The 144,179-nt window shown below is 47.6% G+C and overlaps 3 protein-coding genes across 3 annotated transcripts; 1 reads left to right on the top strand and 2 right to left on the bottom strand.

The window, feature by feature from the left end:
* Positions 1-5,891: 5,891 nt before the first annotated feature.
* LOC144148224 (uncharacterized) lies at positions 5,892-6,656 on the top strand. Its single transcript, XM_077679801.1, has one exon. The coding sequence runs from the start codon at positions 5,892-5,894 to the stop codon at positions 6,654-6,656; it is 765 nt and encodes a 254-aa protein (XP_077535927.1).
* A 205-nt stretch (positions 6,657-6,861) lies between these two features.
* LOC144148223 (uncharacterized) lies at positions 6,862-11,094 on the bottom strand. Its single transcript, XM_077679800.1, has 4 exons — positions 10,961-11,094; positions 9,468-9,828; positions 8,615-8,817; positions 6,862-7,336 (listed from the first exon to the last, which is right to left on the bottom strand). Exons 1-4 carry the CDS (start codon positions 11,092-11,094, stop codon positions 6,862-6,864), a joined length of 1,173 nt encoding a protein of 390 aa, XP_077535926.1.
* Positions 11,095-49,468: 38,374 nt separating this feature from the next.
* LOC144148778 (uncharacterized) lies at positions 49,469-130,753 on the bottom strand. The gene is made up of 13 exons (XM_077680291.1): positions 130,618-130,753; positions 114,550-114,728; positions 94,230-94,352; positions 86,837-86,964; positions 85,726-85,772; positions 84,373-84,509; positions 81,682-81,822; positions 77,049-77,165; positions 74,395-74,652; positions 66,987-67,118; positions 58,192-58,266; positions 50,788-50,862; positions 49,469-49,965 (listed from the first exon to the last, which is right to left on the bottom strand). The coding sequence occupies exons 2-13, from the start codon at positions 114,694-114,696 to the stop codon at positions 49,885-49,887; spliced, it is 1,461 nt and encodes a 486-aa protein (XP_077536417.1). The 5' UTR covers positions 114,697-114,728; positions 130,618-130,753; the 3' UTR covers positions 49,469-49,884.
* Positions 130,754-144,179: the final 13,426 nt, after the last annotated feature.

The following is a 144,179-nucleotide window of genomic DNA, read 5'->3' as shown; positions in this document are numbered from 1 at the left end:
GGCTTGAAGGATCACGGCTTCACTGCCGTGAGACGCAACACCATCCGCAGAGACGACAAGGAGATTCCGACCAAGCACATCACCTTGACACTTGACCGCGCAGTACTTCCACAACATATAAATTCAGGCTTTATCCGGTGCTCCATCCGTCCATACATTCCCAATCCGCGCCGCTGCTTTGAGTGCCAGCGGTTCGGGCATGGAACCAACTCCTGCCGTGGCCGAACGACCTGTGCAAAATGCGCGGCACACGATCATTCGAGCGACAACTATCCATCTGACACCCTCACTTGTGTGAACTGCTTGGGGCCGCATGCGGCGTACTCCCGCAAATGTTAAAAATTTCAACTTGAAAAAAGATCATAAACATCAAGGTCACTGAGAACATCATCTTCTCAGAGGCGAGAAAGAGGTTCGCCTCTTTCCCTCTGGGGAGGTACGCCGACGCAGCTCGCCGGGGGGCGGAGCGGCGTCTTATCTCCACAGGGACCCAGTTCAGTGAGTCTGACCTGGTCCCTTCCGCCCCCCCCCCCCCGGGTTGCCTCAGGCAGCCCAACCCGCCACCACGCCGCTTGCTGCGGCAGCAGCGGTTGGGGTGTCAACCACCTCTGTCGGGACCGGTGCAGCTCCCGTCCCTGCCTCCCCTTGGAGGGTGCCGAGATGATGGACACCGGTGGCGCCGCATCGGCTCCAACCGCCACCGCCCCGCCTGTGCCACCTCTGGCCCCCCCGACGCCCTCGGCGGTGGCAGCTCAAACGAAGGGTCCCCGAAGGGGGTCCAAGTCCAGGGGGCTCGGCCCGTAGGGCATCCCTCTGACATCTGACGAGGAGATGTATGTCGGGCCGTTCCTACCTGCAGCGCAGCGCAAAGAGCGGCCTCCGACGTCCAAGCCTACAGAAAGGCCCAAAAAGCCCAATCCCAGAGTAACAGCCCCGAAAGACGATACATGAACACACACACACACACCCTCCAGTCATTCTAAATGTAAATAATGGGAACAGAAAACATCATCCAATGGAACTGCAGATGGAATCATCAAATGGAACTGCAGTCGGGCCGTTCCTACCTGCAGCGCAGCGCAAAGAGCGGCCTCCGACGTCCAAGCCTACAGAAAGGCCCAAAAAGCCCAATCCCAGAGTAACAGCCCCGAAAGACGATACATGAACACACACACACACACCCTCCAGTCATTCTAAATGTAAATAATGGGAACAGAAAACATCATCCAATGGAACTGCAGAGGCCTCCTTAAAAATCTTGACGATGTGTATGAGATGCTGCATGCCACTCAGCCAAGTATCATGTGTCTCCAAGAAACTCACCTCAATTCCAAACAGACAAATTTCTTGTCCGGGTATCCAGAAAGGACAGGGTTTGCTGCACCCATTCCTCGGGTGGTGTGGCCATTGTCGCCCAGATTTCATTAGCATGACACCCTCTCTCTTTAAACACTGTCCTTGAGGCTGTAGCGATCCGTACGATAATATTTGATAGGTTGATAAAGGTATGCTCCATTTACAGCTCACCTGATTGTGCACTTCTGAGCTCCGATTTCGTGACACTGGTTGACCAGCTACCCGAGCGATACATCCTCACAGGCAACCTTAGTGCGTACAACTCTCTTTGGGGCTCCTCCAGAACGGATGCCCGAGGTCGCCTGATAGCGAAGTTTCTTACATGCTCTGGAGCATGCCTTTTCAACAAACAACAGCCTACATACCATAACTTAGCACACAATACATATTCACATCTTGACTTGGCTATTTGCTCCGAAGTTCTCTTTCCATCTCTTGAGTGGGGTGTGGGCACGGACCCATATGGTAGTGACCATTTCCCCACTTCATCAACATATATAGATACAGGCCCAAACAGTCCATCTTCCCATAAGTGCTTTAATTAATCAAAAGGAAACTGGAGCACATTCACACAAACATCTCCACTACACCACACATACATAAAACACGTACACGTGGATGAAGCCGCCAAACTCATCACGGCGCACATCCTCGACGCTTGCCAAAAGTCCATCCCCCAGGTCTCCAGTTCGTCCCGCAACCCAAAAAGGCCCTGCTGGAACGAGGACTGCAGGCGGGCGCGAGAGGCCCAGAACAAGGCGTGGGGTGTCCTTCGCCGGTACCCGACGTCGGATAACCTCATCTCGTTTAAACGGGCAAAGGCCTTTGGAAAGCGTGTGCGTCGTGAGGCCAAGAGGCGTTGGCGCGCTTTCCTTACATCTATTAACTCATACATAGACACTTACAACGTATGAAGAAGAATAGGTAAACCTAAAGGACAACATACACATAGCTTGCCCCTGGTCAGTACAACAGGGGACACACTCGAAGACCAGGCTAACACACTTGCACAACACTTCTAACACAATCCCAGCTCTGCACACTACGCAAACACTTTCCTGAGACATAAAACCACTTGTGAAAAGAAGTCTCTACATGATAATAACAGGTCAAAATCTGGTTACAATTCAGAATTTACACTCTATGAGTTGAGGGCTCCCCTGAGCACATGTAAACCTTCAGCTCCAGGCGCAGATAAGATTACATACACCATGATACAAAATCTACACCCAGACACTCTTGAAACACTCCTACACCTATACAATAAATATGGCTTTCAGGGCAAATTCCAAAATCTTGAAGGGAGGCCATAGTAGTGGCTTTCCTGAAGGAAGGAAAGGACCCTTCCTCTCCTACCAGTTATCGTCCCATTGCCGTGACAAGCTGCCTGTGTAAGCTCATCGAGAAGATGATAAACAGGAGACTCGTGTACTTTCTTGAGTACAACGGTTTTCTCCAGGGCTGCCAGGCAGGCTTCAGGGCGGGGCGATCTACAAATGACCAACTAGTAGCGCTAGAATCCTACATTAAAGATGCCTATCTACATAAGCAGTACTGTATGACAGTATTCTTTGATCTTGAAAAAGCATACGATACCGCGTGGCGGTACGGCATCCTAAGCAACCTGAAATCCTTCGGCATGTCGGTTAACATGCTGAACACACTTTCCAGCTACTTATCTGAAAGAACCTTTCGTGTTAGAGTTGTAAGTGCATTTACAAGGGTTCACGTGCAGGAAAATGGCATGCTGCAAGGCGGAGGTTTGAGTTGCACTCTCTGTATTGTAAAACTGAATTCGCTCAGAAAGGCATTGCCACCATCAATTTCCTGCTCAATCTATGTAGACGACGTGCAATTATCCTTTCAGTCTTGTAACCTGTCTATCTGCGAGCACCAAGTCCAGCTTGGCGTTAACAAGATAGCTGGATGGGCAGATTGGAACGGTTTTAAATTTAATCCAGTGTACTTGTGTATTGTTCCGAAAAGGCGTGGCATTTGGCCGGATCCAGACATCAAACTCAATGGTGTCTCAATTCCAGTCAGAAATGAACACAAGTTTCTCACTACTTAGTCTTTTGTTAGTTTAGTTACAGCTACCAAGACCCCACCACCACGGTGTCCAGCACGGTCACATCTGAACACTGAATAGCCCTCTGAGAGTAAAAAACTGTTCCGAACGGAATCGTTCAACCACGTCTCCGTCAAAATTACAATATCTGCGGAAGTTGCATCGATGGCGCTTGGCAAGTCATCTCGATTGAGAACAGCACTTCGTATATTTGTGAACAAGATGTACGTACCAGTATTCGGGGTGTGTGCGTGTCGGCGAGAGCTCACTGCGGCTGAGACGATGGAAGGTTCGGCTCATTTATTAGAACTTTTGTTGTGGTCGCGATCACCCACAACTGTCCTGCACTTCCGAGCGTCATCCCACTGATATAACACGTCGTTAATCTTGATTTTATCGTAAGCGAGTCTTACTTTTCCACCAGCTTTTGGCAGGCTCTATCGACATTGCCTGGACAAACACGCAAGTCAGTCTTGGTTCTGATCACGAAATCATTAAACTTACCGTCAAAGACGTCACCTATAAAGCCCATATAGGTTTTGCCCGAATCACCGACTGGGACAAGTTTGGGAAGACTCGAGCCTGTAGAGAAAAGAACCCGGGGTCGTCCTACGATAATACACCCTTTAAGAAAGCCAGCGCCGCCTAGTGACGGACGCACCAACTGCTCTCGTCCGCCATTACTTGATTTACTTGCCAGCGTGCGGCATGCACACACGGTACGCCTCAGCGCTCAGTAGCTCGAGTTTACTATCTTTTGTACTTTTTGCGGCCTCTTGCACCCTCCAGACGCTAGTCGTCATCGTCTGAACACATCCGCGATGCCAGGATGCTGTTGCGTGCCTTTGTGCAGCCAGCGTTCCACGAAAGACGCGCTCGGAAACAAGGTACGTACGCACTCAGTACATACGTGACGCTAGAACGTGCCGTAGCAGATCAGATGTATGAACGGAAAACATGCTGGCCATGCGTACTGAAAAACCGCTTGCATCAAAAAGAAGGGGAGGTGATCTGTTTAAACCATTGGCAAGCGTGCTGCGCTGCTGGACGAGTGCGTACTTTCCCTGGTCGTGGTCGCTGAGTGTTCGGGCTCGCCGTGAGCACTTCGTGCGAACTGCTCGCGCTTGCTTCAGTTTTTTTTTATTATCGTTAAATACTACGGTTAGGAGCAGTTTGTGAAGATTAACTGAGAGCTTCTCTAGCATGGGCTGATGTGAAGTCATTGGAGGTAGATATTTTCATGTTTTAAGCGCGTTGAATTCGCCCGATGACTTTTGCGTCATATTTCCTGTTGGTCTCAATGACTTTTCAGTTAGTTTCGTGAGCGCGCTACTTCTACGTTTTCAGTCAAAGTTCTGCTTCGCATGTAGTTTTCACGGTAGGATTTTAGTGAGCTCGCCAAAATCGCATGTGGTTACTACTCAACGCCCGTTCATAGTTTTTATGGTTATCAGCCAACCTAGAAACATTGTACTAAATTGTACCTTTTCTTAAAGGGATAAAACCATGAATAGTATAGAAAGCAACTACGCGATGTTTTTTTTTTTTGCTTCTCTGGGCTAATGCAATTTTTTACCCCTTTCTTAGGTTTCATTCCTAGGATTCCCAAATGATCCTGGCCTGAAAAAAAAAGTAGATTGTGGCTATACGCCGAGATCAAGGCAAGAAATTTCAAATAACCAAACACACGAAGGTCTGCTCAAAGCACTTTGTTGATAGTGACTTCTTCTCAAACTACGCATCCGGTAGAAGACGCCTGAAAGAGCATGCTGTGCCAAGTGTGTTCAACTTCCCGTCAAAACGTCCTAAAGTACAACGGCCACCCCCTAATCAACGCTGTGCAACAAATGTGCAGCAGTTCACAACCCAACGTCAAGGAGCTTTTACTGGGAATGGCAACTTTGATTAGGTGTGTGCACAAGATGTAGATCTCCCTTCCTCGGACGAACCAAGCAACGAGGACACTGAAATGAGCAGCTTGGAACAACAGTCATCTGTTTCCAGCCAAGGCTGCCCATTCTGCAATGAAGCCAAAACTGCAGCGACACAGAATCAGCAGCTGCTGAAAGCAGCCCAAAATGATCTAAAAGCCACGCAGAACGAACTGTTACGTGTTAAAATGGAACTTCTAAAAGCTGAAGAGCTAGAAGAGGAGCTGAAGGCTGCTAAGTTGAAGGTTTTGCAAATTACGAGGGAGTTAGAACTGATGAAGGAGGTGGCAGATAAGCTGCGGAAAAAAGCCGGAACACAGTTTTCCATTGAACGGTTCAAGCACAGCGATGAAGATATGCGTTTTTATACTGGCCTACCATCATACACGGTGTTCCAGTTTCTTGTTATGTTCTTCAACCCTGGCTTACAACGGGAGAATGTGAGAACTTGGCCCACACCTCGTTCAGACCCACCAAAAGCAGGCAGACCAAGGAGTCTCACAGTGGAAAATGAATTCTTTTTGTTTCTTGTGAGGATGCGCCTCGGACTGTTCGAAAAAGACTTGGCAGACAGATTTTGCGTGTCGATTGCTACCGTTTCAAGCATATGCATAACTTGGACAAGCTTCGCTTTTATCAAGTTGTCACATCTGAATTTATGGTTTTATAAAGTAAAATTGCTTGAAGAGATGCCTCCAGCTTTCAAGCCCAAGTACTCCTCAACACGCGTTATCCTGGATGCAACTGAGATAAAATGCCAGGCAGCGAGCTCACTCGCACTTCAGTCGGCAACATATTCGCACTACAAGTCTGCGAATACGTTTAAGGGTTTGGTCGGCATTTCACCCGATGGCACCGTGACTTTTGTGTCAAACCTTTTGCCAGGCTCCATCTCCGACAAGGAATGCGTGCGTCAAAGTGGTTTTTTGAAGCGTTCTTTTGAGGAGGGTGACGTCGTAATGGCTGACAAGGGCTTCAAAATCCAGGACCTACTAGATGACATCAAGGTTCAGCTGAACACACCACCCTTTCTTACCAGAGAGCAATTCTCGGAGGAGGAGGTGGAAGAGACCGAGGAAATCGCGTCCCTGCGCATACACGTGGAGCGACGCATACAGCGAATCAAGAACTTCCACATCTTCGACAGACCTATACCGCTTTCCCTGGGTCCTGTCATCAACGAGATGTGGGTGGTGTGTGTATTGCTGACAAACTTTCAGTCTCCCATTATACGTGCACCAAGTGACCACACACCTAATGACACTACCCCAAATGACTCAACACCAAGTGTGAGTGAATAAAAATGTGTTTATTCATGGACGATTCATCCACCGCACAGGAGCTGGAGAACAGAGGAAGAAACTCTGAATAAACAAACACTAAATATTTTGAATAAAGCAAATTTGTATTTTATCTTTATGACACCTCTGTGCTTGCAGTGTGAACTTGCAGCACAAAGTGTGCTTCTCCTGACTAGCAAATTCTGCATTGCCCCTTTTATCACATTTATTTGGCCAAATAAGGCAGCAAAACAGAAAAGAAAAAGTTGTCAAGTTTAGGCCTGGCTACAGCCCAGTCCTGCTCGCAAAACCTTATGCGCTCAACAATCATGAACTGGTCCGAAAACACGGCAAAATCTGTCCAAGACAGGCCTGCCAACGCCATCTGGCCGAGCACTTGAAAGTAGTAGTCATGGCTACGGTCTAGCCTGAAGATGCCTTGATGGTCTTTCACCATGTAAAAGGCCTCTTCTATTTGTGAAACTGACTTGCCCTTTTGGCTGTATGGGCACTTAACCTCAAGGAGGCCATGCATAGGTGTCTCTGACGGATCAAATATCAGCCTGTCTGGCGATGCACCCAGCCACGGACATGAAGGGTCAACCACCAACCCACATCTAAAGGCTTCAACATCGTGTCCTCTGGTCTTCATCACCGACACATATCGGTGAACTGCAGGTTGCTCGTTGCTGATGCCATATCTGTAAGAAAAAGTTGCATCAGTGGTGCAAAACAATTTCAAAAAAAGCTGGTGGAGGGGGTGTTTATGCGCCAAACCTGAGCTATCATGCCGTGTAGAGGGCTTGGGATTAATTTCGTCCGCCTGGAAATCTTTTGCGTTGACCGAAATCTCAATTAACGGGGATTTTTGTTTTTTGCCTCAATCAGAAAAATGGCTGCTGTGGCAAGGATAACGCATTGTGGTACTCAGCGGCACCACTGAACCACGGCAGGGGAGAAAAAAGAGTACGCAACTGCCACATATGTTGCAAGCATGAAACATTTGCAGGTATACATTGACACTCGTGCCATTCCTCCGCGCTTTGTGTGGGACCTTTGCCTAAAATGCTAAAATGACATGACGACCCTACAGATGTTGTCTCCTAATGCTCGTGCTACATGGTGTGATCAGAGGCGAGCGCACGCTCACCTCTGCTATATGATCAGTGTCATGAGTTCAGGCGACACGGTTTTTGGCGATTCAGCTTCAGGAAATGCTGAACACGTAGCCCATAAACCTTTCACGATACAAAATAATAAAACAAGCATACAGATACATTTGCACACGTGCATCTTGGACCAAATGTTAACTAAATTTTGCACATATGGAGCATAAAAATGCATGCAATTGGTCTTGGCCGATGCATGCGCACATCTCACTTGGTTTACTGGTCAGCCTACAAAAACTAATGCTACATGGGCAACCAAAATTTGGCAACACACAATGCTGTGTCGTCACATTTTTGTAGCCGTGTTGCATTAGTTTTTGTGAGCTCTGACCCAGAAACCAAGTTCACTAAGCCATGAAGCAACTAGTTCACTCAGTTTCTGCCCATTGTACACGTGCACATTTAAAAAATACAAACAAAATGCATGCTACATCAATCTTCAATAGTTGAGAATTTTCTCTTCCTTGTAATGCTTCGAGATGAAGTTGCCAGTAGCAGTCATTGGCCACAGTGCGTGTCTCGCAGCGCATTCAATACTGCTAATTCATATGGTGAAGTGACAATGAAATTTCACAAACGTAGAAAAACAGTCGCTTGAATGTAGGGTCATGCCATGTTCCATTTTGGTGGAAAAAGGAAGTATGTGCCACTGTCAAAAGCTACATCGCCAAATTTAACTTGACCAAGATTACATAACAAGAAAAAAACGCAGGAAGTCACATAAGACTTCCTGCCTTTGCATTGTAAAAAAGAAAGGCCTTACTACACAATTTTTTTATTAGGAAGAAGCCCAAACATTTTTGTACTTACTGGATAGGTCTCACGCGTGACAGATCTTTCTGCGACGTAAAATTTTGCAGTCCTTTATCCGTCCACGTAGGGCGTTTCAAGACAACCCCGAAGGACGACGCTGTTACACGCTGCGACCGAGCCTCCTTCCACGTTTCGCTGTTGGCTTGCCGGCGTGTATTCTGCTCCAGGGCCGCAGCATCAGCAGGCGTGATTTCCAAGCCCTGAACAGAAATGTTGGGAAGAGGTTGTTGCTTGTTTGGCCTAAAGTTTCAAGTGGAGCAGACCCGTGCTATTATGGAGATTAGTGGAGCACGAAAAAAAAAATTGTTATACGAGATTCAGCAGCACAAAGCCTTAGCCACTGCGCCACGATGACAAAAAAGCTATTCTTATACCTATTTTTATACCTTTATCCTCAGTGCCTTTTTTTTGGTGTGATGATTTAAGTATCGATCACGTTACACCAACCTGCCCAGGCAACCACCGTTGCAAGTTCCCTGCCCAGTACTGGTTATGACGCAACTTTAGACTGCATACTTACCTCAAGGATTGCAGCTTGCTGAGGAAGACAGCTCGCTGAAGTGTGCCTCCACACCGTGCATGACTGGAACAGGGCTGGCCTTGTCGGTGTTGTCGTGGTTGGGGCCGTGCACTCTACCTCGGGACAGATCAATGTCTCGAACCCGTGAGGCACCACTGGCTTCAAATATTCTAGTGGGCTGTCCGCAGGTGTAGGCCCCATTCTTGAGGAGCTCTCAATGAGGTCCCCTGTTTCTAGTTGCCTCGAGAATGGTGAAGGACAGACGGAAGAAAGCTGTGATCCGAGCGTCCTTATACTGGTAGCCACTTCATTGAATGACTCCACAGTCACCCTTGCATCATAGAATTTACTGTAGATTGGCTCCGTTAATCCTTCTTGCCGCACACTTCTCCAATCGACAAACTCCACTGGCATGGGAGCAAGTGGGGTGCTGCGTGGCCTTCGCCATTGCTGCGGCAGCTCTGTGCAGGACAGCTCGGGTGGCGGTTCAGTATATCCCTGCTGCTTCAGTAATGCCAGCAGATTTAGGGCAGCCCTGCTGTGACTGCAGGCACCACTCTTACCGGCGGGGCATTGGCACGTAGCTTTTGTCACGGTGCCACCAGGCCCCAGGACCACGTCCACTTCATAGGGCTTTGAAGTCTTTTTTTGGCTCCTGAAGCACTTGCATTTCACATGCACATCCCCAGGGCTGGAATGAATACAGAACAAGTTTAATGCACTCATTCCGTACATGTGCACTAGTGAAAAACACTGCCATTTTTTACCCGCATCAGAATATTAAACTGAGTAAATGACATGCATGACATAGATTTTATTTCTGTGAATAATAAGACAATTTTATTTCTGTGAATAATAAGACAAACACCCAAATATGTCAAAACATGGACGCTTTGAAACTCTACAAAGGGGGCAGTTGGCAAGGACCATAACAATGATAGTTTCACTAATGTGTGAGACACCAACAACCTGGTCAAAAATTCTGGGGAGCTTGGGCCTACATTGGTTCTTACACGCTTTTTTAGAGGTAGTAGTGCACACATACTACCTCTTATCCGACTTCAAAAATGGTTTAAAACTCGGTGTTTGCAGGGGGAGGGGCCGGGGGGGGTTGCATCATGTCCTACGACCTAATATGTATGCGCAATAGGAAAACTCACGAGCATTTATAGCGGTTTTAACGTAAGCCACCTCTCACAACCACCGATATAGTTTTCCTGCCTATGCCAGCGCATGTTTTTGTAAGCTTCACTAGGCCGCGAAGGGTACACAGGTTATGCAGCGTCTGATCGGAACGTAGAGCCTAGAACTATGTACCGATTATTTTGTGTTTTGCTTCTGCGCCACGCTGCGTGCGCCTATCGCCGACACCTAGAATCATATGTTCGACGAGTTCCCCATGTGACTGCTCGTTTTTGAAAATGATGATGATGGTTGGATGTTAATGGCGCAAGGCCACCGTTTTTGAAAAGGATTGCCCTTTGAAATAAATGCCTACATACTAAACGACCTGCCATTCAATCGATTTGCGCCCAAGTTTCCACGTGTACTAAGTTACAGATCCCTCGCCGCATGCTTTGTTGCCATGCAGCTTTTGTAGGGCGAAGGTTCGCTCGAGCGCTGAAGGGAGATCGAGCGGCCGTGGCTGAAGCCTTTCGTCAGCTTTGCCGCTGACTACATTACGGAGCTGACATAACGGCGACGTGAACGACCTACACGCACCCATTTGTAGCCGGGAAACAACGCGGCAAAGCCTTTCCTGAGAAGCTATGCTGACCGTTCACATGCAGTTAACCAAAATCAAATATATTAATGTACTGTACCTTGCCGATGATGAAGCAACGCGCACAGACGACGGGTCGGCATACGACTCCGAGACGAGCTTGTGGCTGCGCTCGCAAGTACGTCCGGACGAACTGGAAACACCCAAACTTTCGAAGTAGGGGCCTAATCGCATCTCTGAAAACCCACCCGGTAGCAAGGATAAATCCTTCGACCACTCAATCGGGTCATTGGGCATTTTAACAGAGTGCCGGGTCAGATTAGCTCGCTTGCGCACCACGCCGGTATTACGCCGGCTGATAGTAGAGATCAAGTAATGGCCGACGCCAAGTGAATATCGATGGTGATGATAGTAAGTTACGTTGCCAGACTGACTTTTCTAAAGGGTGTATTGGGCCGCTGAAATAATGAAGGATTGCAAAACCCACACCCAAACGATTGCTACTACATATTTAACAACCCACGTGGATACGAGACTTCTCCACCTGTGGGAAGCCAGGCGAAGCCTTACAAGGAGATGGAAAAGACAGAGGCACAACAAAAAACTCCGCAAAAAGATCGCTCAAATCAACAACCAAGTGGCTGAATACGCCTTGTCGTTATGCAAGGAAAACTGGCTTCAACTTTGTGACGGTCTGCAGGGAACCTTATCCACCAGAAAGGCTTGGTTTCTCTTCCGTCACCTGATTGACCCTCTAACCAGCAAGGGGGAAACCAATCGCCATATGATCCGCACAATCAATTCATATCAAGGAGACTCGAACAAGCTCCTCAAGGATCTCGAAACAAAGTACCTCCAGACCGAAAAGAGCTACCACGCACTACCTTATACAGGAAAGCCGATTGAAAGTCTCGCCAAACCGTTCCAACTGTACGAACTCCGGGCTGTAATTTCCGAAAACAAGCGCAACAGCGCTCCAGGACCCGATCACATCTCCTACAAACTATTAGCCAACCTTGACGACGAGGCTCTCGAGACCTTGTTGGAGAATTTTAACGACTTTTGGACTAAAGGCAAGATCCAAAAGCTGTGGAAAACAGCAGAGATAAGATTTATTCCCAAGTCAGGCAAATCCCCGCATATTGATAATTTGCGGCCAATATCCCTCACATCGTGCGTGGGAAAGGTGATGGAAAGGGTTGTGCTCAACCGTATGCAGCAATACCTGGATGAAACCCAGCAAATGCCAGACACCATGTCTGGATTTCGAAAGCATCTCGGAACCCAGCACCTGCTGATTCAGCTAAAAGAAGACATCCTCGCACCCGCCACTCGACACTCCCCGCGAGCAATACTAGCGCGCGACCTCAAAGGGGCTTGTAATAACGTGTCACACGAGGCAATTCTAAGAAACCTTAACAACACAGGATGCGGGGAGAGAACATACAACTACATTGTAGACTTTCTTTCAGACCGCACAGCCACACTCAAAATCGGCGATATCACCTCAGATCCCATCACCCTCGGAAGTAGAGGTACACCCCAAGGCTCGGTCCTCTCCCAGCTCCTATTTAACATCGCGCTCCTGGGTCTACCGGCAAGGCTAGACTGTATTCCAAATTTAAGCCATGCGCTCTACGCAGATGATATAACAATTTGGACTGGCCTTGACTCACTCGGGAGACTTCAAGACTGCCTGCAGCAAGCTGCCGATGCTGTACAGCAGTACGCAGAGGAAAGTGGACTCGAGTGTTCCCCACAGAAATCAGAACTCTTGGTGGTCCGGTGTCGTCGCGCTAAAAATGACAAAGACAACATCGAAATAAATTTATAGGGACACAAAATTACGCCCTGCATCTCAATCAGGGTGCATGGGGTTTTTGTGCAAGCAGATACAAAATGGAACATAATGCTCCAGCGCCTGACCAGAACGACCGAAAGAGTTGTGCACATGATTCGTAGAGTCACAAATAGACACCGAGGCATGAAAGAAGAAGATACCATCCGTCTTGTCCAGGCCTTCGTTCTATCGAGGCTAACATACGCAGTGACCTACATGACTCTAACCAAGACAGATAGGGAAAACCTTAACACCCTCATCCGTAAAGCCACGAAGCAAGCCCTTGGGATCCCCATGAGCGCGTCAACCAATGAGGTCCTACGCATCGGCCTGCACAACACGGTGGACGAGCACATAGAGGGCCACCTCTTCAGCCAGAAAGCGCGGCTTGCAATGACACAAACCGGCCAAAAACTGTTGAACAGAATGAAATGGAGCTCCCCAAACGTGAAGCCGAACAAGCAGCTTCCTGATCGGTGGCGGCATAATATCTTTTCCAACCCACTGCCAAAGAACATGCACCCGGTTCACCACAGCGGTCGACGAGAAGCTAGAGCGAAAGCCTTAGACAAAAATACGGCACCCTCCCGGAAACGGTCTACACGGATGCAGCCACAATCTGTGGTAGAAGAGCAAAGACAGTGGTAGTCACCACAAAGACAGAGCTTCTTGTCAGTGCCACCGTACTAACCGCATCAACCAAAGAAGCGGAGGAGTTAGCGGTGGCACTGGCCCTCACGCAGACGGAAGCCATGGTGGTCGTAACAGACTCCCAGGAAGCGTGCAGGAGCTTCAGGTCGGGTTGGGTGGCACCAGCAACGCACCGCATGCTCTCAACCAAATTGCCAGACAAAAAAGTAAGGATTGTATGGACGCCTGCACATGCTTCAATGGAGGGCAACGAATTTGCCCACCAAAAGGCCCGAGAACTTGCCGACCAGGCCTCGGAGGATGTGGAGAAACCTCTACCTCTTCTAACGTACCACGAAATAACACATTACAAGCTTAATCGACGGACTTTCCCGCTACCTCACCCAAACCTCACAAAATCTCAAGAAACAACACTTAGACTCCTACAAACCAACACCTTCCCGCATACAATTAGGCTTCACCGGATATCCCTCACCCAGTATCCAGCAGAATGCAAATACTGCCAAGAACCTGGTACACTACGACATATCATCCTAGAGTCTCGAAAAAACATGCACCCACCACACCTTCCCCGCATTTCAAATCCCACAGAGCAGTGGGAGACACTGCTGTCCAGCCCCTGCCTCTCGGACCAGCTCCTGCTCATCGAGAGGGCAGCCGCTGCTTGACAGCTCATGGATTCCTGTGAAGAGGGAGCCACTCCTACAAGAACACCGTAAACGCTCTCACAATAAACGTTTTCTCTCTATCTCTTTTTCCTCGGCTGCGCTATGCCATATTTCTTTCTTTTTCGCCTGGTAGCTGCTGACAAATCTTCCCATACCAAAATAGTGCTGCCTTTGAGTTTAAAAACAGTCTTTGAAAATCAAGCCTTTCTCGCAGTAATTCCTTCCAACACCACAGGTATTGATCTGCCGTTTTGCTTCCTGCCAATCCTGTCTATGCACCCAGCACGTTTTTAAATACCCCTTTAACTACACTTTGCATTAGATCATCAGCTGTTTCCCCAGGCTTCTCGGCAATTCCAAACACTAGTACGCGGTGGCGTAGGCAGGGGGGTGCTGAGCGGGCTCCCCCCCCCCCCGATATTTTTCCGGCCGGCGCCGTGCTGCCTGTATTCCTGGTAGATATCCTGTGAACAAAGGCGCATAACTTTCGGACGTGCCACTATTAAAAAATTACACCATCTTCCCGTAGGGGAACCCTGAGTAGTATGCGAAGCAGCCATGGGGTCGACTGAAGTTCCCATTAGTTTTCATTTCGTCGTTTCCGCTGACGTTCAGCTCCGCGTGCCTTCTTCGTATCTTCTTGACGTAGTTTGAATGAGTGAAGAACAAAAGGCGCGTTCGTAGCACATGCTTCCGTCTCGGTTTGTAGCGCAGTGGGCGCCACGTACCTCCCGTACGTGGCGCTCCTCGGAAACCGGGCGTCGCCTAACTATTTCTTTTTATAGTGGACTGCGCTGACGTCAGCCTAAACGCTGACGGGGCTGAAGGGACGCGCATGCGCAGTAGAGTGTGGACGGCGGACGACAAGTGAGGGAGGGACACAGCCCCGCGCATGAGATGCTCCGCATCTAAAATATTCACGACTCCATGCCTGTCCTAACGCAGAATACAGAAGTATCAACGTACAGAACGAGTGAAGTATGACGGAAAAGGAAAATCGACTGCGTGCTTTCTCAGCAAACGGCAATTTTGGGTAACCATCAATGGGCTGTGCCAATTGTAAATGCACTCCAGTATTCAACGATAAGCCTCTTCGATTATCAGTCCCGGGTCATCCACGGACTGCTCGAGACGCAATGCGGCACTTTATTTTTCCCATGTATTCCTGTGGGACTTCCGGTCTGAACGCAGTCCTCAGACTGCCTGCGGACTCTCCAGGACTGCGAAATCGAGGATGTCTGATACCGTAGTCCTTTTCAAATCGAACGATAAAACAAGAAAAAATTTAAAAGGTATTTTGCGTAATGTCAGTGCTAGAGGACGAGTGCGTAACCCACCTTCCATTTCCTTGCTAGTGAGAGAAACAGTGTGTAATAAATTTTCTGCATGCGCACTGTGGTTAGCAAAAGTGGTAGCTCACGTATATATTTCTCTTCTGTTATGAATAAACTTTGGTTAGTTCGCACTTCACTCTTTTCTGAGCACTGATTCTGGTCTGCGGTTATCCTCTATACGTTAAAAGCTCCCCCTTTCAAGTATGCACGTAGCTGCATACTTGACGAGCTGCATACCTGGACGACCTGGCTTGAAGAGTCTGTGGCCTGTCAGCGTATGTCAGCTGGGCACGTAACTGGCCATTGCCAATCGATGCATTCAGCGTTCTTCACACTTGTGACTGGTTCTTACTGTGAATTGTTGGCGTTTCGTCTACACAAACATGTCGGTATCATGCAAAGGCGGGCAAAAGGAGCGCCTCAGTAGCTTTTGCTGCGTTTTTTACAGTGCAGCATGTCGCCGGCCAGAGAGATTTGTGCACTAAGGTGCACTGTTCAGTCTGGAAAGCATGCGTCGTCTTTGTTTTCGAGAGAATGCAAAACTCGCCTCTAGGTTACACCAAGTACTCTCCCTCATGTCCTCATAGCTTTTTTCGAGCACTTGTAGTTTTTTTAAAGCAGCCTCTAGTTTGGAACTGCCAAATGTAGAAGCACATTTTACTGGAAGGGGGAATGGTTGTGACGTCTAGAAAACTGGTGGCTGCCGGCTGCACCGCACTTTGCGTTGATTTGTGCGCGTGTGCCACGTTTTGGCGGCTTGAGGCTTCATTGTCGACAACAGTAGGCTTACCGACTGTGCATTTACAACAACAGAAGGGCGGGACGCCATGTAGCGTTTTTTTCTGAACAGAGAACACTGTTACAAAATGCACTCAACTGCCCTCGAGTCCATGTAGCGACATCTTGAATTCTACTCTCAACAACTTGTTAGGTATAAAACTTCGCTGTCTTTTACAAGAGGACCATTTGGGAGATTGACAAGAAGCACTGTTTCTGGCTCGCGTGTTAAGGTATTAAAAATCAGCTTTTATGAGAGACCGAGACTGTTTTGGGTGCACATTATTCAACTCAAACCCAGGGTGGCATAACATTCTCCCGTTCTCAATCATGTAGAGAATTCAAGAAAGATGACTCCATGCTTTTGCGTTTTGTCGTCCCTCCCAGGGTCTGGAATCGTTTTCTGATTTGTCGCTCCTTAATCCTTAGCTTATTTCAATTCTTCAAGCATAGAGTGGAAGATTAAAGCTGCCCAGCTGTTATTTCACTCACAAATGAAATGTGAAACGGAAACCTGCGAGTGGCTTCTGTTGTGAGCAACACAGCGAGGCTGTTTTCAGTCTCTTTCGGGCAAGCCAGATCAAATCCACTGGATGGTAGCTGAAATCTTGAATACTATGTATACATTGAAAAGATATTATATATACATATATTTATCTATACATAAATGTGCATATATGAACATGATATGTATATAATGCAATTAACCACTGTAATGAGTGGATGTCAATGACAAACGTTTGACGTGTAGACCCTTGCTTCATCTCACCTATTGTGTTGCCATTATCATTTACCTTTGGGTTTTCTTTTGAGACGGAAACATGCAGCCTTGGGGGAAAAGTCTGCTTTTGAGGCCGTAATATTATGCTCACTCGGACAAACGCCAGACATGCATGGTTACAAAGAGGGCATCAGCCATGCATTTGCAGATGTAAATAAAGTCCTGACATTTTAAAGGGGATGCAGATTTGCACCCACCCAGACTGCTTATGTAGCATGCCTTTTAAAGCAAAGCTTTTTACCTCTACCCCCCAGGGTTCTTCGCGACCGTTGGTGTCAGCACACAACTCCCGCGAACAAATAAAAGAAGCTGCTGGCAGCGCCAGGAATCAAACCTGAAACTAATATAGTAACGGAACGTAAGCCCGTTGTCTTACCGACTGAGCTACGAGCCCACGTGGAAACGGCAAAGACAGGCGGTGCACTCACCAAGCACGTCTGCGAGTTTACCCCCTGCGTTCTCGCTGAAGGCCACGTGATGGCGTCAAATTACCTCTCGCGCCGCTGTGCGCTCCGCCCACAGTATGTGTAGCGGCGGTGTGCGCACCTTGATCATGCACTAGGACTTACAAACATTAAAGGAAGCTCACACCAACGTATGCAATCTCACTTCTAGTACGCCATAAGATAAAGCCTGTGGCCTCCAGTGTTCACCTTGAAAATCAGAGCTCCTGGTCGTCCACCCTTACGCCAAACGGCATCAAGGGGTGCACTCGAATACTCCTTGATGGCCAGTCCATCACTCCAGGCCCCATCATCAAGATCCTGGGCCTACATCTCCAGTCCAACACCAAGAGTGACGATCCTTGCAGCGCCTCAAACAATGCATCAATAAAATTATCCACTTAATCAGGCGAGTTGCCACCAGGAAGCGAGGCCTCAAGGAAGCCATTACCCTTCGATTATTACGTAAGGGAATCATTACGTCATTCCCTATCTTCTCGGCAAGAAAAAACATAAGGATGCTTGATATAATGATTATAAATTCGGTTAAGCGGGTCATTGGTTCTCGCTAGAGTGCGTCCACGGAAAAGCTGGTCAGGATGGGGCTCCACAACACGGTGGAAGAGCTGATAGAGGGCCACCTTTCTAACTAAGAGCTCCGATGGATCGCCGAATCTTTCAACAGATTAGCTGGGCAGCACTGAATGTCACTCTGCGTGATGTGCTCCCGGACTCTTGGCGACAAGAACTAAGATGCTCCCCCCTTTACCTTGAAATATGACCCCCTCATACCACGAGGGTCGCGGACAAGCATGGGCTCAAGCGCTCAGCGCTACCCTCGGCGGGGATCATACACTTATCTACACAGACGCGTCCCAACATCGAAGGCAGCAGTGCCCCATCATTGCTGTTGCCATTACAACCAACCTCCTTGCGTGTGCCTCACTCAAGACCCAAGACATGACGGCAGCAGAAGAGGCAGCCATCACCTTAACTCTCGCTGAACCATGAGTTCGGAAGGTAATCACCGATGCCCAACATGCCTAGCAGAATTACTAGTCGGGGTGGGTGTCCCGAGCTGCACTGCGTGTGCTAAAGAAACACTGCCCTACCGGTTCCATTCAGCTAATCTTGATGCCTGCTCACGCTTCCATGGAGGGCAACGAATACGCCCACCACAAGCCTGCGCTGTTACCCCCCCCCCTTGCTATGGAGCTGCGCAAGGACAGTCACCCACTTGTCACGTTCAGGAACATAACCCAGCATTATCGCCCTCAGAGACAGACCCTACCCTCGCCGCACTCTGAACTTTCCACGGAACAACTACACTACTGCTCCTGCCATCTGACTTGTCTTCCCTCAATGCATCCGAATCGCTAGGACGCTGAATGTAAATGTTGCTCAGAAGTAAAACCACTCCGCCACATAATCGGGGTGTGCGACTTTACCCGTGAGCACCCTCCCCTCTTCCCGTCAACTACCCAACAACAGGAATGGGAGATTCCGCTGTCCAGCTCTCTCTGCCTAACCAGCTTCAGCTTGTGGACAGAGCACAGGCTGCGCGGAATGCATATGAGCTCCAGTGAAGGAACCGCTGCCCTGGCCCCCCTTCTGGGCCGTTGAGTAATCTGAATAAAAGTATTTCCTCCTGCTCGTCCTCCTCCATCTCTCCCCGATTTCATCGCCTCTGTCGACGGCGGCAGAGACGGAGAAGTGAGATCGTCTAACACCGGGTTTGAGCTTCCTTAATTTAATAAAAAATACAAGTTTCCACTCATGTGCTTCCCCAATACAACTCAAACAAACACCGTTCGTGAATCACGCATTGATTTAACCTCAGCGAAGAATATCTCGTTGAAGTAATAAAAGGTGTGGTTAAGTGCATTTCACTTGTCTCTGGTTTCACTATTTGTAGAGCCACGTGAGTGAATTTAAGCGATGTCGCATGGGTTTTTGTTGTGGGTGCCGCTTACAGCTTTGCTTTCCAAGCACATTCACAGGGTGGATTGGCGCAATTTTTTTTGCACACCTACGATATGCAAGTTTTGGCCTTTGATAACTGCCGATATATTCGCCAAGCCGTTTGGTGGCGGCTGACAGTGCAATTGTATTTGTGGCTGATTAGTGTTTCAGTTGCAGCGAAGGCCTTTTCAGCTGCAGGGCATCTTTCGGTTTGCAATTTGCTTGTGGGAGCCGAGTGCCGGTCTTTTAAGATCAACTCTTTTTCGTACTGGCGAACTTCTTTATGCACAGAGGCATTGTTGAATGATGTTCGGAGGAACTCGATAAGTTGTCGGATGAAGCCAATAAGACTGCCATTACTGTTACTGGCACAGTGGTTTTCAACGCTGAGAAAAGTACGGTTTATTGAAATGAGTTTGGACGTGTCTGTGAAGTGCCTTGTGAGTGTTTTACATAATGTTACGATGTAAACTGAATGAACCTGCTGTTATCTTCCTATTTAAGAGAATAAAGTTTTGCCTCAACATTATGATGTGTCGAGAGCAGCTTTCTGCGATGCATGGGGCAGTGACTATAGAGGGCACGAATGCAGTGAAGCGACTGTACGGTCAGTATGATCTGGATTTATTTTATCGTTCAGTCACTAGACTCGGTTGCTGTGTTGTGGATGAACGAACAAACAGCTTGACCTCTCCGGACATCACTACATGCACAGAAAAGAAAAGTAATACATGCATCTAATTTCCTTGCCTAGCTAAGGTAATCAGCACAAAAAGTCGAAAAAAGCAATTGAAAAAATCGAAATTTAAAACAATCACCTCAAAAAAATCGGGAGGACTACTACTTTGAGTGCTGCAGATTTCATTATCAACTGCAGTTATTATCTACGGATCGAAACTGCTTGATTAAAATAGTTTCATCAGCTGTTTTAGCAAGCCCTTGCGAATGCCCCTGTACGGGTCTGCGCAAACCTTGAAGATAAGTTTTAAAAATTGCCTTAAGTACTCCAAATTTCAGTGTCGATGTCATCGTTAGGTAATGAATTTCTGGTATAATTATTTTATTAGCTGACCAGCAAAGCCATATTATGACCACATATCATGATGGCCTGTGAAGCGCCATACGCTTCAAATTTGGCAACCCTGGCGCTTACAAATTTCCTAGCGGATGTGCAAGCTGTAAGAAATGATTTGAAATACAGTTGACCTCATTATAACAACGGAGTATCGGGAGAGCAAATCAGTTCGTTATAACTGATATTCGTTGTAACAGTAGAGGTTAAAATTGGCTACAACAAATCAACAATCTGGCTCATGCGAAAATACTCGATACAAAAATGCACTTTTTAAGGTTGGAACCAACAAGTTGCATTTCAGCTCAATGAACCGGAACACGAGTACGTGAAATTACAACAGAACAGAGTTCAGTTTCACAAAACAGGCCTGCGTCCTTAATTATTTGATGAAGGATGTGATCTTCGTCTGGTGGCTACTCACAGCACTGAGCAGGGTGAAGTTCTCCGCAGTGTAAAAGGCCTTTATGCTTCTGCAGTTCCGAACTATGGTTTTTTTTTCAAGTAGCTACTAGGCCTCCTGGTCAAATATTCCTTCGTTATAGACGATAATGCGGGCACTTTCATGGTTTCTGTTTCGTTATAAAAGAATAAGTGTCATTGAAACAAAGCGTGACCAACTAAAGTTCGCATTTATTTCGCTATAGCTAATAATTCGCTACACCAGTGTTTGTCATAACCAGGTTCAACTGTACTGGAGTTCGATATGAGTTGGGACACACCTACCTTGTCAGCCCCTGCTGTGCACTGATATGTGCACTCTACAATGGATTTCCTGATGGCTTTGACTTGCACACGTGCACAGACCGACTCTCCAACAAACACTGCAGGGGCACAGACATAACAGTTAAGCTCCACTGCTTAGAAGATGCACAGGTTGGTGCAGCCTACAAGACAAAGACAAGAAACAACGGAACCTGCGCAGTCATAGACAAATGAAATGCGATCATAAAAACCAGAACCCCCAAAATAGCACCACGTCTTTCCGTGAAAGCCAAATTGATGCATGGCTTAATTACGGCAACAATGTTGGTAAATCTAGCTTTTCAAATAATATGCCAATAGCATGCCATTATTGAAGCACCATGAAAAGTATTTTTCCATTATGCGTGTTCTGGTTCATATTTTCGTGTGGGCATTTCATTTGTCCAGGACTGTTCACGTGAGTGGGAGGTGGTATTCTGTGTTTCAAGGAAGTGTTTAATGGTGGAAGGACTTTCCTGTCCTCCTAGTTTCACAATGTGGCACGTTACACCACACTGTCACATGCCACGTTGACACAGTGTGTGTGTGTGTGTGTGCGTGCTTGCACATGTGTGTGTGCATAAGACCAGCCCTGTTTGATATCCGTGACTAAGGCTACCTTAACCACTTTTTTATACAGAAACTGAGCCTGTATTTTTTTTTTGAGAAGAGGTTTTGTAAAGCCGAGCTGAGTGAACCTGACAAAAAATCATGCCGAAGGTGACGAACACAACGAACCTGGAGAACCCTTTTTCGTTTGCCACTCACGAAGTTTTGGAAACTCTAGCACTTGATGAACGACAAGAAAGCCTGGAGCAGGAAGTTTTGTTCCAATCACGGCCGACACCAATATGAGATAAATGTAGCAAACCTCTGTGTGAATCCCAATTTAACACGGCCACTCATTTCAAATGAACTCTATTTTTTAAAAACGATAGTCTTTCTTGGGCTACTTAAACCCAGAAATTTTGGTCTGTCTGTATGTCTGTATGTCTGTCTGTCTGTTTCCGTCTGTATGTCTGTGACTCGATTCAGCCACCCGGCCAAAGCAAAACAATGCCTGCGCAATAGTCTTATCACAGCTAAATCTACCCGTCTATGCCCGGTGTAATGTTCATACTTGTCAACATTGTTGAAGAAGAACCCGACATTACGCAAATATGAGACAACAAATCAATTTTGCAGTGTTCCTTTATAAAAATCAAACATGCTTGACTTTTGCGAAATTAAATACTTCATCAACTGCAGAAAAAGAATTCACTCCGCCGTCGCCTGCTGTCGCCCGCGCCACTACAGCTTCTGGAGCTTCTGGCGGAAGCTCACCAAATCAACCTGGCAACAGTTACGCAAGGTTCCACTAGATAGGTTTCACGTTCTGCTTGCAACGCACGTGGAGTAGGGAAACGCGGTTCTATAAACGTTGAAGTAGGGCGCCTCCATTAACGCTCGTCTTCACCGTACGGCAGCGTTCACATCGAGACACCCGGTTTGGAGCAGTGGAACGCGGAAAATTTAAAATGATTTAAGCAAACATTTTGCGTATTTACCTTGGGAGGAGCGCGACGCAAGAGGAACAACATGAGAGGTGAGCTGGAAAGCGAAGGGAGGCATTTACTTCGCAAAAGCCGATAAAGACTATCGTCTTTTGACGGCATTTGCAAGGAAAGGAGCAGATACGCAGCCAATTTTTTCTAAGGACTTCATCATTATTGTGCATTAAAAACTGCTTTACATAGAGATATATGAAGTGCCTAAAGTACATCGGGTGTATCTGTATCTGAGAGTCAAATTAGGCACATCGCACGTACCCAGAATTGCGTAGTCTAATGATACATTGGAAGTACCTAGATCCCAAAGTTTTAGGCTGGATTAGATTAGGTAGCAATAGGTCAAGTTCGTTCAGCGATGACGATGATGATTGCTTGAGCTACTCAAAGTGGATTGGAGTGGATGCAATCTATATGTTGAAAGTAACATGGTTGATTTGGACTTTGTTTGCTAACTTTCCGAGCCCAGCTCTTAGGCGCCTGCTCCTGTGGTTTTGTGTCACCATTGGCTTCGTTGCAACCGAGTGAACAAAGAGGACAGTTAAGAAGACGAGGTAGGGTGAGCAGAGACGTGGAGAAAGAAAGCATGGAAAAAGTGTTAGGGGCAGGGAGGTCTGCCGAGGCTGCTTGAGAAATGCTCGGTGGTGGCCACCCAGTGCGAGATAAAGCCAGAGCAGCACGTGCCATCGTGCGTTCTATGATGACGCAATCACTTCCTTGGATGACGGAAGGGCTGTGCCTGCTGCTGCAGCTAAACAAGCCGCCCAAGCAGAGGCTCAGCGTCGTCTATGCCAAAATCAGATTTTAATACAGATACCAAGAAAAATAGCAATTTCCAACCACTTGTGTGTGATAACATCCCGTTCCTCTCTTTTGTGATGCTTGCCAAAGTCCTCACCACCTTGCGGAATACTTGCATAGACCTCGTCTTTGGGAGCCATGCATTGGTGCAGCAAGTCAAATGTATATCCATCAATTTCTCCGGCAACAAGGCCTCCATCATGACAATCAACGACAGGGAACGGAGTGTTTCTTGAAGAAGGGGTAATAAGTGAAGAATAAAAGTTGTCTGTAACCATGCATATAATACGTCGGTGTAAAATTACTTGCCTAAACATACTTTGCTCACTCGAAATAGCTGAACAGATCAAATTCCGCTTTAGGCAGCACCGTAATCATTAGACACTTTTCTTTCAATAAATGAGGCTTGCAGCCCCATAGGGAGGCACGTGTTTTCAATCATGGATGCAGTCTTGGAGGGGTTTGTCAAGCTCATCTTAGACAGCTTGATAGAGATGGCTTCCTAGTGCACAGCGACCAATTTACCCGAATCAAAGATGGTCTACGATGGACTAATTGAAGAATGGATTAGTAGCGGTTCACCACTTGTCGAGTAAGGCAGCCCTACCCCTCCTGAACCTTGTAGAGTGCCAAATTAAATAAGAGGGATATGGGTAGTACTTCTGCCCACCTGCTGATGTAAATGAGGTGGCTTTATTGTGCCGTTTTTTTCGAGACATCTGCTGTGCGCGCTCCTGTTGCTCGTCCTGCCTACTCAGGGAGTTGCCATCCCCTTGAGTCATCTGCGACTTTCTTCCTGTAGATCATTGATAGGGGTGCCACGTAAATGAAATTGTGAGAGAAGGGGAAGCCTCAAGAGCCTCTTGGTTCCCATGTGCTGTAGTCACCACACAAGTCTTCTGACTTGCACGCCCTATCCCTGCAGCACTTGGAGTTGGGCCAAATTTACACTCATCACGGACTCGCACACTGCCTTACGGAAGCTCACCAAGGCGATCAGTACTAAAGTGACTGGCAAGCACAATTTTTCCTGTGCACAAGCAGAAACACCTCGCGGCAAAGCGAACCCTATCACGAATTTTCAGCAGAAAACAGCTGTAACTCGTCTGGTCAAAACGTCCCCCGAACAGCTATATGACAATTTTCCACTCAGTCTACTCTATCATTACAATGACCTTCATTTGCTTGTCGCACTTAGTCAGTTTACGGGAGAGAGACATTACAGAATTCGCGTCTGCTGACAGTACATGGCCGTTTGCGGAAGAAGTATGGTAACAGAAAACTGCCGTCACTCCTTGTTTATCAAACCTGTTCCAGAACAACTTATATTACAATTGGTTGATCAGATGACCCTATCTTTAAGCCGATATTTATTTAATAGTCACAGTTTATTCCTTATAAGTGAGTTCACACCTTTGTATAAAATCCTTTGCCACCTCTGTGTCGTGTGCTAAACAGCTTCACTGTGATGCACCTTCAGAGAGAGGAATTCTGACTCGTGATTTTTTTTCCCTGGTCATAAAAGAACAACTCTCAAGCGCCTTAGCCTCCGACGTATGCCAAGACTCCTATTCCTGAGTACATCCAACGTACCTTTACACACAGAAAAATATGGGGCTTGTTCGAAGTCGAAACATTAATTGGGTTACACGAACAGCTGGGCTACGGTTCATCTCGCAAGTTTAACCTTCACATTTTTATACGTGGACACCGACAACTTGCGGTAGTGTAACAGCTGGTCTCGCGAAAAGGAAAATCGAGGCCTTTCTAATTGTGCCTCAGAAGCAAGAGTGCCACGAAAAAGTAAATATCAGCAAGCAAGAGAGTGGTGCAAAGACTCAAGCCAGGTGCCAGGCATCCCAACGATTGTGGGTGGTGTCACCTCATGCCGAGATCTCGCCCCGCATTCCCCATCATGGTGGCACGAGCGAGATACTTCCTACCCCCTCAGGGCAACTGACCAGGAAATGGGCGCTCAATGGAAGACACAATAAGCGGAATTAAGACAGAAGGGAAGCCATTATTAGTAAACCTTGGAGGAAACTAAATTAAAGAGAAATATAAAAAATCATCAGAAAAACGGATACAGCTGGAGCAGGTAAAGAAAACAAACAATTTTCGTTCGCTTTTCCAGCGATTTTTCTTTGTTTGTTTATTTCTCTTAAACACAGTTTGCATTTTTGCTAAAACGACGAAAACAGCTGTAAAAAACGTGTAACCACAGGTTCTGAACCTTTTCCGGAGAGGACATGTGGTAGAAATTGAACCGTGCACGGCGTTGAGTGCGTCCGCGCCTTGCGAGAATACGAAACGATTATGGGTCATTCCACGCGAAACGTCCCAGGCCAAAAATCGACCATCGCCAATTTCATTGAAAAAATTTGTGCTAGGTGCGGATGAAGTGTAGGAGGTCGGCACGGAGTATTTCCCTTGAAAAAAATTTTTCGGTCGTGGGAGCGCTCCTTGAAATTTCTGCAAACACGCAAAATGTGGTTGGAGATAATAAATTTTAAATAAATAGTAAAACTATGTGTAATGACAAATATTATTTTGGATCATTCCCCTTGCATTGTTCTTTGATGTGGGACTGTGTCTGAAGCTGTGTAAGTATTTTTGGCGTTGTATTGGCTAAGTAAAAACACAAAAAATGGCACGTTTTTAGGAATTTTTCGCAAAGGCACCGTGAAAGTGTCACCCAAAATATTTCTATCGTGCATTGATGTGGCCTTTGAGTGTCGAGTAAAAATAATTTAAGCCGATTACAGAGCGTACTTTTCAAGCAAATTGCTTACAAAGATGCAAGAAAATGAGTTTTTGCCGAACTTCACACCTGAAAAAAGCCCCAAGGCCCTCGAGGTAAAATTACATGAGATGGCTCATTATACGCACCAGCACCTTGCCTTTTAATTTAAAAAATTTCATTCGGGTAAATTTTGTTTGAGGCGAGAAAAAAATTTTTAAAGTTCACAATCAGCCGCACTTGTGTCCACTTGTGTCCCAACTCTGAACGCGTTCGTGCCGCCACCCCTTTTTGTGGCAGGCATGTGCACACGTGGCTCGATACTGAATGAACATTGGTTGTGTCGCTTGACAACACAAAAAATACACCGTAAACAACATGCTCCACTGTGCCACTTTTGTGGCGGGAGCTACACTACACTATCTCGGCAAGTCTTCGCGGGATGACCAGTTTTGACATTGAGCGCTAGAGGTCAACCCCCTTCCGCAAGTGGCCGGCATGGAGCAGCAGCCTTAGGGTAGGGACAGATAGACGGCACGGGAGAGATAGGCGAGGAGGGAACGGGAATGTGCAAGCAAGCCGCCGCCTCCGCAGTGATAAGCGCGCAGCACGAATGGAGGCCAGGAGACCACGTGCGGCGCAGAGCCGTGTGCGATGAAGGAAGATTAAAATCCAGCTGTGGTCACTCGTAAAGTGGCGAGGCTTAAACGACGCCGTGAGGTGGAAAAGAGGAAACACGCTACTGTTGCGTACAGCTTCGCTACTTTCAAGTCTTGCGTGTTAGTGTGAGCTTCCGTCATTTTTATTTTTGGGTATTCCTACAGTGAACACATCAAGTGAGTGTTTTGTAGTGGCAGTTATCAGCGAGCTGGACATAATCTGTCTGATGCGGAGGAAGAACGATCGCAGAGTAATTTTGCCTGCGCACCACACTTCACATAGCCCCAGAAAATTCAACGCATAATATTTTTCACTGCAAACATACCATTGCTTCATAATGGGAAACAGCGCAAAAACAAAACTTGGACAAGAAAGACAAACGGGACGAAGCGCTACTAGCAACTGAAACGTTTAATCGTCAAAACACACAAATATATAGACACAATCTAAGCCACCGCCAACACAAACGTACAGTACAATCTACAATATTGTACAATCACGGGGAACAACCACCAAAAACACTGCATACAACCAAACCGCACGTGTTCATACTCCGAAACAAGCACGGTACACTTTATCAGCCCTTATCCAAGAAAGCAAACTCGGCATCTGAAAGCAAAACAGAAGGTTGGCTGACACACGTTTTTTCCTCTTTTTTGATGTAAAATGCTTCCATTATCTCTCTTGTTGCCCGCTTACGGTGTTTGTCCCGTTTGTCCCGTTTGTCTTTCTTGTCCAAGTTTTGTTTTTGCGCTGTTTCCCATTATGAACCTATACCAACAAGCCCAACTCGCAGTTCTTCTAAATACCATTGCTTGCCACTTCTTTCTTTTGCCTACGGTTTTTTTTGTTGTTGTTGTTCACAGATATTCAACGCTTCACCAGGTGAATAATCACCGTCAACGAAGTCTGCCTTGTTCTTTTTTTTTACCTTAATTTCTTTCTAGCTTGATTAGGACGCAATGGTAAAAAAAAGTGTTGAAAGAGTAGCTGGTCTGAAGTGATGAAATTGTCGCGCTCCTTTGACTGGGATTGCCACCAAGTTGTGCCCTTGTTTCTTGTATTTTGGAACTTGGAACCATTATTCCTTTGATATTGTTTTAGCCCAGGCATACAGGTCCTTTCGGGTCTCAATCTGATCTTGAGAAGGTGTCTGGAGAAATGCTCTTTCCGTCAGTCATTTAAGTGCGCCGCCAACGCCGTGACATCCACTTTTGCCGTGTAAAGTGGCAAAGAAATTCTATTATGCCGACAGTTTATGGCCATCCTTGTGTAGAAGAGACTCCCGAAGTTACTTTTTTTTCTTGTATTGCGAAGAAGCTCCGTCAAAGAAATAATAAATTTCTTCATTTAGTTGAGGCTGATTTTGTTTGTGTATTCCGAGCACTGCGCTCTTAAATATGTAAACTGCAATGATGGGACGTGACTGGGCAAAGACTTTCAAATAAAAAAGTGGCAGAGTGGAGCATGTTGTTTACGGTGTATTTTTTGTGTTGTCAAGCGACACAACCAATGTTCATTCAGTATCGAGCCACGTGTGCACATGCCTGCCACAAAAAGGGGTGGCGGCACGAACGCGTTCAGAGTTGGGACACAAGTGGACACAAGTGCGGCTGATTGTGAACTTTAAAAATTTTTTTCTCGCCTCAAACAAAATTTACCCGAATGAAATTTTCTAAATTAAAAGGCAAGGTGCTGGTGCGTATAATGAGCCATCTCATGTAATTTTACCTCGAGGGCCTTGGGGCTTTTTTCAGGTGTGAAGTTCGGCAAAAACTCATTTTCTTGCATCTTTGTAAGCAATTTGCTTGAAAAGTACGCTCTGTAATCGGCTTAAATTATTTTTACTCGACACTCAAAGGCCACATCAATGCACGATAGAAATATTTTGGGTGACACTTTCACGGTGCCTTTGCGAAAAATTCCTAAAAACGTGCCATTTTTTGTGTTTTTACTTAGCCAATACAACGCCAAAAATACTTACACAGCTTCAGACACAGTCCCACATCAAAGAACAATGCAAGGGGAATGATCCAAAATAATATTTGTCATTACACATAGTTTTACTATTTATTTAAAATTTATTATCTCCAACCACATTTTGCGTGTTTGCAGAAATTTCAAGGAGCGCTCCCACGACCGAAAAATTTTTTTCAAGGGAAATACTCCGTGCCGACCTCCTACACTTCATCGGCACCTAGCACAAATTTTTTCAATGAAATTGGCGATGGTCGATTTTTGGCCTGGGACGTTTCGCGTGGAATGACCCTTATGCTACAAATAATATACGCCTCGAGCATGGAGGAAAGAATGGCCTCGAGCTTCGCGATCGCTGCGCCGCCTGCCGCCGCTTCTCCGCGGCGTTGACGGGATGTGCGCTTCGTGGCTGATAGGGGCTCGTGCAGTGTTTTGGTTCTGTTTCGCTTCTTTTCGCCTTTCCGCGCCATAAAACAACTTGTTATGATGACGTCTATAAGTAACGAGTGCGTTTAGGTCACTTGAAAAGCAGCTGCGTCTTCGTAGAGCACGCGATCGCCTGCAAGAGCCACCCGCGGGGACGCGGTTCTGCGCGCATCGTCGCCCCTCTTCTGGGCGTCGGCGACGGTACCAGCATATCACCCCTGTCACCTCCAAATAGGTAAGGCACAAATGAATTCTACTGTCGCCTCGTTTAGACCTGATACTGGCACAGGGAGAGGTTGGCTTCATTTTGCAGCGTGGACAACGAATGCGGCTTCGTTTCGAATATATACGTAGCAGAAAAATAGGTTTCAGGGATGTGATTAACCAATCCCGGACAATAACTTATACTTTTTATAAGAATATTAACCATACGATAATGTTAAGTATATTCGAAGCCTGTACGTCGTTAAATATGTGCCCACACACGCCTTATAGCAAGATCCAAGGCAATCTAATATGAAACCACAGAAAAATACATGCTGTGCAAGTGCGGAAGAAACATAATAGCTCTAACGGAAATGAAAAAAAAGCAGTGCAGCTTCTCACATGCTAAAGACGTTCATCAAAACTTAAGCCAGGTAGGGCTCACCAGACCAACTATACGCGAAATGCACTGCCATTTCGCGAGACATAGGGGGGGGGGGGAAGGAGAGGGGGACGCTGTGTACAAATGCGGAGCGGAATCAAGCGATGAACGTTTAGTAATCACACACACACAAATCTCGCGTTCACTGTCGTTTTGTTTTTCGACTTCAACAAACAGCTGATCGTTCGGCGGATGCATTTTTGGAAGTATACAGGGTAGGCAGTTCACAAGCGATGAAAGGTGTCGTTGGAAGAGTGTGGTATGTTATAAGGCCCCCTGATTTCAGTTTCTCCTTTATTGTGCAGGCTCCCTGTGTCATGGACGATATTTCGAGAAGCGTTTAGTCGCGGACGCGGATTATGTTCTAAGCCCGTATGCACGCTGCTCGAAGAGGATATACGTAGCAGCTAGATGAATGTTTGCGGGCGCTCACCTCCCGACAAGACGACTCTTTGTCGTGTGCTGATCCCCGAGTATAATTCTGCATTATCCGTCGTACTTACGTTCAATATTCCCGAAATTAACACACACTGGCTTGTAAATGGTAGTGATCAATATATGAGGTATGATATTGTGTCGCGAAATTCGGGTCCCTCCATGGCTCTTTTTTTTCTCTCGCCATATTGGGACCCAGCAGGGGGATCACGGCGGAGCAGGAATGTCTTCGCCGCCATTTCGGCCCACGGGGCAGTGGGCCATGTGTTTCGGCGAGAGAGGGGCGAGAATGCCGCGGCCAACGGAGGTCCCACCCGCTTGGTTCTCGGAAGACGCGCTGTCCGAAAGACTGTGTGCTCGGTGCAGCGCGGGGTTCGCGACTCGCGGGCAGAAGGAAGTGAGAAGTGGCGGTGGAAGGTCGTGCGGTTGTGACGCGGCGGCCGGTTCTGAGGGCTACGGTGTAGGCCCGCGTGCGACGACAGCGGCGACTTCGGGCCACGAGAATTCCCCTCGAGGAGGGGACTGTGAGGGGCCCAAGTGAACCCGAATTGCGTCGCCGATCAACGGGACTCACCGCAGACGACCGGCGGACCGGCGCATCTTCCCCGGCGAGGCCACCGACCAAACTGAGCTAAGACACCCTCCCCTTCTCCACTCTTCTGCAGACTCTAAAATCGCCCTCTATATTATTGTCCTCCTTCACGTAGACAGCGCAGACTTGATTATCTTCCTTTCTTAGTGTACCGTGTTGTGTGTACGGGTGTGTGTGTGTGTGTCTAGCGGGCCTATTGTTAGAGTAGTTGGGGGAAGCTCCCCAGCCCACCTATTGTCTGCCTTACTCCTTCCCTCGTGTTACGGTCCCCTGTTTCTTAAACCGAGCTTCGTTTTCTTTGTCTGTATTACAATCTGTATCAGTCTGTATATCCTGGGTGTGTGGAGGAAGTAAACGTGTTTTGTTTAAAACGGTTATCCCGTGTCCCGTCTCGTGCCTCACGCCAGCGGCCAATCAGGCGTGGACCTATCGCCGGTTAGCAGGTCCGAACCACATTCTCGAATTCGCACGTAGCGGGGAGTTGTTTGTCACTCCTCCCGTCCGAGGCATCGGCGCCTAAATTACCTCGCTTAATTCTGTGACATATTGGCAAACGTAACTGGCGTGCTGTCAGGTATCAGTGTTCCGCGGAATATGTAAACGCGCAAAACTGATTTACGTCGTACTGTATACCCGTAGCATGAACCTCTGAGGAACCGGTGGTTACGGAGACGCTGCTAGTAAATTAAGGGTAGTGTAACTACAGTCAGGTCCATGCATACGCCGGTTCCGCGACGCTGGCCTGTGACACACACCTGTCGCTTATACAAGACCGAATGTACCACACTAAGATGGCGTCAGAAACATTTACATCTTCGTAAAGCCACCCCATTTTCGAACAGAGTGACTTCTCCACATAAACATGGATTTCCAACGCCCGCAAGCAATAAACCTCAGTCGTGAACATGCCGCAAAAGCAGCGGCGACAGTGGGGAGCGGGACGGAGACTCCCGTGCCTGCTTTCTAAACGGGCCGCTAGGGGGATTGCAGTGGCGCTCCTGCAGGCCGCGCTCGAGGCATATGTTGCTGGACTAGCTGGTGCTGGACTAAGCAAGACACAATAGCAACAAACGTTTGACGCAATCTTCCAAAGACACACAAGACAGCCGCTTGTCCTGCGTGGTTTTGTAAGTCGATCTTCGTCAACCTCCCTCTCTCGTTTACCGTTCTTACCCATTGATAAGGGCTCCGTGCACGATGCACGCGGGAAAGCTCCTGCTCTGAGCGTAGGCAGGATTGAGGTGAAGAGGGTTGTCGTCTCCGGTGACGGCAGCGAACGTCTGGACGTCCGCTTGCGTGAAAGGTCGCTCGATGCTTGCGACATCGCCGACTGAGAGGCACGGGCTAGAACGAATACTGGGGGCGAGGAAAGGCTTCTTTGTGAAAACTTGAGCGACACGCGGAAAAGCTGTTTAACAACCCGCGGCAGCCATTTGAGTTTCGTTTGCAATCAGCTGAGCGAGTGCAGACAGATGCTATAAAAGCAGGTGCCTTTGAATAGAGACAGTAGGTGGGGCGGTATGCTATGCTCCGAAAAACTGGTTTTCTTATTCGAAAACTAACACGTGTTTCCTTGTCATCGCTTTTCTGTGGCTACCTATCCGTTAGATTAAGCAGAGCTTGATGATGATGATGATGATGATGAATAAAAGCCTCCCCTTTGAATCGAGGTGACGCCATGCGCCACCTAGCCTATCTTAGTAACTTTACTGCTGACCAGTTAATGCTTCCATCAACTGCGAAGCCCAGTGCCTCAGGAAGTAGGTATTCCTATGTGGTCGATTGTTTCTTTATCCTTGCCCCGTCCCACACATGTCTCATCCTGGGGCGAATATTTGCTCATGTAAGTTTGAGTTTTCAAGCAGCCAGCCCGCGCCTCAAAGAGCAACGCACTACCTTTATTATTGTCATAAAAGTTCTCTTTCCGGATCTCTTGTTTGCTTGCTTTATAGATTCCCAGTGATCTCTTCTTTTCCATCCTCTCTGCCCACATGACCATCTCTGTTTCCTTCACTTGCTTTTTAACTGCACCCCCGTGTTTATTTGCCGCGGTCAAGTTATATTTAGTCGCCAGTTTTCGCGTCCTCTTCCGCCATTGGGTGTCCACACTTTTAAGGTACACGTACCTGTGCACTCTTCCTGCCCAGTTCTTCTCATCTAAATGTCCAAGCCGCTTTTTAAAACGTATTTTACTTCGCGCTTCCCTCGCCTCAAATGAAGCCCAACCCATATCGCCTTGTACCGCCTCATTTGTAGTCTTACTGTGAGCTCCCAGAGCTAATCAGCCGACTGCCTTTTGGTTAACCTCCAGTCCCGCCAGGGTATCTGACTTCAAGCATAATACGGCATTAGAGAACGTGAGCGCCGGCACCATTACCCCTTTCCAGATGCCTCGCAATACCTCGTACTTATTGTATCCCCAAAGTGCTGTATGTTTCAAGTCCACTTCACCCGTTCTCGACGGTTGCTCTTCAGAAGGGTGTTTGTGAAGTGAGTGTTGCAGAAGAATTTTGCATGAACATTACCACTCCGCCCTGCAACGTTGTGATCTCGGAGGTGTCCGTGTTTTGTCACTCCACCACAAATGCGACACTGATGGACGAACCTTTCACCATTGAGGAGCTCACCAGGGCGTTGAATAATCTCAATTTGTCTTCTTCCCCTGGCGCTGATGGCACCACGTATTTGGCTCTACGCCACTTGGGCCCAAAAGCTCTTCATCAGCTCCTCTCCGTGTACAACGAATCGTGGCAGAGAGGGCGCCTTGAGGCCAGCTGGAAAGTCGCCCGGATCGTTGCGGTCCTTAAACCAGGCAAGCCGGCAACCGATATAGATTCATACCGGCCAATTGCACTTTGAAGTTGTATTGGCAAGGTGATGGAGAAGATGGTGTTAGAATGGCTTGCTTGGGACCTTGAAACTCGAGGTGTTTATCCATCGCAGATGTCTGGATTCAGGAGAGGACGAAGCAGCATGGATAACATACTTTCCCTGGCGATGGATATCTCGCGACAAAAAGCAGCTGGAAACATCACTATAGCTGTCTTTTTGGACGTCAAGGCAGCATTTGACAGCGTGGCACACGAAGCTATCCGAAGAGAGATGACGTTCGTAGGGCTGCGAGGACGTATGTTCCAGTGGCTCTGCGATTACCTACAACATAGGTACGTCTATATGGTCACCAGTGATGGCGCAACGACCGAGCATCCTGTCACACATGGAGTTCCTCAAGGCGGCGTCTTGAGTCCGACTGTTTTCAGCATATGCCTTATACGCCTGCCAACGGTTCTTCCCCAAGGCGTCAACATTTCGCTGTACGCAGATGACATCTGCATCTGGGCCTCAGGCAAAAACCGCCGAAACATTCGTGCCGTACTTCAGAGAGCGATCCTGGCGATGCGAAAGTACCTGAGATGCTGCGGGTTGATCTTTTCCCCTCAGAAGTGTGCAGCGATTGCGTTCACTCGGCGTGACGTCTCACGATATACGCTCAGTGTAGAAGGTACGCAGATACCCTATGTCAAATGCCACAAATTTCTCGGCGTCGTCTTTGACCGCTCGATGTCTTGGACTCCCCATATTCGGCAGTTGAAAGAAAGGCTTTTGTTTTTTGTGCGCATCTTGCGCATGCTGAGTGGACAATCTTGGGGATGCTCCGTGTCCTCTCTTCTTGGACTCTATCAAGCACTTTTTCTCGGCCTTTTACGCTACAGCCTGCCGGCCCGGGATCAACTATCTTCTACAAATTTGAAGGTCATAGATTCAGTGCTGGCGAGAGCTCTACGCGTGTGCCTGGGTCTTCCCAAATGCACGTCGACAATTGGAACACTGCAGGAAGCTCGGTGCCTCTCTGCATCAGTGCCTCTCGGTGCCTCTCTGCGTCACTCGGTGCCATGCGCATCATCTGGCAGCCACCACTGCATCCCATGTAAAAGACTTGCTTCCAGCAAATTTCCAGCGACCTGTGAAGCCAGCATTGCCACTGTGGATACTTGCACCATGGAATATAATAACGACAATTCCCAGAAGAAGCAAAAAGTCGTCCATGCCCGCACCTGCCCTGAAGTGTTTCACACTTGAGTATTTATTTACCGCGTACGCAAGCCACGCCCATGTTTATGCGGATGGCTCAGTGACCGAAGAATCATCTGCCATTGGCGTGTGGATTCCCTCGGTCCAGTGCACAATCAGGAAAAAACTGAGCCATAAAACATCATCCAACGCTACTGAGCTAGCGGCTGTAAGGGCTGCCCTTCATTTCATTGGTGCACATCAAGCTCGACGATGGGTGATCTTCTTAGACTCACGGGGTGCTTTGCAAGCTCTAAGAAGGCTGTCCAACCACTGCAGTCAGCTTGTCTGTGAAATCAGTGAAATCCACACAGCGGTAGTGCGCGCGGGCCATTACATCGTGCTTCAATGGCTTCCTGGTCATTCGGGAATAGAAGGAAATATATCTGATGCAGCCGCCAGCGCTGGCCACTCTCTGCGTAACACGACACAGCTTCCTTTCTCTCCAGAGGATGGTTGTGTCCTTATCTATCGAACTGGTTGGAGAGAGCAAATGTTGAAGTGGCAGCACCCTCGCAGCAAATATCCACCTCTACATGGAATTGACCCTTTCTGTAAATTCCGTGTTCCACCCGACCTAAGCAAAGCGTCTGAAGGTGTACTGCATCGTTTGCGTCTCAACGTGGCTTACACCCGAAGCTTCAAGTTCAGAATAGGGTGGGAGGATTCACCACTGTGCCCCACGTGCGCTGTGCGCGAGACTACCGAGCACTTGTTGTGTATATGCCCGCGATTTTCCGCTGCGCGAGTTACAGCGGCGCGCTGCCTGTCTCGTGTTCGACGCAGAGCAAGCCTTCAGTTGCGCCACTTTCTTGGACCCTGGGACAACAACAATGACTCATATTTAGAAACAAAAATTCTGCGTTTTCTGCGAGATTCAGGACTAGACAAAACATTGTAATTCTTCCATTGTGCGCATGGCTACGTCTGTACGCGTTTGCGTCGTTGTGTACGCTTTGACTCCTTTTTCTTGTTAGGCGCTCTGCACTTCCTGGGCTCCATTCGCTCAATTTGTCTTTTCTTTTGCTTAACTTTATTTCGAGTTTTTTTTTCCTTGCACTACATTGCGTGCCATTTTATTTACTTTTGTTTCCTCTCTATTGCTGCTTTCCCGATCTCTCACTTTCACTTCACTCCATTGTAATCATCCCCATCTGGCGTAGCAAGCACTGCCGCTAGCAGAGCTGACCTCTCCAGCCCACATTAAAGAGTTCTCTCTCTCTACTGCTGCGTTTCGTCTCCCTCTCAGTTTGAGGTGTTCTTCATGGCCATTCAGATAGCCTTTGCCTTCATTAAGCCAGATCCCCAAGTATTTCTACTTATTTACTAATGATATGGCGTCCTGCTGAATCCTTAGTGGTGATGTATAAGCTTCCTCTTTAAGCACCATGACTCAAGATGTCTGTGGGTTAAAATGTAGGCCTACGTACGTTGCCTCATCACCACTAATGTCGGCCAGTTTTTGAAGGTCTTTCGCATTATCTGCCAGCAACAGTATATTGTCCACGTACATCAATCCCGGAATCCGTTGCTCCACCAACTCTCCATTGCTTCGGTACGACAAGTCAAAGCCTAATCCACTCTCCTCCAACCGTCTTTCCATTCCTCTAACGTAAAGTGTGAACAGCAATGGCGAAAGGGAGCACCCCTGTTTTAGACCCCTTCGAATGTACACGGGCTGTGTGGTATACCCTTCCCATGTAATATGCGCCTTGTTATCCTCACATATTGCCCTTAGCAGCCCTACAAATTCCGACACAATCCCCTCTTCTTCCAGTATATGGCACAACAATCCCCTGTCGACGTTGTCATAGGCTCCCTTTATGTCAGCGATGCAGCGATGGCGTAGAGGTAGAACACCCGCCTCGCGTGCAGAAGGACCGTGGTTCGAATCCCGGTGCCGGACAATTCCCACCGGATTATATATAAAAAAATCCGCGTATTGATGGAATTGCACAAAGGGGCTTGGGGTGCGGCCTGACCCCGGCGACCATTGCCGGTAATGCACTCCCTCACCAGAGCAGGATTGGCCACCCTGGTGTAGTAACGGCCACAACCTCCCATGAATACGCCAACTAACCCTCGGCCCTCAGTCCCCAGCGGCTGCGAAGCAACTGACCACGGCGGCGGTCAGACCTGTGACGCAGCAGAGGGTGCTAAGAATCCCTGGATCCGGACAGGCCGCCAATGGAATCTGAACCTGGCAACGCTTAACGTGCGAACCTTATCTAGCGAAGCAAGTCTCGAGGTGTTGTTCGAGGAATTAGAGGGCATTAAATGGGATGCAATAGGGCTTAGCGAGGTTAGGAGGGCAGGCGAAGCCTTTACGGTGCTGAAAAATGGACACGTCTTATGTTACCGTGGTCTAGAGGACAGAAGAGAACTGGGAGTGGGATTTCTAGTCAATAAAAGCATAGCTGGCAACACAGATGAATACTACAGCATTAACGAAAGGGTAGCAGCTCTTGTAATTAGGCTCAATAAGAGGTACAAGCTCAAGGTGGTGCAGGGCTACGCGCCCACATCCAGCCACGACGACCAAGTAGTGGAACGCCTCTATGAAGATGTGGAATCGGCAATGGCTAAAGTAAAAACGCAGTATACTGTAGTTATGGGGGACTTCAATGCTAAAGTAGGCATTGTAGTTGAGTTTGCAGAACGGAATAACCTACGCATAATGAATACCTTCTTCTGTAAACGGGAGAGTCGGAAGTGGACCTGGAGGAGCCCGAATGGGGAGCACAAAAATGAAATCGACTTCATATTATGCGATAACCCTGGCGTCGTGCAGGATGTGGAAGTGCTCGGAAGGGTAAGGTGTAGTGACCACCGTATGGTAAGATCTCGAATTAGGCTAGAGCTGAGGAGGGACCGCAACAAGCTAGTACGAAAGAAGCCGATAAATGAGCAAACAGTAAGACATAAAGTAGAAGAATTCAGGATCGCGCTGCAGAACCGATATTCCGCCCTTAACGAGGAAGCCGAGCTTACGACACAGGAAGCCAGCGACAACCTTACACGCATTCTCACGGAGTGTGCAGTAGAAGTCGGGGGCACTATGGCTAGACAGGATACTGGTAAACTTTCACAGGAGACGAAAGATCTAATCAGGAAACGGCAAACCACGAGAATCTCTACCGCAGCTGACAGAATAGAACTAGCAGAGCTCTCGAAGTTAATCAATAAGCGCAAGACAGCTGACATACGGAAGTATAATATGGAGAGGATTGAATACGCTGTAAAGAACGGAGGTAGCCTGAAAGCAGTAAAGAGACGTCTTGGCGTGGGGAAAAATCAGATGTATGCACTTAAGGATAAGCAAGGCAATGTCATCACAAATAGGGATAAAATAGTCACAGTGGCCGAGGAGTTCTATAGGGATTTGTACAGTAGCCGGGACATACAGGATAATGCCGAACGGGAACAGTAGTTCAGAGGAGATAGACATCCCACCAGTAACGACCGAAGAAGTAAGGAAGGCTTTGAAAGAAATGAAAGGGGGCAAAGCACCTGGTGAGGATCAGATAACAGCAGACCTCTTGAAGGATGGCGGAGAAATTGTACTTGAAAAACTGGCAAACCTGTATACGCAATGCCTAATGACCGCAATGGTACCGGAATCTTGGAAGAACGCGAACATCATCCTAATTCATAAGAAAGGCGACATGAAGGACTTGAAAAACTACAGGCCGATCAGCTTACTGTCAGTCGTCTACAAGGTATTTACCAAGGTAATCGCTAACCGAATCTCTGCAACCTTAGATTTCAGTCAACCTAAAGAACAAGCAGGGTTCCGTAAAGGTTATTCAACAATGGACCATATTCACACGATCAATCAGGTGATAGAGAAGTGCGCTGAGTATACTCAACCCCTATATATAGCCTTCATAGATTATGAGAAAGCATTTGACTCGGTCGAAACCCTAGCAGTCATTCAGGCATTACGGAACCAGGGGGTAGATGAGCATTATGTAAGAATACTAGAGGATATCTATAATGGGTCTACAGCTACCATCATCCTCCATAAGGAGAGCAGTAAAATACCTATAAGGAAGGGTGTCAGACAAGGAGACACAATCTCTCCAATGTTATTCACAGCATGCTTACAAAAAGTATTCAGAACGTTGGATTGGGAACAGGTGGGAGTAAGGGTTAATGGGGAATACCTCAGTAACCTCAGATTTGCTGATGACGTTGCCTTGCTAAGTAACTCGGGGGACGAATTGCAAAGCATGCTTTCCGCACTGGGCGAACAGAGTAGAACCGTGGGCCTGAAAATTAATATGCAGAAAACTAAAGTAATGATCAATAACCTCGGGACAGCACAGCAGTTTGAGATAGATGGCGAGGCAGTGGAAGTGGTAAGCGAATATATATACTTAGGCCAAGTTGTGACCCCAGATCCCAACCATGAGGCAGAGATAATTAGAAGGATCAGAATGGGGTGGGGTGCATATGGCAGACATTATCACATAATGAATAGCAGCCTACCATTGTCGTTGAAGAAGAAAGTGTATGACAGCTGCATCTTACCGGTACTCACCTACGGGGCAGAAACTTGGAGGCTCACTAAGAGGATTCAACTTAAATTGAGAACGACTCAGCGGGCAATGGAGCGGAAAATGATAGGTGTAACATTAAGGGACAAGAAGAGAGCGGAGTGGGTCAGGGAGCAAACTGGTGTTAAAAACATATTAGTAGAAATTAAGAAGAAGAAATGGACTTGGGCAGGGCATGTAATGCGAAGGCAAGATAACCGCTGGTCATTAAGGGTAACAGAGTGGATCCCTAGAGAAGGCAAGCGCTGCAGGGGGCGGCAGAAAGTTAGATGGGCAGATGAGATCAAGAAGTTTGCGGGGATAAATTGGTCACAGTTGGCACCGGACCGAGGTAATTGGAGAATAATGGGAGAGGCGTTTGCCCTGCAGTGGGCGTAGACAGGCTGGTGATGATGATGATGATGTCTAGAAATAGTAGCCATGTTAGTCTGCCCTGAGCTGCCGAAATTTCGATGGTCTGGGTTAATACAAAAATACTGTATTCTAAGCGCCGACCCAGACGAAATCCATTTTGCAGTTCCCCTAAAATACCGTTACTTTCCACCCACTTCAACAACTGGGATTTGATGGCTTGTATAGCTAATGTATAGAGCACTGACGTGACTGTAATCGGTTTGTACGAACTCGCGTTGTCCTTTTCTCCCTTGCCTTTATCGACCAAACTCATTCTGCTTCCGCTCCATTGCTTTGGAATCCTCTCGAATTTTACAGCGCACTCGATGGCTTTATACAAGTGCGCCTTTCCCGCTGGTCCCAACTGGTTGATAATCTCTAGTGGGATTTATTCCTGTCCTGTTGCAGTATTTTTGGAAACATTGTGTGCTGCATTTTTCCAGTCCAAAAATTCGATAATAAATTTTTTATCTGTCGCGCTCCTATTGCCCACCTGTGTCCGGTTAGCCGATATCTCGCGTGTTTTGCCGAAGGTATTTGCAATGACTCTATATATGTACTATACTACGCTGTCCCCCCAGGAGAACGTTACCGTTGTTACCGTCGCCGTCCTGTATCCGAGTCTGCACGCACTACCGATATAGCACCATCTATGAGGTGCTGTCAGAAGTACTAGTATGTTTTCGCGTACTCTCTAGCGTTCGCCGGGTTGATATGGCTGCTTGTCACTGCATTTGACCTATTATCCATGGATCGATCCCACCAATCTGGCTACCAAAATCACGGAAATAACGCGGAAGTCTTTAATCGTAGGCCGGACTGACACACACGATTTGCGCCAGGGCTGTCAAGCTGGCGTGCCAACTTCCTGATCATGGCGTCAACACGCCACGGTGGTTTGAAGATTTGCCCAGTATGAAGGTAGGTATTTCTGGCCTCATTGGTTTGACCCATAACGCTTGCTTCTTCCTGATATTAATCAGAGCTTTGAAGCATCCACACCACCACAAGGACTGGGGGATTAGACATATGCATGCAACTTCGTTGTAGAATTTTTTTTGTATTTCCCTAAAATTTAGGTGAAGCACAGGGGGAGCCGCAAAGACAAAAACACAGGTCACGGAGCTTTGACGACGCGTTGCAGTACTTTTCGTGCTGCCTGATTACAGGGTGTTGCTGAAAATAAACATAACATTATAAACAGATGGAGTGTTGCAGCGACTAGCCGGCTCTTGCTGCCACAATATAAATGGCCTGTAACAAGACACATCCGTGCGTAGTGGAGAATTATAGGGCGCATTCTTAAGCAGAGAGTCTAAATGTTACGCATGCTCGGGTATTTTTGACATCTCCAGCATCCTGGATCCGAACTTTGCGCTCCTTACCCAATAAGAGACAAAATAAGACAAACAGAAAATACACAATGGCGTCGTTCTAATTTCATGCGCTCGTCCAGTAGAGTTTGAAGTTTCTGCCCCGGCGTACGCCTCCTTCGGTATCAGCCGCCTATAATCAAGCAAGCCCCGCACGGGGCACCTTGAGCAATCTTGGTGACGGTACTGGCGATACCGCGGACCCGGAGCCCCCAAACATAAGCTGGATCCAACCGTGGCGATGTGTTTATAGGTGGAGGGTTAGAAACCACGAACGGTGGCCGTCGGAGCCCAGGTCAAGCTCCAGCGGATGGGCTCCCTGTCTGTTTACCAGGCAGGGAGCTCCGGGATCTCTTTGGCTACCAGGGTAAGGTCAAAGAAGAAAGTCTCCCTGCTTTTATACTATGCTATATGGTATTTTCAAACCCCTCCCCCCCAACGTGATCGGTCCCTGAAAAGGGGCCGCACCGAAGTTTCATTCCCACCCCTTCCAACAACTGTCTTTTCAACAACCGTCAATAACTATGCTCGTTTCCTTGTGATAGAGTCAGCTGACTCAGCAAGACCTGTCGCTTCCCTGTCTGTATTCCTGGTTTCGAAATTCCTGCAAAACACAGTAGGTGGAAAGTATCAAGCTAAAAAGCTTAGGACGGGAGAAATCCTTGTAGAACTCCATGCCGAACAACAAGCCCGCACTCTTCTTGAACAAACCCGCATCCATGATCTGGACATCAGGGTCACACCCCACCGGAGCCTCAACAGCTCCCAGGGTGTGATTTCTGAGGCAGATCTTCTTACGGAAACAGATGCCGACTTGCTTGATGGTTTAAAGAATCAGGGCGTCACAGCTGTGCGCCGCATCACGATGCGCAGGGATGATAACATAATCCCCACGAAACATATTATCCTGACCTTTAACCGTTCCTCACTTCCTGAACATATCAACGCAGGCTTCATTCAATGCTCCATTCCTCCTTACATTCCCAACCCGCGCCGCTGCTTCAAATGCCAGCGGTTCGGGCACAGTACAACCTCTTGCCGCGGCAAAACAACGTGTGCGAAATGCGCCGCGCAGGACCACCCCACCGACAACTGTAATTCTGACATCCTGATGATGATGATATCTGGATTTTAATGGCGCAAGGCCAGCTAAGGGTAAAGAGCGCCAAACAAAAGTGATTTCATGACAGCGATGTGAAAGTAAAAGTAGAGAGGGTTTCAGTAAACATACACAAACTAAAACAAGCTAGTGAAGATGACTGGTGTAAAGGGCCAGGATGTCATGATGCATGATAAGAGATGAGATGCAAAAAATTGACATCCGTAAGGAACTTAAAAACAAGCTTGGTGGAAAACATGGGCTCGTCTCCTAGAAAGTACAATGGGTGAAACGGAACGTGTTGTCTGTATAGTTGTGGGAAGTGTTTGCGTCGTGTTGTGTCAAGTGCCTTGCATTGGATGAGTACGTGGATTACGGATAGGCCCTCTCCACACCTGCTGCACATGGGTCTTGGAGATCCAGTGAGCAAGTGCGAGTGTGTTGCATGTGTGTGGCCTATCCGTAACCTTGCTAGGGTCACTTCGGTGTGTCTGTTGTGTGAGTGAGTTGTGTATCGTCCCAAGTGTGGCTTTATTACGTGTAGCTTGTTGTCTGACTGTTCACTCCAGTGTGTTTGCCATGTTTTACGTAGGTGTTGTCTGATGACTGGCTTCATGTCAGTGTACGGTACTGTTGCTATGTCTAGAGTGTTTCTCAGTGCAGCAGCAGCGGCCATTTCATCTGCAAACTCATTGCCCGCGATGCGAGCGTGGCCTGGAACCCAGCAGATGATAACATTCAGACCTGACGCATACGCCGACATCAGAGATTTAAAAACCAGATTGACAATGTAATTTTTTGAAGACCTTTGGGATGATAATGTACGCACGACGCTTAGTGAATCCGTGAAAATGATGGATTTTGCGATATGATGTTCATTGATGTGATTTAAAACAAGGAGTATACCATATGCCTCCGCTGTAAAAATGCTAGAATTCACATGCATGGTTTTACAAGCACTGAAATTGGGTCCGTGTGCAGCAGAAGACACCGCAATGGATGTTTTTGAGGCATCAGTAAAAAATTCTGTTGCCCCATATTTCGCCTGAAGATACATGAAATGCTGCAAAACAGCAGTTGTGGGCACCGTGTTTTTCTTAAATTGCGTAAACGACAAATCACACAATACGGGACGAAGATGCCATGGGGCTATAGAATCAATGAGAGATGTTGTAAAAGTGTCTAAAAACGAGACAGAAAGTTCAGAGGCTCTCTCCCTCACCCTGAGCGAGAAAGGCGCCGAAATAGATGGACGATTTAAAAACAGTTGGGATGTAGATGTATCGTTCATTATAGACTTAATGGGATGGTGAGACATTGATGAAACTTTAAAAGCATATAGCAAATCCACATACTCGCGCTGGTACCCTAGACACCATCTGTCACACTCGACGTACAGACTTTGCACGGGGCTAGTCCGGAAAGCACCAGACGCAAGTCGAAGGCCCAAGTGCTGCACTGGGTCGAGCATTTTCAAAGCAGTTTCCCTTCCTGAACCATACAAAACACTCCCATAGTCTAACCTCGAGCCTACCAGGCTGGTAAACACTCGCAGCAGAAGTTGTTTGTCAGCACCGTACGAGTGATGCGACAAGACCTTTAGAATATTCAGTGTTTTAATACTTGTGCAAACTGCAGGGGCCCACATGCGGCCTACTCCAGGAAATGCGAAAAGTTCCAAATAGAAAAGAAAATAATCAATCTCAAGGTAACAGAAAACATCACCTTCCCCGAGGCGCGAAAGAGGTTCGCCTCTTTTCCCCTGGGGAGGTACGCCGACGCAGCTCGCCGGGGGGCGGGACGGCGTCTGGTTTCCACAGGGACCCAGTTCAGCGAGTCTGACCTGGTCCCTCCCGCGCCCCCCCCCCCTGGGTTGCCTCTGGCAGCCCAACCCGCCACCACGCCGCTTGCTGAGGCAGCAGCGGTTGTGGTGGCAACATCTTCCGTCGGGACCGGTGCCGCTCCCGCCTCTGTCTCCCCATCCGCCAGTGCGTTGGAGGGTACCGAGGTGATGGACACCACGGGCCCCGCACCGGCTCCCACCGCCACCGCACCGCCCGTGCCACCTCTGGCGCCCCGGACGCCCTCGGCGGTGGCGGCTCAAACGAAGGGCTCCCGAGGGGGGGCCAAGTCCGGGGGGCCCGGTCCGTCGGGCACCCTTCGGACATCCGACGACGAGATGGATGTCGGGGCGTTCTTGCCGGTGGTGCACCACAAGGAACGCGTCCCGACGCTAAAGCCTCCCGACAAGCCAAAAAAGGCGAGAGTCACAGCCCCGAAAGACGACACATAGACACACACACTCCAGTAGCTCTCACACTAAATAATGGGAAGAGGAAACATAATTCAATGGAACTGTAGAGGCCTTCTTAAAAATCTTGACGATGTATACGAAATACTGCATGCTAATCAGCCAAGTGTAATGTGTGTTCAGGAAACACATTTGAATTCCAAGCACACAAATTTCTTGAATAGTTGCATGGTCTTCAGAAAGGACAGGGATGGCTGCACACACTCTTCTGGCGGTGTGGCCATAATTGCCCGGAAATGCTTAGCCTGCCACACTGTCACTCGGAACACCGTCCTTGAGGCTGTAGCAATACGCACAATAATTTTTAATAGGTTGATAACGGTATGCTCCATATATATTCCTCCTGATCTTGCACTTTCGAGCTCCGACTTCGAGGCACTGGTTGACCAGCTGCCCGAACCATACATCCTTACAGGCGACCTTAATGCTCACAACTCTCTCTGGGGCTCTTCCAGAACGGATGCCCGAGGTCGCCTGATAGAGAAATTCCTGACATCTTCTGGAGCATGCCTTTTCAACAATAAACAGCCTACATATCATAACATAGGACACAACACATACTCATGTCTTGACTTGGCTATTGGCTCCGCAGTTCTCTTTCCTCTTCTCGAGTGGGGTGTGGGAACTGACCCATATGATAGTGACCACTTCCCCACCTCACTTAGATATATAGGTAAAGGCCCAAGCAGTTCAGCTTCCCATAATAGGTTCAATGAAGCACGAGCTAACTGGAACACATTTACAGAGACATCGAAACTACACCACACATCCATAGCACACTTACACGTAGATGAAGCCGCACAACTCCTCACGGCGCACATCCTCGACGCCGCCGAAAAGTCCATTCCCCACGCCTCTGGTGCCCCGCGCAACCAGCGGAGGCCGTGGTGGAATGAGGACTGTAGGCGGGCGCGAGAGGCCAGAACAAGGCGTGGGGTGTCCTTCGTCGGTACCCCACGTCGGGTAACCTCATTTTGTTCAAACGGGCCAAGGCGTTAGGAAAATGTGTGCGCCGTGAGGCAAAACGAGAGAGTTGGCGCTCATTCATAACATCTATAAACTCATACACAGACACACGCAAGGTATGGACACGTATACGCAAACTCAAAGGACAACATACACACAGCCTGCCCCTGGTCAGTACAACAGGTGACACACTGGAAGACCAGGCTGACACACTCGCACAACACTTCCAATACGTGTCCAGTTCAGCACACTACACGAACACTTTCTTGAAGTATAAAGCCTCTTGTGAAAAGAAGTCCCTACACGACAACACCAAATCACAGACTTCTTACAACTCCCTGTTTTCACTACATGAGCTGAGGGCTGCTCTGAGCACGTGTAAACCCTCAGCTCCAGGCCCAGACAACATTACATACACAATGATACAACACCTACACGCAGACACACTTGAAGCACTTCTACATCTATATAATAAAATATGGCTTTCGGGGCACATTCCGCACTCTTGGGGGAGCCAATTGTAGTGGCTTTCTTGAAGGAGGGAAAGGACCCGTCGTCCCCCTCAAGTTACCGTCCAATAGCCCTGACGAGCTGCCTGTGCAAGCTCTTCGAGAAGATGATCAATCGCAGGCTCGTGTACTTCCTCGATTACAATGGTCTTCTCGAGAGCTGCCAGGCAGGCTTTAGGGTGGGGCGATCGATGAACGATCAACTGGTTGCACTTGACTCATACATCAAGGATGCCTTCGTGCATAAGCAGTACTGCTTAACTGTCTTTTTCGACCTCGAGAAGGCCTACGACACCGCTTGGCGTTATGGGATCCTTAGTGACCTCAGGTCATTCGGTGTTTCGGGTAATATGTTGAACACCCTTGTTAGTTATTTGTCGGAGAGAGCGTTCAGAGTAAGAGTTGGTTGTGCACTTTCAAAGGTTCACGGCCAAGAAAATGGCGTGCCGCAAGGTGGCGTGTTGAGTTGCACTCTCTGTATTGTAAAGATGTACTCTCTTGGAAAGGCACTGCCACCAACAATCTCTTATTCTATGTATGTAGACGACGTGCAAATATCTTTTAAATCATGTAATATGTCAATATGCGAACGTCAAGTCCAGCTTGGTGTCAAGAAGCTTGCCGGCTGGGCAGACAAGAATGGGTTTAAATTGAATCCTACAAAAAGCTCCTGCGTTGTGTTCTCCAGGAAGCGCGGGGTCCATCCGGACCCAGACATTACTCTGAATGGCGTGTCGCTTCCTGTGAACAAGGAGCACAAGTTTTTAGGTGTTGTGTTCGACCAGAAACTCACATTCATTCCACACATCAAGAAACTTAAACATAAATGTCTGAAAACAATGAATATACTTAAGGTTCTCTCCCATCAATCCTATGGTTCCGACAAAGAACTCCTACTACGGCTCTATACTGCTTTGGTTGGGTCTCGTTTAGACTATGGCAGTGTGGTATATGGGTCGCCGACTAAAACAGCGTTGCGAATGCTTGACCCAGTGCTACACTTGGGGCTACGGCTTGCGTCGGGTGCTTTTCGCACTAGCCCTGTCGAGAGTCTGTATACCGAGTGTAATAAGTGGAGCCTTGAGAACCAACGGACATACATGGACTTACTTTATGCTTTTAAAATTTCATCGCTGAATAACCATCCTTTTTATCCTGTCTTTAACGACACATCCACATCTGTGCTTTTTGTAAATCGCCCATCCGTTCCTCTGCCCTTTTCACTTAGAGTGAGAGAGCGAGCCTCGGATCTGAGCGCTTCGTTTTTAGGTGTGTACAGATCATCCTTTTCAGACATTTTACCTCCTTGGAAAGTTCGTCCTGTGTCCTCCGACCTTTCTTTTATGAAACTTGACAAAAAGCGGGTACCGCGAGCTGCAATACTGCAGCACTTTCTGTCTCAGCAGTTTAAATACCCACTTGCAGAATTTTACAGTGACGCGTCTAAAACCTCGACTATGGTCTCCTGCGCTGCTCATGGTCCGAATTTCAGTGCAGCCAGAACCATGAGCGTCCACACGACAATTTTTTCAGCAGAAGCATATGGAATTTTACTGATTGTACGACACATACTTGAAAATCAAATTCCGAAGTCTATCATTTACACAGATTCCTTGAGTGTTGTTCGCGCACTGTCATCGCATACACCCCCCAAAAACCACATAGTTAATCTTGTATTTAACACTATCATGTCTTTGTATGCACAGAAGCATCAGCTGCTCCTCTGCTGGGTCCCAGGACACGCTGGGATCGCTGGGAACGAGTTGGCAGACGAGAGGGCCGCTGCTGCTGCACTCAGGAACACTGTCGACATTTCAATGATACCCTACACAGACCTCAAGCCACACATAAGACAACACCTGCGCAGAACATGGCAAACACACTGGGACGAACAGACAGACAACAAACTACATGTAATAAGGGCACACTTGGGACGGTACACAACTGACTCACACAACAGACACACGGAAGTCGCCTTGGGTAGGCTGCGGATAGGGCACACCCATGCGACGCACTCGTATCTGCTGACGGGATCTTCTAGACCCCAGTGCAGCAGGTGCGGAGAGGCCCTATCCGTAGTGCACATACTAATCACATGCAGGGCACTTCACACAACACGACACAAACACTTCAGAGAACTCTACAGACAACATATTCTCCTACATCCATCTCTGTTCCTGGGTGACGATGCCATGTTTTCCGTTAAACGCGTTTGAGTACTTGTCAGATGTGAATTTTTTAAACCTCATTTCCTATCACGCATAATCAAATCTGGCCCTATACACCAGCCATCACCATTGCCGTTAATTGATTTTATTGTTGTTTTGGCTTTAGTAGCCACTATTTTATTTTAGATACTTTTGTTTGGCGCTCTTTGCCCTAGCTGGCTTTGCGCCAAAAAACTCTAACCATCATCATTATAATCAAGCAAGCATGCAAACAAAAACAAAGGCACTCCCATGAACGCCTGGTGTTTTTGACTCGCGGGAGCAGTTGGCTTTGCCACGAGGCATTTCCCGAGGATGCAGAACAGGAATAGACGGGACAACCACAAGGAGCTTCGATGTAAATGAACTGAGCGCACGTCACCTTGTTCAGTGTTCTTTGCTTCTCCTTCAGCTTCTAGCACACCCTCGAGCCTGACTCCTCTTTTTCATGAAGACGCAGCCCATATCAATGGCTTCTTATCTAATACTTACATTTGCTTGTAAGCAGCGCAAGTCAACATGGCCTAGCTAGTATAGCTGCATTAACTATGCAGTAAAAATTGTTTCCGACCTCACTGGAGTTCCGAGATCATGTCTTTCTTGCCAAACGATAGAATTTGCGCATACGAGTTTGCGCTGTATATTTCATGAACCTGCGTGAATTTTCAAAACTCTTAGTCTATATGAATTCTCAATCCATCTGACTTGACAGTCAATTTCAGTTCTCAGTAAATCTGAGTCCGAACCGGTTCCGAGGCCATTTTGAGTTGTGAGCCAGAGCGACTACTCAGTTCATTTGAGTTTAAAGCCAGAGTGAGCCCCGAGTATTGTGCTAGCTGTGAGTTGGAGTAGGACACGATTTCAAAAAAAAAATTGCAGTACAGATTAAGTTCGCCGGTGCAACGTTCCCGAGGTATGTGCCTGATAGCCTCTGCAACATTAATTGGCCATTTGGCGGGACTGTCAGACGTCAGAAAAGCGCTGTATACACCTCACGAGCTGGACAAGCGCATGTCTAAACACGTAAACGCACAAATCATGACTTTATTCAACTTTAAAAAGAAACAACATGACTAGCTGGACCAAGTCCCCATGGCACAACCCAACAAAAATCACAAGACACACAATGCTTAACACAAAACGGCATTCAGTACAAACACTTCAAGTGAAAGGCATTCTCAGAACACATGCTAAATGCTTCTAAAAGGGGAGTCAATTTCAGTGGAAATTGACAGTGGAAAGGACGAAGAGTATGCGAGTAGGCAGGTAACCATGCCCTTAAACCGGTAACCCTTGCTTTTTTACGGGGGGGCCTGCATTCTCAGCCCGCTACCATTTATCAAAAAATGATGATGCGGGCGTTGTGTAACGGGGTGATGAAGCAAGAACCCCGTCTCTTGGTGGCCAAGGTGGCCACAAAGCTCAGTCTTTAAGCTGTGTTCAACGGCCACCGTTGTGGTCGTGTTCAAGGTGGTACTGCAGATCCTCTTCTCTTGCAAACCTGTAGCTGCATATACAACGCTGCAAGACAGCACAGAGAAAGCATTGTTTGTAATTCAACTGCTCAAGAATAAAAAGGGCTGCGCCAGTAAAATCTTGTTACTGTGAACATGAATTACCAATAATTTTTGCAGATTGACAAATTTTGAATAAATATTAGCCGAAATGCCTACGCGTGCAATGCAAAAAATGTTCACCACTGCGAACTTTGGAATACTCTATATTCCGGAATAATGTAAGTCATTTATTTAGCCCTATAACAACAACGACCAAATCCTCAAAGCCTACACCTACCATCATCATCATCAGAAGCAGCAGCTGTCATGCGCTGGGACAACCCATCTCAACGGGTACATCCCCACAAGCACTGGTACCACCATGAATGTTTTCCTGATGAATGCATACAATGTATACATAAGCCTAATGTCACTACGATGATAGCTAGCTTTGTATCGGCAATATCGATAACTGCAATCAGAATGAGCTGTGAGGTTATCAGCACTGTGATTACCTTGGTTGTTTTCAGTGACAATAACCTCTCCTAACCTCCATGTTAAAAAACAGCGATGGGAGGTTTTGTTCAAAGAAGAAATGCAAATCTGACAGAACTGAACGCTGGAAGAAAGCAAGTGAGCTTTGCAGCGAGTGCGATAAATCCCACTTTCAATAAGGAATAAATTCAAAATTCATAGTTTCACCTGGTGTGAAAAAGAACAGTTAAATTATCAACACTCTCAAAGCGCTTTTCTCAAAAAACAAAAGGCAAGGAGAAAAAACAGAAGACAGAGATACACATAACTGACAGAAATAAATGGTGGTGATTGGGCATCCCTCATTGCTTACCGTGCACTTATCTAAGTCCTTCATGTTAATAAGCTTGACCACTTCCCAGCATCCCTCCGAATTGCCCGTAGCAACCTATGGAAAGCATGAAAAAAAACCTACGTCAAGCAAACACTACACAACAAAAAATCTGGCATGTCTCTTTGGCTATACCAATCAAAATTTAAACAGGCAGCTGAAATTTTTAGGTGACAGCGCTTCCTCAAGTGAAGTCACAATCAACATGCTGAACTGCCCCTACCGATAAAGGGGCCCCCAAGCAACAACGGATGTCTGTGGGACGTCCGAAATACAGCTGAACAACCAATGCCCAGTTCGGACGGCAAGTGTATGTCCGCGGTACGTCCATGTTTGGATGTACATTTTCAGACATACAGCGGACGTCCAGAAACAGAAGTACAAGTTCGAATGACATCCACCAGTAAACGTACAAAGTTACTACGGAGCATAAAATCATGGCTTAAATTGAGTATAAAAGCAAAAACGAAAAAGCTACTTAGCTTTTCAATTAAAAATATTGTGTACATCAACAGCCTAACTTGTATATTGAAAGTTTCATCTGCATATTTCTAAAATTAAGCCGATTTTTTTAAATTTATTGCAGCATCTCCCCGACTCCCATGATGATATATTTGGGGAATGATATACAATTGAGAACCGCTAATGCAAAATGTTTAGCAAGTTCACGGTGTTCATGTATGCCTGTCTGCCTGGTAGTGCGTTGGTCTTGTGCAATGTGGTATTCGTTGTAGGAACATAATGTTCTCGTCATGTGATTCTGGAAATGTTTACTGAACATAGAAAATACGTCTATATCGGACGTCCTACTGGACATACAGAAGTGTTAAGTCCAGACGTCCCACGGACGTACATGGTACGTACAGCGGCCCTGAAACGGACGTCGTACGGAGGACCATTAGAGCTTCAATGGATGTACGCTGGACGGCCGACGGACGTCCGACGCCTGCTTGGGGGTATACTGGTACCTTTTTTTTTCGTGGCAGCCAGTCACCAGGTCACACTCACTCATCTCTTTAACTAAGGCTTTTCGGCAGGTGCCAGTGCTGGAAAGCTCAGCTCAGCATACCTACCGACCCCACACTCGAGGAGCTGCGAAAAGGTTCCCCAAGTGGGTAAATGGAGGCCAAAATACCGTTTATAGCTGGTAAACTCGTTTAGGCGAAGTGCAGGACAAGCTGCAATATCAGAGCTTAAACTTCTTAAAACCTTGGAAGTGGAGCGTTAACATTTTCTTCGGAAGTTCCAGTCAAAAACCTGCTGATGGCACTTCCCCGAGTGAGGCTGGGCATATCTCGTGGTCATCAACTGCTTCCCTGCTTTTTTTGGCATGGGAACACAGAACTGGGTGAGTGTCTGTCACATCCTCTGGTGCTGTACACGAATTCCCAGACACCCAACGCCACCTTTTAAATTTCAGCGTGCTTAATTAACAAATGGCCTTCAGACTGGAAACCAATGAAGACAAAGGAAGGAAAGTAAGGAAAGATACGAAACACGATGTGGCAGCAAGTAAGCAGCAGCAAAGTGGGCTTGGCAATACACATTGCCAAGCGCAGTTCAATGTTAGCCTTTCGCTTCGAGATTGGCAACTGATGATTTGCCATGTGTGGTGATTATAAAAGATGGGAGACACACGGGCCGTCCCACTGTAAGAATGCCCCTTTACTCATAGAACACAAGTAAATATATAAAAAATGTGGCGAAAGAACACAAATGGAAACCGAAACTGATTGTAACACCATGCTTGGGCCTAGCTTTTTCTCCTTGCACGGTGACTGAAACCGCAGAAAAAACAGGACAAAGCAAGGAACTGCACAGGATGAGTGCTTACTATCAACTGAATTTTAATGAAACGAAAAAGTGACACAGTGCACCCTTCCGGTGCATCATGCACACACACACACACACACACACACACGCAAAAACCGACGTGTTTAAACAACAACAATCATGAAAGAATCTGTAATCACACATGCGCCACAACGGACAACGTTCCGCGCGAGTGTTGGCAGGTCGATATCAGCATAACCGATCTTTATGAAGCCAAGAGATGTCACCACTTATTCACTCGAAGCTATCTTCAGGTTAGTCAAGTTTCTCCTTAAGGAGGGACACGGACGGGACACTGACGAATGTTCTGTCCTTATGGAAATAGATAAAGTGCGCCTCCGCCACCTCATGAATACGTTGCTGAGAGTGCGTAAATAGAACTCGTTTTTTTTTTCAAGCAGAGGCGCACAGCGGGTCAATAGATTCGAGAGACAGAGAGAAAACATTTTAATGAGCTCAAATGTGAGAGTGGAACCCTAGTCCGGGAATCCATGCGTTGCCCTCGCCGTCTTGGCCCGTGTCACCAGGAGAGTCTGGTCCTCCGGTTGACAGCTGGTCAACAGTGTCTCCCACAGCTCGGGAAAGGAACAGGTGGATAGGGGTGGTAGGGCTGGGTTGTGAGCGCATTCCACAATTATATGCTGGAGGGTACCTAGCTGTGGACAAAACTTGCATAGCGCGGTGTACTGTGTGGGAAACAATAAATTCATTCGAACCGGGTGAACGTACGTGCCTGCTTGTAATTGTCTGAGTGTTATTTCATGAGTTTTGCTGAGGGAGTGGTGAGGGCACGGGAATTTTTGTCTGGTGGTCCGGTAAAATTGAGTAATTTCCTGATAGGTGAGAAGTGGCGTCGGTGCTGCGGTGACCTCTGGGGCTCGGTGGGCCAGTTCGCGAGCCTGTTGGTGGGCGAAGTTGTTGCCCGTTACAGAGGCATGGGCAGGTGTCCAAACGATCGCCACTCGGTGAGATGGACGGTATCGCTGAAGTAACCGCAGGGTCGTTGGTGCAACCCTCCCTGAAAGGAAACTGCGGCAGGCTGCTTGAGAGTCAGTGATGATGACTCTGCTGGAGCATTGGATGAGGGCTAAGGCAATGGCGAGTTCTTCGGCGTCTCGTGGGGATGTCGTACGGATGGATGCGCATGAAGTTAAATGGCTACATGGGGTCCCCTGTAAAACGGAAGAATGTTCCCAAAGGCAAATGTTCAGCACCTCTCTGTGTCCCTCCTTAACCCTTTCGCTGTTCCTGACGTACCGGTACGTTTTCGAATTTCTCCTCCTGGGTGTCACTGACGTACAGGTACGTTCTCTATTGTTCATTCCAAAAATTCGCGCCATAGCGCATAGCTGGCGTGCCTGGACTGTTTGTGAAATATTTCTAGTGATTTCTATCTGTGAAATATTTCTAGTATCTCGTATTTTTACTCGCTAGCACTCTCAACGGCATATTGAAGAGCACGGTGCGACCGGGCCTCCCTCCGTTGCTGGGGGGCATGGTCGCTTCACCCACTGTACTCTATTTGGATGAGTGAACGCACGGCACTGGGGGTGCGTCACAACCAGAAACACCTAACAGTAAAAGAGTTAAGGAGGAATTCGCCTACCCTGAAGATAGCATCCAGTGAATAGGTGGTGAATCTCTTGGCTTCATAAAGATCGGTTATGCTGATATTGACCTGCCAACACTCGCGCGGAACGTCCGTTGTAGCGCATGAGTGATTACAGATTGTTTCACGATTATTGTTGCTTAAACACGTCGGTTTTTGTGCGTGTGTGTGAGATGTGCCGGAAGGGTGCGCTGTGTCGAGATTTCCCGCTTTTTCGTTTCGTTAAAACTCAGTTGTTAGTAAGCGCTCGTCCTGTGTAGTTCCTCTCTTTGTCCTGCGTTTTTTGTGCGCTTCTAGTCACTTTGATTGCTGCTAAGATTCTTTATCCTGCTTCGGCAAGCACACTGGCTGCCACTGCTCCACAAACCGTTGTTTTGCTCTGCCTGACGTCTGGTTTGCACAGGTCGTTGACCCTCAGCGGTCATGGGGGCAGCCATCTTTGCCACCAGTGTGGTCCCATGTCTGCTAGCTCCTTGGCTGGCCATGCGTGGTGCACTCTACTTGCAATACCACGTGACTTGCAAATGAAGACACCAGAGAAGGGACCTTCATTGGTCTCCAACTGCACCCCACCTCACGAGGAAACTCCCTTTCCACTGAGCCGAGAACAGATGTGGGCATCACTTCTGCAGGGGAGTCCGTTTTGAGATTCTGTCGGTAGTGGTCGGTTCAAATGTTTCTTCTACCTGCGACCACGATGACAAATATCCAAGCTAGCCTCACTGAGACTCTGCTTGGAGACTCGGTCCAAGCTTCCATGGCCACAATGACAAATATCTGAGTCAATCTTCACAGCTTAGCGAGCGTGCGGAACCCCAATTTGCTTACGCCGCGAGTGGCAGTGATGCTCTTGTTGGGTATCTTGCCTCTATCTGGCAAAAAAACCACAGCTTCATTGCCGAAGTGGGGAGTCTATCTGCCATGTGGGAGCACTCAAACCCATGCATGTGTCTTGGGATTTTGCTACATGGCTAGTAATAAAGCTTAGTTGTAGTTCTTACTGTGGCACAGCTACCAGTACCACCAGTACACCGACACTAGCTCACACTACACATGGCCACTTCACACCGACACGCGTGAAAATTTTCTTGGAGTAAGTTTTGTTGCCAAAGTGGGGAGTCTGTCTGCCATGTGGGAGCACTTAAACCCATGCATGCGTCTTCGGATTTCGCTACATGCTAGTAATAAAGTTTAGTTGTAGTTCTTACTGTGGCATAGCTACAGTAGCACCAGTACACTGACACGAGCTCACACTATACATGGCCACTTCACACCGACACGCGTGAAAATGTTCTCGGAGTAAGTTTCGTTGCCGAAGTGGGGAGTCTGTCTGCCATGTGGGAGCACTCAAACCCATGCATGTGTCTTCGGATTTTGCTACATGGCTAGTAATTAAGCTTAGTTGTAGTTCTTACTATGGCATAGCTACCAGTAGCACCAGTACACCGACACTAGCTCACACTATACATGGCCACTTCATACCGGCACGCGTGAAAATGTTCCTGGAATAAATTTCGTGCAGGACCTGAGAAGCTTTCATAGAGCTTTCTCCGAGGAAGTGCCAGGTATCCAGCAGAGTCTCGTCTACACCCGCTGCAGAGCCCTTCTGTGCCACCCAAACGATTGACTGCCTGGCAACAACACCCCAACTAGGCAGTTTGCATGGCTTTATGGAGAACAGCTGCAATTATGTTCATTTCTATTGTGGCAGGTGCGTTGTCACAGCCGAAGCTGATGCAGTTATGAACATGCTTATCCCTGTCTTCCAGCATGTTCACAAATGCAATGATGTTTTGTACAATGGAGTTGCCCTTAAGAGCAGGCAATGCCAGGAAGACACTGCAAACAGTAATGTCATCTAAGATAGCCTTACATCACTGCTGACGTCACTCCTTCCATTTGTTACAACTTAGAACTCAGGGCACCTTATATGGCTAATGATATTCTCAGTTTCTGTGTTAGCTATTTCCTTCACGAGTACAGCAGCCTTGGAGCGAGCGTAGGTGTAGCACTCGGCTGCCTTTGAGTCTGGGAAGATTTCCTGATAGAGCTGTATTGAGATACACTGATCAGCTAAGTTGTGAACGTAACACTACTGTGAATTATTCGAAGCTTCTTGTTAGAGTCTACCAGTGCTCACAAGGATGTCCCGGCCATCAGAGCACAAACTGTTGAAATCGCAGGAGCACAAATTATGCATTTCTTTCTTTTGCCCCTGCCTGCCTTCTTGATAAATACGCAGTCGATAAAGTAGCTTAAGCTAAACGGCTGATGGTATTTTTGTCTCCTGTCATCTCCTAGCGCGGATCATGTGCCACAGCTCCTGCAATGCCGCAGCACTGTGAAGGGTATGCTGTTAGAACTATAAGAGTGCCTTTCTTCACGGTCAACTGTTTTTGATATACAAGCCACTGCATTCAGTTTGCTGTACATGGCATCACAATAGGCGTAATGCAGCAGGTAAACTAACCATATAAATGAACGGTTTTCAACGCTTTTGAACTCTTCTGCACGGAGCACCGGAAATATAAAAACAGTGCTGGATTATGACAATCACAAAATTTGCAGAAGGTAGCACACTTTCTGAAGGAGTCGTAAAGTTCAATAGGTATGGCACTGTTACCGAATTGGACCGATGCACCCAATCCAGGGTTCGTACACGATTCAAATACAAGAATTCAAGGACTTTCAAGGCCCTGTCAAGGTATTTGCAAGGGTGCAGGAGAAACCATGCACCAAACTGTTCTACTACTGTTCTGGTGACACGCAAAACATTTGCTTGTTTACATTTCAAAAAATGACTTTGAGAAAACTCTCTGTGGAACAACTCCACCCTTTGGAAGTGGTCAAAGTTAGTGCCATCCGACATACTAATTCTAGACCTTTAGAAAAAAACATGCCATTTTGAACTTTTTCGAGCTCTGAAAAATTCTCTAAATATAGTCTCAGATAACGAGGAACATAACTTAATACCTCCTGCCATTGACATCCCCTCAATGTCTGTTCATCCACAAGGGGGGGGGGGGAAGTCTCTGACTTCCCACCGTCACACATGTAAAAATAGAGTATTCCACATAAGCTTAGAAGCCAGATGCTCCGTGTTCTCAGATTCACATTGTATTGCTTATCTGTGCTCGTTTTTATGTCATTCTGGGGTGTCAGCACCGTTCATTTTCGAAACGTAGTGGGGCACAAGAGATAAGCACAATGAATAGCAGGACGAGGCAATTCAGAAAGCATCTAAAATGGGAAGGAGACCTATGTTAATTTCCCCTCGTCCGATGCGGGGATTTTCTTCTGTACGAGCCCTTGCACAAAGAAGCCCGCCTGTACTCCTAAACTAGCTGGAATTTGTAAAAGCATGTTTTTGATTGGGAGTGTGCAGGGCCACAATGATAAGCCATAAAAAGCAGGCCACATATCTGGTCCTCTTCTTTATTGACCAAAGAATTCAAGGGTTTTCAAGGACAAGGGAAAAAATTCAAGGTTTTCAAGGCCCTTGAAGACTGAATTCTCAATTTCAAGGGTTTTCAATGTTTTCAAGGACCCTGCCAATCTGCAGCACCAAGCAGCAAACGTGCTTGGCTATTGAGGAGTAAGCGCTGGTGGCAAGGCAGCATTCCTTTGCCTCCTCACTGCACCAGCTCTAGCAGAAGTTAGCTGGCAATCATTGAAAAAGTGTGTGGGCACGGTCTGATGACCTTGCCTAACAAGCAACATGAATTCGCTCCGCAATGTGGCCCCGCCTAGGTGTCTAAAGATGAGCCACCAGTTTCAGGTGGTGGCATACGCCTGTCATCTCCAACGCACTGGTTAGCAAATAGAGCCAGCCCCATAAATAGATGGCATGGTTGGTATTGCTGAGCAAACTTTCATCATGGCCAGAATGTCGCCAACTTGGACATTCAAGCTGCATGTGTCACCCTATTACCCCCCATACTCACCAGATTGCTAGTGACGTCCATACAAGTGATGTCTTTCTTCCCGGCGCCGTAGTAGACCACCTTGCACTCGAGGTCCTTCAAAAAAGTGAGAGTGACAAAGAAACGGTGCCGCTTCATTCCTCTTCAAGCAGAGCAGCATAGTGATATTTCGGACGTAAAGCTAACACAAGAACTACTCGTGAACCCATAGAGAAGATCTCAAACTACCTGCTTACTGTGTCATAATGAGTGGCAGCAGGCCTGGCAACATACAAACAGACAGTAAACTCACTTAATGCCGTCAAGAAGGAACCAGCTATTTCGAATTGCTCATCAAACCTAGTAACAAGCACCTAACAGGACGCTTAAATGTGCAATAACCTTACGCTAGCCATGATTTAATATTGTTTCAGGCAATGAAACTGAGTGAAAGTGGACAACCTCAGCTCACAGAAACCCTTAGTGCCTCCTGAGAAAAAGGTGGACTTGGTTTGTCTCCAAAGAAATTAATTTGGAGGTTTTCCACACCTCAGCTGCACCTCTGCTGTAAGGCGCACTGTAGTGGAGGGCTATGAGTTATTTCGAACACATAGCCTTCCCACATAGGAACATACTGAACAAATACAGGAAGTGCGCCGAAATCTCAACACACAAACACCTTTGCTTCCGACCTAGTATAGACAAATCGCTGCCATGGCCACGGGAAGTTGCTCAGCACAAGACCTTAGCCCCTGAGCCACCATGGCGGATGTGATTTGTGAAGTCTTTCAACTTCAAAAGCTCTTCCCATGTTACGAGAACATATTGGGGGGGGGGGTGTACTCGTCATTACTGGCTGCACTCATAGCATTTGCCTCAGACCCGTGTTGCTTTCCCCTTGGGTCTATGCCTTTGTAAATCACACTACCACCCTGAAATAATATCATTTTCATTTTTAACACGAAGAGTTCAGTCTGAGAGCGCCCAAAACTATTGTAACTCTTAAAGGAGCCATGAAGACAAAATGAGTTTGTTTTATTCGAAATATTTGGTGGTCTATAGTGCCCCTAGCGCTTGTCCGGAGGCAAAAGATGCTTTATTCAGTGCGAAATTATTCAATATAAGTAAAAAACTTGATTCTCGCGCCAAAACGTGTGTTTGAACGACGTTTGCAATGACATCATGAGAGCAGGTCTTTCAGCTAAACTTGGTGTGGAGCGGCACGGCCGGTCTCGACTCCCCTCCTCCCGAATCGTGTCCGGCCGTGGCAGCGGAGACTTGCTTACGGTTAGTCAACCTAGATGGCGCCACCACACCGTGGAGCACCGTGCGCTCACCGTGAAACAACTTTCCGATAACTTTCTTGTGTTTTTGTGTTTTCATCCCCCCCTGTGTGTGCGTACGGTTCTTTTTTTTGTAATACCGGCTGGGACACCCCTTTGGTGTCCACCCGCTACAAAGGGTCAAGCCACTACATCATCATCATCATCATCAAGCCCATTTCTGCCTTTGGTTTGTTTGTGAATGTATTTAACCGTGGCTTTTTTTGTTCGTGGAGACAATAATCTTTTCGTGAAACATGGTGCTCGCTCGACAAATACGATCACGCAAGACATCGTCGTTTGCGTCAATTGGCCAGTGTCGTCTGATACAACCCCAAAGCCCCGCAGTGCTGTGCATGTAAACGAAGCATAGTGTGCGCAGTACCAACAGCAGTATGCATCGGTACTTCTATGTTAACGTGTGCTTTCGTAACTTCCGCTGTTTGGCCCAGCATTCTTACTGGTATAAAGAGAATGTGCCCAAATTTAGGAACAAATACCTCGTTCAGTAAGCTTATAAGTTCTGCCTAATTTGCGTTTGCTTTTTCTGGTTACCGCCAATCGCAGAGTTGGCTGGTATAATATCATAGGTTCGGTTGTGGGAAATGAGCTAGTGGGTCGCATGGACATTCCTTTTTTTCCTAATTATACATCTAATTCATAGGTTCGGTTGTGGGAAATGAGCTAGTGGGTCGCATGGCCATTCATTTTTTTCCTAATTATACATCTAATTTGAGCGAAGTTTACGTTAAAAGTGGTATCAGCATGATTCTAACGAGACAATCTTTTCAATGAACCAAACTTGCATTTTGTCTTCATGGCTCCTTTAAGGTACCACGCCTATTCATAGCTTATTTTTTTAATGCGATAGATTGCCCTACGGCATAACAGGGAGGTTTATAGGCACAACCTTGCACCAGTTGCACGCAGAAAGCCAAGAAGAGACCGGTACTGGGGTCCCCATATCCAATGCTAAGATCGGGGGGTCTCCCAGGATGGAGCCCTGTGCCTCGGAGGTGTTGGATTCTGGCGTTTCTAAGACATGAATAAGTACACAACAGGTGTTCAACGTCAGCTTCTGGCGCAGGAGTCACACAGAATGGGCAGGTGTCCGGAAACGGGGCGTGGTATCGGGCAGGCCAAGCTGTGAGTAACTGCTGGGGATAACGCCACCCCAAATCGAAGCCTCCGCAGCTAGACCTCCTATCAGCGAGCGAGCCCACTGGGGAGGTCAGTTCCACGCGGTGGAAGTAAAGCACGCGTGGCGCGGCGGAGGTTCTCTTTTTCCACCAGCAGTTTTTCCAGGGTAGATACTCGAGGTAGTGGTAGTGGCCGTGGGAGGACGCTTCGGTGGCAGGCGCGATCTGCCACAGTGTGGCCACGAAGCGTGTCCCGGCGAATCTACGAAACGCGGACAGGGCATGGATAAGTGTCCATTATCTCCTGAATGCATGCGGCCAGGCTCGTACAACGAGCAACGCGACGCAAATCCCGAATCGCTGCCGTTGAGTTCGTGTAAAGTTCCACCTAGTCCCCAGCAGTCAAAGTCGATCCAAGCGCCTGCAGGCCATTCCTAATGGCAGTAAGTTCTGCTAGCAGGCTTTGGAGTGTACGGAGTGGCTCGTACGCGCAGCTTTGATTTAGGGCAGGGTAGGAGGGACACGTCAAGGCCGTGGTGACGAAGGAGTCGTATGCCCCGGCGTCCACAAAAGCCTGGACAACCAGCAGTTGCGTCTCAGGCGCCCAGTCGGGGACATGAAGCGCGGCATCTGGAGGCTGGTGAAGGCCCGAGGTACGGGCGTGTAGCATTGTCAGAGGCTTGTTGTCCGTCACCTGATGGAACTGCCAGGGCGGCCTTGCGGCGGAAAAGGCTGCCATCATATTCGGTGGCTGGCCCATGTACGCGGCGAGAGCTGCTGCCTCTGGAACCAGTCCACGTTTCAGCAGGCGTGCGGAACGACGCTGATGAATGAGTTCATCAAGCGTATTTAGCTGGCCTTCTGGTGGAGCTGTGGCGGCCCTGTTAATGGCCTCCAGCCGGTCCTAGTCCCCTTGCGTCATGTGCTGGAACTGTGCCTGGTACACGAGCCTTGGCTGTAGTACCGAACACACTAGGAGACGGGCTGCGGCGGCCCTGTTAATGGCCTCCAGCCGGTCCTAGTCCCCTTGCGTCATGTGCTGGAACTGTGCCTGGTACACGAGCCTTGGCTGTAGTACCGAACACACTAGGAGACGGGCCATCATCCATCAGGCCCCGCCAGACTTCTCGGAGATTCGGCGGACAAGGTGGAGCAGTTGTCCGGCTTTCTGTCGAGCAGATCGTATTCACTGAGTTGCCAACCCTGCAACTGATATCTCTAAGCCCAGAACCAGAAGGTGTCCGACAATGGGAATGGCGGTACCGTTCAGTTGTAGGACGATCGGCGACACTGCAAGGGAGCGACGGCCCCAAGCGTTGGCGACTGTAAGTGCAGCAGTCTTCTCTTGAGAGAGGGTGAGGCCCACATACACCATTTCCGGCAGTCTGTTAACGCTTGCTGGAGGCACTCGGCTTGTCTTGGCAGGTCTGGATGGACTGTCCATACAGTGATGCTATCCGCGTACATGAGGAAATACAGGTCTCGAGAATTGGCCAGGTGCCAGGCTAGCGGCAACAAGACGATGTTAAAAAGTAGCGGAGATAGAACAGACTCTTGTGGCACACCACGCACTGGTGTAAAGGAGCCGAAACCTCCACCGTTGATGCGTACGGAGAAAGAGCGGTGTCGTAGGAAGTGCCGGAAAGAAACAAGACTTTGTTTGAGAGGCGGAGACAACTTAGTACCTCTAAGATGGTAGCATGGCTAACATTGTCATACGCCTTGTATATGTCCATCGCTAGCACAGTCCTCACACGGCGAGAACGGCCTCCCACCTCAACCATAGATGACGGGTATTCCAAGCCATCCTCAGTACCAAGATTATGCCTGAATCCGATTCGCGCCGGGTGATACCACTGAAAAGTATCAAGCCACCACTGAAGACGCGTGGCAAGCATCCGCTGTAACAGCTTGCACAGCGTAGATGTCAAGGCGATTGGGCGCAAGTTACGAAGTTCATGTGGTGATTTCCTGGGCTGTGGGATGGGGACAATATTCACCCGAAGCCACGATTCAGGGAGTTTACAAGAGAGCCACATCTGATTTAAGTAGTCCAGAAGCATCATGAGAGCTGGGTCGTCGATATTTTTATACACCTCGTAAGTAATGCCGTCGGCACCTGGAGCAGTACGTAGTTTAGCTTGATCGATTGCGGCCAAGAATTCAGCCATTGTAAACGGTGACTGGATCCCCGAAATGGCTTTGCAAGTTGGTTGTAAGCCCACACTGTTCGGAAGGGGGAACGGAACCCGCTTTGACACTGGGACAGCTTCAAAGGCTGGAAACAAGGCCCGGGCAACGTCGGGGGCGAATGGGCCGGATCCTTGTTGAATGCAAGGCAAGCGCTGGCTGCTGCTTCCGGAGGGCGACTGCCATATTTCATGGCGCGAAAAGTACGCCAGACGGACGCCGTTGAAGATGACGGACCGAGAGAGGCGCAGCAGTCAAGCTAGTACTGCCAGGCCAGCCTTTTCTCTTGCCGTCTCGCAGCAGCGGTAAGGCGCTGAAACTGGAGCCTGGCAGGAATCGACGAAGGGTCCCGGTTGGAAATTACTTCGGCTGGCCTACGTGTGGCCCAGAGCTGCAGGGGCCGGAGATCAGGCCGAAGGTGGGACTCCTCCACCCACGTACGCTGGGAGGCCTCTGTGAGGACACGGCGAAGCAGATCGATGGGGTACGGAATGGACGCTGAGAGGGAAGCGTTGAAGGTGGATCGGAAAGTATCACAGGTCACCACTCTGCACCAGCGACGAAGGCGACCCGTTGATTCCGGAATAAGCCCGAGGTGAATTGGGTGGTGGTCGCTGCCGCAGCAGTCCCCCGCGCGTTGCTAGGAGATCGTTTGCGTATCCAGCCACCACGACAAGTCAGGTGAGTATGGGGCATCCGGGCGTGGGTACAACGGCGTGTCGGGCTAGTAATATCATTCACCAGCGTAAAGCAGGTATCGGTGAAGTGCTCCAGGACCACTCGACCACGCTCACTTGAGGCAGGGTATCCCCAGTCACAGTGGAGAGCATGGAAGTCCCCCGCTACAAGAATGGGGCAGCCAGGGTGAGTTCGCCGTAGTTGGGTAAGCCAACCCAGCCGCAGGCGGGGAGCCCGACCACTGTAAGGGCACACGTAACACGACACCAGGATAAACGCACAACGCAGAGCTGCACCTTTACCGCCACCACCTCCTGCCAGGCTGTACACCACGAATTTGGAGGGATAAGTGTTTGAGGAAACCGAGTTAGAACATAAATGGCCGCCTTGCCCGGAGGAGTACAAGTCGAGCTGCACCGCCGATCAGGAATACACGGCTCCGCGTCTGCCGTAAATTGAGGCATACGACGGAGAGAGTTCGTCTCCTCAAGCAAGAAAGCCCAGGCATGGAGCTTTTCAAGGCGTAGCCTTTCACGGAGCTCACCAATTTTTGTAGAGAGACCCCGACAGTTCCACTGTACAATGTACTGTTGTGGTTCAGGCATGGTTGCGGACTGGTTAGTGAAGTTGTGCTGCAAGTACGGAAACCAATGTCTGCAGCTGGTGCACCACAAACTGGCGAAGCTGTTTGTGGGACATGGCAGAAGAGGCTGGCGGTGAGGGAAGTGCAGTCGTAGACCTGGTCTCCTGATGAGGCTTGGAGAAAAGACGAGACGGGCGTGATAAGTCTTGAGACGATTGAGGCAAGTTCTGCCGGCGGCGTGTTAGTTGAGACCGCAGCTTGGTGAGTTTGTTAATCTCCCCATACAGCGAGGCCAGCTTTTCGTCTAGGGCCACAAGCTCATCCTCCACGGAAGACAATGGTGGTACAGAAACAACTTGCCGATGACGGCGCAAACCACGGGTAACGTCTCGATATGATGGCTGCGAGGGAGACTCCGTGGCTTCCTCCTCCTCCATGGCATTCTCATCTTCCGCAAAACAGTTAAATGGTTGAACGTTGAGATTTGGTCTGGCTGGACACGAGCACGCCATGCACGGCGCCTTGCACGCGTTGCCTTGCTTTTGGTGGGGCAGCCTTTATCTGTGATCTTATGGTCATTAGAAGGGGAAGCCGTTTCGTCTTCATGGGAATCCGGTGTTGGGAAAGGACAGGAAGTGCTCATGTGACCACGGTGAAAACAACGGTAGCAGTGCACTAGCCCGGCTTGAAAAGGATGGGGCCGGAGGACACAACCATTGTAGAAAAGCCGATTGGGAGGTCCCAACGGGCTCCGTAGCGTCAAGAGGCAGGTGCGGCCGGCTCCCATATAGCGCACAAGAAGCACTTCATGCGTGCCACACCTTATGCTGTTACGAAGGTAGTTCGGATCTTCCCTGGGATCCCCACCCGAGATGACATAGCGGCGGATGTCAGTGCCTGACACCAGGTATGCTTGAACTGAAAGTATCGTGCCGGCAGATAGCGCAATGTGCTGCAGTGAGCACAACTGGGCCACTGCGTTCAGAGACGTAACCCACACGGACACTGTGTTCGTAGCTCGGTGATAAGCGTATCCAGTGAATTCAGTGGTAACGAGGCAGCCATAAAGCACTTTCTGCAAAGTCTTCGTGGGGAGATTAAGGATGTTAAAATGCTGCCGAGGCTTGATGGCAACTTTGTACCTGGCTTGTGTCAAAGAGCTCCGCAGTGTAGTGGGCGTTGCAGGAGCTTTCGCGAGAGCTGGAGTCGAAGCAGATTGCTGTGTGTCACCAGCGGCACCAGCCCGTTTCGCAGCAGGCGGCGCAGGCCCTCCCTCTGGAACATCAGTATGTCGCTCGTCTGCAGGTCGCTTCGATAACGGGTCGGCCGTTACCTCCATTAGTGGTGGAAAGTCATCAGTGGTGCCAGCTGCAGCAGATGCTCCTGGTAGCTGCGATGTTGCAGTCGATTGTCGCTGCTCCAACACGTCCGACATGGCAGGGCCGTGTCTTGGTTGCAAGCAGCTCAGATGCTGCTGGGCTAGGCTTAGCGGCCGAGGGTAGAGGTCCGAGCTTGCGGACGACCCCGCGGGGTCATCCTTAGGCTTGCCGCTGTGACGTATCGGTGCCAGGAGGATTGTAGCGGTGTTAGGAACGAGCAGGAGTGATGCAGCGAGGGACTGAAGCTCGTTCAGACGAAAATTACGAGTAGCCAGAGAATGCCAACAAACCGCTCTGTCATCGCCGTCGTCGTTGCTGTTGATTGTCATTTCAATGTCTAATTTTGTGACCTTTGATACGTTACTAGGACAGCTAAAGCAACCAGATGATTAGTTCAGGCAATGCCCATGTAGAATCAGGTCTATTTTCATTTATGGTACAAAATCATAATTTTTTATAAAAATTTATATTGCCACACCTTAAATATTAACAGTGGGCATCACGTGCCACTGCTCCTAAAAAAAATTACCTACCACTTATTGGCTACTGGTGCAACGATGCGGAAATGGTGGGCTATTTTTACTTGTTAGATTTGCGCTCTTGCTGCAATAGTCGGTCGAACATACAGGTTGAAAATAGGGGCGGTTATGAAATATTGGCGTCGTTGCTATTGAAGCGTTTTCGGCTTGCTGCTGCAGAGGTCTCAGCAGGGACGGGGCGATTTCATCCGGGCTCCAATCAACAGCCGGCAGTCTCATTACACAGGTCAATGTGATACGGTGAATGCTAGTTACGAGTTTGCCATTTGCTTTGGCATAAGCATACTCCTGTCAAGATAACGCTAGACAATGCTATGGGCCGATTCCCTGCCTGAGTCAGTCAGTCCTCCTTGTTGATGTGCAGCACATGCATTTTTGAAATCCTTGCCAAACAGGAGATAAAACGTTCAGAGAGAAACAGAGAACAAAGAAAGCAGTAAAAGCCCACAGCCACAGCCTTTTCGTGCCTTGCCGAAATCCCTCTTGCACTAGAGCCTAGAACTGGAGCTAAAAGCTCCTGTGTTTTTTCTGTTGAACAGTTTGCTGCACTTAGATTGTAGGAGTAGCTCCAGATAGCTGACTACAAGACAAAGCCGAGCTCCTCTAAAGTGGACAAACTGAATGGGTGGCCACGAATGACTTGGCAAACTGGTAAAGCCTCTGTCTCTCAACGTGTGCTGCTGCAGCTGCACCAGTGCTGTACTAAGTGCGGCTGTTGATTTTCCCCTCCTGGGTCAACCAAATTCTTGTGGTGGTGCAAAGTTGGGCATGCGCACTAGTTCCTACATTTTTGTTCCCTCCCTTACAATGAACCCTAAAAATGCATGAAGGACAAGCGTCTGCATGCATGGACGCCATTATATTGACCCTTTCCTGCCACTGCATTCTGCAATAGCGTTGACATTTCTCTAACGAAATACCATTTCTGCGAATTAGTGCAGAGGTGCGTGCTTTCGATGGAGGGAACGCCGCAGTGTAATTGCCAAGCTTTGCAGGCAACAACTCACGTTGTCGTTGATGTGGCAGACCCGTATCTTGCCATCACAAGAGCAAAAGATGATGGATTTGTTGTAGAAGTAGAACCCCACGAACGCGCGCTCGCAGAAAAAGCTCTCCTTGGTCATGCCGTTGTAGCCTCCCTGGTGAAGAGAAAGGAAAAAATGCCCAATCACCACATATGCACTATGCTCAGACACCTAATGTGAGCGCTTCCAGTCTGGCCAGGTGGGCCACACTCCTTACTGCCAAACAGTGCCGATGGGGATGCTGGGATGGCAACAATGCATTTCTGCAACCAATGCAAGCCATGTTCATAATGCAAGTCTTTGAGAAAAGGTAGAACTTGTGGGAGTCGTGGAGAACCACGATCACAATCTGGTGCGCGTTTCGGGGAGAGACGTGATGCGCTGAAACCGGTCCGGCGCTCTACTGATCCGTCGGCACCCTGAGAGATGGCACCACTGTTCTGCGCGCTGCATAGGTGCACTGACTGCGCGAGCATGTGCGCACAGAAGACACAGTCAGATGGGAGAACCGGTCTGGGTGACTTCGGCGGAACATCACGGCCACAGAGGACCACATATGACAGGTGGGGACTGTTGTAGCATGTTGTGAGTGCCTGCGTCTCGTACCCGATTGCGAACAGGACGGCGTGATTCGTGAACACTGTCGAGCTTTGTGCTCGCATGGTTTGGGAGTTCGAAATTAAACGGCTGTGCTTCGGCGCTACTGTCGACTGTGTTCTCGTATTGGCGAACCTCGCTGGGCTGCTGTAGGTGCGGGGGCCCACGTGGTTGCCATGCCCGAGCACGGGCTAGGTCGCGCCCAAGAACCCCACATATTCCACAAACAGCAATAGTCAGAGTGTTTGACAAGTGGGGCATGTTCCAGCACGGCACTGCAGTAATGGGCAGCTTACGTATATGTAACCAGAATACACGATGCTCTTGCTTGTAGCACCATCTGGCCCTGCTGGCTCAACTGCGTCCTCGTTCCTGGTTTTGAACGTTATGCATCAGGTTGCATGGAACAGGCAACCTTGATAAATGTGCCAGCAATGCGGAGAAAAGTTTGTTGAAGTTCGCCTCTACCTGCCCCTGGCAGGATTTAACTCCTTGCGTACCCCGCCTGTATAACTTAGACAGCCACCTACCTGCAGATTCAAATAAGGTTTGAAAGTTACGCTGAGCATTTTAAAAGCCCCGTAATGCTGCTTGCTGTGTTGCGGGAGAAGTAACCTTCCATTGCACTCCCCAAGCAGCGATACCCACCACGGAAAACAATGCTGCGTTGGGTTGCCGCAGGCCCCTTCGGGGCCTGCGGCAACCCAACGGCAAGTCGTTGCTTATCTGCTTCATTTCCTGGAGACGACTGGCTTACACAACGGTTGTAGTCCGGAGTGCAGTGATTGGCTGATGTGCCCGGACTGACAGCTTTCTAGGACTGACAGCTCTCTGTATACCTTTCTCTCCCTCTCTCTCTCTTTGTATTTTATCCTATCACTCCCCCTCTACTTCCCTTCCCCTGCACTGGGTTGTATGCTGGTGAGCTCCCTGCCGAGCTCAAAATATCCCCAGTGAATTTCCTTTCATTTTCCCTTCGCGAACCACAACCACCACCACCTAATGGCAGAGAAAGATGGTTGCATGTGGGAGTGGGATGTGCGCTGAGAAATGCGGAGAATTTCACGATTTCGCTACATCCTCAATGCATCGCAACGATTGCAGCCGCATTGTCACTCCGCTCCTTTCTTTGCTAGGGTGCCTCAATTCACGCTTGTCCTCAACAAGGGTGGAGACACATATACGTTGGCACTGCCATTTTGGGTAACTCGCTGGCCACCCCAGCAAGTGACTGTAGCAAGACCGCGCTATAATTTTAACCACAACGCAATGCACTCAGAAAGTTTGAATCACCTTATCTATTTCGCGTTGCTGGGTCTTGAGGGAAGCGAAACCAGCTATGTATTGAGCACTTTGACCCAATAGGGACGGCACGGGACCATTCGAAGGGTGTCTCCACCCTGTACGACAATTCCGTTTTTTTATCTCTACCTTGCACTATCGTTTTCCTTAGCCTTGACAGTTTCACACTCGCTTTTTTTCCTTTAAGGGCACAGGGTAAGCCCTATACTTCCCATGCATTTTTGGCCATTTTGAGGTACATTTTTCTCGGCATCTAAAAAAGGTATCTACATAACGTATATATCATTTTCTTTCACATTTGGTGCTCTTTTAACTGTACTAGAATTATAAACATTCCTAAAAAATTCAGTTTTTTATAATTTTTTGTCCGTTAGTACCTAAATTTTGGCAATATTTTAGTATTAAAACTTGTGTACCAAAAAAACTCTTACGTGCATATTTTCAATTCTAATACAGCAGGTGTGACAAGTTATGTAGATGACAGGGGAAAAAATCAGCTCGTTGTCTTGGAAGGTATAGGAAATAATGGTAGCTATGTAAGAAAAAACATTGTTTTGAGATAATTGAGTTTAAAGTAAAAAAAGAGGTGAAAAACAATACGTTTTTGCCAAAAACAGCAATGGAGCCATTTATTTAAAAAGCACCAGCTTCATAATCACTGTCAAAGTCATTTTTTTGCTTTTCATCCGGTCGTCTGTCCTTCCTTGACTATTTTGTGCACCATCGTACAGATTTGTTCACACAGTATTTTGCTTGTGGTCAACCACTTTAAGCCACTATGTCGTGTTGCGCCCAGGTATTGGTCTCAATGATTTTAAAATGCTGGCTCATGCGTTGCTTCATCATTTAGTGGAAGAACAGCATCCAATGTTGCAATCATTAGAGTGTGAAGCCCAAAAAAGATGTTTTTTTTATGCGCAGCTTCAAAGGGCAAATGTGAAAAAAACGTGCAACAGGGTCTTTGGATTGCCCTCGCTGAAAAATCAGCTATGCAATTGTTGCTAAGCAATTTCTGACTACAGCTGGTTCCACAAAAGCATTTTGATCTGAAACTGGAAGTTTTTTGAGGAAAAAAATGACAATAAACCCTGAAAACATTCTTAAGAAGATGTGGGCACTTACTACTTGCCTACGCGAAAACTGCTTTTTAGCGAAAAATAAGACTTTTTAAGGCAAGTGTAAATTTGGAAAATGTGCACAAGGAATTGAACTTCCCTAATTGCGAAGAAAAACAAAAAGTGATTTTTTCAAAATTTCGCCTTACCCTGTGCCCTTAAGTTTGCTCGACCACGTCGGCCTATCTTGATCGCGCATGGTGCGGGGCTGGTGGGCTATAAATAGCGCCGGACAGCACAGGTGTCGCGTAGTCCGCAGCGCTTGGCTGGTGGGTTAGCTCGGATGCCATGGAGGGGAAGGGGGCACAACATATATAGGGGTTTATTTTTTTCAAACTTGGGATTACAGCAAAGCGGTTCTCTAATCACCTGAGAAACCGCAAAATATAGTAGTTTCAATAAGTTCTTGGCCAACCTGTCGCGTGAGGCAGTCTACTAGGCCGGCATTTACCCGCACCCCATCACTTCGACTCCATCACCATTTTGGAAGCCAGACGCTGGCCTTCTTTCGCTACACATTTTCTGGCGGAGAAACCCGGAATCAAAAGGGAACAGCTGATGAGGGCAGCCAAGTGCCCGGACAACATGCGGTGAATGCAGTGGCACTGTCGTTGTGTTTATATTATGTCCGGACTCCACGTATCGATCGATGCGCTGAAGCAACATGGCTGTTTCCTCGGTGGACAAGGAGACTTCGCTTTGGTTTGGATCGTCCATAGCAGAAAGGCGCGACAAGCATGGAATCATGCTTGCCAGAGAAGGGGCCACCACCATCGACGCATCCGTTCCTTTCAGTCGCGTGGATTCATCGCCTACGGGATGAATGAGCACGGCCGTAGCTCGCCTTTGGCGTCAAACATCGCTCGCGGAACGCCGAAGACGCAGGCGCTTCGTTATCCCTTGAAGTTGGTCCACCTTCTGCCCGAATCGCATTTTCGTTGCCGTATCCAACAAAACTATCTTCGAATCGTAGCTCGGCTGCTGAAACAATGCCGAAACAAGAGCTGCGTCACCAGCGAAACGTCCGCAACGGGGCCGCAGGGACGGCTCCAAAGCGGGAGTCGCATCAGTGATGGCAGGGCCGGTCAGACGTGTCTGGAGAGGAAGTTGAATCAGCGATGCGAGGGTTGCGGAGGGGTCGTAGGAACGTCTCCGAAGTGAGAATTGTGTCTATGACATCAGCGTCCCCCTGGGGCCACTGAGACCTCTCCAAAGCAGAAGTCTCGTTGGCGAGGCTAGAGTCACGGCAGGGGCGCAGAGCCGTCTCAAACGATTGTCGCGTCAGCGACGCCGAGGTGCCGGGAGGGTTCTTGAGACTTCTCCAAAATGGCAGTCACGGAAGCAGCAGGGCAGCACTTTGTAAGAGCCTCTCTCCCTGGCTGACCACTTCGGGGTCCTGCTTGGCGTCCTGAAAGGCCGTAGTGTGTCACGACCCCCGGACCGCTTGCGCAACCAGGATGCGCGGCAACAGTTATTTATATGCAGGTCGGTCAGCCCGTGCGTTTGCACGTGTGTCTAAGTTATGGGGGCGGGAGAGTTCACATGGAAGACCGTTTTACTGAACGAACACTGTATTTAATTGACTGGCAACAAACAACAACAAAAAAACAAATGGAACAGAGATACTAATAAAGGACAACCGCACGACGGCTAGCGTGCGCAGACGCTTAGGGCGGGGCGCGCGACAGAGGAATATTACGTGCGCCCTAACCCTCAACTCACCACAGGTCGAAACAAGCAGCACACAACGAACTACTAAGGCTCTACACGAGCGCACATAAACAAACAATTCCTACAGTTCTCGCGGTCGCCGCTTGCTGACGCCGCGCAACTATAACAGACACTCAGGTCCCTACACGACTCTCAAACGCTCGCCTCGGAGCTCTCCCCCTACATAGGCTACCGGCTGACCTACTCTCGGTACAGCTTACTACAAACCAAATGCTCACCCGGAGCTCTAGCCCAACGCGGGATATATGCTGCCTACCTGCGGCACAGCTAACACATTCATGGCATGCTTTAGGGGACTCTACGTCAAGAAACTCTGCTCTACGTACTCCCCCTCCTCAAACAAGCACAGACAAAGCATCCTACAACATATCACGGCTGGCTTTCAACAACAACTTTCGACGAAGACGTGTCTTCGCCGGGCAGTTCGCATACGCAATTGGGGCCGGAGGGGCGCGGGACGAGATGGGCTGTGGCTGACGACGACGATCAGGAATCCTTGCAGTTGTGAAGGTGGACGACGAGCCTACCAATCCCAACTGCGCTAAAGACGATGCCCCCTGCCCAATGACCCCTGCGACGAGACGTGACGACCTCCAGAACCACTGGACGCAGACTGCTCTGAGGCTAGGTGGCGCTTCCATTTTTATTCCTTCTGGCCGAAGAGGGGTGCCAATGCCCGGCCAGTTAACTAGTTCCCTGACTCATCCGAACACCTGTCGTGCCCAGCAGGTGTTCCACAAACGTGCCCGGACAAGATCCACTGCTACCGGCCGACGAGGGGTTGATAATGTCCTGCCGGGTTGAACTAGCTTTCTGTCTCATCCGAACACCTGCTGTACCAGCCCGCGCGCGACCCGGGATCCCGAGCACGTGGGACCCGATCGGGAACCTCTCAGGCTACCTCCCTCCTTCGCAAGGCGAATTGAGCGACGCGTCACTAATCCCCCAGACGTGGTGCCACGTGTTCTCGAGGCGAGGAAGAAGCCATCCAAAGATCATCCGGGGAAAACAGCCGTAATGGCGCACATGCCAACAAATATATACAGCTATTCTGGCCAGGCGTTTGTGACACAGGGCCTCTGTTGTCGGGTTGTTCTACTGCCCGCGCACCAGTGATTGCCCGGATGGGCGGCCTGTGACCTGAGACCAGTGTCCGCCAGGCCTGCTCAGGAAACGGGCAGATAGTTCAAGTTGTGATGTGGGTAGTAAACAGGGCCACGTGAGGTTGAGGGACGGGGCTTGCGGAAGCGTATTGGCTCGCAGAGAAGCGTACACGCGTCCGCAGGGAGATGATGCGTTCGTCTTAGTCGATCGCATCCAAAATGTCCGATGCAAAGTCGTCATAGTTCAGGTTCACTTGAATTTCGACGTCGAGGTGGTGAGGGCTCACCGGGTCATACAAGATGAGGCCGAGGAGATTTAGTCTGTCAAGAGCCGTTGCTACCTTGCTCCGCCGCAAAGTGTCGAGCACTGTCAGGTCCTGGATGGAGACGGTCGCTCGCAGTACATCTCGGTGAAAACGAAGTACGTCAATGGCACCGGTCGATGAAGCAAGAGGCTGGGGTTTTCGAATACCTAGGGGACGAGGGCGGCTCGGGCATGAGCCGAAAGGGTCGGCGGTCGAGGGCAAGGCTTCCAGGCTAAAGCAGTATGAAGGTATCCAAGCCTCGCGTGCCTCGGAGCTTCTGCGCCATCAAATGTGGGTCCGCTCATGCCTTGTTTCCCGGGTTTCACGGCACCAGGAAATGTGTAGTGAAAGAAGACCAGCGTCTGGCTTTCAAAATGCTGATGGAGTTAACAAGCGAGGCAGTGAGCACCCTCATCTCCTCTCCTCTTCCTCTCCCCTTCCCATCCTCTTACTGTCCTCCTACTGTCGCTCCCTGCCTGCGAATCTATATTTCTTAACACCCCAATTGTATGACTCCCAGATCATACGACGCTGTCTTCTGGTCCCTTGAAAGTTGTATTATTGGAATTCTACTGTATTTGGTAATTGACTATCACTGCCTAAAGCCAGGACTTGACAAGTGTCACCACCAAAATTATTATTCCAGACATCTGACAGCATGTGAACGACGGAAGAGTACAACATTTCATACGAACAAAGGGAAAACATACGGCCGCTCACGCCACATGATTTCGTCTGCACCAATCACAAATTCCCGACGTTTGACATCCATACAGCGACACACCAAAACTAAGAACTGACTACAGGCGCACAGTTTCCGGGAATCCAGATCCACCCAGTACAAAATCTAACACAGTGGAGCTGTGGTTCTCATGTGTCGGCTCGAATGTCAACGGGCCGAGAGCAGCACCTCAGAACGACAACTCCGTTGCCTTGCAAACTCCACGATTCGAATTATCAGCTAAAAGTCAGTGGCGGGAGGCTCCCTCCCTTTTCCCTCCCCTGCGAGACGACTACGCCCTTTATCGATGGGTCTGGAAACCTGCCCCTGCACTTGTGTGACCCACGACCTTCAGGAGATGGATGGAAAGGCTCGACCGGCAACATATCCGCTGCCAAAATAAAATTGTATCTCCAAAGGGTTAAATGCTCAATATCCTCTTCAGGGTGGGGAGGGTATCGAAGACACAGGTATCCCCGTTCAAAAGATCTGTCATCATCCCCGCAGCCACCTCACCTGAAGTTTGTGCATCCTGCAGTCAGGCGTGGTCACGTAGATGCACCCTTTATTGATGCCGAAGGCTGTTGGCACATAATCCTTCCTGTCCACCCTCCAGAGTTTTTTACGGGTGTCTTCGCAGCAGACCACAATGTTGCCCCGGTCCGAGATTGCATACAGCAGCCTCCATTTCTGCTCCTCTACCGCCCTGATGCATGTAACTGCTTCCCCCTCCTTGAAGCAGGAGTACCTCTTCTGCTGGCCCATCTTTTTCAACTGTAGGCAGAGACAATGGAAGCACAACTTTGAGCGCCATCATCTGGGCGATGGGGAGGGCAAGCACCCTTGCACTGACAGACTGCTCCAGGAAACACATTTTAGCAAGTTTAGTACTTTACCTCCCTAACCTTCGCCACTGCTGGGTGGCAAGGCCTGTGGTACAGTTGAGGGTTACTCAACCATTACAGCTAGCTTGGCTCATTCTCCACTTTTATATCAGGGGCCAGAGACCGGAGGCAAACTAGAAATTCTTTTGCCCTACAAATGATGCATTTTCAGGCTTTTGGCATCCAATAAGAAACTCATTATAAAGTCTTGATTAGAACTGCCAGGGACAAGAGTCTCTGGGACATGTCCAAATTTTCGAACTGTGTTTGCCCGCTACTTTGTGAATACCCGATGCACCCCTCGTGGAAAACGTCAATCATTGGAAACTTTTTCATCCCTGCTTGAATGGTACTTATTGTCTTTGGAATGACAGAGTTTTTTTGTGCACTGTTTGAAGTGCTCACTATTCTTTTTTCAGTACTAGTTGGTATTGATGTCCCATGGTATTGATGTAGTTATAATTGTACTGATGTAGTCATAAAATGTATTGCTGTCGGTGTTGTCTCACTCGTATAGCAATATTATGTGAGTACCCTTTGTATAAATGTTGCACTTTCACAATGTATAAAAAAAAGTATGTGCCCTTCCTGCAATAATCTCTAATTGGGATTGGCAGCATGTGTAAATAAAATAAATAAATAAATAAAAAACAAGCATTGGCTTCCAGGCAGTTGGGAAATTATGACTCACACCTGAAACCACGTCCCAGACACTTCTGTACCCAACAGTAATTTTTTAACATACAATTGCAACATGCATCGATTATTATTGCATTCATTGCAGAAACACTATACAAATTTAATATAAACATTCCTTGCACAACTTGCTCCCTTTTGCAACACTCAGCCAGGCTACATGGCACATGTTATACAGCTGATTTTCAACCCTGTTTACTTCTGCGTTAGATTTAAACAAGAAATTCATCGACTTATTTACTGCCTGTGTATTTACATACATCAGGGGGGAACAGGGTACATGGGCTTAGGAGCAGACCTGGGAGCAGGCAAAATTGCCTTTTAAAGCAGGCCTGGAGCAGCCAGAGAGGCCGTTTGGCAGCTGTGCCAACACCTTTCCAATTCAGATTAATCTATTTATCTGGTATAATAGGCTTCTCCCGTTCACTAGACCCTACTCCGAATGAGAAAAGCAGTTCTTGTACTATATCGGGAAATTTACAATCTCCGGAGTTATCTACCTGCGGCCTTAAGTGTACCGTGTTATCACCGTTCAACGGGTTGAAGGGGATATCAGATACCAGGCCTCGCTTCGTGTCCAGCAGACGTTACGCGACCTCGCAGCAGCATTCCATAAATCAAGGTGTTTGCTCTAATTTTTTTCCGTCAAACAGCGGTTCCACTGTGCGCGAAGCAGACATAGCTTTGTCTTCTCCCATCAAGGGGTTGCGAGGGCCGACGAACGCACACTGTAGCCTACTTAGCAAGAGCGTGTTTGAAGACATAATTAATGCTGGACCATTCTTCACATAAGCAAAAATATGCCCAAAGTTCACAGGCAAAAATGAGTTATTACATCACAACAAAGGCGAACTGAATGGCAAAGCGAGGGCAAAGTGTCCAAGACCATGTTTGTTCAATGCATGCAGCTACAATGGCTGAGTAATTTGAAGTTCACCTCCAATAAACTACAATCCTACATGCAAATACTACTCTGTTTTCTATCCGTTCGCTATGTGACACAAAAGCATTTCTCTCCCTTTTGGTCATTTTCCATTGATTTTAGCGCAGCAGCCGGCACCGACAAACAAAACCGTGCGAATGCGACACAAATAAATCCAAAGTGAATGCGGAGAAGGCCCGTAGTGCCTGCGGCAGTAAAGCTAAGCAAAAGCTAACTTCCATAGCTTTAATAAAACCGAAACCGTAACCGCATTGAAACCAAAAACATGATGTTTCAGCCAAGTCTTCGGGCATGGGGCATCATGGCGGTCGTATCTTGCAGCACGATTCGTGCTCTGCGGTGCAGGACGGCGCTAATAAATGAGTTTGGCGCAATAACGGCACTTAGGCACAGGATGGCGTTTGGCTCAAATGGCACAGCGTTTCCGCTTCTGATATTTTCATACTTAAGCTCGGAGAAACCCATCTTTTCCCTTTTTGCCCAAAGATGAGCTTCGCGTTCTTACGGGGAGGCTCTGGATAAATTACGGTGGACACAGGACAGGCCGCTGTGGTGTAACTGCAGAGACATTTCCAAAAATTACTTCCATTCACACACGCTTTTATAGGATTTCCATGGCCCTTGCAATTCGTCAAGGCCGGAGGTACCTTAATGTTGAATGCAGCAATCTTGCCATCCCCCAGACCAAGGTAGATATGTCCCCAGGCCAGGACTGAGCTTTTGATCACTTGTCCAACGGGAAATCTGCCCGTGACTTCGCCAGTCTGCAAAAACGGGAGAGTCCTAGGGAATCAGGAAGGCAGAGCAGACACCTTTGCTTTTTCGTCACACGAGCAATGTCTCCTACATTCCTCAATTTTACGTCTGCACTTCATTGCACAAAATTTCATAAGCATTAGTTGGACAGCTACAAAGCAGTGCAGTAAGCCCTGATAAAGGTGGAATTCTGGACACATTGGTGCAGCTCCACAATTACAAGAAAGCGCGCAAAAAAGTGGGACATGGACGGAGTGAGGACCCTGTGTGCGTCTGTCCTCACTTAGTCCGTGTCCCCCTTTTTTGCCAAATTTTTTGTAACTGCGGTGGGCCCTGTCCACACAACTGTTGTTGCGGGCTGTTCATAGTGTAGACAAAGGCAACCCAAAATGTCCCTAAAACGCCCTCAAAAGTTCCAGACGTCCTCACTATTTTTGTGGTGTCCTCAGAACATCCCCATTACGTCGGTGCTTACATTTAAAGACTTATGTAGCAGCAGGGTTGAGAGCAGAATCACAGCCATTGCTGCAAAGCAATGGCTGATTTTTGTCACTCAAGAGAGAAGTGATGGTGGTGCCAGACATCAACGTAGCAACTCTGCAGAAAGTACATAGCCGCAAATATATACACCCCCATCCACACCCTTTCCATTTATAACCACAAGGTCTTCAAGGGGCCGGTCTGCTTGCATTTAATTTGTATAGGATCAAAGTAAATAAACACAAGAAAATATTTCCTTTAATTGCTGCAGGCCCAAGTGCAAGCAGTAATATGCATCCATTCCAACGACAGTTCTGTTGGCCGGCTTGTTAGCGAAAGCCTCAACCCTCTCCACCTTTTACGTGGACCCAGCTCCTTGCTTTGCTTCCACTTTTCTGCTGTCACGCCACCTGTCCACAATTACTTTCCCCAGTTCCCACTCTCGTTGTAGGGGTGTGTGAATACTGGTGGTTTTTAGTTTTGAACCGAATACGAAAAGATTAATGAGGTTGTTCACATAGCTGTGAATTGGAGCGAATACATAGTGCTGTCCAATACAAAAACTGAAATCTACAATTTCTCAAGCATTATTCTGTAATTATGGCTTGTAGAAAAATGAAAGGCTTGTTTAAAAGGGGTTGCGAAATTTTTCTAGCTTACAAAATCTATCGTGATTAGGCTTTATTTGTGATAAATACTGTGTTTAATATCGGGTGGTGACCTTAACTACAAGCATTTCAAATTGTAGTGTAATGAGGGCATATATTCTTGCAAATTGAGGATAGCGCGTACATTTCTAGTATAAAAGAAAAACGTAAACACCAATTTCTAGTTTGTTCATGTCCGTTCTAAAAAGGAAACTCACTGTTGTTGTTTTAGCTGGCAACAAGTTTTTAAGTGCCTCCTTTAATCTCACGTGCAGTTAAAAGTGTGTTGTTGCACTGCTCACTGCCATGGTCGCAAGCATTCCTCTTGGTGGGACACGTATGGCTGGTAGACCTAAAATTGTGATTTCAATGTTCTAGGGCGCTGTCAGCAGAACTGTTGTAAGGTGATGTACTTTCATTCGGGATAAAGAAAATATATTCTACAAAAATTGGTTGGCTGTTTCCTTAAATACGGAGTCAGCAAAAAAACTAGTTTCGGGAGATGGACATGTCAAGCCTAATATGAATGTATAAAAAGGGTTGAGACCAAAATTAGCGCAAGTGCCTGATCACACGCCCGAGTGGGTGATAGCATGCCTAGGGTTAATGGGCAGCTTCAGCAGTACCGTAGTGTTAACGTCTTTTTGTTCAGAAAACAATATTTCGCTGTACAGGAGCGCAAAGCTAGACAAGTTCATCGTTTCCTTTAACTGCCCATAATTTGAAAAAAGTAACATAATAAATTAGTAAAAATACCTATATACCAAGTACTCTGAGACTGTGTCAGTATGCAGCTGAGCCCTCTTATCAAGAGGGTGTTAACGAAGGCAACTTAAGCATGTGTAAGGATGTGAAAATAGAAGCAAAAAGAAAGGAAGACTTCGCACCAAGATGACGTGGTCGCACTCAAGATCCCCTCGTCAACACTCTCTAGAGAGCGACTGAACATACTTACACAGTGCCGAGTACCTGGATAACTGAAATTTATTTTATTTTTGAAACTTGTAAAGCCCCTTTTTTCATCATGAGCGATAACAATTTTTTACAATCAGAGGAAACAAGCGGAGAAAACAGGCGCTCCTCAAATGTGCCTGTCTCTTGCCATTTGGCTGCATGTCTCTGGAGCAGTGCGGGAGAGAGAGCGAGTACGCTTTCTTTATCGAGAAAAAAATAAATTAAAATGGAGTCTTCGGTGTGGTTTTCTTAGTCCAGGACGCCTTGAGCTCGGGCCGCATCCACAGCCCTCTCGACCAGCTGACGCTGATACTCGAGGGTGGAGCTGGCCAAGGCTCTCTCCCAAATTTCATGAGTCGGATAGGGATTGGGGCGGGGAAGTGGGGCTTGGTCGCAGCCTCCTACAATATGATAGAGTGTCCCGGGGGCCTCGCAGAAGCCGCACTGAGAGGGGAAACAGGTAGGAGCCAATATATGACTTCTGGTGTGGTGGGGGAAAGTGTTAGTTTGAAGGGCACGGAGTAGTCGCTACAGCTCTCTGGGGAGCTGTTGGTGCGCTGGGGGGTAATGCTGTCGCTCTAGTCGGTAGTGTTGTGTGATTTATTTCTTGCTAGGTGACCATCGGGTGCATGCGCTCAGGCTCACTTCCGGCAACAGCGGCTCGGCGGGATATCGAGCCAGGAGATGGGCGGCCTCGTTGCCCGGAACAACGAGATGAGCGGGGGCCCAGATGACCGTGATGGAACGGTTTGGGGGGTGTTGTGCAAGAATCTTGAGGGTTGTGCGGTGAACTCTTCCATTGGTGAAATTTCGGCACGCCTGCTGCGAGTCGGTGATGATGACAGTAGCTGTGGTTTGACTCACGGCGGGGGCGATGACCGCTTCCTCCGCATGCAGTGGGTTGTGGTGTGGTATATTGAGATTGGTGTGGTGTTGTTTCTTCATGACTGCAACATCGGTCGTGGCCTGAATCCCGGGGTGTGTGGCAGCATCCGTGTAGGCAGTGTCGGATTCGTTTCCGTATTGCCTGGAACAGGCTCTCGCCGTGGCCTCTCGTCTCGCCACGTGGTGCACAGGGCGCATGTTGCGCGGCAGAGGGGGAACAATGAGGCATTGACGGATTGTGTGTGGGATGCTTCTTAGGTCCGGCGGTGAATGTTGAAGTGGGACTGAAAGTCCGAGGAGTGTGGCAAAGCCTGCCGCCATGAACGAAGCATGCCGGTGCATATATTTGAACTTGCCAAATACTTTGATTTTTTTTCTGAATTCTGGAATAGTGCTATTTAATTCCAAGGCGAATCAAATTTTGCCGTATCCATTTCAATGTTCCAAAGTTTTGAATATTCGCACACCCCTACACGAGATGCTTCCGGAGCCTGTGAAGTTCTTTCCAAAAACTACATGAAGTAGCAAACAAAGTAGCCAATCCACGAATTCTGCCTGGCCAGAATTTTCTCACAGTATCCCCTTGCGACCCCCGTATGTGCTGCCCGCTGCTCTCTTAGACCCCGTAGCTGTCCTAGCCCAGTGTGACCCAAGCGCACCACGTGTGCCGCTGGCAAGTTCCGCACCAACCTTATTGACAGTGGTGCGTGCGGTGCCATTTGGTATGAGAGCAGTTTACAGAACAGGCTCCAGACACATGCACGTGCCTATCTTGCCACTGCTTTTGTTTTGCAGAGGTCACTAGCGTGTGGTTGAAAACGCTGCAAAAGCAAGACTGCAGCACTGTACCAGGCCGTAAACGAATGCATATCCCAGCACTGCCTGTTGTGCGGACGATGTGGGCTATTCCTCGTGTCCGCACCAATATAATCTCAACTAGTATCTGAAGAGGTGGGAGTTGGTCTATAAGGTACTGCTAAGAAATGGCACAAGAACCGAGGGCTATCAACCAGGAGTACACAAAACGAGTGCTGTTGAGAAGGTTGCTTGCAATAAAGCAATATCACCGCCATAACATCTTGCCTTTAAAGTATGTTCCCCAGCAGGCGCCCTCTTGCTGCAGCAAAGGCGGCGAAACAGAGCTGCCAGTGGGGGAATCATAGCAGCGTTGGCTGGCAAAGACAATGGCGATTTATGCTAAGTTACGCCGAAGGAAGCAAAAACTCAAGCCAAGCAGGCGATTTTCTATGATTCGTGTAGCCACCTAGCTGTCGATTTTCCCAGCATAGCACCGCACCCCTGAGGCCAATTCCAAGTGAGCACAAACTTTGGACATCAAAACAAAAGTTCGCTGCATTTTCACTATCCCGAGGTCCTTCCAAACATTATAGCGTGTGTTATGGCTGCAAAGGGGATTCCTGCCATTCCTCCCATTTCAAGGTCGATTCACCTCAGCCTGAAACCCCAACTGTAAAGAGAAATAGATGACCACAAATGGGCTCTCACGCCCCATCCAAAGCGATGAATACAAAGACAAGGAGAACAAAAGAAGTCTTACGTCAGGGTCGTAGCATGAGAGCTCGCCTTCCTCCGCGATGAGGTAGACATCTTTGGCATCTTTTTTTATCATGTACACTTCTAGAGAAATCAGTTCCTTGTTGTCTTGTCCCTTGTACTCGACAGCGGGCTCGCTCGAGTCCTTTGTGCAAGAATGAAGAAAAAAAAGAAAATTGAGAGTAGATTTCAAGCAGTTTCCCAACACGTCCTCATTTGCCGCAACCCAATATTAGCGTGCAAAGGTGTGGACAAAGCTGCAAGTGCCGCAAGGCAAAAAAGGCTAGCAAGCATAGTCTACTGCCTCTCACTGGGCCCAAGGTTCAGCAGTTCCTGCCCATGAAGGCAACACTTCTGGTGACAAAGGGAAAAAAAGAGCTCTGTACAAGATTTTTGAAGGCACCTCCCGTCTGCATGATCGGCAGCCCTCAACCACAATGCCTCCCAATGGTGATCACCATGACAACCTCCTAATCCACGACACCCCAGCCGGCAGCACACCTATTTCACACTGCACCAAACTGCCGTTTTACAAGATTGGCTTAACGTTTCATCTGCACTGAATGCACGCAATTCGACCCTTGCTGCAGACTTTGTGCACCATGTGAAGAACTCTGCTGTCACAGCTGTTCCAGTGACAGCCTCGTTAGAAGTTCTTTATGTACGTGTGTGCCAAGGCTCCCCAAGCATCTTGACCACTGCATAGGGCACCACAGGCCTAAATAGGCCTCGTATTTGTACCGAATAAATTTATTTCCTCCACCTTGCTCTGTCAGCCATTCTTAGGACTATTTTTCAGTCATACCAATGCCAGACGGCCGTTTTTCACACAGTCGGCCATTTAGGACATTCACTTTAAAATCGGGAGCTCTCTGTGCTATATCTAACACCAATAACTGGTACTAATAATCAAGCGTAAACTTTGAGGGCTTGCAAAGTTCAAATGTTGTGCAGCAAAGCTGCAAAGGCAGCATAGTCCCCACATCTTTTACTTTCACTACCAAAGCTGCATGCACTGCAAAGTACACACAAAAAAGATGCCTCACCTCGTAATTGCGGCGAGAAGCTTTAGAACGGAAACAGCAGTAAATACGCTTAGAAAAAACCTGCAAAAAATATTTTGGTGACCACTTTAAGGACCAGCCTGTGAACTGTTGTAAACAATGAATGTCAATTCGATTAGAGGGGAGGGCTAAACCAACTAAGAGTAGTTTTATCTATAGTGCCGTGGGCCAAGCATACACAGTACTATGCATTCTTTTTGGGAAAACACACACATGTCGACCTATTGTTGGCTCCTTCTTAGTGCAAACGTAGACCTTAATTAGATGATTTCTCATCAGATCACGGAAACGCATGGTCTTTATCCCTGGTATGTCACAAAAAAGTGAGCTAGGGCACTGCTCAGTTGAGTGGACAGCGTGGCCATACTTTGGGCAGACCCATCAGACAGCACCACATTTCATGCCAGGAGTGCCAACGCGGATCAACCCGTGAGAGACAGGTTCTGGTGAGAGACAACAATGCGAGAACAACTCAACCCAGACACTTGCAGTAAATTGCAAATGCCCCCGAGCCCCAAGCTGACATGCCGGGGAAGGGCGTCGGTACACCGTACTACCAACTACTGCATGTCTGCTTAATGGTAAATCTCACCGTGCTGCTCACATTGTCAGTGCATTGGGAGCTAGCGCTGCGGGATGTTCCTGGCAGCATGCTATGCCACCGTACCAAACATATATTTCGAAATCTGAATGCAAGGTTCAACCTCACTGAAGCGCTTGCCCAGCCAAGAAATTGTTCGTTGTGGAGCTGACCTTTAAATGTGCGAGCCTCACTCACGCATTGCTTAGCTCAGCTGGCGAGAAATTAGCATGTCCGGACGCTGTCAGCCCAAAGAATTACCTTCAGATAATAATAACGAAAACATTTAACATCCTAGGGCCTTCATGCGGCCATCATAGGGCTACTCATATTATAGGGTGGATTATTTTGACCATGGAGATGAAACCGTTAAGGGGCACAGGTATACAGCTTTGCTGTAAAAGTCTTGTGCCTTTAAAGCCCGAAGTGTTCTAGTGCCAGACTTTGGAAAATGAGTGTCCCGGTGGGTTCTTTTAGTACGTATTTTGCCCACGGAGATTAAATATTCTAGCATGAGGCGGTGGAAAACGAGTGTCTTGGTGTGTCATTCTTTTAGCACGCGTTGCATTCTAATGCTAGGCGTTGGAAAACGAGTGCACCGTTGTTTTAGTACAGTATACGCGACACGACGACAGGAGGCGCTGACAGCCCGAGCCCCTAAGGTGCTTTGCCCCTAAGAATGGGCAGGGACAATTAACACACAGACGTTACACCTTAGCTATGCGGTGCTTCATAGTTGGACGCCCATGAACCAGTTTAGACCACACGAGGGTCATAAACATACTTGAAATCTCGTAGACGCGGGAATTTATGTTTACCGCCTATGTAACCTATGTTAAAAGTACAGCCACTTCCGCTGGGAAAGAAACTCATGGTTTTACAGCCCCAAGTTGCTGCTGAATTTTTTGTTCTCACAGTTTTCAGTGTCCGTGCTGGTAATTGCTGAATATTCTTGCACGGCCTTACAGACTCCGAGCACTGAAAACAACCTCCCTACAACTAAAAACAAAAAGTGAGACACAGCAAACGTCCCCCGTAGCAGTTGCCGTACCCTGACTGCGACCACAGCCGCATTGTTGTCAGACATTTCTTGTGAAGGTGCAGGTGACTGCAGCTGTGATGCAGTAGCCGGAATGCTGTCAAACATTTCTTGTGAAAGTGCAGGTGACTGCAGCTGTGATGCAGTATCTGCAAAATGAGAAGCAAGGCGACGTGCATTAGTAGAAGTCCCCCCCCCCCCCCGAAACCTTCTGGTACCCTAACCATACTACACAATGCTGACAAAAGAACTTGCACACATTCGAAAAGCTTTCAGCCTTTTTTACACTTGTGCAATAGAGAATGTCACCTCAGTTGCGTCTAAAGAGTACGCTCAGCTTATCATTACAGCTGCGGCAATTGGCCCTTTGTTTTGGATACAGCATAATCTTTATGGTCAACCTGGTATCCCAGGTAACTGTAGGCATTTTTTCACATCCCAAGCCGATCACTTACTGTGACGGCGCAGAGCAGCCGTCGGGGAAAAAAGAGATCGGCCAGGGCCGCAGACACGACTCAACGCTTCCACAGTCAGACAAGAACTGTTTATTTCTCGCTCCAAGCACACGAGGGCCGAGCACCCCGCGGTCGTAAGCACGGAATCGGGTGCTCACAGTCACAGTCGCACGTAAACGCGCCGAAAAGCACGTACGTTACATAAACACAGTGCGCCACGCCACACTTACATTGTCCACTGGTTTCGTGGATCGTGACATAGGTGATTTTTACCAGCTCATCTCAAAAGGTTTTGGGGAGGGTGCTCAAACCAACTCAAAATCTCCCTTTCGCAGTTTTGGAAGAGCACTGAAGAGTATATTGGGACTATGTATAGGAACACATTGTTTCGGAAACCTGCTGAAACCACTGCACCAAGGAAAATGGCTGCCACGAGCCACACTACAGCTGGTGCCATGTACATGAGCCCTCAGCATGCCAACTGTTTACCATGACTGCACTATCCAATTGAACACGCTTAGTCCGAAACAGGCCCAATTGCACACGAAGATGTTTATTTTTTGTTGTTATTATTACTTAGCAACAGGGACTGGCTCACTCAGCTACACTTTAGCACCCTGCTTGGGCAGGTGTCAATGGGAATTCCTAAAATGCCCTGGCGGGCACCAAATCTTGCGTGTCAAAATAGTTCAGCCTCAGCAGGCACTGCGCGCTACCCCCAATTCCACTCGCTGAGCAGTAGGCTACAGGGATTTCACATTGTCAGGCACAGCTGTTGGTAGAACACTGTGCAGCCAGCAGTTCCAGCAGTGCATGTCCTAGCTAAAAGGGTCTCATACATGCTCACAACAAAAATAAGGCGAGAGCTGGAAAAAAAGCAGCATGAGAGAAAATGAAAAAAAAAGCTCACCAATCCTGCTGCTGCCTGCATCGCTGCTTATTTTGAAGTTGATCTCCCTGAAATGTGCATAAGGGCAAGGCTTGCATCAGTAACGCCATGCTTTAAGTCTGTCAAACAGCTCCGGGGTTGCATATTTGTGCATGTTGTTGTGCATAAGCACGATGCCTGTCACAAACATAATTTATGGTCCCACAGAATTAGTGATCACAGTCTAGCCCTACGGTGGAGACGGAGAAGTCACCACTGCAAAATTTATCGCACGTTAACGCAATAACCAGGGAATGCATTTTGCTCGAGCGTCTAACCTGCAGGCAACAGTAATGCCGCATTTGCAAACAATTGAAGAAGTTTATTTGAACACACCACGTAGACTCGTTGGCCGCAACTACTACTGTGGACACCGGTGATTGAAAGAGAAGAAAGTGCAGTTGGCAGCTGCCAGATACAAAACGGTAATCCTATGATGAGCGTAGCGATTAGAAGGCACTGGCCACACAGCCTTACTATTAGTGAGTTTTGCTAAGCAGGTACTCCCATGTAGTGGTGCGGCAAAGTGAGATGGCAGGCGTCAGTCCACCCGGAAACAACTGGCTCTTGTGCATTATAACCACCATAAATTTATTTGATTTGTTTCACAAATCATCGATACTTCTGAGGACAAATGAAAGCAATCTTTCTTTGGTAGGAGTGAGAAAAAAAGAATGCAAGCACAAGAAATGCGCCAAGGGCAGACAGAAAATCACTCGGATTCACATATGATATGCGCTGCCAATCCGGCATTGCGAAAACTGAAAAAAAAAGAAAAAAAGCTGTCCTTTTAGGTTAGTTATCGCATTACTCTGATAGACCGCTCCTATAGCAAAAACATGTGCCCCACATCACACAAATAATGCGCAATACAAACTTTCTGGAAGTAAAATAATGCGGCACAACAAACATGGCCCTTTGGTCGGCAGACATCGAATATTGCACCGCAGATGTGTATTTATTTAGACATGCCGGTATTCTATGGGTGTTCCTTTCTCCTTGGGCTACTCAAATGCACAATTGGCGCAGCACTTTTATCACTGACATATGCATCACGCTGTAAATATCGCCCCCTACGGTACTTTCCACGCACCCTTTTATGGGTAATTTCCCAATGGATGTTCCAGAAGCCGCTTCTGGAGACTTCAACAGAGAGGCCAGTGCTTCCACAGATAGGTCAGGCGGCAGCGTCACGCCTATTTGAACAGTCCCTTCTGGTGTCTGGAAACCATTCAGAACAGCAATCGTACGATGACCTTCAAAACAAAAGTTTGCGGATGAAAATACAACAAGCCTTCAATTCACAAAGCCTCTGTCCCTAGCTGCAAAAAATATTCGGCCACCTTTGCTATTAACATGTGAAGACTGAGGAAACAGCAGGGATGGCGGTCTTCACTTGCTTTAACTTCGCTTTTCTCAGGCCTTTAAGGGGCCATGCCGACAAAACAAGATTGCTCGTTAGAATCACACTGACACCACTTCTAACGCACACTTCGCTCAAATAAGCTATGTAATGAGGAAAAAAGGGAACGGCCATGCGACTGACTAACTCATTTCCGCACTAGAATGTATGAAGCCATATGCCCTGGCTGAGGCCATCGAGTTTCATACAATAACAACTATAGAGGAGTCTGGTGCTACGATTGTCTGTTGAGATGGGCGTGATGGGTAGTTCTGGATACGGATTGGCGCTCGGTGACTTGCGGACGTTACTATGGATTCGATGATGCAGACAGTTTCATTTTCGTTTTGGACTTTTATGAACGCATTTGCCTACGCGGGGTGTTGAAAGAAGAGTTCGAAAATACATTTCTCCTTGAACTAAATGCTGCATGTGGACTGACGCCGCCCTGAGTGGAAATGTTTTATAACCCATAGTTGCGAATCGGATGGGTTATCAATTCATTGCCGCACAGCGTGCACGAAAATACAAATGATGGCGCTCTTTACGCCGAAGTTGCCTGCGAATTAGGAGTTACGGCGGTGCTCGTTGTCGAAGCTGAGGACAGTTTCGAATCGCTTGGAACAGCCACACCTTTCATGCGAACGCCGGCTCCTACGGCGTAGACCAGCAGTACCGGTGGCTGATAGGAAAGCAGCTTGATGAATGCCACTAATTCAGGCTAGAATAACTTCTCCAAAGGTAATAGGTTTCTTTTTTAGGAACGCAAAACTTTTCTTAGTATTCCAAACTACAACAAGCACCGAAACTTTTACAAATAGTTTTTAAAGAAGTCCGCGTCCTGCTGTAGTTGGCGGCTAATGGCAAACATGTTCCACAAACTTCCTCGACTGCACTTCTGCTTTTTATTTAAACGCGCCGTTTTATTTCGTACAAAATGAGTTTTTTGTCACGAACTTTCTTGTTCGTCATGTAATTCGTAAACGGTGAACCGGGCAATAAGAGTTTTTTGTCAAAAAACACAATTCAGGCAGCCATAGGCCCGTTTCGATCCTACACATTCCGGTTCCAGAACTACCCATCATTCCCATTGAAGCGTAAGCGCCGCCGCGGTGTTCGCGTTGACACTAGTGCTAGTTTCCCCTCGAGTTATTATTGCATGAAACTCTATGGCTGAGGCCAGATAAAGCAAACACAAGTATGGCAGGGCTTATAAGCTTGCAGAACGACCTATTTTCCCTTAAGCGTAATGCATATTTATTTTATAGCAGGAAGAATGGTGGGGTGAAACAATGAAGTTACGAGCAAACATAAAAGTACCGGTGCATACTGCTGTTGGTACTGCGGCACTATTCTTGTTATAGCTGCACAGTAGTCCGGCGCATTGGGATTGTCTCTGACGACACTCGCCAATGAGTGTAAGTGACATTGTACGATGCGGCCCTATCTGCCGAACATACCGCATGTTTCACGACACGATTACTACCTACCACAACAAAAACACTCCAGGTGTAAATACAGTCACAAACAAAGAAAAGGCGAAAAGCGGTGCGGAACAGTATGGTGACACCATCTAGGAGAACTGACGGTAAACAAGAATCCGCAGTATCAACACAGCGTGCCTCCACTCTATCCTGGCCATGCTGCAGACCGCTGCAGGCTGAACAACGCACTTGAAATTTGTTTGAATACCCGTACATGTGACCTTAAGGCAGACGTCACGAAACACAATTTGACGGGATTGATTGATTGATAAATCTTTATTTGCGAGCCTGAGGCGCAGATGTTAGGGCGCCCGCCTGGTGGAGGGCATCCTTAGTCCAGGATACCCTGGCTGCGGCTGGCTGTCCGGGCCCTGGTCACCAGGTCTTGCTGGATCCTGAGGTCCGGGCTAGTCAGGCAAGCCATCCACTGCTCATAGGATGGGGTGGGGTTGGGAGGGAGGTGCGGGGTTCTTTGACACTCCCATACCTGATGATATAGGGTGCCAGGAGGACAGAAATTACAGGTGGCGGGGTATTGAGTTGGGTAAATGGCGTGAAGAAGGGTGCTGTGGGGATATGTATTTGTCTGAAGTCTTCTCAGGGTGGTGGCTTCATCTCTGGGTAGTCTTGGGTGCGGGTCCGGGTATTATCTTCGGTCGAGACGGTAGTGGGCTAAAATTTCAGCGTAATTCGTGAGGGGGTCCATTTTGGGGGCAAAAAGCGAAGTTGTTCCCTCTTGGGTAATGGACCGGTGTATATGCGCGCGGGCAGCGGCATGTGCCGCCTCATTACCTTGGAGGAATTCATGTCCAGGTACCCAGACGAGGTGTACCTCGGGGAGTCTGGGGATGCTCTTGAGGATGTTAAGCGCAGTGTTGGAAATGCGTCCCCGTAGGTAATTACGGCAAGCTGCCTGGGAGTCTGTCAGCACTGTGATGGCGTCGTCACCCGTCGTGGCGGCTAGGGCAATTGCAACCTCCTCGGCAGCCTCTGCAGATGTTGTGCGGACTGTGAGAGCGGTTATTTCATGCCCTGCTGCATTTGTTACACACACAGCATGGGCTGGCCGATGCGGATACGGGGACGCGTCAGTGTATCGTGCAATTTGGCTATCACCATATTTAGCGCACATAGCTTGCACTCTAGCGATGCGTCGAGCCTTATTGTGAACCGGATCCATGTTTCTCGGAATCCGGGCTATACGAATGGCTTCTCGTACGTGCAGTGGCATTCGTTCTTTATGCTCTTGAAGGGGGGGTGTCGAATAGCCTAACCTTCTCAGCGTGGCCCGTCCGGTCGGTGTTAGTTTTAGGCGTTCTAACTGGGAGATGTGATGCGCCTCTTGTATCTCTTCCCATGTGTTATGGATTCCTAGACGCAACAAATTCTTGGTTGATGTCTTTGGAGGTAGGCCTAAGCCAGTCTTGTACGCCTGGCGGAGCAAAATGTTAAGCCTTGCTCTTTCACTCGCTTTGAGGGCCAAATATGGTGTGCCGTATGCGACCCGGCTAATGAGTACGGCTTGAACAATGCGTAATGTATCAGACTCTTGCATTCCGAATCTTCGATTGGATACACGATGTATTAGGTGAATGAGTTGGGAGAGCGTTCGTTGCAGCGATGCGATCGTATGGAGACCTGAACCGTTTTTCGGAATCGTGAGACCCAAGATGCGGAGATGGGCAACATTGGGGACTGGGTTTCCTGCAATTGTGAGCGCCGGATCCGGGATGCTTTGTTTGCGATGTTGCGCTGTCTTGGTGCAGAGAGTAAGGAGGGCCGATTTTTCCGAAGCACACTCAAGGCCCCGGGCGCTTAGATACTGCTGTGCTTCTTCGATAGCGCTTTGCATGGCGTCTTGTTGCTCGCCCATGGACCCCGTAGGGGTCCATAGGGTGAGGTCATCCGCGTAAAGCGCATGCCTCAGATGTGGGATATTTTCCAACAGAGGGGGAAGGTCCTTCATAGCGATGTTAAACAGAAGTGGTGATATGACGGAGCCTTGAGGGGTGCCTTTAGGAATGGTCTTGAATGTGGTGGAGCGGAGATATCCTATGCCGATGGTTGCAGTACGACCGGAGAGGAATGCCGCGACATAGTCGTAGATTCGCTGTCCACAATCAATCGAAGTTAGTCCCTGAAGGATGGAGCTGTGGGAGACGTTGTCGAAAGCCCCCTTGATATCCAGGGTGAGGATGCAACGCTTGTGTGTGCTGGTGAGCCGATCAATTATTTCTTCTTTCAGTTGCAAGAGGATATCTTGGGTAGAAAGATTTTGTCGGAAGCCGTACATTGTGGTTGGAAAATGGCCGCTGTCTTCGATATAGGGAGATAAACGGTTTTGCACCATATGTTCAAGGAGCTTTCCCACAGAAGACGTAAGGGAGATGGGTCGTAGGTTAGTGGCAGCAAGCGGTTTTCCAGGTTTAGGTATTAGAGTGATGTCGGCATGCTTCCACTGGGGGGGGGGGGCAACGTGCCGGCAATCCAATGCTCGTTCATATAGTCTAGGAGAACCTCTAGCGCAGGAACGTCGAGGTTCCGGAGCAACTTATTAGAAATCTTGTCATTGCCTGGCGCGGTGTTTCTGGTTAAATGGTGAACCGCTGCTTCCATCTTCACAAGCGTGAAAGGGGCATCCATTTCAGGATTGGGAGCACCCGTGTACGGGTGGTGGGGAGGCTGGGTCTTGTCGCTCCTATATTGCCAAGGTTTCGTGATCTCCTCAAGGAGATCTTCTTCTGTGCCGTGGCAATTGTGAATAAGCCGTCTGAGCTGATGTGCCGTGGCCGATCTAGATTCTTTGTTCCCCATAAGAGACCGAAGCAGGTGCCATGTGCGTCGGGTGCCGAGGGTACCTTGTAACTGCGTGCAGAACTGCGACCAGTTTTGCTGGCTGAGTTGTCTGGCATACGACGCCGCTGCTTGAATCACAATTTTAACTTCAATTGATTAATTTCTCAGGGAATACCGCATCACTTGCTGCCAGAAAAGCGCTGGGGGCAATATAAGACAAAATCTTTCGAATAAAACAAACTTGTATTTTGTCTACATGGCCCCTCTAAGAGAAAGATAGTAAAAAGCAAAGCTTTCTTTATGCAGACTGAGTTAAATAAAAGTCCACAATCTACCCTCCTAAAGTCCAAAATCCAAACTGTCAAAGTGGAAGCCAAAGTACACTTCAAATCAGCCAAATTCCAAAGTGCTACAAACCGTGCTACAAACCTAGAGGAAATGCTGTGCGCCCAAATGTGATGGTAGCGCAATCGGCCAGACGAAATTACAATGATGCGAGGGACACAGGCTCGATTTTTCCCGCGGGAAGCATTTTTTTCTTTCTACTTCACTCCGTACCCTATGGGCCTTTGGGGTGGACACCTGCTCCGCACACCTGCTCAGGGGGTCTTTCCTACTTGCCACTTTGCCTCACACTCCTTGGCCGAGCATTTTCCCCCCTTCTCGACTTTGCCAAACGGAATTTCCGATTAATAATCCGTACAGACAGAGGGGAGCTCGAACAGCTCCACTGTTGAAACAAAACAAAAACAAACAAGACTTATTTAAAGAACGCTGAAACGAAAACAGGATAAGCAGCGTGCTGCGACTGACTGACTGAAGCAGATTTTATATTTAAATGCTGCGTACAAGTTGTACGTTTACCCGATGCTGTCATTCTACTGTTTCTGTGCAAGACATACGATCACTAGTGGATGGCCACATTAGTAAAAAATGTGTCGCCCTTGTCAGGTCATAGACTCAACACAGGCTCATGAACCCTCACACACCGATGCCCCTGTTCGCAATTGATCACTACAGCCTATAAGCCAAGTGGCGAACCAGCTTTCCTATGCAGAAAAGGACGAAAACACTAAACATTGAGTGAACTTTTTTTCATTTTAAGCAGGGCCCCTTTTCTCCCTTCCCCATACGGTTACCTAGCTGAAAAAAAAACAGACATGCACACATCTGCAGTGCTGCCTGTTTTTACATTCGTGTCAGTCGTAAATGCTTATACCCGCGCCCATTCCTGCACTGGTGCTCTTGTATCCACGCATCCACCAGTACGCACATGCATTCTGCCCGATGTGTGGGTACTGCACAGGCTTGTTCTGGACAAAGATGGGAAAGGTGGCACTTGCCTTCTCAAATATTGTTAAAAGACAGCACTGGTGCCACATTACTTTCATGTGAGATGGCCCTTACGTAAACACAATCACTAGATGGAAATGTGTGAAACAAGACTTATTTATTAACAAACCAACTGCTCATAAGGTACTAGTAATAAACACACTACAATTTTGTTCTACAAAAAAACTGTACTTTTCATGCGAGCCTTTTCTTTCACTGGAAACGAAAGGAAATTTTTATTCGGAAATTAGAGTTTCCTCTCGGTTTTTGGCACACCACGGTGTGATTCCACAAATGCTAACTGAGGCACATGCCACTGCTACCTGGTTGCAGAAGTGATTTTGACCCTACAAGGCTGCAAGAGGCTGCGAACAGTTCAGCATGCAAATAGTGAACCCACACGTCTTTTTTTTTGCAGCAGGACCTCCACTCGCTGTGATGCGCCCTCTGCCCACTTGTCACTTTCGCAAAAACAGAAAATCCAAAATCTAATGGTTGGAATGTAAAATAAGCCACAACACAAGAAGCCGCCATGCGTTACAAATTATTTTTCCTCTGAAATAAACCTTGCATGAATGACCCCGCCAGAAATTTCGCAGCCGTGACTCTGGGCGTTTCTATGTGCTCTCTACCCCACTTGTCACTTCCAAAAGAAAATATTAAACTTACTTGCTTCTTGCCTGACTAGCCTTTCGAATGTAAAATTACCCACTACACAATGAACCTTATTTCGCTCTGAGGTAAGACTTGTAGAAATGGCGCTACCGAAACTTTTTAGCAGCAGTACCTCTAGTTGGTCACTGCTATATGCCCTTACTTGTTGCTTCTACAAGAAAACAAATAAAACCAAAATGTTGCCTTGGTCACCTTTGGTGTGTAACATTACCCACCACACAATCACCGCTATGCATTACACCTTTTTCCGCTCTGAAATAGGAATTGTATGGATGACCCCACCAGAACTTTCTTTAGTAGCAGGGTCTCTGGTCGCTGCTATGTGGCCTCTACCTCACTTGTCGCTTACACAAGGAAACGTAAATGTATATGAAACGTAAATGTTGCATCACTGGCTTTTGGAACGTGAAGAGTAGCCACAACACAAGCACAGCGCACTTTTTTATTTTCGCTCTAATATGAACAGTGTGACTGGCGCCATCAGCAGTTTTTTTACAGCAGGGCCTCTGTTCCCTTCAAATTCCCCTACCTCACTTGTCATTTCCACACGAAAATGTGAAACCAAAATGTTGCCTCACTGGCCTGTAGACGTACGAGTAAACCACAAGCACAGTTAGATACAGCTAAAGTTGGATGCCACAGTGTGCAATCATGGCCAATACCAACCCGCATAATTGACCGTGTAACATCCGCATATCAATCCACCCACATCCGCATATCGATGCATACCTTCACTCTTCGAGCGTTACCTTTTTGATGGGCTCGTGGTTCGGCCTTGTCAGGTTTGGAACACTTACAATTTCAACGCCACAGTGCCCGCTGTCATTCTCTTCGAAACGTGTTTGCTTCGGACCACAAAACTCTCCTGGGTGGCTTTCCTCTCCGGAGTGTGCCGACTTTCTCTTGTTCCTCCCTGAGCCCTGCACCACAAATTCACTCATTTAACAGAAACCCCCAGGTGTGAACAAGTCTGCACGGGTTAACACGAGGAACCAAAAGGGTCATTCTGGCAACAAATTCCACTAAAATCTGAACTGGTGCCACAAGCTGTCTGCAAGTAAAAGCAAATGTTGCGACCGGTAGGTTGATCCTGGCCAGTTAATGCAGAGGAAAGAAACAATTACCGGTGAACCTTCATTACTCGTATATTACTTAGGCAACCACACAAGAAAATCACATACAGAACTGGCACTTGCTTCTACTTCTCGGAGTGCGTGGGTTTTGGTGGTGTGCAGTTTGAAAAGTTCTGAGACGTCGCTGTTACCAATGACATGGTAACCAAAAGAAATGCAACTGCACAATATACTCCTCTGAAAGGGTTTAGTTAGCCGAAAGGGGGAGGTCCCTCTCTCTCTCTCTCTCTGCGGCCGCGCTTTTCCCCGCTTCTGGAGGATGACGGTGGGTGGCGCTGCCGAATCCCTGAAGTTCCGGGCGGCCTGCTCCGGGCGGGAGACGTAGGGAGGGCCTCTTTGAATACCAGCCATCATCGGGAGTGGCCGTAAGTACGTGTTGCTCCTTTTTCGGCCTTCCTTTGTTCGCCCTCGCACCTGTTTCTCCCGTCCTGGCTAAGGTGGTCTTGGCGGTGGTAGAGCGACGCGCCCGATGTCCCTTATTGCAGTGCAATAAATGTCAGGGTTGGCGATTTCTGTGTCCTATATTCCTTGCTGTTCCGTGGCGGCGCTCAGTGGAGCTAGCCTTGCGGCCGAATCTCGAGTGTCGAGCTAGGTCGCTGTAAGAACCCTGGTCCCCACAACAGTTAGTTACCTGAGCCCTAAAAAGTAACTCTGTACGGTAACAGTTACAGAGTTTCCAAAAGTAACTTGTTAAAGTACAGTTGCTGTGAAAAAGTAACGTCGTTACTTTTCCGTTACTGCATAAAACTTAGCAATACATCTCAGACCAAGCGATCAGGCTCATTTAATAAGAACTTACGAAAGCATGCGGGTAGTCGAAATTGCCCGTCGTAAGTCCCTAGAGAGAGAGAGAGAGAGCTCTTTATTAGATGAAAGCAGAGAGGTTTGCCGGCATGTTACCGCCTGCATGCTACTCTGCGGGGATGGGGAGAAGGGAGTAAAGGCCCTAAAAGAAGTAGGGCAGAAGAAAGATGGGAAAAGAAGAGATTAAAAGAAAAGTGAACACGAAGCTTTGCGTGGTGACTTAAAAGTCCACACGATCTGACACGTAAATTTCTAAATTGTCTCTGCGAGGCCGATTCCGTGTAAATAGTCAAATAAAGCAGCCAACACTTTTCTCTGGGACGATGGAGAGGGCCAGGGTCCACGAAGGGAACCTTAAAGGGAGAACACTCAGTCCCAACACCAACAATCATTGTGTGCGCCTCTCTTTTGGTTGTATAGACTTTTTGGTTGATGCGCCCTTGGTGTTTCTAAGGGTGCCCCGTTTTGTGGGCTTCTTGGAGTGGTATTCCTTGACAAGGATAGGTCAGCTTCCTCATCGGCGAAGGCGTAATTGCCAGCTTTTTTTAACAACGAAGGTGTTAAGCGAATCGTAATTTTTTTGTGTCAACAGGTAAACTAGCAAGAAATTGGCGAGCACGCGCACATGAACGCGCACCTCGCGGCGACCGACCGGCAGTTATGAAAACCAAAAAAAAATGCCTAGCGCTAGATGTGTATACCACACGACGACCACGCAGCGTCCCCTGCGCACGTTTGTTCAGCCAAGCATACCCACTTAGGGATATCTGTCAAGATAACAGTGACGGGTCGTCAGTTAAGAAAATCAAGAAAATATCGAGCGACTGTGTGTGCGTGCCTCGCAGTGACCGCCACCGTCCCCTGCTAACGTCTGTCAAGCCAATCATACCCACTTCGGAAGATTGGCCAAGATTTTCAAAAAGAAAAAAAACTCCAGGGTTAGCCGTAATCGTGGCAACACTTGCCCGGAACGAGAAAGACACGTCAAAGCGTACGCCCCTCCAAGGTGATGTCTAATGATTATCACTTCCAAAAGAATGAAGGAAGCTCAGACTTACAGCAACAACGATGGAGTAAAGGTTGTTGCGGCAAGGAATAAGCAAATGGGAATAAGCAAATCGTGGACTTTCATGATGGTCATGAAGGTTGCGTAAGCTTCGGTACCTTCACGTCTTACGTGTGAGTGTCAGCTTCTGTCATTTTTTTAATTTTGTTTCGCCCAAATCAAGATGTAGGGGCCGTCTGACTCTGTCAAAAGGTCAGCGAGCCGTGCAGTAGCGCAGTCAAGCCAAGTCATTTCCTTCTGACGTCACACGAAAACGCCACAGCAAATGGGCGAGGATGCAGAGAGGAGCACAGCACTTTTGAATTGCTTTTTCTGGTGAATTAAGTCGCGCAAATGCGGCGAGAGCGGTCGAAACATGGCCTATGGACTCCGGACTACAAATTGTGCTAGTAACCCCGCAATGTTTACAAATCACTTCAGTGTCCCTTTAGAGATTGACCCGCGACCTCGTTCGTCTGCAGGGAAGAAACTTCTCTTAGCGACCTCCTTTCTCAAATCGCGAGGGGAGTTATGTTCTAGAAAGGTGAATGGTGGAGATGATATGGGAAATAAGAATGTCCAAAGTATCCAAAAGCGCTATCTGTTCTTCGGCGTTTAGCAAGTATTGCTGTGACTGTCTTTCATAAACAAAGAAGAAACTGTAATGGCATTTCCAGTTACAGTTACTGATAAAAAAGTAACAGTGCTACAGTTACAAGTTACTTTAACTTTGAAGTAATACAGTTACGAGTTAGCGAAAGAAGTAACTAGTTACCGGTAACACGTTACTAGTAACTAGTTACTGCCCAAGACTGACAGTGATAGGATACAGAGTTGGTATTTTCCTGGCCCGATGTGATCCAAACTTGATTGCATTTGGTCACTCAATCCATTTTTTCATCAAACAAACGTGAGACTAATGCTTCGATTGATGCACACAAAAGAAGAGCGCTACTTGTACGGTCCCACAAGCTTGAGAGGGAAGTTCTAGTACGTCATCTTGCCTTTACTGCATTAAGATTTGCGCTGTTTGAATTTGTCAATGGGCCTCTCCTGGAGTACGTCACCCGGAGGCCATGACATCACGGCTAGCGCACGTGCTCGGTGCGTCTGGACGGGTGGTTGGCAAAACAATCGCACCGGTGCGTGGCGCGTATGCAGTGAACGTGTTGCAGCGCATCAGACTCTTTCGCGGCCCGCAAAATGTTAAATTTGGCTGACATTGTGGCCCCATTCGATACAGACGCGATTCCCTTCAATGCCTGCACCGGTGTACGGTGCGCTGCACCAAAGTGCTAGATTCGCCGCTGCAGAAATGGTGCCGTGCACCGCGTCGCTCGATTGCTCATGGTGCAGCCGCGGTGCCACTGCGGTGCAGAGAACTGCTGCACCTGCTACGGAGGTGGTGCAGCGGTTCGGTGCCGTGAGCGCTGGGGCATAGCGGGGTGGCAGGCGGCTCCCGGTAGTTGCGGCGACCGGGTGAAAATGCACGTCGAGCTCGAAGATACGCGGGACGAACTTCGCGTCTCCGCTGATGCGTACGGTGCGACCCAGATGGCCGTAAACATCTAGTTGTAGAGGACGACAGGCGAGGATGATTAGCAGTATACTATGCCTGCACCTTGCTCGATTGTAAACGCGCAGGGGCGCTACTGACGGTGCACCCGTGATGCACGGCACCGCGGAACCACAGCTGTGTACAGCACTGGCACCACAGAAATTTATCTGCAACGTTGCCGTGCACCGCTTCTGAATCGAATGGAGCTTGTGGATGTGCACAATGCATCGAGGCTGGCAGCCAAAGCTGCGACATGGTCTGCGCTACTTATTGGCGGTGAGATCTTTGAGTGGCGCCCCCTGGCTCTTACGTCGGCTTAGGGATTCGCGCCGCTGTCGTCTGCTGCACTCCGCTTGTGAGGGGCAACAGTGCCTGGGCTAGAAATCGCCCGCTTCGTTGCTGTAGTGCGTTAAAAAAGCGTATTTCTAGCGACGCAGTTATTTTGCCAGCTTCTGAGGCATCTGAATAATTTGAAGCTGTATCCCCCACAAGTTTGCAACACACGAAGAGATAGATAACAACTTTCTTCAGAGTATCGGTGAGAATATCGTGTGTAACTCGTCCTTTCTTGCTTATTCGCGAGGATCAGCAATCAGAGCTTCTCGATAAGTATTCACAATGCGTAGGCTTCCCTGCAGTATTTTTGCGATGCTCCTATGAAGACTCAACAGTCTAATACTACGTACCAAGCAGGGGCCTCTACACGCTCATCGCACAGCAGGAAATAAAGCGGCTTTCTCCTGTTTCTTTCGTTGTTGTGTTGTATCGGATTAATGTTTCTTGCTTTTTTTTCTGCCCAGCGCATTAATTTTTCTGCGCCGTCACCAACTTCTTATTAGGAGGTTTCGGGATGTTTGGGAGCCTCACAAAGGTCGTGTGGATATTTCCTTCATTTTGTATGGCATACATTCCCTTCTTCACAAATTGGATTGCATTACGACTGCGTGCAAGAAGGTGAATATCCGCAGCGTGCTTTGTTTATTCACATGCAAATACAATGAGAAGGTTGGTGCTACGCCACCGCGATCGCACCCTAAACAACGTGGTCCACAGTACTCGAAGGCGACTTTTGTGCTCCGAATTTCTATCGTAATTATATCGTTATCATAACGAACTGACTCTCAACTGGAACAATGATGACATGATTACGGTGTTGAAGGCATGATATACTCGCTAACTGACGTAATAAATAGTATACCTGCATATATTACAAGACTCGAAACCGAAGAATTCCAAGTAGCTCTTTATTGCTTTTCAACCCTTCCAGGCGCGAAGAACAAATCCTATTCTACTCGGGATGGTGTTCTTGAAGAAAATTACTTTTACTCTCTTGTCATGGACTGAGGACCCGGCCCACTAACCAGATCGATTTAATTGTTAAACAAAGTTTTCCCCTCCTCCTCTTGAGTGCAGTTTTCCTATAACGCATATTCGAATATCGGGAACATATGGATGTGCAAAATGTTCCGAAATATCCCTCCAGGTCTTAACAAACATATGTGTTACTATAAATTTAACGAAGACGTGACTCGTTTTGCTCAATAAACCTCCATACTGGTTAGACGCCTGGTATAGAATCACCGCGCGCGTATATACACACTGGGTTATTTGGAACTCAACCTACAGTTTTTGCAATCTATAGTGCATGTCGGCAAACTTTCATGCCTTGGCAACGTAAAGTGATGTGACACAACGCGTTCGAGCGTTCGGCAAGGTAGCAAAAACTGTTTTACCTTACATATGATTAGCGGGAATCGTGATGCCTTCTGCCAAAGCCGACAGCCCTGAAGGCCTAGAATTTGTTTTGGTCTTCCATTTTCGCTGTTGTCGGTTATTAGCAGCTGACTGTTCCTTTTGTTCGAATGCTTACATGAGAAGCTGACACCTAGCTCCGACTCTTCGCGCTCTGCACAGGACCGGCTTCGCAAGGAATGGGGTGGCGCCGGCAATGTTTCTCCCGTAGCGGTATCCAAAACTATACTTTACTTGACGCCATGAGCTGGTTTATGCGATTTTAGGCCTATTATTATGATAAAAAGTTACCCACACGCCAATTCTGGTGCGGACAAGCATCAGGCGTTGACCGAGCGAAAAGAAACAGCAGGGAGAGCGATCCTGAGTGAAGCAGACGACAAATGCGAGAATCCCTAAGCTGACGTCACAGAGGCGCGCTTCGCAGCGCCGCCTGTGTTCGCGCTCACCGCCAACAGCCACATTTTCCGTTTTTGAACTTTTGCTGTTCCTGAAAGTGCAGTCATGCTGTCTAAATTAGCCGTCCATGTTAATTAGTGCCATAAAAGGATGCCGTTTGTTAATCCTACGCACCCATGCAGCACCAGTAGAAATTTTGTCCAGTGAAATAGTGCAGGGGGGGGGGGGTGTGGAATTTTCGTGCTGCAAAATATTGTCATGTTTTGACGAAGCAGAGTACATGCAGTATTAAAAAGACCATGAATGTGTAACCTGCTTAGGCGACTCACGATAAATGTTTCGACCAGCGATCCGTGAAAGCCGCCAACCACCAGACGGACCACGACAAGTTTGCACGTATGGGGAGCAAAAGCGCAAGAGAAACGCATCCTTGTGTAAGTGGAAGAAATTTACAGCTTGATGAATTATATTATACCTTGAAACCGTGGCAAAACAGAAATGCCGGCCGTGTCCGCATTTAGCACTGCGCCTTCGCCGTGAGATGGGCCGCTCACGCGTCTGTGCCTGGCTGCTCACGCGTCTCACGCACACTGAACTCGAAAGATGAGTTTGCTCTAAGCGAGCCGACTCAGTGAATGTATTCTTTTTCCTCGGTCTCCCGGCGCTGGCGTATGCAGTGGAAGGGGGAGGGGGTACAAGGTCAGCAAGTTTTGACTATCATGAAATAATTACTACCGATAATCATTTTACTGTCACGGTTTCAATCTGCGCGCACTAACCACATGTAATTGCTATGTGGACTCTAACAATGACGAACCATTTTGCAATTTCAGTGGGGGAAAAGGTAGCTACACAATCGGTAAATTATGTAGAGCACGCCCATACAAAAATATTGTATGGTCGGCTATAGAAAATCCTTTTTATGGTCGGCTTTAGCTATTTGGCCCAATATTCTTTAGACGTTTCGATGGGTGTCTTTAGCTTCTTCTATAGCCAGTTCTGTGGTTGTCTTTAGATATTCGTATCGACATTCCTATGGGTGTCTTTAGGTTCTTCTATAGCCGGTTCTATGGTTGTCTTTAGCGATTCGTATCGCCATTCCTATGGGTGTCTTTAGGTTCTTCTTTAGCCGGTTCTGCGGTTGTCTTTAGATATTCGTATCGACATTCCTATGGGTGTTTTTAGCTTCTTCTATAGCCGATTCTATGGTTGTCTTTAGCTATTCGTATCGACATTTCTATGGGTGTCTTTAGCTTCTTTCTTTAGGTCTTCTTTCGATATCGCTATGGCTATAGAAGAAGCTAAAGACACCCATAGAAATATCCATAGAAATGGCTAAAGACAGCCATAGAAATGTCTAAAGATAATTGGGCCAAATAGGTAAAGACAACCATAAGAAGGATTTTCAATAGCCGACCATACGATATTTTTGCATGGGCTGCAGCCAGAAGAGAATCGCCACTACTTGAAACACAGCGATAGCAGCAGCCTCTGGGAAATTATTAACACGCTGCCATGCCGGCATATAGCCTTGCGGATCTCTAGAACTTCTCCTGTGGCACTTAGGTTGTGTGGCTATCTGCATTCTGTAATATATGCTCCATGAACACTTCAGCGATATAGGGGGAGTGCAAGGTTGCGACTGCAAACACGTCGCCAGTTTTCATTCACAAAAGGCTTAAACAAAGGCAAACAAGAAAATCAAAACCAAGGGGTTTATTCATCCCATTCATTACATAAAGGGCTACTATCTACGCTACTTCGCCGCCAGTAAACTGTTGTTCACATACGCCGATCCAAACACACAGCACACGCATTCCAACACTCTGGCTCACGCTTACGTCATGCGCTCGACAGCCACACTACGCGGCACATTTTCTACGAACGCCCACCAAGACACAATACCTGCAGGTGCTGGGTAGTCCACAGAAAATAGAACACTCAGAAATCGTTCATTTCACTCAGTACTCAATGCACGAAGTTGCAAGTATGGTGGCTAAAATGGAAATGACTCTTAATTAAACAATGAAGACGGTCGCACATAATGCAATAATAAAAAACGTTTTCCAAGCCCGTTCAATTAGTTCCTTGTACGTTTTCTCAGTTCGCGAAAAAATAATTATATTTGTCTCATCCCCGCGGCGAAATATTCACTTCTGTGTACATTGCAATGCCCATGTGGTGCAGGGTAGCTTGGAAACGTATTCTTGAACACCAAAAAAAGTCCTGCATTTCTCGCACAACACAGCCTCTTCAGTTCGTAAGATCACTCACCCTGGTGTTTTGCGTACGATGAAATTCATGTCGCGGTATCGCAGGTATCCATTTTCGCATGACTTCGGGTTGATGTTGAATTAATCGCAACACTGTCACCGTAAACACCGAAATTTCCGACAGCGAAAAGCGGCACAATTGCTTGGCGTCACACCATCAACACGAACACATTGCAGTCGAGTAGTAAATTTCCAACATTTGGCAACACGTGCCATGCCCGCGCACATGAGCAAGGAGACGAGATGTGGCTGACTGAGTACATCCTGGTATAGGTAGGTCCATCGCGCTAGCAAATAGTGCGGAGATACGTGCCCATCTTTCGACCTTTTTCTAACTTGTTTTCTGGTAATGATTTTATTTGGCAAATACAACATCGCTTAACGTTTTGTTTTCTTCATCCGAAAAAACTATATCTGTTATCAGTACTCAGGGAAAATTTTCTGCCACTATTATTGCTGCGCGCACGAATACTAACACAGCACGGAACGCCTGACCCTCTTTTCCACGAAAACTTCCCTTCGCACGACCGGGCTACAGCGTCGACGCGCGGGGCACTCACGCCGCACCTCCCCGGCCGGTCATGGTCCCCTCTGCCTTTTCAATGCTTCCCAGAACTTCCTTTCCCTGCCTCCTTCTGTCCAGCTTGGGTCGCTCTCCTCCTTTCTCAATGTCTAATTTCAAAGTGAGCTCCGCGGGAGAAGGAATGCGGTTGTTCGCAGATGCCACCATATTTCTGACTGCGCCCGCAACAACGGGGGCCGCGAAAGTTCTTTCCAATTTGCTTCGACGCTGAGAAGGCCGTTTTCAGAGAAGCCCGCTTTTTCACTTGACCACGGCAGCGAAGGGCCGCAGAGGAAGAATTCTCCGAACTTATACGTCTTTCGGTATCCGTTCATTCGCAAGCTTTGCCGACGCACAGTATCCAAAGTTGCAACCTGAATTTGAGCGTTAACCTTTCATATAACTGGCCGATGAACCTCATCATCGCTATTCAGTCTGTGTTGTAGATGTAGCTAGGTAAATCATGAGTGTATAAATTACGCGGCATAAGTCATATTGGAACCAGCGGAATAGAATTTAATGGTGTGCTCGAATTATACCTTTATAGGCTAACACTTTTTTAATAGCGGCGGTAGACTTAGAGGCTTATGTCACTATGTAGTTAGCTAAGGAAGCTTTTATGGATGCAAGCCTCTAAATTCTGCGCCAAACGCTTTCCTAATTCCGGCTAAATGTTGCTTAATTGTCCCACGTTTAAAGGTTTACAGTTATATATTGCGCTGTAGCCAGCCGCAGAAACTTTTATGGGTGCCTCTCTTTAGCTTTAGGGCAGATTATCTCTAATAGCTGGCAGAAGACACCTGAATGGTTGCAATTATGTAGACTTAGCTGCTAGACAACGCCTATATCCAGCCAAATGAGCTTTTATGGCTTTCTCTCTTTAGCTTTAGGATGAATTCTTTTCAATAGCTGGCAAAAGACAGCTCAATGGTTTTGAGTCTGTAGAGTTAGAGCTAAAAAACGGCCTATAGCCAGCCAATTGAGCTTTTATGACTTTCTCTCTTTAGCTGTAGGACGAATCCTTTTCAATAGCTGGCAAAAGACAGCTCAATGGTTTTGAGTCTGTAGAGTTAGAGCTAAAAAACGGCCTATAGCCAGCCAAATGAGCTTTTATGGCTTTCTCTCTTTAGCTTTAGCACGAACTCTTTTCAATAGCTGGTAAAAGACAGCTGAATGGTTTCAAGTCTGTAGACTTAAAGCTAAACAATGGTCTATAGCCAGCCAAAAGAGCTTTGTCGCGGCTGGCCTATAGAACTAAAGCCATAGATTTTCTTTAGCTGGCTACAGTAGCCTGAATAGCTGTGACTCTATAGACTAAACACACTAGGATGTTCTATAGTCGTCTAAAGAGAATTGTATGGTTTACATTCTTTAGTGCAGGTTGCATAAAAACTTCAATAGCTGGCTATAGCCTAATTTATGCACTTTTATGGGTGACCATAGGGACCCATAGGCGGCCATAGCTCACCATACATTTTTCTATAGACGCCCATAAGGCATTTTTGTATGGGCGACATCATTATTGGAATAATTTTGGGCTTTGGCTTCTTAATATTCGTTTTGTTGCTGCTTATTTTACTTGTTTTACCTGTCATGCTTCCCTTTTTCCCCTCGGCATGAAATCGTGCGTGCGCCGCTGCCTCTGGGGGACACAAGGAAACCAAGAACAGGCAGCGCACACGGACCTCTAAAACAAAAATAAATGAGCGTTCCTTGATATGTAGCCGAAACAAAGCATCCTCAAAAACATCATAGAACGCGTTGCAACAGCACCAAGCTAATCAGTGCGTGACAAGACAGCCAAAGGCCTTTGAAACACGAACGGTCGTACCTTCGGGCTCAGTTTCTGCAAGCCGTAATAACAAAAACAATTATTTACGAGTAAAACTGTGGGTTTGAAGTGCAAGATATTCATAATTTTTCACTTGTTCACTTGTTTTCGTTCTCTGTCACTCGCCCTACAATTACGAGGTAACTTGGTACTCTCAACACCGGCGGTGCGAAAAAAGACGAAAAGAAACTGGCTGCCTTGTGCATGTTTTGTGCGCGTTTGTAGATAGTTATCAATTTGATCTCTAATATTTGCTATTTTACCCATTTTAACTGTAAAATTACATTTTCGCCAAGAACGAAACATGGCAGCAGTGGCGACACCAAAACATGGCGGGCGAACGCTGAAACATTCAACTGCCTTTGAGAATGGTCGTGTAGATCGACAGAACTCCTGCCAGTTCGAATAACATTTGAGATTTCGAAGGTTACTCGACTGAAATATCCTTCCAAACGCTCATGTAGCACAGGTATTAAAGGGACACTGCAGTGATTTGTAAACAATGCGGGATTAGTAGCGCACATTGTAGTCCAGTATCCATGGGCCATGTTTCGAGCACTCTGAGTGTGTTTACCCGAATTTATTTAGCGGAAAAATCAATTAGAAAACGCTGTCCTCCTCTCTGCATCCTCGTCCATTTTTTGTGTGGCGTTTCCGTGTGACGTTAGGAGGAAATGACTTGGCTTGACTGGGCTACTGCACGTCTCGACGACCTTCCGATACAGTCAGAATGCTCAGCGTTTAGCCCGCTGGCCGCCGACGGGTCACCGCAATTCGTTCGCTCAATTGAAACTAAGTGACGACACGTTAGTGAATGGAAGAATGAGCCTTTCTTTAGTTTGCTAGTCTGTACACTGCATCAAGCTCCAAGTCCAGGTTGCTCCGGATGGTACGCTAGTAGGAAAATCTAACGCCACATGAAGGCGGGAGAAGAATCAGTGAAGTCAATACAGGTACTAAGGAAATAAAATCAACTGAAACTTTCACCGTACTGCGTAAAACTAGAGAGCAGGAAGTATTTTTTGTACTAGGTGAACAAGCACAGCGGTCAGCAGCACGACCGTCTAGACGCTTTTCCGTCTAGACGTATAGTGGAAATTGCGGGACGCTTACTGCACGAGCGCTATACAACAAATAGTCACCTAAGTTGCTTAAAATGCTAAAACTAAATAAAAGTGCAAACTTGTTATACATTATAACGCTCGATCATGACCGACTGGTCTAGCGCGCTAGGAATGTTACTTTGCAAGTCCGAAGTTCGAAACCCCGAGGGTATTTTTTTTTTGTAAGTTGACTTTTTTGTTTCCGGCCGATGTTTTCTAAACTGAGTTCACCATTTTCGGGCCGTAACGTTCACTGCTCCACGAGCGAGGTCGCAGAACGCGCGCAGACTGACACTGACGCGCTAGCGAGTTCTCGTTTTGCTGTTGCCACAAGCACCGACTACTTGCGGGCAGGGGGCACAGGCCAGAATCAGCAAACCGTTGGCTGGTGCGAACACACTTTTTACGATACAGGCATGAATGAGGCAAGCTCCAAATATGGGGGAAACGCGCATGGTATTTGAGCGTCTGCGGTGACGCGGAGGGCGTTCATCCACTGCGTAGGCCTCGGCAAGTGATTGCTACGATTCCAAGCCGTCCGGGGAGGCTTACCTGAGGCATTTTACAGCCAACAACATGGCAGAAGCGCGGTATGGCGATTATTGAGATACCGAGAATGTCCATGCAACGATAACGTCGGATGTCAAGCATGTTGTTGTACAGAACCGAAACCGAAATTTGTTTGAATGCTAATCTTGGACACCGTCCAATCACAATGCACCTCCTCCCGACGTCACAGCCTTTTAGTTGGTGCGGCCGCCGCAGACCACGCATGGTAGTTTTTCTTTTTTCTTCTTTCGGGCTTTATAAGATAAGTGTCAACCTATCAACTGGATAAACGGTGAAAAGTGTGTTCATTTGAGCCAGTCTACGCAGTGCAAGCAAAAAAGAGAGCTTGAGAAATTCACTTCAGTGTCCCTTTAAATTCCCCAGTGGTCAGTTGACCGCACGGTACATAGTTGTGTTGCGGTGGTTTTAGGTGCAGAAAGCCCCATGGAGGTGCGACGGCCGCAGCTAGACTAGCTAGTCCCCCCAACCTCTAACGTTGGGACATTCGTTTGGGGCGCCGAGTAGTCGGGTCGGGCCGTCGGCGCACGCGCATTTTGCCAACTACCGCCGCATTTCATGGCCACCAGCTGGCCCCCATCGCTCACGTGTGTTTCGTGACGTCACAGTGTTAACATACAGGGAGAGGTCCATTTTCGACCTCGAAGTTGGAATCACGTGACCTAACGTGCTGCAAAAAAGCATGTGACCATATAGTTACCATGCAGATGCCACGTGACGTCACTCTGGGCAAATCTGCCAATCCAGTAACATCGCCATGGCATATCCTGTGTGCGTTGCGGCCTAATTTAAGGAAGTGCACACGGGGCCAATAAGTTCGTAGCAATACCTGCTGGCCTCAAAGGTGGTAAACCAATTGTAGGAAGCATGTTGCGCCCATGAGAACTGTGATGAGCACCAGCCACAATGGGCAAATCCGCTTACGTGGATATGCGCCGGATGCCGCTTGAGGAAGAGGACGCGCTCGTTCAGCGTCAGTACCTAAATGCTCTCCTGTCCAGGAAGAAGCTCCTCTTGGGGGTTTGGCCAAGTCTTTGAGTGTTTTTGTGTACGCTTGGGTATCGGAAGCTTGGGTTTTCAGCCTTAAAGGGCGTCTTTCAGTTTTGATTATGTGTTTTGGTAAGGGAGATGTCTTTTAACTCCCCCGGTCAGGGTTCCTCGCCCTGGTCAGCTTTCCTCCCCTTGCAGGACTTGTCTGTGGATGTATTTTTCAACGGAGGAGTGAGGAACATCCCCGTGGCCCTGGTTCCAACAAACGGGGGCGGAATTCGGCGGAACAATCCGCAAGCCATTCAGGTGGACCTGCAAGGAGTGACCGAACATTTCAAAAAGATCTCGGAGGTGAGACCGTTCGGCAGGGGTGGCATACTCTGCCGGTCATCTGTCGCGGCCTGCGTCATGGACCTTCTGGCCTGTTCGCATTTCTCCTCGGTGCCGGTGAGGGCGTTTATTCCTCCTCATCTTGCATGTTCAAAAGGTATCGTAAGGGGAGTTAGCAAGGACTTGAGTCCACCGGAGGTGCTGAAAAGCTTTGCAGCAGCAGGCGCCGTTTCAGTATTACGATTCAGCAGAACCCTCAACGACAGTAAGGTACCCACAGAATCCGTTATCGTCACTTTCGCGGGTATGTCTTGCCCTTCTGAGATTAATGCATGGCCTTTGCTGTTTCCGGTGGAACCTCTTCAGCCGCGGCCGTTCCAATGCCACAAATGCTGGAGATACGGCCATAGCAACAGAGGTTGTAAATCAAACTCCCGATGTGTGTCGTTTGGAGAAGCTCATGCTGCCTCGGAGTGCGAAGCAGCTGAACCTCGATGTTGCCTTTGTCAGGGATCTCACCCTGCGGATTACTTTAACTGTCCAACTGGTGCCCAGGAAGTCAGTGTGTTGGAAGTTATAGAGAAGAGAAGGTGTTCGCGAGGTGAAGCGGTAGCGGTGGTCAAAGAAAGGGCACGCGATTATGCTAGTGTGGCCTCCCGTCAAGATGCTGGCAGCGAAAAGTCAATTTCCAACATGATAAATACTTCGGTAGTCAACTCCATGACTTCTATTGTACAGCCACTGGTAAGTTCCTTGTCCGAGTGTATGAGTCAAATGCAAGCTATGACTCAGAAAATGGCAGAGTTCCTGCAAATGTTATGGGCGAGTTCCTCGGGCTTTCCTCTTCCGCCTGCAGGCGTTGAATCATCACTGAATAGTCTCGGCCTAGCAGCAGCAGCACCATCTTCCACAACGTCGGCCCATTTAGCCCCATTACCGCCTACGAATGCACTCCTGGGGACTCCTGGGGGTTTCGAGCCACCTCCTCATGCACACGTCATCTCCTTCTGATGACAAGGCGGCAGCCAATGAGGTAGAAGGACAGTTTCCTTTGCATCCAGATACGCCGTCCGCCAGGGTTGAGGACTCGGACGAGATGGAGGTAGGCGAGTCCACCCCACTGGCACAAAAGCGCAGGCTGTCCCCCACCGAGGAGGAGGCCAGTAAAGTTCCCAAACCAAAGAAAAATAAAAATACAAAAAATTCGGCAGTCTACCAATCAGCCTCATGACATACTACAACAGGCCATATCATCGGCGCAGCTTGGCTAACAATGGCAAGTATACGAGTACTCCAATGGAATTGCCGCTCAGTTTTATCTGCTTCTCTTGATCTTAATTGGCTTGTGGCTCAATACCACCACCCTGATGTTATCCTACTTCAAGAAACTTGGCTTTCTCCCCAGAAATAATTTTTTACTCCAAATTTCCGCTCCTTTCGTTTGGACAGGCAAGGTAGAGGTGGAGGGTCATTGATTTTAGTATCGCTAAAATTCTGCCATAGTGCACACATGTAATTTCTTTCTCTTTCAGCTGAGAGTGAAATTCTTGCAGTTGACTTTGAATTGCCAGGAAATGTTTCATTCTCCCTTGTAAATGCATACTTCCCATATGGGGTGACATCGACCGGTTCACTAGATGCAGCTTTGGCTGCTTGTAAAAGTCACATCATATTAGCAGGGGATTTCAATTCTCATCATGTTGACTGGGGATTCCACACTGATGCTTGCGGAAGGCGCTTATGGGATTGGGCTAGCGACCACTCTCTCTCCTGTATGAACTCCAGAGTTGCTACATACGTACGCGACCAAAGTAAGTCGGCATTAGACTTGGCGTTTGCAGAACCGGGTCTGGTTTCTGCTTGGTCTACGGTAGACTGTGCAACATCTATCGATCATCTCCCCGTGGTTTTTTATATCAATGCAAGGAAAAACGTTATCCGCAGGGCGCGCTCCTTTGTAAATATGCCTCGGTTTGGAAACCTTATGCGTTCAGCCCTGCCTTCGATACCCACTCAAGATAATGAATGTTGCGCCAAGGAGGTAGTATCATTGACACAGGACTCGGCCACGCGAGCTAAATTTCCTATTACTTCGGTCCAAGGGAAGCCTTGCAGTCCATGGTGGAATGATGAATGTACGAGGGACTACCGTTTCCTAGTAATTGGAGCAACTTTAAGTATTTTCGCGCTGTGTTTAAACGCACAATTGCACGGGCAAAAGAGATGTACAACGCAAACCGATTCTCTATTCTCTCAGAAGCTTGTAATAGGCGGGCGCTCTTCAGCTTCTTGCGGATAAGGAAAAACGGCGTTACTGTATCAAACCTTGACTCCTTCATTCATACGCCAACTGCCTTAAAAATTCTTCTTAAAAAATTGGCTTTAGGACTGCAGGCTCGGTTCACATCTCAATATTCTGTACTGGCCCCCAAGGTGACTGACTCTCCTTTACTGAGCTCGGCTGTAAATATTGAGGTTACAAGGGGTGAGTTATATGACGTGTTGCAGCGTGTACCTGATGCAGCACCAGACCCAGATGGAATTACACTTCCAATGATAAAGGTATTGTTCAGTGAGTCACCCGAAGACCTCCTGCATATTGTCAACCACTCTTTGTGTGCCTCCTGGATCCCTTTGGATTGGTGGCTGTCTAAAATTATCCCCTTGCCTAAGAAACCCGGATTAGGATATGCACTGGATAACATAAGACCGATAAGCTTAACGTCTAACCTTGTCGAAATTATTGAAAGTATTTTATTGGCCAGAATTGAGAAGTTTTTAACCAGTTCTAACATATTGAGCCCTCGGCAGGTGGGATTTAGGCCAGGCTGTTCGATATGGTCGGCGCACATAGACCTAGAGAGCCGCCTTCATCTGGCTCGACGTTCTAAAGAGGTCGCAGCACTGGTGACATTGGATGTGGCCAAAGCGTACGATTGCGTTGAACATGGCATACTTTTAGAAAAGATGGTGCGCTTATCTTTCCCGGAATATATTATGTCCTGGGTCAGGTTGTTTTTAACGGGCCGCAAATTCTTTATTGCCCAGCATAGAGTCACCTACTCGAGTTACAGTCAATCGCGAGGTCTACCACAAGGATCCGTCCTGTCTCCGGTGTTATTTAATGTGTTGCTGAGCGAGGTGCCCGTTATTGCCGGAATTCAATCATATTTGTATGCTGATGATTTAGCCTTTTTTGCATCGTCAAGGAATATACATTCTTTGCACCAGTCCCTGCAGCTGTACCTCTCGATCTTAGGATCGTGGCTAGACGGGCTCTGCCTATCCTTAAATGTCGGAAAGTGTGCCCTCCTGGCATTCCCGGTTCAAGACCCTGTTTCCATTTGTCTGACATACCGACAGAAAATAATTCCACAAGTTACTTACCTGAAATATCTAGGAGTGATATATGAGAGCACTCTAAATTGGCGTCCTCATATTGATTATACTGCGGCCAAAGCGGGGAGGGCGGTTTCACTGTTAAAAAGATTTTGCAACAAGAAGTCGGGTATGCGTAGAGATATTGTCCTCATGCTCTACCGCCTATACGTTCGACCTATTCTAGAATTCGGATCCATCCTTTTTTCAAATTATCCTTTTTATAAGCAACGTCCATTGATTACACTAGAACAACAAGCTTTGCGCTTGTGTTTGGGTTTACCGAAGTACGTCCCTATTCGGGTATTGTACTGGGAGGCTCGCATCCTTCCCCTGATTCCCCGATTCAAAGTGCTGACAGTAGAGGCATACCTTCGTGTAATGGAATTGCCTATTTCAAGGTCGCAAATGGTCTTCGTTCACTCCCCATCGCCTTTTTTCACTCAGCCATGGCCCAGGTACAAACGCCCGCAGGTGGTGTTTGTAAGTCTCTATTAGCCCGATTAAACGTCAACATTCTCTCGATTCCTTCCTTTGAACCTCGAAATGCGATGGTGGAAATTGATTTTGATAATATTTTCCCCTCCAATTCCAAATATTTGCCGGAGAAGACTATCTGGTCTTCTAATCACCCATTTAGAGAAGTTTCCAACCCATGTGGTTGTAGCCACAGATGCGTCTGTTCAGGAAAGAAAGGCTGGTATTGGTATCTTTTCACCTGCACTTGACTGGGCATTTTCTTTGCGGCTACCCAATTTCACAACAATATTCTTGGCAGAATTTTTGGCGATTTCCCTTGCTATTAGAAAACTCAATGAAGACAATTCGAAAGTGATTATTGTGACGGACTCGCTTTCAGTCTGCTCCACCCTATCTAATCCAAGATTTACCCCTCTAAGCCGAACGCTCTCGATGCTCCTACCACCTTATGTACAAGAAATCCGCCCGGTCTGGGTTCCAGGACACAGGGGAATCCACCTTAATGAAACCGCTGATTATCTGGCAGGTGCGACATTGAATGGACCGCTGGTTGATGCTGTGCCCCCCATAGCCCAAGTTGTTGCATCCCGGTTTCGCAGGTATAGCTCGCTGGACAGCCTGCACCCAGACAGTATCTCTGGATGCCCCGAAATTGAGCACCTCCGGTATACGTGGAAGAGCGATGTTGTGCAGTCGCGATTGTGCGAGGTCACATTGACCAGCTTTCGCTGCCGAGTGCCCAATTTGAATTTCTACCTTCACCGTGCACGCATAGCGCCTTCGGCCCAATGCGAGTTTTGTCAAGAGGAGGAGACAATCGAACATTTCCTGCTGTCTTGCTGGCGGTTCTCCTCTATCCGAAATCGATTCCTGGAGGTTCCCCTCCGGCGCCTGGGTCTTTCCTTGTCTGTATCGAATTTACTGTCATTTGGGGCATCGGGTTTAGGTTTCTGCCACGGGGATGTTTGTCGCGCCCTTCACGCTTTCATTTCACAATCCGGTCGCCTACCCTGTTAAAAGACACTTCGTACTTTCTTTCTCTGGCACGTGTAGTATCTGTTTTTACTTCAGTATGTCAAAATTGCCAACATCACTTCCTTCACACTTCACAGCTCTATTTTACCTTTAGTTTAATTTCTTGACCAGTTTCCCCAATCTGACTTGGCCAATCCCCCAGAGTGGGTACGCGCCACTGACTTTTGGTTCCAACCAACCAACCGACCAGCCTCGCGAAAAGCTGGTCGTTTCGGCTCACCCCGTCTGCGTCGACGCCGCGTTCGTGAATAAACAAGACCAGCCTTCTACCGGAACGCCGACTATCTCCTTTACAGTTTTTGGTAGAGGTTGCGGTGCTGCGCTGGTCCCCATTTATCTACCCTGGAGCTGCGCAGCCGGACACTTCCATCGACGATGTCTCAGGGTAACCACCACGAGTCCCCACCTCCTGTGGCACCTATCACCTGCCCTGGCACGGTCCGTTCACGAGATCCCCCCTTCTTCCACGGCACTGGTGACCAGAATGCTGAGGATTGGCTCATCACCTTCGAACGGGTGAACACCCATAACAACTGGGACGATAAACTAAGACAGAACTACGTGAGTCTCTCCTTAACCGGTGTCGCAGAGACGTGGTATAAGAACCACGGGTCTGATCTCCGCACATGGTCAGACTTCAAGACCGAATTTGCCAAAGTGTTCGGGCGCCCAGCTGTTCAGAAACTGCGCGCTGAACAGCGTTTGCGCGAACGCACTCAGCGCACGAACGAAACCTTTACCTCTTACATCGAGGACATCCTTGACTTGTATAAGCGGGTAAACAACGCTGTGACCGAAGAGGGAAAAATCAAGCATACCCTTAAAGGCATAGACGACGATGCCTTTTAAATGTTGCTCTCGAAAAACCGTCGGATGGTTGCTGAAGTCATAAACGCTTGCCAAGAGTTCAATGAACTTTCACAGAGAGGGGGCTCTCACTCGAAAACCCGTGGAACACGACCATTCACTTTGCACCTTGGCATATGAGGATAGGGGTGTCCTCTTCGCCCAGATTCAGCAGTTTGTTCGCGAAGAGGTGGCTCGTCAACTTTCTCTCGTTAGCTACGTAGCGAAGCCGCCTCAGTGGGATTTAGCCCCAACCCTCAGGAGTGTTATACAAGTCGCTGACGCACTTTCAAGCACTCGACTTCCCGATCCCGCGGTAGTTCCAGTGGCATACGCCCACATAACGCCGCAAACTATGATAGCAGCTCCTTTGACTTTCGTCGACCCAGTGCCACATAGGCATTTCACCTATGCCGAGACCGTACGTGGCACGACCTTTCTCTGGAACCGACTGTTTCAAGCCCTGGGAGTCATGCCACTGCCGTGGTTCAACGTGTCCGGTCCATGCGTGTCACTCCACATCCAGCGTATCTATTCGCGAATCGTTAGCGCACTGTCACGATTTAGACCCGCGTTCGTGAACCTGTGAGGGTAGGGGTACCCTCCAGCCGAGAGACGACATGCAGCGTGCTGGTGGTGACGGTGACTGACCCCCGAGCAGCCGTGCTCGGCGGTGTTTATTGCCCGGCCACCCACAATGTTGCCCACCGAGCCTAGTGGGGCCACTGAACTTAGCGGCCAACGAATATCAGGGATGGGGGGTGCCACACACTTGTCACACGCACAGTGGATAATCGCAATGTCTGCTATTCGTGTGGGATTGCTGGACATGTGGCACGCTACTGCCGTCGTGGCATGATGGGTGCGCGCAACGCATCGTGGCCCTTATCCTATACGCCAACATCGCCCATGGAGCATGCTCCGACCCGGTTGCCGACGACACCTGCTCCGTCTGATAACCGCGACTTCGCCAGCCGTCGTTCGCTGCCTCCACGACGCGAATTCACCTGAATGATTCTTGAGAAACTCACCGTTCTTTTCGTGTGCTCTGCTTCAACGAAGCCGTCTCCAGCTGAGCCGTCACTGTATGAATTTGAAGCCTCGCAGGAGTCCATGGTTGGCGGTGCTGGATCAGCTTGGGAACTTTCCCCTGTCTCTGTTGCCACGTCTGGACCCATGGCAAACCACCAAGCCGCAGAAGCACCTGCGACTGGAGCACAAAGATTTTACCCCACTTCACTGCACCTGAGGTCTTTGAAGCAGAACTGGCTGCAAAGTTCGGTACTGGTCATGACCTTCTCTTTGCACTGGAACTCCATAATCAGGATAAAGACCAAGAATGAAAACAAGAAGAGTTTCTCTTAGCTTAAAATTGTATCGTAATGCACAACAGATGCCTAGCCTCATGCAACCTTCTTGTAGCAAACAAAAAAACAAAAAAAAAACATTCACGCCTCTGTTAACGACGGCGATGATTGAACGCTTAGCTCTTTCGTGATGAATTCTTTGGTCGGCCAATACCACACTGCGAGTATGTGCTACTCCGGAGGGAAGCACCACTTTTCTAGATTACCCACAGTAACTCTCGGGAGTGCACTCTGTAGGCCTAATGTTGGGGTTCGGGGTTTATGTTGCGAATCGGTACCTGTTTCTTGGCGCTCGCTTCGACCATGTCAAAATGAAGCGGTCGGATAGCCAGGTTCGATTCCTACCACAGGAAGCGTTTTTCTTTTTTTTCACTTCAGCCACAATCATTCATCATCGTCACGGAAAGTTGGCTTTCCTGCAGAGTGTATTGGTATACAACACCATCAGTGAGGACTAAGCTTTGCTTTAAACAAGTGCATGACAAAGCAGGCGGCGGTATCAACATGCCGCTTTTCGCTGCTTACGGCCTCAGTGGTGCAGTGACAAATGAAGCCAATTCAACGGGCGATGTTGACACGAAGGGTCGAAGTTTCTGATTAAATTTTCCAGAAATAAGCCTTGCTCAGTCATGTGTGTTGGTTAAAAATGGTCTGATTAAAAACAGCTGGGCGCATTGAAATTGGTTTGTACTTACAAATTTCACTGCATGACGTAGTGAACACAAGACACAACTAAATTTTTACTGAGAAGTCAGATATCCACGGCCACATGGCCTTTCACGTGATGCTGGACAGTGATTAATAACAAATAAAAAAATCGGCGCCCTCCCACTCTGTGAAGAAGGAAAACCAGTGATGCTGGGCGCAGTCCAAGGAGAGCACGAAACACAGCTGGTCTCTTTGTAATTGGCGATTACGTATACTTCCTACCTAGTTACCCCACTGATCTCCACTAGAGTTGCTGGATGGCGCTTCGAGCTCTCCGGCGCGCGGCCGCCGGAAGTTCGAGCGCTCGTCCCGAAAGTCGGGCAAATGGCCGCCGTTGCAGCATAGCGTATGCTACGTATGGGCTGGTTTCGCGCGCATTCCGCCAAAAATACCTGCTTGTTGCGCCGTCAACTGCACAAACAGACCAGAGAAGTCGTCTGGGAAGACGTTCCACTTTGAAGTATTACAATATTCTGTACGACGTGCGTGATTCGCAGCGAAACGCAAATGTCAAATCAGTCTCGATTTTAAGCTGTGGCTCTTGTTACGCAGATTCCCTAGCTCTAAGCCGGATTTATACCGGCGTTGGGTGGCAAACTTAAGAAGGGACAAATGGGCTCCATCCCCAGGCAGCAGGCTCTGCAGTGACCGCTTTACTGACAACTGTTTTGACACAACGGGCGCACGAACTCGGCTACAGCCTGGCGCCGTGCCCACGTTGTTTTCTTTCCCGAAGCATCTGGAACAGGTATAGTACGACATGGCTCGGCATTTTGGTATAGCGCCCCCCCCCCCCCCACCCCACCCCCTTAAAAAAAAAAGAATACTGTTCGGCCATCGCAGCTCGCTCGTTTAGCGTTCGTATAACTTCCCCTGCAGTTGATGCTACGTTTATTAGACACTGAAATCGCCTTGCATGGGCGCTATAACCTTCTTTCGTAGTATATTTGCAGAGTCGCTTTAAAAATGACGCCCTACAAATTAGCTCGGAGCACAATAAAATCTACACAGAGCTGTGAAAACCTGTGGTTGAGGAAGAATTCTTTTTCGAACTCACTCTGAAAACCATGTACTGTAAGCAATGAAACGTAATTGGAAAAAACATCTCTATTACGTTACAAAGCGCGAGGTCTTAAATTTGAAGTACATAATTTTTTATTTCAATTTTTGAAATGCTGCTATCTGCGTTATGTATCTCAGTGGTGCTATGATAGCTGTCCAAGATGCTACCTGGTATAATTCCCAAACACACATATGCTTGAATTCATACTGTAAAGGGTTCCGATGTACTGACCTTCAAAGGTAAAACAGGAGCAAGCTGCGCACAGTCATTTTCAGGGTTTGTTTTGTCGGCACGTAGCAAACTTCAAATCGGTTCTTCTGTTTCAGGCAGCTTCCTCCATGTTGATATCGAACTCACTAGCTAGTTGATTTTTCGGATAATCCAAGTCCTTTCACGGCTGTTAATTTAGTGTTTTCGGCTAATACAAGTCCCTTCACGACTGTTAATTTATTGTAAGACGTGCATCTTGACACGAATCATAAAGTCCACTCGCTAGCAGAAATCCCGTTCGAGCTGTGTCGTCTCCTCTCAAACCAAGACCCAAGTGGCATTTTCGTTCTCCTTCGCAATTAAATTCTGCTTCATATTAACGTCGCATGCTTCGGTATAGCATAAGTTGCGATCTGAACGCGATGTGTATAGCCAAAATGCAATAAAGTGAGAACAAAATGGCAAAATGCGCCAATGGGGACGCTTATCAGCAGTTGAGAAGCGTAGCAGACGCCCGACTTCTGGGACGAGCCGTCGAACTTCCGGTGGCCGTGCGCGCGCCCGGCCCACTGATCTCCACTGAGTTTCCCGGCCGCGACTAGCTATTTAGTGGCTCTAGCCGCGACAGCGCGGAAGCACCATCCAGCATCTCAGTGGAGATCAGTGGCTTCGCCCGGGGGCCATGTTTTTCAATCTTCACGAAGACGCGGCGCCCAGTTATGTCGCTCCAGAGATACGGCGCTCCGAAAATTGCCGTTTTTTTTTTCACCCCTTGCACAGGTAGTTTGTCGCCTCAGTACACATAAGTATTTTTTCTACAGGACTTTGGAATGGTTTTCGATGGGAAAACTTTACTCACAGAACATATTTACAGCCGTTTTGTGCGTGAAGACACTAATACTGTAACGTTCACAACCTCACTGTGGACAAGTAAATAAGACTCGACGTAATGATAGAATAGCCTAGCGGCTAACTCTCATAACATTTGCGTTGCGATACTTTCCATCCCAAGCAACAACGGACGTCCATTGGACGTCCGAAATACAGCCGAACATTCAAGGCTAAGTTTGGGCGGCCACTGTACGTCCATGTCTGTACATACATTTTTGAACGTACACTGGACATCCAGAAATGGATATACAAGTCCTAATGACATCCACCAACGGACGTAAAAAGTTACTATGAAGTATTAAATAATAGCGTAAAATAAATGTAAAAGCAAAAACGAAAAAGCTATTGGGCTTTTCAATTAAAAAAATTGTACATCAACACTCTCGCTCGTAGGTTCGAAGCTTCATCTGCATATTTCTAACATTATGCCGATATTTCAAATTTTTTAAAACCACTTCACCAACTACAATGATTATCTCTTTGGGGAAGGATATATAAGAATTGAGAACCGCTAACAAAACATGTGAAGCAAGTTCACTCTGTTCGTCTCTGCCGTCTGCCCGATAGTGCATTAACCTTGCGCGGTATACTGTACTATTCGTTGTAAGGACATTAGCTTCTCGTAATGTGATTATGGAAATTTTTACTGAACAAACAAAATACAGCCGATTTCGGACGTCTGACTGGACGTACGGAAGTGTTAAAACCGGACGTGGAATGGACGTACATGGTACGTACATCAGCCCTGAAACGGACGTCATTCGGAGCTGGAATGGACGTACGGTGGACGGCCGACGGACGTCCGGTGGTTGCTTGGGATAGCAAAGAGTTTGCTGCCGTTTTCTCTAATCTTACTCCCTCCGTACTTGGCCATTATGCTTCACTGCGCAGCTGGAAGTATCGGAAACCAAGCTTACAAATGCCAAGCTTACACCGGTCTGTTTAAAGTCGGCTTTTTAAGTGACAGGTACACGCCTCAGTGACTCCTGGTGATTTCCCGCGCATAGCGGCAAGAAGGTGTTTATCGGGGCAGCAATTACCGGAATATCACGCAAGGCTATATCCATCCGTTAATAAACATCACCACCACCACCACCACCGAAGTCACCTCTAAACAAAATGCATTGCTGGAGAGACATTTCATCAGGGCCCTCGTATGTCAAAATATGAAGGCCCCAAGGCCTTTTTTTTAATTTTTCGTTAATATTGTGAACGCATGTGAGCGCAGTCAATATACTGGGCAGCAACTTTACGCCGTAGGACACAGTGATCCAAGAAAAAATTGTAGCTGGTCCCAGCTGGTTTATGGTTAAATTCCCAGCTGGTCTTAGCTGGTCCCAGCTGCAGCAACCACGGGCCGTCGGCCGTCCGCCTATTCCGGCTCTAGTGGACGTCCGTATGACGTCCGTTTCAGGGCCGATGGACGTACCATTTACGTCCGTTGGACGTCCGGTTTTAACACTTTCGTACGTCCAGTCGGACTCCGAAATCGGCTGTATTTTGGATGTTCAGTAAAAATTTCCAGAATCACATAACGACAAGCTAATGTTCTTACAACGAATAGTACAATACACCGCGCAAGGCTAACGCACTACCCGGCAGACGGCATGCATGAACAAAGTAAACTTGCTTCACACGTTTCGTTAGCGGCTCTCAATTCTTATATATCCTTCACCAAAAAGATCATCGTTGGAGTTGGTGAAGTGCTTCAAGAAATCAAAAAAATAGGCTTCGTATTAGAAATATGCAGATGAAACTTGCAACCTAGAAGCCAGGGTGTTGATGTACAAAATTTTCTTAATTGAAAAGCACGGTAGCTTTTTCGTTATTACTTTTATATCCAATTTACGGCATTTTTTGATGCTTCATAGTAACTTTTTACGTTCGTTGGCGGATGCCATTCGGACTTGCACGTCCGTTTCTGGATGTACACGGTACGTCCGAAAATGTACGTCCAAACATGGACGTACAGTGGCTGTCCATACTGGGCCTTGGATGTCCGGATGTATTTCGGACGTTCCACGGACGTCCGTGGTTGCTTGGGTGGTTCCAGCTGGAAATTTAACCATAAACCAGCTGCAACCAGCTACATATTATCCTTGCAGCATATGCTGTGACCAATTGCTGTCAGTTGGTGGGGCAAATCTCGCATCTGTGCATATCGGGCATTATAATCATCATCTGTGCATGATCATCATCATTACGGGCGGCTTGTTCTGCGAAGTCACCAGCGGGTCGGTTAAACCAAGAACTGGAACTGCTGCCTACTTGTGCGGGGTCTCCCGTCTCCTTGCAATATACATATACTAGGGACCGGTTTTTGCATAGCAGATAAACCTGCTCCACAAAGAGCGTGGCATGATACCAGTAGACACTGCCGTAAAGGCCAGTGCTAGCACAGCTTCGCTGTTAAAAGAGAAAAAAGAAATGGCTGAAAAGTGAGGCTTGCGCAGTTATTTTGCTTTATTGATTGATTTATATCCCAGACAACGCACATACATCCTAGGTAAGTGCCAGGGATGTCCCACCTGGGAGTTCGGGAACTCCCAGGGACATCCCACTTAAGTTCCAAAAACATCCCAAGTGATACAAAAAAAGACCTCGCTGGGATGTCCCAGACTAGGACTTTGCTGGGAGGTCTGACATCCCATGTAGAACAAAGAAAGGAAATTTTTGGGATGTTCCAAAAAGGTGCTCGTAGGTCCTATTCAGGACACATTTGATTAATGCTTGTGGTTATAGCTCAACATTCCATTGCAATGGAGCTTTTCCTCCACGCAAGTGTACAATTAGAACTCTGCAAAACCTTTCAAAACCATTTTATTGGACGAATTTCGTACATAACAGAGATCAGTGGCAAAATCAAGCAGCACTTAAGTCTTAAAGGTGCACCATACACTTTTAATACCACAAACAAAAGTTCTTTATAACTTGATGCATGACTTTACTTCTATTTCTGACAATAAATTCGACTAGCTGAAGCAGAAGTGAAATTTCACATGAAAAATTTCTAAAGGTAGTACGAGTTATGTACAGAAAGATAAGAGTGGTCTTTTTCTTTTACATCAGAAATGTGCCATGCACCAGAATAATTCATTTACAAAATAGAGTGAGCCTAATTTCTAAGCAATTTATGGCATAAAGAATAAGGTCTGAAAGTGCTGTACTTTATGAAATACCAAAAGGTGAAACATGTTTCACGACACAGGAAAAGCACATTAGTGCACAGAAAGTTACTGAAAACCATTAAAAGGGCCATGCAGACAAAAAACAAGTTTGGTTCATTAGAAAGATTGCCTCGATAGAAACATTTTGACACGACTTTAAAGGGGCCATGAAGACAAAATACAAGTTTGTTTTATTTGAAAGATTTCGTGTTCTATAGTGCCCCCAGTGCTTGTCCAGAAGCAAACGATGCTTTGTTCACTGCGAAATTAATCAATTTAAGCTAAAATTTTGATTTTCACACCAAAACGTGTGTTTGAATGACGTTTACAGTGATATAAGAGCAGGTCTTTCAGCCAAAGTTGGTGTGGAGCGGCACGGCCTCCGCGATCGGCTGCCGGCGGCGCGCCGTTGCTCCGGCCGTCCCAATCGCCCGGAGAGCGCGTAATTCCGAAGAGGCCGTTTCGCCGTTTTCCGCCACACCACGGCGCGCGGAGCCGATGGTTGAAACGAAAGCCGGGTATGCTGCAACGCTTCTCGAAATGGCGTTTCGTCAACTTTCGCGCTTCGTATCGCAATAAAAAGAAAGCATAGCTGATGCTATGGATGCAAAGCGACTCATAGAACCTTATAATAATGAATTTATTTTACCTACGATTGCATCTATGCGACTTCTTTAACATGTGCCGCATGACGCCTTCGACACACGGACAATATTCCCTACAGCCAATGGAAAATTTTTGGTGCTTAAATAACGTTCGGTTCGCTGAAAGCTGGTTATTTTTCAGGTATTTCTTATCCAGGCTTACGTACTTTATATAATCCGCATGGTCAATGCAGTTCAGTAGAGCGAGGGGCGTGATCACGTCATACGCACGACGGATGGCTGCGCTCTTATCTGGCCTTCGAATTAATGCCTGTTGGGTGGAAGCACCCGTCATATTTTTAGGATTAACACGTTTAAAGAGTATTACGTTGAGCGATAGCCTCAAAGATATGGCAATCTGTTCTACACATGTGCTTTAAGCAATTCAGTTTCAATTTCAGTCGCAACAAATAAAACAACCTTAAGTCAGATGCACGTCGATTTCATTGTATTCTTAAACGTATTTCGGTGACCACAGGCAAGCCCAATTTTCCCTATTTTGGACCCAAGACTAAAGACATTTAAATTTTCAGTTACCGATATCGAAGCCCATCCATGTGTAAAGCAATGATGACAGGTTTCATGTTTGCTTTGGACACGTACACACTGCAGCTGTTTTCAGAGGCCCGTTCTTCCACACGAAAATATGCGAGACTTGTCCGTATGAAAAAAAAAGGTGGCGACAACAGTGTTTGCAAAATCATTTTAGTGTGACAGCGCACAACCTGCATAAAACTCCTCGTAAGATTTCCTGCGTTTTGGGGGGCAGCCGAATGATTGCAATGCTGCTTTCTTTAGATAGTGACAGTGAGTCTTTCGTTTAGAGAAAACTGCATAGAGAAGGAATAACGCCATCGTAAACGACGGCTAATTGTTAGGTGAGTTGCACGCCGCAAAAAGCGAATATCAATTGAAATCTTTTAAATTAAAAAAAGGCATGTGTGTGAGAATATAATCAATATGCTGCATAACAGGTGTTCCTTGGGCGAGGTATCAAGCAAAAATATACAAATGTTCAACTTCTAAAAATAACTCGCAAAATCAAACACGGCGCCAATATAAAAATGCAACCACTGCGCTCGATTGTTGTCCATAGCCCACCCTATGCGGAAATAAAAATATAACTGCTGTTCCAACAAGCAAGCACCCGATAATTCTGTAGCCGAGAAGTTTTCGCACCCAAATATCCGCGCACCTGAATGTCCGCACGGAAATGTCCTGCACCGATCAAGCGCAGCAATCACAGCGCGATTAACTTTTCAGTGCTGTTCCTCTAAGCTTCTGAGACAAGCGGACTTCATGACCCGGTAGTTCGGATTGTCAGCTCAACAAAAATAAAGCTGCAACACAGTTACGCGAATTCCGGCCGTGAAAACACGCAGCAACTCAGGCGCCACAAAGCCGGCCAGGGGAGTCGGGGCAAGCTGCCGAACCATCGGCTAACACCGCCACCTCGCGGCGCGTTGCGGAGTTAGCCAAATTACATTTTTTTGCTGGGGGACGCGCCGAATGGGACGGCCGGAGCAACGGCGCACCGCCGGCAGCCGATCGCGGAGGCCGTGGGAGCGGAGACTTGTTTACTGTTAGTTGACCAAGATGGCGCCACCACACCACGGAAAGCAGTCGTATGTTTTTGGTTTGTTTGTGACCGTATTTAAACATGGCTTGTTTTTATTCATGCAGAAAATAATCATTTTGTGAAACATGGTGCTCGCTCGACAAATATTGTCACGTAAGACACCGTCGCTTGCGTCAGTTGGCCAGTGTTGTCTGAGACAATTCCAAAGCCCCGCAGTGCTATGCATCTAAACCAAGCATAGTGCGTGCAGTACCAACAGCAGTACGCAGAGGTACTTCAATGTTTACGTGTGCTTTTCTAACTTCCACTGTTTGTCCCACCATTCTTACCGATATAAAAAGAATGTGCCCTAAATTTAAATGAAAATAGCTCTTTGGGCATGCTTATGAACTCTGCCTAATTTGCGTTTGCCGGCCTCAGCCAATCGCACAGCTCGGCATACGACATCACCGGTTCTGCTGCGGTAAATGAGCTAGTGGGCCGTATGGCCATTCCCTTTTTTTCCTAATTATGTATCTTATTTGAGTGAAGTTTACGTTAAAAGTGGTGTCAACTTGATTCTACCGAGGCAATCTTTTGAAGGAACCAAACTTGACCTGTCTCCATGGCCCCTTTAAATGTAAACGTTGCTCAAATAATCTACATAATTAGGAAAAAAGGGAATTGCCATGCGACCCACTAGCTCACTTCCCACAATAGGACACATGACACCATACGCACAGCCGTGCGATTGGCTGAGGCCAGCAAAAGCAAACGCAAGTTAGGCAGGGCTTATAAGCTTGCAGAATATAATATTTTCGCTTAAGTGTAATGCATATTCATTTTATAGCAGTAAGAATGGTGGGGTGAAACAATGGAAGTTACAAAAGAACCAGTGCGTATTGCTGTTAACTACTGCGCACACTATGCTTGTTATAGCAGCACAGCACTGTGGCGCTTTGGGGTTGTCTCAGACGACACTGGCCGAGCGGTGTAAGCGACATTGTCTTACGTGACCCTAATTGTAGACGTACCCCATGTTTCACGAAGCAATTAGTACCTACCGTAATAAAACCAAGCCAGGTGCAAATACAGTAAAAACCAAAGCAAAGGTGCAGACAGCATGGTGGTGATATTTAAGAGGATTGATGGTAAACAAGGCTCCGCAGTCCGCTGCAGGCAGGACGGCGCACTTGAAATTAGCTTGAAGACCCTTCCTTGTGATGTCATGGCAGACGTCACAAAACACACGATTAGGCGGGAGAATCAAAATTTTAACTTGAACTGATTAATTTCTTGGCGAATAAAGCATCATTTGCTGCCCAACACGTGCAAAGGGCACTACAAAACCCCAAATCTTTCGAAGAAAACAAGCTTGTATTTTGCCTGCATGGCCCTTTATTGTCGCAGTCACACTCCCTCAGGCCGCGCGGCCACTTTTTAACAATACGGGGCTACCGTAAGGCATCGCTTTGCACCACACACACACAGAAATCATTCGAAAGGCCAGCTGATCTAGTTCTGATTGATATAAAATACTAGTTCTAAAACCTACTGCAAATAAAAAAAAACTTATAAAATAAAATTTTGGATCACGTGTACCTACATTCGAAAAGAATTATGTAGAACTATTCAACGTAAAGGGAGGACATTTGCTGTGTGCTTAGAAGACATGCCAATTGGCCACATGATGACAAATTTGTTCTCAGCCAAATAGGTTTTCACCTGTCTGCTAAAAGGAAAATAAAAGCTAACAGAAGAAAATTGATGAACAGGTAACATTACACGGCTTAGAGCAGAAGAATAACACTTTGCACGTGTTGGCTGTATGCATATTTTCCTACCTTTAAAATTTGGCTGCATTTTGTTACCATTTTACGCACTGAGGTCTAAATGTGGAAATATATGTGCATGCATACTTAGGAGTTAGCGTTGAAAATGTGGGACCGTGTAAGGATGTATATTGCGACATTTTAACCTTGGCAATTAAAAATTTCCAAATAAATGCAGCCAAATTTTGACGGCAAACAAATAAGTCTACAGCCAATATGTACAAAAACTATCACTGCTCTGCACTGAGTCATGTAAATATCAAGTAGAGAATTTCCCTTTTTAGACTTTTTTAGCAGAAATATGAAGAAATTTTGAAACCAATTGAATTCCATCATGCAGCCACTAATTGGTATGTATAATGAATGCACAGCAATCTATCCAATTTCTGTTTAATTGTTTTCTATAACTTCGAAAATACAGAGGCAAGTGAAGCAAAATAAGATTTCTCGAGTTTTAAATTTCAATTTGTCTCTCATACACTAAGATAAATAATATTGATATCACTCAAAACTAGACAGGCTGCACTTTGTAATAGTACATTAGCCATGTATGTGGTGTCAGTTGACACACAGCAGAGCCCATACAAACGTCCAAATGGAGAACCATGCCCTGAGGGAGTACTGGTGCCATGCACCTTATTCTGGCATGATGCCCTGAAATCCGTAGTTTTTTTACCACGCAGTAGCTTACCACACACAAAAAAAAACAGTTTATATTAGTGTCAGGAAAATATACCTGAGCAATCAAGAAAAAGGAAATCAGATTAAACGACTTTCATATCATTCCTTGGCAGTCACTGCATTGGAGCTCCAAGGATTTTCTAGTGTGCCGCAGCTCTTTCTGCAGCACGTCAGAACTGTGTTGCTGTCTTCGTATCCTTTGGAGTTCCTTGTGGCTGGGGAGGCTTTCCATGGCCCATGAAGCTCCCTGCACATAATTTAGAAAACAACTTGTAATGAATTCAATGAACAGTGCAGACACCGGCTAGCTTGAACACTGCCAGTAAGGAAACACAACTCGAGCATTACCGAAGTGTACAGATAAACATTTACCCATGGTGATTTCACACCATGGGTAAAACGGCATGCTTACGAGTACAAGCTGAGCTGAGCTGATCTCTCACAATGCCCTTCCTGATACATGCTCTCGTGATTGCGCTACAGTCAAAATAAACCTCGCGGCCAGAACTCACAACACTAAAGCAGCCCGCTGCCACGCGAAACCTTGAGGGGCTTGCGGGTTGTTTTGCGCAGAAATTTGATGTGTGATAGAAATTTTGCTATTTAGTTCTGTTTCATGGACATGACATTCACATTGCATGATTGCCCAAACATTTCACCTGCTTCAGATGTAACTGAAACAGTTTTTCTAAATAATTTTCAGTCAAGAGATTTTGAACTGGCTCATACAATCATGCTTGTTGGCACAACGCATCACACACATGCAAGCTACTGCAGCCATTTACCATTAAACGTTTGTCAAATGCGCCATTACATTAGCCTTCCCTGGGATCCAATGGTGCAAAGCACAATGAAATATAACAGAGTAACAATAACAAGGACGCCACTAGACACGAGAGTCACAGTTTTCTGGTAATGCCCACCAGGTTTAAAGCTGCCTGTAAAAACTGATAACTGCACCTCTGTGTGTCTGCTTGCTGACAAGAGACTACAGGAAACTGGCAAAAAAAAAGAAATATAGCTGCTTGGCAGTTAAAGACTGGCTGCAATACCTATATTCAGAGCATATCGTGCAATTTGAGAAAGATTACAAACAAAATGAGTGAAAGGTTGTGTTTACCGCTCATGAAAAATTGTTAAGGCTTTTTAAGAGTAACCGCACTGTGAAGTCAGTCTTCGCAGCCCTTTAAACATGATGCACAACTACCACCACAGTGCCCTTCTTTAAAACAGTCGTCAAAGCGGCCCAGATCTGAGTATTCAAAGCGTCCCAGATCACGTTGCCATTTGTTGCATAGTTTGCCGGAATTCTCTTTGCTGTGGAGGTTGTGTAGTCGCCAACATGCCCATTTACAAACGGCCGCAAAGTTACAGCAGCAATCCACATTTATACTGAAGCACAGTCATTAGCACATAAAAGGGCAGGCGATCACGCGAGCTGAGTAAATTGAGCACATCACACACTGACATGCTACTCAGTGCAAAATGTTAAACGCGTAAATTATAACGCATAACGCCTGCGCTATGCCGCTCTATCATTTCTGGGAAAAAAAAAACAAAAAAAAACGAAGTCAGTACCGATCGACGGCTATCACTGGACTGTCTCACGCGTTGACAAAACCCGAGACGTGCTTTTATCTACATACATATGAGAAATGAGTGATTTCGTTCCGGGTAGCGCGGGATCGATGATTGAGGCCTCGAACCAGGAACTAAGCTACGCGAAAAGTTTTAGTTAGTCAAACTATTGAGGCCCAATAATGTCCTTTGTCTAGTTGTTCTTGATCGGCTTTCCGGCATCTGCGGCGTTTTTTTTTATCTGTTGCAGTGATGCCCTTCTACACTAGTTGTATAATAAATCCATGTAAAATAATCAACAGCTAGAGGTACAAAACAAGTTGAGCGACGCGAAACAGTGCAGTAAGCGTTGCAACTTCTCCCGCCACCCCGGGAGAAGCCTTTCGACCGTTTCCGCACTGAGCACCCACCTTCGACCACAGAGCAAGAAATCATGCATAAAACACAAGAGGGGCATTGGAAGGGTTTAAACACTGAGTGGTACATATAAACGACTTGCAATAGTTACCTTCTGAAATGACGTTCCAGCAGCACGGGAGCACGGCGCACATTTCCATCCGCGGGCGGCCATGTTTATAAAACTGCGATGGCTGAATCGGCTGAATCAGCTTCGTAAAAAGCTCACAGACGTCTCTAATGGTGTAGAATAACAACGAAGCTTTAAAAATGTATTGAGATATAATTAAAATAAAATATAAATTTTAGTTTTTAACTTATAGTTTGAAATATTGTACATAAATACGAAATAAAATGGCAACAAAGCAGACCCAGAACCAAGCAGCAGGCCATCTGAGCGGGACGGTTCTTTCCTCCCTTAGAAAGTTGCCGTGCTCAAAAGCAGCGTTTTCAGTTGGTTTAATCAGTGTACTAGCCTTTCTCTGAAGCACTTCCTGTAACAATCACGCGCTACCTACGGGTACGCGAGGCATTTGCTCATGGAGGAAAGAAAAGTTTTTCTTCCGCCATGCATTTGCTTTACGGCTGTACCTCCTTCACGCGCATTACACGCGCCTATGCGTTTTATTCATCTATGCCCAAAAACAAAACATTGGGCTGACCGAATCAACAAAAAGCACGCATGCGCTTCCGCATACATCCCAATCACAGCCATTCGTGGACATTTTTAGGACACTCCCAGTGCGGAAGTCCCAGGGATGCCCATAGGCTGTGTTGTTTGGGACATGGGATTTAGGGCCTTCTTTGGGATGTCTTAAGGATGTTTGGTGTTGTCTAGGATAACATGTGCAACCCGACATTGTAACATTCGAAAAAAAAATATCTCGGGAACAATTTCATACGGGTTTTCAATTGATTGATCAATCAATTGAACCTTCACAAACACCATCACCTTGAGGGAGCTGGAAAATTATACCGTCAGTAAGCATTTTACCCCACTGAAACTGAAGTGAGCATTAAAAGAGCCCTCCTCAGACTGGTTTGGAGCAGTTTGGCGCTATTTTTGAAATTTTCCAGCTTTTGGAGCAGCCTGAGGCAGGAAAAGAAATTTGTATCAAAACTGCGCAATATGCGCAGCTGTCTCACCCCTGCATTTAGCACGAGCCAGCAGCTAAAGCGACTTTAACGGCTACCGAGCACACTCGAAGGATATCATTTCATCACTTTGTTGGCGCCCTATGCTGCCATTTCTTGATTCCGTGCCCCTGCGTGCATTTACGCGCCGAGAGTTCCAAACGAAAAATGTGACGGAATTTTTCGCGTTGGCGCGCGACTGCCAAAATGTGCCTGGGCCATTCAAAAAAGGGGCTGTCGCGATGGCCCTCAAGTTGTTCCCGACCGTATGTCCGACTCGTGTAAAGCGCCCACTGCAACTACGATTGGATCCGCAACCGTCACTTTTTAATTTGCAATTAAGTGCCTTCGGTCCTGCGACAACGTGACGCATATCTTAACCCTTTCCTGCCCAGTAAAAAGATTTTAGAAAAAATGGCCACAAGTAATTAAATTTTGTGTATTTACCCCTTCCTAATGATGCTTCGGTAAAAGAAAATGGAAAGGTCAGAGTATTTCACACGGAAAACAAACCCACACATATGTGTGGGCTGGGCTTCTATTCGTATGATCTGCGCGTAGAAGATAATCTTAAAAACGGCATCAGGCGCAGAAAAACTGCATTTTTACGTATTATTTATGTTTTATATTGTTTTCAGCATTGCTTATATTATCAACAGGATTTTGTGAACATACATAATAATGAAGTTTTAAGTAATATAATTAATAATTGTAATTAATATTATTATCAGAAGTAATTACGGAACTAGTTCAGGGTTAAGCCGCAAGAAAACATTACCAACGAGCCAGCACAAAACCGCGATTAAATGAGACACCAACGAAGCAAGAAAAAATTATTTATCGCTAGCGCTGCAGTGCACGAGCCCGCCACCCTGTACCGCCCAGCAAAATTTTCGTGACGACGAAAGCCCAGCCCACACATATGTGTGGGTGCATTTTTCAAGCGTGATGACGGAACGCATACGAAGGGAACGGGTGTATTTTTTAGCCGATCATGTTTTTCCAAGTCCTGTAAGTCGTGTCTTGCGCTTGTTATTCAGAAAATACGAGAATAGCAAGAAGAAATATCAGTTTTCATCTTGAAGGCGGCTAACGTTATCGCTCCGGCTTGGGCGCCGTTTTTATTCTGCGGTTTCGCGCCCCCTGGTGGCGAAATGAGTGAACTACCGAAACCAATAAAGTCTCTGAAGCGTTCGCAGCGACTACACAGGGCTGTGAAACCGAAACAGGTGCCACTGTGGGCTGGGCCGTAAAGGGTTAACAGAGGACCTCCTCGATTTACCAGTCCTGGACGGTCCGCGGGCAGTCCGAGGACTGCTTCCGGACCGGAGCTCCCATAGGAATACATGAGAAAATCGAGCGCCGGATCGCGTCTCGGGCAGTCCGCGGACGATCCGGGACTGATAATCGAGGAGGCCCAGAGACTCGGCTTCGGGGTGCAAACGCCGCAGTAACCAGAAAGCGCGGGAAAAATCTGAGAGTGTGGCGGCGCGATACGAGTACCGCATAGATGAGGTAATGGCGCTCAATATTTCGGTCAATTATTCTAGACAGAACTTGCCGAAGATGTTCGCATCCAAGTTTTAGCCCGAAGGCACTTGAGGTGCTGCACGAGCAGAGCCTTCTATACAACCAAAGTTGTACCCATGAGCGCGTGTCACGATTCCGCATATTAGCCATAGTTCAAAGACAGGGATCAACCGCGCCCTTTGTGGCCGGAGACTTCCCACATGCCGGATACCAAATAAATGTTATTTCTCTTTCTCTCCGCAATCTGCTTCCCTGCGCATCATGAGCATTCAGCTAGCGGCGATCCGACCTCGGCCGCTGTTCGTACGCGCACCAAATCTCGAATACGGGTAATACGTACTTGTAGCCAGGCTTCCTCGACTGCGACCAAAACCGTAGAGCTTCACAATACACTGACGACTTGTATCTACCGCCGGTCCGCCGCCACCATGCAATGGCAGGCAGGGAGGGAATTGACGAATAAGATTAGACCGGTGAGTGAGGGAGAGGTGGACGCAACGTGACGTCGCACTTACTGGAAAGTTCCAGTTTATTTTTGATATATTAGGTCTCCTCGATTTGGCTGCACTTTGTGCACTAGTTCACAAAAGTGTCGTGCAAGTGCTGCGCGAAAGCAGCCGTACAACTCAAGAAAAATGCGGCTTTTTCTCGACCCCCATCAAGCCAACGGTGTCACCGTACCCACAGAGTTAATACTACTGACTCCGCCCACGGACCGCCTCCGGTGTTCGCGTGAATCCCTCGGCGTCGTCGGGCTCTGAGAATGATTTTCGTTGCCAGATGGTGAAATACGGCACCAGATTGTGAAAATCTGGTGAAATTCGGGGGCTACTGGTGTTGAGGTACCAATACGGCTACACCAGACAATATCTGGTGAAAACTGGTGAAAAAAGCGTGTTGTTTCTTTGAACTAGACTGTTTTATTTCTTGAATGAAAGCTTTTTCCAAAGCCGCTGGACTGTCTGAGCATGCTTGTTCTAATGTGCTTGATAAGTATATTGGGTTTTCACTATACTGCTTGAAAGTAACGAAAGCTCAAATGGTGCATTTTGTATTTCAAATACACCACAATGAACCACAACCTCCGAATTTTTTAACGGAGGGCGTGTACCCAACAGCGTCCTGAGTTCCCTCTCTAAATGGTTACAGCTACATAAGTTTTGTATGGCATGTTTATTATAAAACAATAGTGCAATGTTAAATCCTCACATACTAACTAAAGAGAAATTTACGTTGTACCAGGTCTTGTGTTTCAATATAGGTGAAAAAGCATAGCGACAACTGAATTGGATGCGCAGTAACCTGCTCTGCGAGCGTGCCCATAGAACAGGGGGTACTGCGATGTATATGAATACGAAGTAATATTTCACTTCTTTTGAAACTACTTTGCCAATTTAATAATATAGGTAACTGAGTAACACTCTTCGATTTTTAATTATGAGATGATCAAATCACCCCCTGGGTAGGCTGGATGGATTGCCATAAGCAACCAAAACGCCATATCAAAAGGCTGTGTTTTTGAGAATTGCATCCACAGAAGACGTGAAGGATCCAAAACAATGTAATAGTGGCTGTATTTAGTGCTGGTGAAATCTGGTGAAATTTGGGCCAGGAGATGGTGTCGATGGGTATTTTCAATCTGGCAACGCTGATTTTAGTGCCGTTCAGTCGTATTCCTTGTTTGCGTGTTGTGTGTGCAGTGTTCTTAACATGCTCGGTTACGACAATCGCTACACTGTTTTTTCTTCTGTTTTGTGAGCGACCGGCGTTGCCGGTAAATAGCCGCCGCTGAAGGTACTGGATTCTGTGTACGCTGTGTGATACAAAGCGGTCGTCGTAATCCTGTGCGGGCGTTTCGTCTTGAGGGTGAAGATCTTCTCGTTCTACCGTTTAGTCCCTCCTGTGTCTGTGCTACGCACGTTATCGCACCAGTGACTGCGACAGGGAGCAATAACTCCTTGTTTATGTTGTGGCCATGTGGCAGAGACGGACTACAGTGAACTAGAATATTCTAGTTCACTGTAGACGGACTCTGGTTGTGGTTCACCTGGTTTCAGCCAGCCGTCTGGTGCCCGAATAAAGTACTTGTGACGCTTACGGCTGCGGTGGTGTCTGCCTCTGGCCCCGACGAAAACGGCGTCGGGGTTAAAGGAGCCATGAAGAGAAAACACAAGTTTGGTTCATTCAAAAGATTGTCTCGTTAGAATCATACTGACACCACTTTTAACGTAAACTTCGCTCAAATAAGCTACATAATTAGGAAAAACGGGAATGGTCATGTGACCCACCAGCTCATTTCCCGCAACAGAACCTGTGATGTCACATGGGCTAAGCTCTGCGATTGGCGGAGGCTGGCAGAAGCAGACGCAAATTAGGTAGAGCTTACAAACTAGACGAACGAGCTATTTGCGCTTAAATTTAGGGCACATTCTTTACAAAGCAATATGAATGATGGGACAAACAGTGGAAGTTACGAAAGCACATGTAAACATAGAAGTACTGATGCGTTCTGCTGTTCGTACTGCGCACAGCATGCTTTGGTTTAGCTGCACAGCACTATGGGGCTTGGGGTTGTCTCAGACGACACTGGCCGATTGACGCAAGCAACGGTGTCTTACGTGACCCCATTTGTCGAGCGAGCACTGTTTCAGGGAACGAATATTTTCTCCCAGAACAAAAACAAGCCAGGTTTAAATGCAGGCAAAAACAAACCAAACGCTTGCCACGGTATGGTGGCGCCATCTAGGTTACGGAACGTAAAGAAACGCGGGAACAAACCAACACCGCTACAGGGTGGAGACAACCTTTGAACGGTCCCGTGCCGCCGCAATTGGGCCAACGGGCTCAACGCGTTATTCTTTTCGTTTCCCACGAGACCTAGCAACGCGAAACAGACAATATGATTCAAACTTCTTCAGTAAACCGCGTTGCGGCGATAATTTTAGCGCGGTTTTGACACAATGACTTGCTTCGGCGGCGAGCGAGCAACCGAACATGGCGGCGCCAGCGTTACGTGTCTCTACCCTGTACGGCGGATGCGTGAATGAAGGTACTCTAGGCTGCAGAGCGGTCGGTTCCCGTGATGTCACTTGGGGCCACGAAAACGCACGATTGAGCGGGAAAATCAAAATTTTAACCTAAATTGTTTAAATTCTCAGTGAATAAAGCACCGTTTGTATCCGGACAAGCGCTGGGGGCACTATAAAACACGAAATCTTTCGAATAAAACCAACTTGCATTTTCTCTTCATGGCTCCTTTAACAAAAACACAACATGGTGTCAGAAGTGGTCGAATAGACGCCCGTTCACACTTGCGACGAAAGCGAGCGAAAGCGACGGTAAATCCGTCGCTTTGTCGCGCGACGACCGTTTTTGGCGAATGGTCGGGACCAATTTTTGTCGTCGCGCGACAAAGCGACAGAATTCTCGTCGCTTTCGTCGCAGTGTGAACGGGAAGGGTGTGAAGAAAAAAGGACATATGGCCGACGAGACCACTGAATGCAAGTGGCTCGGGATTTCGCTTCGGCAACCCGACGCGTTCGACTTCACCAACGCTGCGTCTTGGCCAACGTGGAAAACACGTTACGAGAAATATGCAGCGGTCTCCGGAGTATGCCACGCCTCTGCTGAAGTGCAAGTACGCTCACTTTTGTACTGTATGGGCCCCAAAAGTCGACCCCTGCTCGACACTTTGTCGCTTTCTGCGGACGAGCTGCTCTCCTACGAGACCGTCGTCAATTAAGCGTTTTTTACCGAACACTTCACCCGGCTAACGAGTTGTATGAGTCTTCGCGCTTTCGCACTCGGGAACCAGGCGAAAGTGTTGACGCTTATTACGCAGAATTATGCAGACTTGTGAAGCGCTGCAACTACCCGTCTGTTCCAAGTCGAAGAGCGCCTCGTGCGGGATAGGTTCGTGGTCGGCCTCAGAGATGCTCGCCTCTCGGAGCAGTTGTGCGGTAATTCCAAGTTGTCGCTAAAGGAAGCTTGTACTCAGGCGCGGTAGTGGGAAGACGCCGAGAAAGAAAAAAACTGCAAAAGGAGCTGTTGGAGGATTTTCGCCAGTCGAACTAGACGCAGCCAAAGCTCACAAAGCGCCGCGACGTCCGGAGGCCAGGCAGTGGCATGCGCCGCTCAAGACAGAACTCTCCGGCGCCGCTACTTGTTCTTTCTGCGGACGTTTGTCGCATCCTCGCTCAGAATGCCCAGCCCGTGCGTCCCTCTGCAATCATTGCCGAAAATAAGAAAGGACATTTTGCTGAGGTATGTCGTTCCCGCAAAGCAAAAGCGGCCAAGCTCGCCACTATCCACTTGCATACGGTCGTCGCACCCGAGCACGCAAAGTACGTGGATGTCGCGGTAGACAATTATACCGCGGCCTCTTTCAAGGTGGACTCCGGTGCTGAAGTCTCGGCAGTGCCAGCTGATTTCCCTGCAGTACCCCTTCAGCTCGACAAAGTGGACAACTTGTTGACTGGTCCAGGAGGGCAACCGCTTTATGTACTGGGATCGTGCGTCGCCCAGCTCTTGTGGCAAGGGAAAGGATGTGAACAGCGACTCTATGTGGTGCAGTCACTCACAACTCCACTATTGGGTTTCCCTGCGCTGCAGGCACTGGAGGTCGTTAAATTTCTCGGAGACGTAGCAACTCCCCCTTCAAAGCATCATGCGGAACTGTTTAAGGGCCTCGGCACACTGAAAGAAGAGTACGAAATCATACTGAAACCTGACGTAACATTTTACACTCAGTGCACCTAGACGTGTCCCCATCTCACTGCAAGGGGTGGTTCGACAAGAACTCGACAGAATGGAGGCCGAAGGGGTCATTCATCGGATAGATAAGCCAACACCTTGGTGTGCAAGACTCGTAGCAGTTCCAAAAGCCTCGGGTGGTTACCGACTTTGGGTTGACCTGACTCGTCTGAATGAGTTTGTGCTTCGAGAACGCCACATATTGCCAACCGTCGAGCAAGTTCTGGGTCTGATAGGCAACGCAAAAGTTTTTTCTAAGCTAGACGCTACAGCAGGGTTTCACCAGGTCAAGCTTGCTCCAGAGTCTCAAGAGTTGACAACATTTGTAACGCCTTTTGGTCGATAGTGTTTTTGTCACCTGCCGTTCGGTATCACATTGGCCCCTGAATATTTTCAGAAGCAGGTGGCAAGGACCCTCGAGGGTCAAGAAGGTGTTGCAAATATGATTGACGACATCCTTGTCTTCGGTCGCGACAAGAAAGAGCACGATGCCCGTTTGGAGCAAGTCTTTTGTCGTCTCTCCAAAGCCGGAATACCTCTAAATCGAGACAAGTGCTCCTTTGGTGTGTCCGAAGTGCCTTTCCTAGGTGTGGTTGTCTCAGCCGATGGCATCAGACCCGATCCAGAAAAGTTGGAGGCTATCAAGACTCTTGAAGCGCCCAAGGACATCGCCGAACTTCGCCGACTTCTCGGGATGGTGATCCACCTAGCTAGGGTCCTCCCTAACATCTCCGAGATTACGGCACCCCTGCGTGCGCTTCTGAGCAAGAAAACAGCCTGGTCCTGGCACCACGAACAAGAGTGAGCCTTCAGCAAGATCAAGCAACTGCTGGTATCAGATAGGTGCATGGCTAAATATCACCCCTCCTACACCACCACGATTTTGGCGGATGCCAGTTCTTTCGGACTCGGAGCGGTCTTACTTCAAACGTAGCCTTCAGGAGAACATCGACCAGTGGCTTTTGCTTCTCGCTCCATGACGGTCACGGAACAGAGGTATTGTCAGACAGAGAAGGAAGCTGTGGCGGCGACATGGGCAATGCGCAGGTTCGATGAGTTCGTACGGGGCATAAATTTTGCCGTGGAAACGGATCATCAACCACTAGTCACTCTGTTTAGCAAAATGGAACTGGATAGGCTCCCTCCTCGTGTTCAAAGACTGCGCCTCAAGCTCATGCACTACCAGTTCACCATGCAGTACGTCCCAGGCAAACTACTAGCAACTGCTGATGCTCTCTCAAGGATACCACCGAAGGTTTCTTCTCCCCTTGACTCGGTAGAGTTGTTCGCAACAGAAGTTGTTAGCAATGCATCCTCAACTTTGCCATTGAATCCGGATGACGTCAAGAGAGGCCAGAGCACGGATGGCGAGTGCACATCCCTTAGTTGTTTGGCCCAATGTGACTGGCCTCATAAGAAGAAGCTGCCCTTACATTTGACGAAGTATGCTGGGGTAGCTAACGAGATCACAGTCTGTGACGGGCTTCTGCTCAAAGGTCCCTGCATCGTAGTTCCTACTTCCTTGAGACCAGCAGTCCTGCATCTGTTGCATGAAGAACATCAAGGTATAAACCGGTGCAAAGCAAAAGCCAGAGATTCGGTATGGTGGCCGGGGATTGCAAAAGACAGCGAGTCCATGGTAGCCGGATGTGAACAGTGTGCATGCACTCGGATTAATCCAGCAGATCCACTTATTTCCACACCCTTACCGAGCCGCCCATGGGAGGTTCTGGGCATGGATCTCTTCCACATCAAAGGACAGACGTTTTTGCTCCTCGTGGATTATCACTCCCGCTACCCTGAGGTTATTACCTTACGGTCGTCCACAGCTTCTGCAGTCGTCGAGGTGCTTAAGAGCACATTTGCTCGACATGGTATCCCAGAAGTTGTGAGATCGGATAACGGGAGCCACCCTTTTCCTCCCAAGAGTTCAAGAGGTTTGCCGACTCCTATGGGTTCACCGTTGTGACCAGCAGCCCGCACTTTCCTCAGTCAAACGGAGAGGCTGGAAGGATGGTCCGCACAGTGAAGGAACTGCTTGTCAAATCGAGTGACCCACATCTAGCTTTACTCGGCTACAGAGATACCCCGGGCGTGAATGGCTTCAGCCCAGCTCAACTCCTAATGGGGAGGCAACTCAGAACTCGCTTACCGAAGACGAAACAGTTGCTGCAACCGTCCTAGCCTGCTAGAGACGCAGTGGCCACAAGTGATGCATCTTACAAGATGAAAAGTGAGTGCAACTTCAACCAGCACCATCAAGCTAGGCCACTGCCTCTGCTGAAGGCGGGAGAACGAGTGTGGCTTCGACCTGAAGGAGTTCGAGCTACAGTGTTAAGTGAGGGCCAGCGACCTCTCTGTTATATTGTAGAGACTGATCAAGGTGCAGTCCTGCAGCGTAATCGGCGACACCTGTTGGGGTTCTCACAACTGAATCAAACAGACCCTGGTATTCCTATGGACACAACACAGGGTGCTTCTCCTGTAAATCCAACGATGGAGATACCGAACGTAGCAACAGACGTCGGGAGTGACCATCGAGACGATGGTGTTATGAGAACGCAAAGTAGTCGCCGTGTAGTTCCACCAGCCCGTCTGAACTTGTAAAGCTACACAAGCTCTTGAAGGAAGGAGGTGATGTGGTGTCACCTGGTTTCAGCCAGCCATCTGGTGGCGCCGCCTGTGATGAGGGACACAGGGGGGCGTGCCTAAATAAAGTACTTCTTGTTGTGACGCTGACGGCTGCGATGGTGTCTGCTCTGGCCCCGACGAAAGTAGCGTCGGGGTCAACAAGTCGCCAAATACAAGAAGCTGAATTTTCGCGTTTTTTGAACGCGAATGCGTACGAGCTGTAGCTTAGCTATGTGATGTGATTTAATATGCCACCCTTTCTATTTTGATTCTCGGTTACACTGAGATTCCATAGTTAAATGTGTTACTTGCAGCTGGTATGTTTTCGTCACCTGTTTTTTGTTGGAGCGCTTTAAGTTGTTGTTTTGGACAAAAACCTTTGTGAATTAAATACGAATAGGGATCTGCGTCGAGTTTGCATTGCCTATGATAATAAAGATTCCACATGAGTATTACCACTGTAAGTTCAATTTCACAGTCTTGCTTAGGCTTCATGAATGAGCTGTGCTTCGTGATAGTGAAATTTCATGAGCTAGATTTCACTGGTATGACCAGCTGCAACAATGCATGTGAAGACATGAAACGCAGCACTGATGTCAAAGAACCCACCTTTCAGCTTTTCCTACACATGCGCATGCATATTCTTCACCCAATCAAATTCTTGCTTCAGAGATGGGCATTATTGAAGCTATATAGGCACTGCTCGCCTTGTGTTTAAGTCACTTAAGTAAGAAGGTACTGCTGTAATGGTCATCTGCATGCATGTGCTGTAAATTCGAAATAGAGCATTCAGGGTGGAAAACATGTCAGTATTTCACCCATTCTCCCTGTCGCATCACAAGTGGCTGCTGGAGTGAGAAGGTCGCTGCTCCAGCAGTGCTAACATGGGCAATGAAGTATGTTTGAAGGGTTACTTAGTGGTCTGTACCATAAAAAGTTATCTGGACTGGTTGATACATGACATGTCGGTTGAGTGGACGCATGGAAACATACAAATGGTACATATCGCTCCGCTGAGACTGGTCAATGCATATCGTACTTTTCTTGCTACGCAAGAGCCAGAATCAGATCATATGCTCAGGAAGAAATTTATTATCTTGCCAAAAATGCACTACATGAAATTATTCCCATACATGGGAGGATGGATTGAAGCCAACACTGTTTCCTCTTCCCAAACCTTTGGAAATTGTTTTTGTTAACGTTGTGCTTCTGCATTTTATCCAGTGGCTTAGACAACAGATAAAACCTGTTTATCCTAATTCCTGCATAAGACAGCAGATAGCCAGATAGAAGCTAAACAGAATCAAAGTAGAAATAAAACACCGAAGCAACTTTTCTTGTCCTCACTGCTGTTATCATGTCAGATTTGGCTCAAACAGCTAGACACACTACTGCATTATGCAGAGCAAATGAAATGAGCAATAAGAGACTGAAGCAGATTTATTTGTTCTTAACACTCTATCAGAAGACGACTTGGCTCAGCCAGCCACACGGGCACACAATTTTCAGTTGCATGCTTTCATGTAGGCATTTTATTTGCAGCTGTTTCTTCATCTCATACGTGCATAAGTGTCCAAACAATGTAAAAAACTTGCAGTGAAAACTCGAACTATTGTCTTGTCTTGTAGGTGAAACTTGCCTTTATCGCCATTTACAGTGTCACACAAGGAGCCCCAACGCCACACACCGCAGAAGTGATTCTGCTTGAAGTGAATTTGTGAACTCGCTTGACTCGGCTTGCACATACCTCATGCTATACATGCGAATAGTCACCCTCCCCGTGCAGTGTAAGCATGGCTTTACTTCCAGAAAAAACTTTGGAACAGTGCGGGTTTTCTCTAGCTCGAGATGTACGATTTCCTTTTACGCATACACCTGCCACGCAGTATCCTGTCACGACTGAACTTGTTCGGCTTAATTCCTGCACCACACTTATAACAAATGAGATCAGAAACCAAGCACTGCAACAGCCTTTTCTTATTCTCATAGATGCATATCAAGGCAATCAACCATGAGCCAGCACCACACAACACACCGCTCAGTTCACTACAGCAAATGAGATCATAACCCGATTGTTGAAATAGCTTCTGCCGCCCTCACTGTTACACTGTAAGATCACTGTTGAGTCTACGACACAGCAGAAAACACTGGGATTACAAACCAAACATTGCAATAGTCTCTTCCGATTCTCATAGCTACATGTCAACGCAATCAACCCTGAGCAAGTTACGCAGCACACACAGGCTGCTCAGTTAACTCCAGAAATAAGTCTTAATAAGGCACACAAACAGCATGTATGGTCTTCTCTGCTGTCTGAAGGAGTTGCTTGCTCCTGCAGCTATGTCAACACACCTAAAACGGCACACTCCACACTAACTGAACGAGGCGAAAGCGGCCCTGGTGAATAGGTCGCAGCCTTACACATCTTGAAAGGACTCGATAGCAGATAGGTCACTGTCGGAGTCCATGTTGTCTTCACCCAAACGCACAGCTGGATTTCGAATTGCCTCAAATTTATTGATAAGACTTTTAGCTTTTGGGTACCAGACCAGGGCGGAATACTCGAGAATGGAGCGTATGCGTGCAGCACGCTGGTTTTCTGATAGCGAGGAGTGTTCGCATCTAACAATTGTGTACTTCATCCCAATGGGGCACCCCAAAATAAATAGCGCTGAAGGATTTTTTAGATGCGACGCATCTCTTGCTCTGAGGCATGTCCCTCCTCCGTCGGCGTTGTCCGGCGTCCGCACGCCAGCTGCGCATGCGTGACTCTCCTGCCGTCTTCTCTCCGACAGCTGTGTGCGCGCGCTTCGCTCGCGTCGCGCAAGCGTGCGCATGCGCGACTCTCCTCCGTTGTCTCCTCTCCTTCAGGCGCTGTGAATATAAAGCGGGTATCGCGCTGCGGCGGTTCAGTCAGCGCTCGCTCTCGTTCGACTCCGCGTCACTGTGCTTTACGACTGCGTGCTTGACTTGATTCTTCCGATGAAGACGTGATGGAAGCGACGGTCCCTTCATGAAAAGTAAAATTACGCCCATCTTCCCGCGTATGAGAACACCCGCAGTGATGGAATGCATCATACGCGTTCACAACACGTTTCACCCGATTTCGAGAATCAACACAATGAAAACGCCAACTGAACCCCCCGATGCGTCGCATCACACCAGGGTTCCGTCGCGGGAAGATGGGCGTAATTTTTTATCTACGTCAGTGTCTCAATCAAATCAAGGTGCCAAGGTTAACTGCTGGGATGCAGTTTTGGGGGAAAAAGTGGAGGAAACTTGTAGTGTCATTTGCAGCTGCACTATCGAAAGGTATATGAAAAGGAGTGATCAAGAGTCCTTGGATTTTTTTGTGTGCTGTTGAGATATTTAAAAAATTATTCAGCACCACTTGATCTTTCCTAAAATCATTTCAAAATTCTCAGTGCCTTTTAGCATAATCTCATAAATCTCAATTTTTTTTTATGCCAAACAAACCATTATGAACTGTTACGAACCATTATTTTTTCTTTAGGGCGCTGAACCAAAATGGAACCTTTATTTATGCAATGAAACAGAAACCGGAACAAAAAACATTTCGTTCTCACACTCTGATGGGGAGGAGTGGACTTCTTCCCCATCAACGTCAATGACAACCATCAAGAGTTCAAGACGTAAGACAGGCAGTGCCGATTCACCCATTCCTTACCATGGTGTGTAGCGGGTGAAGGGACTTTGCCACCTTCTCAATCCGCACATACTTGCTCAGGGGATCGGCATATGGTGATGACAACTGTTACCAAAGGTCAAAGAAGTAGTCAGGCTGTAAGCATTGGTGGTGGTCACAAAGGATTCCGGCTCCTAGGGGAACAATAACGATTCGCCCGCTCACGTGGGGAGTCAGTGAATTGCCTGCACTCCATTCATTTCCAACGCTCCAATGCAACACGTATCTACCGTATTTTCGCGCGTAAATTTTCAGTGAAAGTAGTGGTGTGGATAATACGCTGGGATTTTCCTTTAGTGCAGTTTCATGGCAATACGCCGTACAGCTCCTACACAGTAACACTGACTAAGCCTTCCGTCGCAGCGATTGCGCAAAACGTACAAGGACAAGGAAGAGAAAACAAGGACGAGCGCACTCCAACAACTGAATTTCATTAGGGAATGGTGACTTTTGCCTTGCAGTCAGCGTATTCTACTTGCTAAATATGCGCTTTTTCTGCTTACATAGTATGTGGTGTTGCTTGAGCAGTAGCTTTGGTGCAGCCTTTCCGGTATCAAATGTGAGGATTTTTTTTCTTTTCCGGTGGGCTGAAAGTGGGGGTTCGGATTATATGCAGGGGTGGGTTATACGCGCGAAAATACGGTATTCAGGAGAATTTGACAATGGTGATGATGCAAACCCACTCAGGGGATCGGTGAGCGACTACAGTCAAACCCGATTATAACGAACCCGGATAGAGCGAATTATGCTACATATCGAACAAAGAAAGATCAGTTACGCAAATACACGCGAAACATATTCCTTATAACGAAGTTCACATCTGATATATTGAACTCAGTGCGCCTAGAATTGCCACCAAAATGCATGGTCTCGGAGTGGTGATTGAGATGTTGATTGCCTGCGATGGAGACGTTGAGCCTCCCATGGAGCGACGTGACTCCCGGCACTTTCCGTAACCGTTTCCTACGCGCCTGACTCACGATTAAACCCTCCCAGTCAGCGAGTCCGGACCGAGATGGAAGCCTCGATGAACTGTGAGAAGAGCTCGCCAACGTTCACATCTTATGGGACTGTGTCACGAACCCTGTGGAAGCAAAGTCAAGAACCCATCCCACCACGGCTTGCAGAAGCCGCAAGGAGCTACACCTACGAACATCAACACTGGGCCGTCCAGCAGGTCCTGCCGGCGCTCGGAAGGCATGAGAGTAGCCACCAGGACGACGCCGAGGCCCGCGTCGCGTAAAAATGTCGTTCTGCCAGATTAAATAAAGTTTATTCAATCCATTAAATCCCACCACCAACGTGCCCGATGTTGTGGTGAAAGGAGTGACGTTCGAGGATTGCCCGAGTGTCGACGACGACGTTGCCTTCACTGTGAGCCCCTCGGACGCCGACACCGTCACCGATGTAATGGCTGCTGGCGCTGCTGAAAGCCCCGAAGAGGCGGAGGATGTCGCGAGTGAAAGCCGTCCGATGCTTAATGAAGCGCTATCGGCAGTCAATGTGCTCAGCAATATTGCTCCGATCTTGAAGGACACGGACTGCAACTGATGCAAATGATGTCTCATGTAGAGAATGCTGTGCTAGTTGATGCTGCCAAAACGAAAGTAAAAACAAGAATCGCCGCTTTTTGGGAAAGTAGGTAGTTCCAGCGGAAACTTGAAATAAATAGATAGTTTTGTGTATGGTAACGGCATACTTTCTTGTGTTTGTTTCTGGGTGCGGGGATGGCAGGAGGAGGGGGGTTGGGGTGAGGGGGTCCCGCGTATGGCGAACTTGTAACAAAAAAACCCGTTATAGGCGGCTTCGGCTATTTCGAACTATTGGATATATTGAACAAATCGTGGCGCATATTGCAGTTCGCTATAACCAGGTTTGACTGTACGATACGATAGCTTTGCTGGACCATATTTGATCAGTGATGAGTGACCATTTTATATTTCCTTCATTAAAATTATGGAACAAACAAAGCGGCTCAATTAATCTCTGCACAACCCTTTTTACACAATTCTAGTGCCCCAATTTTTAATGGAAAATGAGCCTCGAAAACCTCACGTGCACGTTAAAATCGAGTACACTCCAAAACTGCCCCATCGCTGCCAGTCATCACTGCCATTATGCGGTAGTGGCAGCTAACTTATGTGCACGTTAATCCGTGCAGCCATCAAAGCACCTATTTGTGTCCTCCCCACTTTTTCTATGGTACTAGTAGAGCTGTTTGGAAAAAGAGTACCGTATTTTCTGGTATATAAGTCGCAGTTTTTTTTCTGAAATTTCTGTTAGTGCGTCTTATCCACCAGTGCGACTTATGTATGGAATAAATCCGGTACATGGCGGCCCAAGTGGTCCGCGCTCGATAAGGTGCCTGTGTGCTGCGTGATGTCAGCGCACGTTAAGAGACACAGCTCTATGGTGTAAATGAATTAATTATTTGTTAGCAAGTCAGAGGAAGAAGGCTTCGATGGTTTTGCCTAAATGCCACCTGTAAACATGCCATCTGTGTGTATCAATAAACCATTTTTGAGAAGTTCGTTCTGTCTAGACTTCGGACGGTAGAGACACACCGGTGTAGCACTGCTTACCGAGGGATGCGTTCAGAGGTGGCGGCCGCCGCGACCACGTACTTTCGCCGAACTGATCCTCTATGAGTTTACCTGATTAACAAGTGCGTTTTGCACACCGGTGCGTCTCAAACCGGTGCAACTTACATACGTTTTTTCTTCTTGAAAAACTGTCGTTTTAAGGGGGTGCAACTTAAACAAAAGTGCGACTTATAGACCGGAAAATACGGTAACCTACCTGCCTGAAGAGAC

Source organism: Haemaphysalis longicornis, unplaced genomic scaffold (genome assembly GCF_048455015.1).
Source record: "Haemaphysalis longicornis isolate Haplotype H1 unplaced genomic scaffold, Haemaphysalis longicornis Haplotype H1 scaffold_8, whole genome shotgun sequence".
NCBI classification, from domain to species: domain Eukaryota; kingdom Metazoa; phylum Arthropoda; class Arachnida; order Ixodida; family Ixodidae; genus Haemaphysalis; species Haemaphysalis longicornis.
This window is presented reverse-complemented; position numbering and strand designations above follow the sequence as displayed.

Excerpts from the sequence above, each read along its gene's own strand:
- LOC144148224 (XM_077679801.1), top strand. The coding sequence starts at position 5,892 with ATGCGCCTCGGACTGTTCGAAAAAGACTTGGCAGACAGATTTTGCGTG.
- LOC144148223 (XM_077679800.1), bottom strand. The coding sequence starts at position 11,094 with ATGCGATTAGGCCCCTACTTCGAAAGTTTGGGTGTTTCCAGTTCGTCC. Across the intron at positions 9,829-10,960 it reads GTTGCTTCATCATCGGCAAG|CCCTGGGGATGTGCATGTGA; the intron begins GTACAGTACATT and ends TATTCATTCCAG. Across the intron at positions 8,818-9,467 it reads GTAAATTCTATGATGCAAGG|GGCTTGGAAATCACGCCTGC; the intron begins GTGACTGTGGAG and ends ATTTCTGTTCAG.
- LOC144148778 (XM_077680291.1), bottom strand. The coding sequence starts at position 114,696 with ATGGGTCCAGACGTGGCAACAGAGACAGGGGAAAGTTCCCAAGCTGAT. Across the intron at positions 85,773-86,836 it reads GGGAAATTACCCATAAAAGG|GGAGATCAACTTCAAAATAA; the intron begins GTGCGTGGAAAG and ends TGCACATTTCAG. Across the intron at positions 49,966-50,787 it reads AGGACTTAGATAAGTGCACG|CGTTGTATATGCAGCTACAG; the intron begins GTAAGCAATGAG and ends GCTGTCTTGCAG.